General features: G+C 36.0%; 4 protein-coding genes across 7 annotated transcripts in view; 1 reads left to right on the top strand and 3 right to left on the bottom strand.

Annotated features, from left to right (window-relative positions):
- Adamts6 (ADAM metallopeptidase with thrombospondin type 1 motif, 6) overlaps positions 1-7,368 on the bottom strand; it is a 282,035-nt gene extending 274,667 nt beyond the window's left edge. For both annotated transcript variants that reach the window (XM_005392632.2, XM_013518467.1), the window contains exon 1: positions 6,845-7,368. The gene's annotated coding sequence lies outside the window, so the exon portion shown is untranslated. The remainder of the gene's footprint in view (positions 1-6,844) is intronic.
- Positions 7,369-44,248: 36,880 nt separating this feature from the next.
- On the bottom strand, positions 44,249-96,461 carry Cenpk (centromere protein K). Its single transcript, XM_005392631.1, has 10 exons — positions 96,385-96,461; positions 92,753-92,884; positions 90,761-90,817; positions 71,457-71,529; positions 62,370-62,416; positions 52,347-52,429; positions 52,159-52,257; positions 51,708-51,834; positions 48,236-48,289; positions 44,249-45,147 (listed from the first exon to the last, which is right to left on the bottom strand). Exons 2-10 carry the CDS (start codon positions 92,861-92,863, stop codon positions 44,989-44,991), a joined length of 810 nt encoding a protein of 269 aa, XP_005392688.1. The 5' UTR covers positions 92,864-92,884; positions 96,385-96,461; the 3' UTR covers positions 44,249-44,988.
- Positions 96,462-96,578: 117 nt separating this feature from the next.
- Ppwd1 (peptidylprolyl isomerase domain and WD repeat containing 1) lies at positions 96,579-117,011 on the top strand. Of its 3 annotated transcripts, XM_005392628.2 has the most exons (11): positions 96,579-96,793; positions 99,683-99,785; positions 101,613-101,713; positions 101,852-101,972; positions 104,183-104,630; positions 107,060-107,250; positions 110,111-110,300; positions 112,800-112,981; positions 114,019-114,100; positions 115,692-115,874; positions 116,823-117,011. In XM_005392628.2, exons 1-11 carry the CDS (start codon positions 96,604-96,606, stop codon positions 116,964-116,966), a joined length of 1,935 nt encoding a protein of 644 aa, XP_005392685.1. In that variant the 5' UTR covers positions 96,579-96,603; the 3' UTR covers positions 116,967-117,011. The 3 variants fall into 3 exon arrangements, with proteins under 3 accessions (XP_005392685.1, XP_013373865.1, XP_013373866.1); XM_013518411.1 differs by lacking the exon at positions 96,579-96,793 and having other exon boundaries at positions 99,693-99,774; XM_013518412.1 differs by lacking the exon at positions 96,579-96,793 and having other exon boundaries at positions 99,734-99,785; positions 101,613-101,638; positions 101,950-101,972.
- A 2,101-nt stretch (positions 117,012-119,112) lies between these two features.
- Positions 119,113-144,179, bottom strand: part of Trim23 (tripartite motif containing 23) — a 28,874-nt gene continuing 3,807 nt past the window's right edge. Inside the window, exons 3-11 of the mRNA XM_005392627.1 lie at positions 141,830-141,951; positions 140,645-140,923; positions 139,380-139,562; positions 137,266-137,481; positions 130,268-130,402; positions 125,758-125,887; positions 125,137-125,247; positions 123,959-124,083; positions 119,113-121,373 (exon numbers count right to left, since the gene is read on the bottom strand). Of these exons, the coding sequence (XP_005392684.1) occupies positions 121,194-121,373; positions 123,959-124,083; positions 125,137-125,247; positions 125,758-125,887; positions 130,268-130,402; positions 137,266-137,481; positions 139,380-139,562; positions 140,645-140,923; positions 141,830-141,951 (1,481 nt within the window). The 3' untranslated portion in view covers positions 119,113-121,193. The remainder of the gene's footprint in view (positions 121,374-123,958; positions 124,084-125,136; positions 125,248-125,757; positions 125,888-130,267; positions 130,403-137,265; positions 137,482-139,379; positions 139,563-140,644; positions 140,924-141,829; positions 141,952-144,179) is intronic.

Here is a 144,179-nt window from a genome sequence, read left to right as displayed (position 1 = left end):
AAAAAAAATTAATATTTTTTTAATATTCTAAATTCACTATTTGTACAACACATTCCTTAATGTGCTCTTTAAATCTATCCACATGCAGAGATTCCTGTACTGCTTTATGAAGCACCTATCATTTTTCTGACAAAGCAGATCTATATACAGAGTGGCATTTATCAGCTGTCTGTGAAAATGCCAGTGATAACAAAACTAAGCTTCTAAAAAGTTGGACCATATTTACTTTACCACATAACTTTTATAAGGCAATAATAAGGTCACTTCAACTCTAAAAATTTTTAAACTTCATGTAGGTATCGCAAAATTTGGAAGTTCTATCTCATACACTACTTTCCACCAAAAACCTCATTCAGAACCCATGTAATTACTTTTTGTTCAGAATATTAGCACACTTAACTATGTGATTTTCCATCATACAGCATATTAGAAGGAAAACAACAACAAAATTTACTAATAACAAAACACAGATTTATTTTGAGTTTTGTGTGACTTGGATTTTTAATCTTTCTGTAAAATACATAGGCTAAATGAACATATTATATGTGTATCTTTTCTTCAGATACCATATTTGATATAAATGTTGTAACATAGGTGTATAGGTAGTAGACCCTAGATGGAACTGGCTTCTTTATAAGAATATAATTCTGCATGAGAGGACTTACTGAATCCAAACCTGTGTCATGCTTGAGTGCATACCCAATTAAACACTGGAAAGAAAAATTGTTTTGGTGAACTTTGCATGGCTTGAAAAAAATTAAAAATTTAAAAATTTAAAAATAAAAAAGTCCCAAAACTAAAAAGTAGTTTTAGAACTCTAAAGTATTAAATTTTGGGGTACAGGCAAACCATTCTTACATAGTTTAGCCTTTCCTATTGTGTATATAAGTGTGCTATATCTCAATATCTAACTATTATAATACTAAGCATGAATTTAGGGGGGAAAGTCAAACAACTTTCAATAAGATGAATTACTATTAATAACACAGGGAAGTACACAAAAGATTAGAAAGATTTTCATCTCAAGTCCTTAATACATGGGATTATCATTTGGTAACTGTTTGCTATATATTTTTTGGTTTAACATAGATGAGTAAATGAATGAATAACTGAGTAGTGGTTAAAACAAAATCATCTTAGATATATGAGAGACTATTTGTAATTATGTCATTTCCTATGGTGCCTCAAATACCGGTTATTACAAAATATAAAACAACCACAACCATTCAAAATGCCTTACATCTGTCACTACAAGTTGTTAAACTGCTAAATCTTAGAAAATTAATTTATTTAACAATAAATATTGTCTTACAATGTTTAAAAGATGATGATAAAGCAACATCAGAATACAAAAAGGATTAAAGGATACAGAAAAGATAAGACGCAGTTCTTGCCCTTAAGGAGTTCATATCTAAATAAGATAAAAACTCAAAACAGACTGATATATGCCATAATAAAGTCATAAAAGACACTGCAGGAGAGAGATGACTTCTAGTTCAAAGAAGGATAAATCAAAGAACTGGTAAAAATACAGTATTTGAGGTAGGTCTTGGAAAGGAATGAAATTACACAAATCAAATTGCTAAAGGTAATCGTTCCAAATAGAAGAAATACATTTCAGAAAGTCCAGATGGCAAGGAAAATGTGAAAAATAGTGTTAGTAATAACAGAAATAGTACCTAAGACTAACAGGTAGTAACTGGCAAAGTAGTTCAAGAATAGTCATCAAAAATAAAGAATTTAAAATGTGTTATTTCCTTTCATCTTCACTCGCAACAGTTTTGTGACGTAGATACTATTGCCCTGTGGCAGGGCAGACTGGTGGCTTCCATGAGCCTAGCCTTGATATCCATACTCTTTCTTAAGGTCCTCTCCCTTGAATAATTTAATCCTAACCAAAAGAATATGTCATCATTGGGAGATGTCACTTCTACAGTTCAATTACAAAACATTCTGACTGCCATCTTGCTAGCAGACTCTTTGGTTGGCTCAGATGAAGCAAACTGCTAGTGGTGGCCCACAGGGAAAGAACTGAGAGCAGCCTCCATCTATCACTGTCAAGGATCTGAGACCCACAGTCCAACAGCATGCAAGAAACTCAATGAGCTTAGAAGCAGCTTGTTCCCCAGTCAAGTCAGCTGTGGAGATGACAGTGCTTGCCAACGCTTTGACTTGTAACTTCATCAAAGATCCTGAGGAGAGGACATGGCTAAGCTGTGCCTGGACTCCTGATACAAGGAACTGTGAAGCAATGCATATGTGTTGTTTTAAATCCTTCAGTTTGTGGCAATTTGTTATATGCAGCAATTGTTAACTAACAGCCACCAATTTATGATACATAGATAAAGAAGTGTCAACAGCAGAGTACAGATTTACACACAATGCTATCTGGCTCTAAAGTAAATTTTCTGTATAATATCATACTTCCAACCCGGCATGGTGGTGCACACCTGCAGTCCTAGCACTCGGGAGGCTGAGACAGGAGGATTGCTGTGAGTTCAAGGCCAGTCTAGGTTACATGAGTGACTTTAAGGCCAGCCTGTACTATAATTAGACCCTGACTCAAAAAACAATAAAATAAAATAAAGTAAGAAAACAGTTGGGGATGTATGTCAGTGTGAAGGCCATGGGTTTAATTCCCAATTTTGCCAAAAAAACTCAAAACCTCTAAACAATAACAACAATAATATCACACTTCCAGTTTGAGGTACTATAACTTAAAACATTCAATAGTAGTTCAATACAACTAATGTCACATAAACTATTCATAAGTCGTATCAATAGTTCATAGGAATAGCTTTAGCATCTTTACCTACAGCAGTTGTTTCACCTCAAAATTACTTTTACAAGGATTTAGGCAAGGCAGCCGATACTATATATCTCTTCTCAAATAAAAGTCTACAAAGAGAGTAAGTCACCCTGTTATTCAATAACAGTAATAAAAAGAACCAAGTTATTTTGGTTTCCAACCTACTTACACACAGTTTCTATATCCCAAATCTAACCATAGGTATTAAAGTATAATTGTTTCTCCATGAGCAACATTCATTTCTAGTATCTAATTTTTTAAAAATTACTAAAATGTTTATTCAAACATTCTAGTGTCTGAGTTTAAATGGGCCTTTCATATACTTTAAATTAAAATCTTTCTTTAAAGAGGAAGATGATCATTTAACATAGATTAGTTAATTTTCTACTAGTAGTGATATATTTGCTGAATCATTGATCATTTTCTTCTGTTTTCCTGGGCATTGAAATGAATGACAAACTTACAGTATAATTTGCTGGGTTTAAGAAACAACTACTTTTTCACCTTCAATGTTCTATTCTTTGTAACCTTCACTGTTAACCTTACTAACACTGTCCTGTAAATGCCCAAGTTAACTAAGCCAATAGTGTTAAGAGAAAAAGGAAATATGTAACTATTTGGCCAGCACTAAACTAACATGATTTAAGGGTTTGCAGTAAAAAGGGCATTGGTGCATAGTAGAAAGAACAGAGGCTCTGAAATTAAACTGAGTGTGACTCTTGCTTCCATCATTAGCTACAGTACCCAGCACATCGGTACTCAATAAATCTGAGGAGTTTTTTCTCATTCCTGCCCTTTCTTTCGCGACTGCTGCACTCAGGGAATGAACTTAATACTATGTATTAGTGGTTAGTTGGGTAGATCTCAACTAAAATCACAAGTAACATATCTAACCACTCATAGTCATCGGCACAATAAAAGTGAACAGGTTAACCCACTTTCTAAGACCGTTGAGGAAGTTAATCTAGACATTATAAACAAATATATAGTTCCAATGTTAAGATGAACACTAAAATATTGGACACCTGTCCAGAAATCATAGTGTATTAACCCTTTAAATTGTAGAACAAAAGCATTATGAGGTTGTGCAAAGCACAAGGCATTGAACACTGGACCTGAGTCCTTTCGTTCCAAGATACTGAACCTCCAAAGATACTTTCTCATCTATAAAATCACAACACTAATATCTACCTCTCAAAGACTTGCTGAGATAAAAAATTAGATTACACCTGATAAAATGTGTATGCATATTACCCTTTAATGGCTAAATAAATGTTAGCCTCTACCCCTCACTCTATCACATCACTTTTCAAATACCTTCTTTCAAAAATACTTTCAAGTTTCCCCTTGCCTCAAAAAATGTGGGATAGTTGGATATAATAATGTCAAGCAACTAGGTTGTATTGTCTTTTAAAGCAAATAGTAAAGAAATTAGATCATGCAGTGATAACTATTTTACTTTGGAAATAGAATCCAAACTTCCATTTGACTTTGATTTCACATATGCCCTTTTTCATAATGCAAATGCTACAACCAGTAAAGTTAAAAAAAATCATTTACCTGCTTCCAAGGACCAAGGTACAATAGCTAAATAGAAATAAGATCAGACACCTACACAACAGTGACTTCCTCAGTAGTCCCCTAGGTGAAGGGTATTACTTGACTTTTTCCTCTATCATCTTTACTTCCCACTCAAGAGGTCTGGGAGTAGCTAAGGTAATAATTTCCTCTCATGAACTATTATTCTAGAGTTGGAGAATATGTATAACATCCTTCTCAATGTCTCTGATCCATCTTAACTCAGGTCATTTATTTTAAAGTTGATATGGTTTCCATAGAAGAAGCAACAATACCATGCACCCTTCAGATATTTAATTTCTATATGTGAAAGTTAATTTACTTCATTCTCCATTTTTTCTCTCAACAAATATTTATCACCTATTGTATGCTAAGGACATTACTGTTCTAAGTATAAAGTTTTCAGATCACTCATAAACTTCATGACATTAGTCTCCAAGGAACAATATAATTAAACACATAAATCACTCAAAACTTATCTATTAAGAAAAGTATATGACTCCGAAGCAAAAATACAAACCAAAATTTACCAATATCAAGCCCTAAACTCCATATAGTAACAAACATTTCTTTTAAATAACGAGGTAAATATATGTCCTCTTCATGATATTTTTTCCTGAAAAACAGAAAGCCTTTTTTCTTGAGATTAGCTCAATGTGTTGATAATCAACCCTGTCCTTTGATAGAAAAGACCTATCCACATTTTCTCTTTTCTCCCTCACTCTCCTCATTCCAAACATGCTATTAGCTCTCTTTTAATGTGTTAATTCTTCATTCTGTCACTAACATCACAAACAGAGCAAGATTTGGCTTAGAGGCCACTGGTAGTTACCTAATGGTTGCTAAGGAAATGAAGAGGAAGTGGTAAGAATAGACAACAGTAGGAATTAATCTTGCAGGTATTAGACCAGCCATGAGAAGTATTTACAATATTTCAGGTCTTGAGGTTAGAAGATTTTCCCCTTGGGAAACACAAAAATATTAATATCACTACACATATATCATGTGCTGCCATTTGTGATGAATGAATTTGATTTGTTTGATATTAATTTATTTGCTTCTATATGCCATTCTTCAAAAATCCAAAACACTAATGATCACATTTAAGCACTAAATTAATACAAACCAAACTGCAGCTACCACTTTGGTAAAACATAGAAAAACAATTATCTCCAAAATTAATTTTCTTAATTTCCTTTACACCAGCTTTAAATTACATTTCTTTTCCTCATGAATTATAAGGACTGCCATTTCCACATCTACAAGTTTCAGTCTTAATCAACATAAGCTAAATAAAAAAAAAAAAAAGAAAGAAATTAGTGAAAAAATCTGAACATAAACTATGTTGAAAATTACATTCAGTGCCTTTTTAAAAGTTCCAGGCAATGATTCAGTTTCCCTTTTCCTCCCCCTGCTCTGCACACCCTCACCCCCACCCTCTTCTACTTCATCCAGACAGAGGGTAACAGTCTGAGCTGCCCTGGTTGAGTTGATCCTAAAGTTAACATTCAGCAGCCCATTTCCAGACAGCAGCGCTAAATCTATTTGGATAAAACGCGTGTGACCCAGACAGTTGGCATTTGGCCCAAACGCGTTGCACCGGCAGCTCAAATAAAAACAAGAGTAAGAAACTCACTCTCTTGTTCCCTCTCAGTGCGCTTTCTCACTCTTGCTCTCTTTGCCTCTAGTACAAGGGAAGAAATTATCAAAGACAGGAATTGTAATACACATTATCAGTATTTCCAACACTCCCCCCAGCACTCTTGCTTTCCCTCCCCAACCCCTGAACTTTGGTCCCATACACATATATACAGACGTACCCTGATAAACAAGGCTCCGGAGGGTTATGAGTCTAGCACGTCCCAAGTGGCCAAAAGTAAATCAAAAACACACGTTTCCATCTCTTTGATTAGCCTATTAAGAGCTTAACATATCCTAACATCGGGGCTATATCTAGCACATTATTGCTATCCTCTGAGCCCAGCATAAAATATGCACTTGTCTGAATACTTAAGACACTGACATGAAACTATAAAATACAGGAGACTTCTCTTTAAGAAAACTGGAAATCGATTTAAAACATACATATCATTATTACTTTCTCCATTACTATTTGGAGATTAGTTAAAAGTCCATAATTATTATAATCAAGTCCACTTCATAAAAGATGTATATTCACATAATTAAACATACATTTGCATCTTAAAATACTTGTAAGTCCCAGAGTTTACAAACCCCAACTAGTTAGAGTTAAAAAGATTTCTATCTGTAAAATGAGTTCAGTCAAGCTCACTCCTTGCCATAAAACACACACATACAGAGAGAGAGAGGGAGAGAGAAAAAGAGAGAGAGAGAAGAGAAAGTTTTCTAAGCGTTATTCGGAAGACAAGCAAAGCACAAGTTTTTTCAAAAAAAAAAAAAAAAAGGTTTCATTGAATATTGTGAAGTCTTCCTTACCGTTTTCATCTTCAATTTCTGATAAAAAGTAAGTTTCAAACAATAGAGATTGCACTGGACGGCTCACGTACTCCCTTCTCTTCTCTAACTTTTTATTATTATTTTTATTATTTTTTGCCCCCCTTTGCAAAGCCACACCAGCCAGTTATTCTGCAGCCAGAATAAAACCCTATAGTCTGGCTAACCAGGGCTTTAGGAAACGAACTTTCTGATTTGGCAGAAAAAGAGATGTCTTCAATACATCCAGGCTACCAACCTGAGATGTGCCTTTGCAAACACCCTTTCTCTCCCCCCACCCCCCAAAAAAGGAAAGAAAAAAAGAAAGAAAGGAAGGGGGAAAAAGACTTATTGGGGGTGGAAGTGGTGCCCTCTCTTCCTGGACAGCTTAGTGCCTTTGCTATGCAGATAACATGTGCAGAGCATCAAAAGGTATCAGGAGAAAAGAAGACAAGAGGAGCAGGAAGGGCAGCAAAGTTTTGTTGAAGTAGCCCTAGATCTCACTACCGGCCCCCAGCCAACTTGAATTGCAGAAGAAAATTTGGCAGCTTTTCCTCAGAGGCAGAGCACACTGACGTCAGTCTGCAGATGTGCCTGGGCTGCGTCGGGTGCGCATGTGTCCTGGGTCGTCACGTGGAGGGGGAGGGGAGGTAGAGGTACAATCGGGGTAACCAACTACCAGCCATTCAGAAGGGCTTAGACAATGTCAACTTTTCCACCCTGTGAATGAGAGAAATTCTGGCCCCTCTAACCTCTCTTCCCTAAACCACTCCGCCTCTTTTCTTGCTGCTCCTCCTTCTCTAACCTCTTTTAGAAATTCTAGCCTGGTTTGTTATTAGTGTTTGTTGGAAAAAGAGAAGGCGGAGGGAGAGGATGAGCGATTTTGGATGGACTAATGTCACTGTTAATACCTTCAGTGCCAGCCTTTGTGTATTTTTGAAGTCCATACAATAAATACGTTAAAATTTGCACCAAAATACTGCGTGTGGGTAAACAACGCAAACTTCAGATCGGTACAGCAGGCAGATTTCAAGACTTGTTAGCTACATGTGTACAAAATGCCTCTGTGTCTTATAAAGACGTCAACAAGTAAGGTTACTACCAAAAAGGAAAGTAGACTAAGATCTGCACATTTTCCGTCTGATTATCAAGCTCAGGTTATGTGGAGCTTGAAGGGCGGGGGGAGCGGGGAACAGAGAAGCTTGCATTATTTCCAGATGAGGGTGAGACGGGATGGTGCTTGAAAGTGCAACCGGAGAAAACTGCAAGTGTATTTTTTAAGTTGATACATTGAATGAAACTTCACTGCCTGCCCAAATGAAAATATATCTACAGATACACACACACACACACACACACACACACACACACACACACAGAAAGGTAGGGGGTAAAAACAGGAACCCTGCTATGATCTCAAGATAAACAAACAAAACCTCAAAACTGGTTCTTCAACCTTTCCAATCTCACCCTCCCCCATCTACCCTCAAACACACCAGCTGCCAGTCCAGCCTTTAAGGATAAAATACCACTGCACTGTAGCACTTTCACTTTCATTTGCTGGGAGAAAGCCACTGGCATTAAACCGTGAAGAAAATGCCCAATATGTTTTCCATGTCCTAAGCAAGCAAACAAAGTCTGGCACACAAATCGGAAACAGGAAAAATGTGAAAATAGCTCCGGACAAATGTTGCCTTTCAGCGGTGTAATCTGCTGCATCATTTATCCGTCTCTGCCCTAGACTGTAGGTTAGGGAGCTGTTTAAGAGTTTCCAAGGTTCGTGGGGGAGGGGGAAATTGACGCTTTGAAATTCCATTCCTAAGTTAATGCCGGGTCAGTTTCCGATGGACAGAACCAAAATGGAGAATTGGACCGGAGGAAAAGGGATAGAGAGTAGGACCTTTCTAAATACCAGCTCTTAAATTTCTAGCTTCTGCTAACATTATTGGCCATTTGATTTTTTTCCCCCTTCCTACGCCGGAGGTAGTAGGTGTAATTCTTCTGGTGAATCCATGAATAGCTGGCAAAAGAAGGCATGAATCAGACCGAGAACATCCAAGAATAGTTATTTCGCTGTTTCTTCGAGGATTGAAAGGGCAAAGCATCTGTCCACAGAATTAATAGACCTCATCTTGACCCTGATCAGTATTATCTGGCTAAATGCCATTTAAAACGTAGTAATATGTTCTGTCGTTGGCATTAACAGTATTAAATAAAGATGACTCGTGTGTGTGTGTGTGTGTGTGTGTGTGTAAAATACATGAGATGGCTAACTCAGACAGCAATAATTGTAAACACCAAAAATAAAAGTGGGCACAGAGTTGTTTTTGCATAAAATCGCCATCTAAACAGACATGAACCTTAACTCTCCTTAACTTGTGCAAAGAGCACAGAAAAACAAAGATAAGGTGTAGCTACAGTCGTCTATATTCCTTAGCTACCTGAAACTCTTTTTATTCTCAATTAAGATACACTGCCCGAGGAAATATCTGCCTTGTAAAGGAGCTTATTCAGTGAGAAGTGGACTTTGGCTAATTACGTATTCAAAGAGTGCCATCCTGTGTCTAAACAGAGTAAGGAAAAATTTCCAACAGATTCCTTGCCTCCTCCAATTGAGTTAAGAATACTAAGGGTGAAAAATTAGGAATGTGAGAAATGGTGAAGTGCTGTTTAACATTATTATGTGTATGGGTGTGTGGACATTTTAATTGTAGTAAAGAAAATTTCAAATATATATATAAATAGCAAAGTAGTAAAATAAACTCCGATGTAGCCATCATCCACTCATAATAAACGTCAAAGCATGACCACCTTTGTTTACTCTGCCCCCATTGTTCATTGTATCCCACTACATTATTATGAAACCAATATCAGATATCATTCCACTGCATTCATATATTTCCCTGAATTTTGAAAATATAAGGAGTAAAAAACAAGTCACTGCCACAGCATTATTACTCTTTGTTTAAAACAATTCCACATAATCTAATATCAATTCTCAGACTTCCCAACACAGTCTTTTCTCTTTTTATTAGAATCAAGATCCAAACACTATGTTGTATATTTTTGTAAAGTAGAATAGTCATACAGAGAAGTGGATAAATAAGTACATAGATTAATGATAAGTATTCAGTCTAATGACGTTTCACAAAGTGACCCTGCCAATGTAACCCCTACCCTCTTTAGTCTCTCTTAAATTTTCATTTTAAATTCACTTTTACTAATAAAAACTGTATATATTTATAGTGTACAACATGATGTTTTGATATATGTATATATGGTGGATGGCTAAATCCAAAGGACAAGGAGAGAGAAACTAACACATACAACACATCAAACTTATTTCTTTGTGTGTTTAGAACACTAAAATTCTATTCACTTAGCAGTTTTCAAGTATGTAGTATATTGTTATTAATTACAAGAGGGACCATAATGTGCAACGGATCTCTTGAACTTATATCTTTCAACTGAAAGTTCACATCCTTTTACCAACATTGCCTCCAGTAACCACACACACCTCAAATGTTTCTTAATCTACTGGTTTCATTTATTCTTTCATTTTCATTTTACGTATGGTTTGGTTTGGTTTGGTTTGGTTTGGTTTGGTTTGGTTTGGTTTGGTTTGGTTTGGTTTGAGACAGAGTCTTACAATGTAGTTCAGGCTGGCCTTGAACTCACTATGTAGCCCAGGCTGGTTTTGAACCTTAGCCGCCAGAGTACTGGGATTACAGGCATGTACCAACACAGGGGTTCTTTTAGCCATATGTTACTCTTCTCATCTTACTATATTTGGCTCACAGTCTTGGTGGGGTTTTATTTTTGGCACCTGGAATCAAATTCAGGACCTTGTGCTTGCCAGACAGGCCCTTCATCTTACTATATTCAGTGCCTCTATTAGCATGGAAATATTTTAGTAGTATAATCACATATTATTTCTCAATTAAAAATATGAAACAATTTTAAATTAAACTATGAATGAATTTTAGTTTCAGTACAAATTTTTAAAAATTTCTAGAGTGACCAATCTCGTTCAAAATTTTCCCTCTAAACAAATACAGAGCTGCTCACCTGTAATCCCAGCTACCTGAAAACTCAGTCAAGAGAATTAAGCTTGAGACCACCCCAAGAAAGTTAACAAGGCCCTGTCTCAATATACAAAAATTTTTAAAGAAGTATATAGCACAGTGGCAGAGCACTTACCTAGCATGCATGAGAACCTGAGTTCAACCTCTATTACCAACAAAAGGTAAGGAGGAGCCTTTTCCCTCCAGCTCCCCTCGCTTATCTTTTCTCCATTTAACCTCAAGATGAACATTATAAGCAGACTAGAGTACATGGCAAACCTGTGATTCTTTAAAAAAAAAAAAAAAAAAAGCTAGCAGCTTTAGGAAACCTAGCAATCTCAAGTAACCAGAGCTTCATCAGGAAACTAAAGATGGAATGAGTAGAAATTGGACAGAGGAAGAAACGTGTGTGTGTGTGTGTGTGTGTTTCAAATGATAAAACAAAAGTAAAGCAGAAAAGTTGGGAATCTAAAAATAAGAACTAAGAAAATTTTACAGTGAAGAACAGAGACATTTTGATTTTTTAAATACTTAAACAGATAAGTTAAATTTAAAATTTTAAATTATATGCCAAGGCAGTTATTAAGACTGCCTGTGTTTTCCAAAATAAATAAGATGAAGAATTCTGATGTCATGCTTACTTGAAGTTATTAAATTGAAGGAGGTAACTGTGTCTAAAGATGATGAATCATTAATACTACCTCTGAGACATCAAAATCAGTTCAACACATTAAAAGCAAAACCTATACATTTTATTCACTGCAACACATTCCTTCAATTAGGTAAGATTTAAATTTGATATAAGTACAAACATCAGAATGAAGAACTTGGAATATCCAGGGAAGATGATGTGCACAGACTTACACAGCAAGTCTACTTATACACGTATATACTCTTGGGAAATTCTCAAATGAGAAATTTTTATTAATAACTATATCAGTATTTTTTGTAGCGGGGAAAAAATTTAAAAACAACCTAAATGATTATCAATAGAGAAGTAAGCAAATTGTAATATACTCCTAGGTGGAATATTATACATCATTAAATACATGGATTAAATCACATGTGTTAACATGAATAAATTACATAACACTAAATTAAAACGTAGCAATAAGGTATATTATAAAACAAACAGGAATTAGATGTATCTGATATGAAACCATTTATATGGTTTTTGTGTGTGTGTTTGCTTGTTTGTTTGGAGACAGTATCTTGCTATGTAGTGCAAGATACTCTGAACTTGAACTCATTTATGTAGCCTAGACTGGCCTTGAACTCACAGTGATCCTCCTGCCTCAGATTTCCAAGTGCTGGGATTGCAGGTGTGTGCCACCACATCTGGCTATATATATTTAATAGCATACCAAACATATGTCTCAAACTTTGAAAAATATGCACAAGAAGAAATATAGACTATCTTAATGATCTTAGTTATCTGGAGGGGGAAAAAGGTACAGTAGGATTATTCAGGGGCACAAACGATATTGACTAAATATGTAAACTTTTGTTTGTAAAAAAAGACAATTTAAATTAATATTGTAAATGGTAACATCCGCTAACTCAGGATGTTGGGTGTACATGGATATATATTTGATTATTCTCTGTATGACTGACATAATTTATAATTTATAAAGGGGGCTAGGAAAGATCACTATTATTTGTTATTACAATGTATCTATCAACTTCAGAACTTTATACTTTATGTGTGAAATTAGAATGATATATTATGGATAGAATAATTGAAATTCATGTATTAGAGTAAGCTTATGATTTTAGTATTTCTACCCAACTTTTTATTGCTGATAGTTGTTTTATTTTTTTTATTTTTTATTTCTTTTTGCTGATAGTTGTTTTAAAGGTTTCAATTTAAACTCTTTCCTCGATTATTTTCTTTATTATGGTTTCAAATCAACAACAGAAATAATAACACAAAACTGAAAAAATGAGGAGGTGAGTGTGAAAAGAATCAACATACATTATGTTTATGTACCAACTCCTAACAAAGAATGTAATCATTATATACTAATGAAAAAATAAAACTTAGAAAAGAGCAGGCATAGTCAATGGTATAACTATACTGTACAAGTAATATCTAATACTCAAAAAGGAAGAGAAAATAAAGTCAAAGCATATCACTGAGTTAACACCTAAGACCAAAATATGCTAGTAATGATGGCCTACTGTGTAACACTGAGGCTGTAAGAAATATAAAAATGTAAAGCAAAGTCCCTTTTCTAAATAAATTAATAGATGCATTGGAAAACAAAATTAAAGTCCTATACTGGCTAACACAATGCAACAAATTATCAAGAAGATTGTATATCATGACCAAGTAGGATTCATCCCAGGAATGCAGGGATGTTTCAACATACACAAATCAATACATGCAATACACCACATTAACAGAGCCAAGGACAAAAATAATATGATCATCTCAACAGATGCAGAAGAGGCTTTTGATAAAGTCTAATACCCATTCATGATTTAGAAAAAGCCTACAGAAAATTGGAATAGATGGTCTTTATCTCACTTTGATAAAAACCATTTATGACAAACCAGCAAGGAACATCATACTGTTATTCAATACAGTTCTGGAAACTTTAGCCAGAGCAATTAGAGAAGAGACAGAAATAACAGGAAATATGATAATAATTAAGTTAAATTATCATTATTCACAGATATCATAATACTGTACAAAGTAGATAACAATATGTAAAACAACAACCATTGATAATTTCCTACCACTTTGTCTGTAATTCAGTAAACACCCCTATTACTATGCTATCCTTCTTTTACTCTTTAAAATAATAAAAAAAAATACTCTACATAGAAGACCTCAAAAACTCCACCAAAAGATTTCTAGATTTAATAAGCAAATTTAGTAGCATAGCTGGATAAAAAGTCAACACTCAAAAATCAACAGCATTCCTGTACATGAAGAACAAACTTACTGAGAGAGAAATTAGGGAAACAACATCTCTCACAAAAACATAAAAAAAAAAAAAAAAACCACTTAGGAATCAATCTAATGAAAGAAGTAAAAGACTGAAACATAAGATTTGGCAATATGTCAGAAAAATCATTGTTTAAGTTTCACTATGTTTTTTTATTTTTGAATTCCATAGCACTTACAATGAGTAGGTGAGTGAGAAATAAGGAAAACTATCATAAAATTTCTGTGATGTTATAATTCAAGAAAGAAAAAGAGCAAAGTGAAAGGAAGTATTTTCTGCTCTTTTTTTTCCAATTTGACATTATCAAGATATAAAAAAAAAAAATGCTTGGCATTCCTGCAGCCATATTGCTACAATGGAGGGAAAACTAGGAAAATCCAGAAAAGTCACTCAGAGCCTTGACGTTCTTAAGCCATTAAACCAACTAAGGAAGCAATATGAAAGAGATTGTCACTTAAAATTCTATTTAGTTTGGTATTTTATTATTTACCACAGAAGACATCCTTTGGATTAAAAAAAGTATTCAACCAGGAATTCACTTATGTAACGTTTCACTCCAGATTCTAATAGCAATTATGACCATGGATATTTTTCTTTTTTTTTTTTTTGGTTTTTCTCCCGTACCGGGAACCGAACTCACGACCTTGTGCTTGCCAGGCAGGCACTTTGCCGCTGAGCTAAATCCCCAGCCCCCATGGATATTTTTCTTAACGTATTAATTTTCAGGTTTTTTTCACACTTGCCTAGAATATGTAAGGCCTTGAGTTTGATTCCCAGCACCACAAGAAAACAAAAACAAAAAAATCACAACAACAAACACACCAAGTAAAAATAAAATTATAGGAAATCTAGATAATGGAGTTACCAAAACGTAGACTTTAAAATAACTAAATTTAATACATTTCAAAACTTAAAAAAGACCAATAATTTCAACAAAAAACTATAAACTAAAAATCAAACCAAATATAAATTGTAGAATTGAAAGATATATTAAAGTTAAGAATTCAAAAGATAAATTTAATATTAGATTAGACATAGATAAAAAGAAAATGAAATGGAAGATGGCTCAGAAGAAAATATTCAGAAAGACAGATCACCTTAGGTTAGGTCCACTTCCAAGCTCCCTCACTGGCTGTTGGCGATATTTAGTTCCTCAAAGACCTTTAGTCAGAAGCCAGCCATCCTCAGTTTCTTACCATAAAGATCTTCAAATATGGAATATCACAACTTAGCAGCTTCATCAAAGCAAGGGAAAAAGATCAATCATGTCAGTAAGACATAAGTCACAGCCTTTTGTAAACTAATCTCACGAGTGATGTCCCATCATTTTCTATTTACTCAATTTGTATTTATTTACTGCACATAATGACTAAACAATGGAAAGAGAAAAACACAAAACCATTGATACCAGAAGACTCAATGGGATTGATCTTAGAAGCCTGCCTACTATAAATACAAACAAACTAAATGTTTTAGTAAAAAGGAAAAAATGTGAAAGAGGGAAAAAAGCTGCTATAGATATATTAATTCAGCAAATGTAATCTTTAAAGCAAAAGAGTATTAATATAATGATGGATGCTTGATATTAATTAAGGTTTCAATTTTTCAGCAAAGTATAACAAGTCTATATTTTTGTGGACATAAAAATATAGTCTAAAATTTTATAAGTCAAAATTTAACAGCATTAATGGTAGAAACAGTTAAATCCAAAATCATAGTAGGAGATATGACACAATTCTTTCAGAAACTGATATAACAAGCCAATAGAGTTGACAGATCTCTAAGACTGAAGTAATATAATTAGAAACTGATTACTATACAAGATTACTAACACAACAAGTACAGAATAGAAAAATGGCAGAATGGAGACCAATGGCAAAATATAGTCTCTCCAGAACCTAGAATTAGGACACTTAGAACACAACAATTTGCTGAAGAAAAAAAAAAAGTAGACCTCTGGGCACTGACAGAGAGCTGATGGCAAAACTAGAAACTAAGAGAAGATGGAGAAAAAGCACAATGCAGAGAAAAGAATGAAGCAAACTGGACAGCTGACTCAAGCTCCCACAGAGAGGTACCTGTCTCCACTGACACATCTTAAGTGCAGAGAAGGTTGCAAGCCACAGAGAGAAACAACAGATGGGATTTGAGTGCTAGCTCTGAGAAAAGTGGCTATTGTGAGCTGAAAAAGTGTAGGGTTTTACTCTGAAAGTGACTCCTTTCACAAGGCAAGCTAGAACTGAAGAAGAAATCCAGCGCAACACCCATCCTATTTGAGAGGATTTAATCAGGAGCCATTCTGAGAAGAGGTTATATGTTTAAGCATGAGCTGCAGAACAACTATACTTCAGAGTTTCCAGTGTCACCTTATCACAGTGACTGGGTGGAGACAGTCACAACAGACAGTCATAAAGGTGGGGTAGGCTTAAAGTAGATCCCCCTGAGAAGTTTAAATGCAGGCCAGGAAGGTCACAGGGGTCCTGCCCTCTGCAGTGAGAAGCCAGGCCAGTCTACACACTGGGGACTTGGCTGAACAGTGAATGGTCAAGCTGTTTGGCAAAAGCATGCAGGTGTGAATAGTTAAACAAAAAGAAATTCAGATTACCGACATGTGTTGTGTCTGGCCCTTGTCCTTCCCTTTTCCCTGGCAAACTGCCTACTATTGAGACAGTTCCTTGCCCCAAATGCTTTCTTCCTGTTTTTTCTCTAACACTGATGTTCTAAAGAAAAGCCAGACAGTTCTCAGCTGCAGTGCTATTCATGAGAGTCTCTCTAACACTGGGTGCTCTTCGTTAAAACAGCCCCTCTGCCCTTCTCAGTGTTCTAACGAGGTCTCAACTCCAAGTACTCTTTTCATCCTCCATTCCACCATTGTTGCATACTGCGACAATCTGCCAACATAAGCAGGGATATAGCTCAGCTTGGATGGTTGCCACAACCTGATGTGTATGATGGACCTCTGGGGTAGAGGGCCCTCTAGAGCACCAAGGGCCTCATAAACTCACAGGTCATAAGGTAGACAGAGAAAGCCATGACTTGGGAAGCACAGAAAAACAAAAGCTGGAGCTGCAGAATAAAAACAGCCCTACAGTGGAAATCACTGACCAACAATGCCCAATGGGAAAGGCAAGAGAGGAGCCAGCCTTCACACACACGCATATGCACACACACAAAAAAACACACACATGCACACACACAAATGTGAAAACAAAATAGGTCCTAGTAGTGACTCACTATCCTCCCCTCATATCTGGTGGATTCAAATCTGCAGATCTTGGAAATAAACCACTCAGTCAAAATCACAGGAATTTTTTGGACTCACTTTTTTCTGTCCTCATAGGGAGTCTTGTGGGTGAGATTCTCTCTTTTTTCTTTTCCCTCTTTTATTTTTCTTCTTTTTTCAGTTTTTAAAAATTTGCTGTTTTTTTCTTCCTTTTCTTGTTCTTTCTGTTACTTTTATCTACTATATTAATTTTCTTCTACTTCTTAATAAGAGTCTATCTTTTCTTTTTTTCTCAATTCTTTATTTTTCAAATTTTATTTTTCTTTTTTTATTCAAAGAAATACAAATTTATTTAAATTTATTTATTTAAATTTATTCAAGGAACTAGAACTCAACATTCATTTTAATAATAAAGTCTCAATGTACAATCTTGGTGCTATTTAATGGCAGTTTCTCAAAAATTATCAGCTGATGGAAAATTTCCAAGAAAAATAGAAAATTTCATCTACTTGAATGCTTTGTTTAATGAATCTTTGTGTATAGGGGCTTCTGAAGAAATGTAGGTTGTCAGATCTGGTAGAGTGTAGAAGACCTTGCTTATTACCACTTTTCTATTGTAAATAGGAGAACTAGAAGTACAAGTGAGGGGCTTCGTCCAATGTTGAGACTTACTTAGTGGCCCCCTACTGGTCTCAAAGGTGCTTATCATTCTACTGTCTTACAGTGGTAACTGATATTTCTGACAATGAATCTAAAAGAAAGCCCAAGTTTTCCAGGGTTTTATGATCTTCAAAGGGAAGTTACGTTACAGTACTAAAGTTTATGATGAGTATCTTTTCTTACATTTCATCTTTAAAAAGTGGTTGTTTGTGTGCTGTTGTAAAACCAGAGCAGTTTAACTGGTAGTAGTGAATGTACTACACAGAACTAGAATGAGAAAGTTTGGGGCTGGGGATTTAGCTCAGTGGCACAGTGCTTTCCTGGCAAGCGCGAGGTCATGAGTTCAATTCCCAGTACCAGAAAAAAATCAAAAAGAAAAAAAAAAATGAGAAAGTTGCTAATTTTAAGAGTAAAGAAAAGATTTGGTACTTTGTTATCAGTAAAAGCCTTGCATGGATGAAAAGAGTCTGGGACTTACTGTGCTTAAGGAAATGGTAATGCTCAGATGATGATCTTATCCAATTTTGAGTTTTGTTTTTGAAGCCACCAGTTTTTATTTTGGTGTTTTTAAGATATTCTTATGGCTTTCCTGGGGTATTTTTTTCATTCTTACATTCTCCACCCATTCCATCTTTACTAGTATTATTATTAACCTTTATTTAGATACTTAGTTACCTCTGTGCTATTACTGTTGAATTCTTTTCTGTTGTAAATGGTAGTATAGTTGTCACATGTGGTATTTACTATATGTCAATATTTAGTTTATCTTTGTGTGTAAATTATAGATCACTTTTCAGTGGTTAAGTGTGGCAAGTAAAACCTTTTTTTTTAATCCAAGAGCCTCACTATATAGCCCAGACTAGCCTTGACCTCACAGTGAACCCCCATTTCAGCCTCCCAAGTGCTAGGATTACAGGTATGCACTATTACACCCAGCCTGGTAAGTAGAAACTTCTATTGGATTTTTTTTTTCCTTCTATTGGGTTTTATGGTATGTCAATCTTCAGTCTATCCTCATTTATACTACCACGGATGATTTTCTTGCTATTGCCAGCATGGCATAGTTATTGCTATTAACTGATTTTTACTGTATGTCAGTATCTGCTTTGTCTTTGTTCATCAACAAGACTGCAATTCATTTCTACAGCATTGGGTGTTGGACTAATTTCACAGCACCATGCCCTCACAAAAGATGAAGGTTTACTTCGATCTGGAGACAGGGGAAAAGGCCTCCATCTAAGCACCTGAGAGGGCACCACTGAATTATAGACACTCACTAAAAGATGTCCTAAATAGCAGCTAAGTTTTTCCACTATAATTAACCTGCAAACCATTGGACACACATGCATGCATACACACACACACACACACACACACACACACACACACACACAAATACATAACAGAAACACAGAAAGACAAGGCAACATAATGCCACCAAAAACTTCCAACTCCCCCACAATTAATCCATGGGGCATCAAAGGGAGGAAATGAAAAACCAAACAACTGAATTATATGAAATAATAAAAGGGAAGACAAAAAAACAAGTTAGTTATTAGCAAAAAATAATATAAACAGAAATTAGGCATAAAAACACAACAAATACTGAGCTTACAGAAGATTCTAATAAAAAGTTAGCTGAGCTAAACAAACCAATATAAAACATGAATGACCAGTGTAGCAAAGAATTAGATTCCATAAAACGGTACAAAACAAATTCAGGAGATCAAGAACTCTACTAGAAGTATGGACTGCAGAAGTCAGCAGTGTGAAGACAGCATCAGAACTACAAAATAGAGACAATGCAGATGACCATATACTCAGAGATACTTTAAAAAGTGAAAACATGAAGAATGGATCCAACAGCTTCTACATAACAAAAAGGAAACTAATCTAAGATTAATTGGAATTAGTGAAAATCAGAAGACAGCACAAATGGCATTCTAAAAAATCACTTAGAGGAATAATAGCAGAAAGCTTTCCAAATATGGAGAAAGAACTTAAAATATAGATAATCCAGGCATAGAGAACCCCAAATAGCCATGTTCAGAAAAGAACATCTCCATAACATGTTGTGCTCAAAATCCCAGAAGTTCAACACAGAATTTTAAAAATGGTTAGGGAAAAGCAACAAATCCTTAAAAGGTAAACCCATTAGAAATACAGTAGATTTCTCGACAAAAACCTTAAAGGCAAAGAGAGCTTGGAGTGAAGTGTTCCAAGCCCTAAAGGAAAACACATTCAAACCCAGACTGATATATCCTGCAAAACTTTCTTTCAAAATGGATGGAGAAATAAGGTATTCCAAGACAGAGCATTTTAAGAAGTTCATGACCACAAAACCAGTGTTCAAAAAAAATTCTCTAGGGTATCCTAGAAAGAGATAATGAAGCCAACAATGTCAAAATATCTAATGGAATGAATACATAAGGTAAGCTGAACAGATAAGCATAACAGGTCAGGGGCAATGAACAATAGGAAAATAATGCAATGACAGGGAAAAGTCAATGCCTTCCAGTAATAACTTTAAACTTAAATAATCCAAATTCCCTATCCAGGTGCTGGGGATTTAGTTCAGCAGCACAGCGCCTGCCTGGCAAGCGCAAAGTAGTGAGTTCGATTCCCGATACCGGAAAAAAAAAAAATTCCCAGTCCAAAGAAACAGATTGGCAGATTGGATTTGAAAAAAAAAAAACAACACCAAAAGTATGCTGTATACAAGAAAAACATTCAATCCAAAGACACTCTTATACTAAACATGAAAGGATGGAAACAATATTCCACGCAACAGGGGTCCAAATAAATGCAGTTGTAGCTTTTCACACAAAGTGTGCATCAAACCAAAATTGATTAGCAGAGGCAAAGAAGGCCACAGCATATTGGTTAAGGGAACAATTCAACAGGACAAGATACCAATTATAAATACATACGCACCAAACACTGGCGCACCCAACTTCATAAAAAAAGCAACTGGACATAAAACATTAGATAAATGTCACAAGTATAACGTAGGACCTCACTATACCACTATCACAAGTGTGCAGATCAACTGGACAAAAAATCAACAAGGACATACCAGAGTTGAACCACACCCTCAGAGTCTTTTTCCACCCTCAAAACAGCAGAAAATACATTCTCCACAGGAGCACATGGAACTTTCTCCACAGTAAACCACATACTAACTTATAAAGCATGCTGAAGTAAGTAGAAAAGAATCTAAATTATCCCATGCATATTGTCAAATCACAGTGTGATGAAACTAGAAATCAATGGCAAAATAAACCACAGAAATTATGCAAACACATAGAAATTTAATAGTAGTACCACATACCAGAACCTGTGGAACACAAGGTCCTAAGAGGTACACAAGCAGACCTAAGGGGGAAGTTCATAGCTGTGAATACCCATGTTAGAAAACAGAGAGAGCCCAGATAAATAAGATAGTAATACACATTAAAGTCCTAGAAAAACAGGAACAATCCAAATCCAGAGCTAGTACAAGAAGGAAATTATGAAGATCAGAGCAGAAATTAACAAAATTGAGACCAAAGAAAAAAATACCAATAATCAATGAATCCAAGAGCTTTATCTTTGGGAAAAAAAAATAAAACTGGCAAACCCTTAAACAACCTTATCGAAATAATGAAAGAAAAGACAAATTAATTCAGTTAGAAATGAAAAAGGCAAAGTCTCCCAGACATTGCTGAAATCCAGATTATTACTAACTACTTTGAAAACCTGTACTACAATAAATTGGAAGATCCAGAAGAAACAGATAGACTTTTAGGTACATATGAATTAATAGAACTAAACCAAGATGATATCAAAATGCCAAAATATTAAAAAATCCATTAAGAGCAAATGAAATAGAAGGGGTAGAAAAAAAACCTAGAATTAAGAACATCCTAGGACCTGATAGATTCATTGGTAAATTCTACAACAACTTCAGGGAAGATCTAATTCCAGCACGCCTTTAACTCTTTAATGATAATGAGAAAAGAAGTACTCAAAAAACCATTCCTGAAACCTAGTGTTACACTGATTCCAAAACCAGACAAGACCCAAATAAAAGAGAAAAACTACAGCCCAGTCTTTTTAATGAAAAGAGGTGCAAAAATCCTCAACAAGATACTGGCAAATAGAATGCCACAACTCATCAAAAAGATCATACATCATGATCAAATAGACCTCAACCCAGTGAAGCAATTATACTTCAATAGATGCAAATCAATAAATGTAATACATCACAAAAACAGAAGACAGAGATCACAAAATCATCTCAAAAGACACAGGAAAAGACTTCGACAAAATTCAACATCAGTTTATGAAAACCCTGAAGAAAGTAGGTATTGAAGAGCCTTACTTATCTCAATCTGATAAAAGCCATTTATAGCAACGTTACTGCCAGCATCATATTAAATGCAGAAATGCTGAACGTTTTCTCTCTGTAAGCAGGATCTAGACAAGGCTGTCCAATATGACTACTTCTGATCAATACAGTGTTCAAAACATTAGCCAGAGCAATCAAACCAGAGTAAAATAAAATAAAAGGGATGATTTGCCATTGGGTTAATATTACCTAAGCAACTATTTATGTAATCTTATTGACTGCTTATAGCTCTGTCCCACCTTAAGCCCACCTCATCTCGTGGCTTTGCTCAATAAAACACCCTTGAGAAGTGGGGTTTGTGGGCAAACCACTTTCTGGGCCCCCTTCTGTAGCTCTCAGACAGAAGCTTTCTTCCTACTGTTATGAAAGGGAGTTATATGTATAGGAAAGAACAAAGTCAACTTGTCATTCTTGGCAAATGACAGGATATAGAAGATTCAAAAACTTCAAACAAATTACAAGTAAAATGAATAACCAAATTAAGCAATGTAACAAGATATTAATGCAAACTATGTGAAATTAATTTGTGAGATTTGTTGAGATCTGAAGGTTCAGCAAGTGTTGAACTTTCATAAATATTCAAACAAGCTTTAAATTTTTACCCATTCAGAGAGCTACAGAACTTTCCATATGCCTATATCTATACATTTAATCAAAGTTACAAATTGACTTTTAATTATGTAGCCATAGAAAATTTTGTTTCTTTAAGTGATTATTGAAAGTAGTGGTTGGGGCTGGGGATTTAGCTCAGCGGCACAGCGCCTGCCTGGCAAGCACAAGATCATGTGTTTGATTCCCGGTACCGGACAAAAACAAAAACAAAAACAAATGAAAGTAGTGGTTAAAAATCTTCTATTGTGAAGGTGGGCTTGCAACTTTTGTTTATAATTTGACGATTTAAAAATTTTAATTTACTTTCAAGAAGGTTAGAAGTAGTATAATTTCCTGCTGAATTAGATATTTTCTTTTTTATAGATCTTTTCCTACATTATGATCTTCATCCTTAGTGATCAATTTTTCCTCTTTCAAGTTTATTTTATTCTATATTAACATCTATATCATTTTTATTACAAGTTGCCTGGTGTATGTTTTCTGGCTTTTTAATTTCAAACTGCCTTGTCATCTTATGCTTAATGTGGTCCTTTTAAACAATATATCAAAATTTGTTTAAATTTTGTTACATTTTTATTGAAAATGTTATGACATTTACAATTATTGTGGTTGGGCTGGGGATTTAGCTCAGCTGCAAAGTGTCTGCCTGGCAAGCGCAAGGTCGTGAGTTCGGTTCCTGGTACTGGAGAAAAACAAACCAAAAAGAAACAAACAAAAAACAATTATTGTGGTTGATAACACATTTGGGTTTATTTCTATCAAATTATTTTGTGTTATCTGTCCTTTTTCTAAGATTTCAGTCTTTTTCTTTACTGTTTCCTTTGATTAAAGCATCTTGGTCTCTAAAATTTCACCAATGGGCAGCTTGGACAACGTAGCAAATTAGTAAATGACTATCTCAAAATAAAAAGTAAAAAAATCACCTCAGGATATAGCTTAGTGTGAAGGCACAGGATTTAATCCCAACTACAGAGAGAATAAGAGAGAAAGAGAGAGGGTGAGAAGGAAAGAGAATTTTCTTTACTTTAAATTTTGAGTTTGCTTGATGGGTCTTAGTGTGGATTTCTTTTTATTTATTCTATGCAGAGCTGGGGCTACTCAGTTTTTCAATCTCCAGGTTTATGAATTCCATCAAATTTGGAGAATTTTCGCTGCCATATTTTAAGCCCAGCCATGTTCTCCTATCCAAAACTTTTGAATTTAGTGCATATTAGACAGAATAACCAATTTTTTATTTGTATATTGAGATATGCATATAATATACTTTGATCACATTTGCCCTACTTCCTTTGTCCCCTATCTTCATAATACACTTCTCTTTCTCTAATAGTCTACCTTCTACTTTCATATATATACATTTAACGCCACTTATGGCTTATTTCACTTAACATGATGATCTCTGTTCCATTCATTTTCCTGCAAATGATATGATTCCATTCTTTATGACCTAATAATACTCCACTATATATATTTAACACATATTTTGTAACCACTCATTTACTAATGGGCACTTATATGGTTTCAAAAACTTAGCTATTGTAAATTACAACATAATAAAAATACTCGTACAGGTGTTTCCATATTAAATGATCCAGTAATGTAATGAGGAATGATAGAGCTGAATCAAACAATGGCTCTATTTTAACTTTTTGGAGGAATATCTACACTGATTTCCATAGTGGCTGTACTAATTTACATTCACACCAGTGATGTAGAAGAATTCTTTTTGACCACACCCTTGCCAGCACTTACTGATTTTTTTGTTTGTTTATTTTGTTTTGTTGTATTCTTGATAGCCATTCTGACTTGGGTAGGGTATAAGCTCAATGTACTCTGGATTTTTAATTTCCCTGATGGGTAAAGATGTTGAACAACTTTTCATATACCTATAGAACATTTGTTCTTTTTTATTTTAAAGAGAAAAAACTAACAAAACAACAATGAAGACAAAAACAAAACAACACAAAAACAACAAAAATGATACATGACCTCAAAACAAAATGGGAAGAATTAACAATGGTTTCTACATTACACAGTCATCTTCAACGAAGTTGCTTAGTCCACCAGATATAAGACTGTAAGACTGATCAAACAATCAAAGAGAGTAACAAGTAATAAAAAAAAATTGGAAATGATGCAGAGCTTCACCATGCAAGATGCTAGGAATTCAACAATGGTTCTTATACTGCATATTATTGTCTTTAGATCAGACATTCTGATTACCAGATACAAGCGTGTAAAATTGGTCAAGAAAAACTTTTTAGCATTAACTTTCAATAAACCACAGACATCAGCAATACACCTATCCCAGCTATCCTTGTATATACATATAAACTTTATTTGCCATTTTAAAGAGAAAAGAAAAAACCAAAATAACAAAAATAAATACATAAACAAAATGACATTAAAAAACAATAAAAATGATACAGAATTTCAAAACAAAGTGATAGGACATTAACAATGGTTGTTATATTACATAATGTTATATTCAAAATGGTTGTACAGATAACCAGATAAAGGCATGATAGATTGATCAAGTACACATTAACAGTTCCTTTCAATAAAACAACAGATGTTGGTAGTACAATTATCCTAGCTATCCTATGCATGCATATAGATTTTTTTCCTTCTTTCATTCTTTTTCTGTTCGCTCTTTCATCCCAGTTGCTCCTTCCTGTTTGATCAGTTTCTTTTCTCTTTCACAATATCTACTGTACCCTTCAGACTTTATTTACTCTTTCAGGTTCTTATAGTAGACAGGAAATACAATGTTTATAAATGTGAGTCTGATTTATTTCACTTATAAGTATGGTCTCTAGTTGCATCCATTCACCTATAAAGGCCTCCAGTTTATCTTTCTTTATAGCTGAGCAATACTCCACTGCACAAAAATACCACATCTTTTTTATCCATTCCTCAGTTGATGGACATTTAGGTTGTTTTCAAGATTTAGCTATCACAAATTGTACTGCTCTAAACATGGGTGCACATATAATCCTTGTGGTATGATGTTTTCAATTCTTCTGGAAAAATACCCAGGAGAGGGATGGGTTGAATAGGGCCTCTATTCCTAGCTTACTGAGAAATCCCCAGACTGATTTCCACAGTGGTTGCACCAGTCTACACTCCCACCAACAGTGGAGAAGGGTTCCTTTTTCCCCACAACCCCTCCAGCACTGGTTGTTGGCTGATTTCTTGATGATAGCCATCCTTTCTGGGGTGAGATGGAATCTCAGTGTTGTTTTAATTTGCATTTCTCAAATGACTAATGATGTTCAACACTTTTTTCATGTATTTATTTATCTGAGAAGTGTGTGTTCATCTCAGATGCCCATTTTTGTATTGAGTCTTTGAAATTGGGGGGCCTGATTTTTTAAATTTTTTATGTGTTCTAGACAGGAGTCCGTTGTCTGAGGGACAGTTGACTAAAATTTTTTCCCAATTCGTGGGTTTTATTTTCACCCTGTTGGTGATTTCTTTTGATGTGCAAAAACTTTTCAACAAGATGAGATTCTATTTGTTGATTCTTTGAAGTATTTCCCATACAGTTTGGTTTTTGTTCATGGTCTTTCTGCCTAACCCTGTATCTTCAAGACTTTCACCTACTTTTTCTTTCAACAGAGCTAGTGTTTCTGTTTTAATATTTAGATCTTTAAGCCATTTTGACTTTATTTTGGTGCATGGTGATAGGCATGGGTCTAGTTTTAGTCTTTGGCATCTAGAAAGCAGTTTTTCCAGCATCATTTATTAAAGAGGTTATCTTTCTTCCAGTGAACACGTTTGGCCCCTTTGTCAAAGATAAGGTGGCTGAGTGTCTTTCTGGTTGTGTCTGCATCTTCTAGTCTGTTCCATTGATCTTCAGGTCTCTCTTTTTGCCAACACCATGTTGATTTTATCACAGTAACTTTGTGGTATAATTTCAAATTGGGGATTGTGATTCCTCCTGCCTTGCCTTTGTTTTACAGGATTGTTTTTGCTATTCTGGGTCTCTTCTGGTTCCAGATGAACTTTAGATCTGTGAAGTATACCAATGGTATTTTCATCAGCATTACATTGAATCTGTATAACAATTTTGGAGTATGTCCATTTTCACAGTGTTGGTTCTTCCTATCCATGAGCAAGGAATATCTTTCCATTTTCTGAAATCCTTTTTCATCTCTTTTTTCAGAGTAGTGTAATTATCACTGTACAGATCTTTTACTTCTTTTATTAGACTGATTCCTAAGTATTTCAATTTTTGGATGCTACTGTGAAAGGTATGGTTTCCCTTAATTCTCTCTCAGTATGTTTGTTGTTTGTGTATAGGAATGCTATTGAACTTGAGTGTTGACTTTATCCAGTTATGCTGCTGAATTTGTTGCTTAATTCTAGGAGTCTTTTGGTGGAGTTTTTGGTGTCTTCTATGTAGAGTATCATGTGATCTGCAAATGAAGATAATTTCACTTCTTCCTTTCCTATCCTTATTCCTTTTATTTCTCTCTCTTGTCTAATTACTCTGGATAGTGTTTCCAGTACTATGTTGAATAGGAGTGGTGACAGTGGACATCCTTGTCTTGTTCATGATTTTAAAATGAAAGCTTTCAGTTTTTGTCATTTAGTACGATGTTGGCTGTGGGTTTGTCATAGATGGCTTTGATCAGATTGAGGTAAAGTCCACCTCTGCCAATTTTCTGTAGGGTTTTTACCATGAATAAGTGTTAGATTTTATCAAAAGCTTTTTCCTGCCATCTATTGATATGATCATGTGATTCTTGTCCTTGGCTCTGTTGATATGATGTGTTACATTTCTTGATTTGCATATACTGAACCATCCCTGCATTCCTGGAATGAATTCCACTTGGTCATGGTGTATTATCTTCTTGATGATTTGCTGCATTCTATTGGCTACTATCTTACTGAGAATTTTTCCAGCTATGTTCATAGGAGAGATTAGCCTATAGATCTCTTTTTTGGTTGTTTTTTTTTTCTGGTTTTGGTAGCAAAGTAATACTTGCTTCCAGGAAGGAGTTTGGGAGAATTGCTTCCCTCTCTATTTCTTTAAAGAGTTTGAGAAGAATTGGTATTAAATCTTGTCTAAATTTCTTGTAGAATTCAGCTGTGAATCCATCAAGACCTGGGCTTCTTTTTGTTGGTAAGGATCTTATTACATTTTCTCAATTTCATTGGCTGATATTGGGTTATTCAAGATTTTTGTATCTTCTTGATTCTGCTTTGGTGATTCATATGTACCAAATATGAATGGACAGGAATTTGTCCGTTTCTTCTGCATTTTCCATTCTATGAGAGGAAAGATTTTCTTTTTTTCTTTTTTTCTTTTTTCTTTTTTTTTTTTTTTTTTTTTTTGCACCCAGAATCCAACCCAGGACCTTGTGCTTGCCAGGCAGGCATTTATGCCACTGAGCTACATCCCCAGCCCAAGAGTAAAGATTTTCAAAGTAGGTAACGATGATCTTCTAAATTCTATAGGATCTGTAATGATTTCACCCCTTTCATTCTTTATTGCATGGATTTGGGTTTTTTCTTTCCTTTTTTTGATAAGGTTCACTAGGGGTTTATCAATTTTATTTCCTTTTTCAAAGAACCAACTAGATTCATTAATTCTTTGCATTGTTTTCTTAGTTTCAATTGTGTTAATATCTGCTCTGATCTTTATAATTTCCTCCTTTCTTCAGGCTTTGGGATTAACTTGCTCTTCTTTTCCTACAAGTTTAAGGTACAGCATAAGGTTGCTTATTTGTGTTCATTCTGTTTGCCTGATGTGAGATTCCACTGCTTTAAATTTCCTTCTAAGGACTGCTTTCATTGCATCTCTCAGGTTCTGGTAGTATGTATCTGCATTTTTGTTTCAGTGTAAATAGTGTTTAATTTCTACTTTAATTTCTTCTGTGACCCATTGGTTGTTCAGGTTGTTCAGGACAACCCATTGGTTGTCCATGTGTTTATGGAATTTTTGCAATTTCTTCTATCACTGATTTCCAGTTTCATTGCACTATGGTCCAATAATATGCATGGGATAATTTCATTTCCTTTGCACTTGCCTAAGCATGTTCTATGTGCTAGAATGTAGTCTATATTAGAGAATGTGCCTTGAGCAGCACAGAAGAATGTGTATTCTAATGTTGTTGGTTGGAATACTCTGTAAAGGTCTATGAAGTCCATTTATTCACACATTTGGTTTAGTTCTGTTATTTCTTTGCTGATTTTTTTGTCTAGTTGATCTATCTCTTTGTGACAATAAGGTGTTAAAATCCCGTTATAATCGTGTTATTACTTATTTGATTTTTCATGTCTGTTAAAATTTGCTTATAAGCCATTTGTTCTTCTTTTCATTAGTCTGATGAGTTCATTTTCCTACTTATTGACTGATGTGTGTGTGTATGTGTGTTTTGAGATATTCCTATTTTCTGGATATTAATCCTCCATTGGACTAGTTGGCAAAAACTTTCTCCTATTCTGTTGGCTCTCTTTTCACTTTGGTTTCTTTGCTGTACAGCTTTTCAATTTGTTGTAATCCACTTTCTTGATTCTTGCTATTATTTCCTGAGGTACTGGAGTTCTGTTCAGGAAGTCTTTGCTTGCGCTTATGACTGCAAATGTTTCCTCCTACCAGTTTCAAAATTTCAGGTCATATACCTAGGTCTTTCATCCACATTGAATTTTTATTTTTACACAGTGAGAAACAGGGATCTAGTTTGTGTTTTACATGTGGATATCCAGTTTTCTCAGCACTATTTGTTAGATTTTCTCGAAATGACTGATCTGAAAACAATATGCCATATAAAAACCAAAGTTGAACTCCTACATCTTGTATGGTGAAGTTCTGCATCGTTTCCATTTTTTAAAAATTTTTTTATTATTTATTTATTTATTACTTGTTACTGTCTTTGATTGTTTGATCAATCTTACACTCTTATGTCTAGTGGACTGAGCAACTTCGTTGAAGATAACAATATGTAATACAGCAACCATTGTAAATTTCTATCATTTTGTTTTGAGGTCATGTATCATTTTTGTTGTTTTTGTGTTGTTTTGATTTTGTCTTGTTGTTTTGTTAGTTTTTTAATTTTTAAAATTAAAAAAAAAGAGATTTTCTCTAATGGACTCTATGTTTTTGGCTCCTTTGTCCAGAATCAGATGCCTGTGAGTGCATAGCTTTGTTTCTCATCCTTTATTTTATCTTTTGCTTTGGGTGTCTATTTTTATGCCAGTATCCTGTTGTTTTGTTACTATTTAAGTCAGTTATTTTGATAACTGCAGCATTACACTTTTTACATAGGACTTCATTAGCTACTGTGGGTCATCTGTGCTTCCATATGAATTTCAGGATTGTTTCTTCTAGTTCTGTGACAATGTCAGTGGAATTTGGATGGGAATTTCACTGAATCTCAATATCACTTTTGGTAATATGGCTCTTCTAACAATTTTAATTCAGCTAACCCATGAACACGGGAGGTCTTCCTCTCTTTTAGTCACTTCAATTTCTTTCTTTAATATTCTGTAATTTTTATATAAAGATTTCTCAACTCAGGTTTTTTTTTTGTTTTTTGTGGGTTTTTTTGTTTTGTTTTGTTTTGTTTTTTGAGACAGGGCCTTGCTATGTAGGTTCAGGCTTGGAAATCATTACATAGCCCAGGTTGGCCTCAAACTTGAGGTGATCTTCCTGCCTCAGCCTCCTGAGTGCTAGGATTACAGACATGCATCACTACACCAATTTCTTTTCTTAGTCTTAATCTGAGGTATTTTTAAACTACTGGAAATGAAATTGTTTTTCTGATGTTATTCTGAGCAAACTCATCATTGGAATACAAAGCTATTGATTTTATATCACAGTTTTTTCGCTTGCAATTTTACTGAGTTTGTTAATCAGATTTAAAACTCTTCTGGTGGACTTCTACAGTCTTCTATGTAAAGGATCAGGTCATCTTCAAAAAAAGTTAACTGATTTCTCCCTTTTTATCTATTATTTTCTCTTTTCTAATTATTCTGGCTAAAGTTTCAAGGGCTATATTGAATAGGACTGGTGAGACACCCGTGTCCTGTTCTGGACTTTTAGAGCAAATGCTTTCACATTTATTTCATTTAGTGTAACGCTGATTATGTGTGCACAGTATATAGCCTTTATTATATTGAGGTAATGGCCTTCAATGCCTACTCTTCCTCTAAGAAATTATGTTAATATTGTTTTTGTTTTGTTTTTAATCTTCACTTGTACCTATTTATAATACATGGTGATTACATTTATCTAGAACTTTGATACATACACACATATATGTCTGGATTTTTGACCCCGCATCTCCCCTCGCCTCTTTTCTACTTCCTTCCCCTTACCCCCTTCCCACTTCTATGGCACTATGAAAATTGGTTTCCAAAAATGGCTCTTAATTTTGGTCTCTAAAGTATTTATATTTTAGATATCTCAAATTAGAGATGCTATGTGATATTTAACCTTTTGTGACTCACTTATTTCACTTAGCACCATGGTCTCAAGAGCCATTCATTTTCCTAAAAATGACTCAAAATTATCCTTTTTTATGGTTTAATATGACATCATGTATATATACCAATTTTCTTTTTTTGTTAGTACATGTTTGCAGTACGTTTACATATTTTGTGTAGAGTTGGTACATGTATGTAATACATCTTAATTACTTTTTTAGCCACTCTTCCTCTTTTCCTTTCCCCATCCTTCCATCCCTTGATCCTCTTCCTATTTGAGAAAGACCTATCTCCCTAATTCTTATTATCTTTCTTTTATTTTGCTCTTACTTATATATTAATTTTCTATAAGAAAAGCCATGTGACCATTATGGTTGTATGTCTGATTAATTTCACTTTACATTATGCTCTCAAGGTGCATCCATTTACCAACAAAGGCCTCAAGCTTATCTTTTTTTTATGGCTGAGTGCTAATCCATTGTGTGTATCACATTTTTTTGTCCATTCACTTGTTGATGGTCATTTGGCCACTACTGTGATTGTGACAGCTATTGGGAGCTTTGTTCCTAGAAACATGAATATGCGTGCATCATTTTAGTAAGATGACTTTAGCTCTTCTGGGAAGATACCCAGAAGAGGTATAGCTGGGTCAAATGGAACTTTTATATTTAGTTTTTTGAGAAATCTCCATACTGACTTCCAAAGTAATTGTACCATTTACATTCCAATCAACAAATCATGAGCATTTGTTTTTTGAGTTCTTGATAATGGCCTTTCTTATTGCAGTAAGGTAGATCTCAGTGTGGTTTTAATTTGCCTTTCTCTAATCACTAAAGATGGTGAACATTTTTTTCATATATTTGTTGCTATTTGTATTTCTTCAGTGAAGTGTTTATTCACTACAACTGCACATTTCTAACTGGGTCTTTTATTTTTGATGGAGTACTATTTTTGAGTTTGTTATATATTCCATGTATTTTTTATTTTGCTCTTATTTATAATGTAAGTTTCCCAAATATTTTTCTTGATGCTATCCTGATAAATGTTGTTTCCCTAATTTCTCTCTCAGTGAGTTTGTTATTTGTGTACAGGAATACCACTGATTTTTGAGTTTTCATTTTATATCCTGCTATGCTACTGAATTTGGTCATTAAATCTAGTGTTTTGGTGGAGTTTTGGGGGTCTTCTATGTAGAGTATCATTTCATCTGCAAATAATCATAAATTCTTCCTTTCCTATCCTTATTCCTTTTATTTCTTTCTCTTTTCTAATTACTCTGGCTAGTGTTTCCAGAACTATACTGAATAGTAGTGGTGATAGTGGACATCCTTACCTTGTTCCTGATCTTAGAGGGAAACCTTTCACTTTTCATCATTTAGTATGATGTTTGCTTTTGATTTTTTTATAGATGGCTTTTATCAGATTGAAATAAAGACCTTCTATTCCAATTTTCTCTAGGATATTTATCATAAATGGGTGTTGGACTTTGTCAAACGCTTTTCCTGCATCTATTTAGATGATCTTGTACTTTTATCTTTGGTTCCATTAATGTGGTACATTAAATTTATTGATTTATTTTGAACCTGCATCTCTGAGATGAATCCTATTTAGTCATGGAGTATAATCTTGATGATTTGCTGCACTGTTTGCCAGCATCTTACTGAGGATCTTTGCATCTATGTTCATTAAGAAATTTGGTCTGTCATTCTTTCCTAGTTGGCTCCTTCTCTGATTTTTGTATTGTGGTAATGCTTGCTTCGAGGAATGAGTCTGGGAGTACTGCTTCTCTTTCAATTTCAATTTCTCTTTCAAGAGTTTGAGTAGCAGCATTCAGCAGTGAATCTGTCGAGCCTGAGGTTTTCTTCCTCGTTAGCTTTTAAATTACTTTTTCAGTTTCACTGACAGATATTGGGTCATTTAGAGTTTTTATAATGTCTTGATTCAGCTTTGGTAATTCATATGTATCAAGAAGTTTGTCCATTTCTTTTGTGTTTTCTATCTTATCGGAGCACAGTTTGGATTTCTGCAGGATCCACTGTTATTTCACCCTTTTTATTCTTAATTCTATGGATTTAAGGTTTTTCTTTCCTTTTATTACACGGGTAGCTAACGGTTTGCCTTATTTAATTTTTCAAAGACCCAACTCATTGATTCAATGATTCTTTGTATCATTTTCTTATTCTCCATTGCATTAATTTCTACTCTGATCTCTATAATTTCTTCCCTCTTTCATGCATTGTGTTTCACTTGTTCTTTTTCTAAAAGTTTGAAGTTCAACATTACATTATTTCAGCTTTCATTGTTTTTCTGATATGGGAATTCACCACTATAAATTTCTCTCATAGGACTGCTTTCATTGTATCCCATGAGTTCTGCTATGTTGAATTGGCATTATTGTTTAATTATAGACACTTTCTAATCTGATATTTAATTTCATCTGTGACCTAGTGGGTGTTCAGTAGGCTGTTATTTAATTTCCATGTTTATGTAGTTTCTGTAGTTTCTTTTATCATTGATTTCCAACTTCATTGCACTATGATCTGATAATATGCATGGCATAATTTCAGTTTCTTTGCATTTACATAACCACGTTCTGACCTAGTGTGTGGTCTATTTTGGAGAAAGTCCCATATGCAGCTGTGAAGAATGTATATTCTGTAGAAACGCTCCATATATTCTGTAGAAACGCTTAGATATTCACTAAGTCCCCTTAATCAAAGATTTGGTTCAGTTCTGATACTTTTTTCTTTTATTGCTAGTTGATCTATTTGTGACAGTGGGGTGTTAAGTTCCCCCATTACAGTTCTTTAATGCTTATTTCACTTTTCATATCTATCAATGTTTATTTTATATAGTTGGGTGCACTGGTGTTTGCTGCATATTTTCATTTTTGTTTTTTTTTGAGACAGGGTCTCATTATGTAGTTTAGGTTAGTCTTGAATTTACTATGTAATCGGGCTGGTCTTGAACTCACAGTGACCCTCCTGTCTCAGCCTCAGATTACAGGATGTGCCACTATGCCTGGCTAGTCAGAAATGTTTTTCTGCTTTTGTTTTTTTTCTGGTACCAGGAATTGAACTCACAACCTCACACTTTCCTCTTGGATTATTCCCTTAACTAGTATGTTGTGACCATTTTTGTCTCTTCTGATCAGTTTTGGCTTGAAATACACTTTGTCTGGAATTAGGATAACTACTTTTTTCTGGGTTCTTGTTGCATGGAATATTGTTTCCCATCCTTTGTTTAATGTTTCTTTTTAAAGTAAGTGTATTTCTTCTACACTTCATATCATTAAGTTTCGTTTCTTGATCCATTCTGCCAATCTGTATCATTCAATTGGCAAAATGAGACCATTCATGTTGGGATTATTGACAGGTATTGATTTATTCTGGTTATTGTATTCTTTTCCTGCTGATGCTTTATTATTGTTTTTCCTGTTGGTTGGCTGCTCATCTTATCAGTATTCATTCTTTTTGACTTACTGCTATTGTTGGTTTCATTGTCTCTTCCTAAAACATCCTTAGGAATTATTTGTAATGCTGTCTTTGCAGTTATGAATTTCATGAAGTTATCATCATCATAGCAACACCTTCTCTGTCAATTTTGAAGACTAGTTTTGCAGGGTACACAAGTCAAGGTTGGACATTATCTTTTATGGCTTGAAATTCTTCACTCCAATCCCTGCTGGTACTTAAGGTTTATGTTGAGAAGTCTAATTCTAAAGGGCTCACCTTTATATGTGATTTGTAGCTTCTAACAGCTTTCAAGATTTTGTCCCTGTGATGGACTTTTGGTACTTGAGTATAATATGACAGTTTCTCATTTTGCTTGTTGTTATTTGGGGTTCTATATACCTCAGTTATCTGTACATCTATTTCTTTTCTACATTTGTGAAGTTTTCTGCCTTTATTTCTGTGAACAGCTTTTACATAATTTGTGTTGTCTTATGATTTTTCACTTATTCTAATTACTTTTAGAGTAGTCTTGTGTCATCTAGCTGCTGTTGAATCCATTTTTCATTTTCTGTTGTTTTTAAGATGTCTTTGAGTAGTTGGTCTTTGAAATCATCACTGTGTTCTAGTTCTGAAATTTTGTCCTCATACTGGTTGCTTCTGCTGCCCATATTTTCAACATAATTTTTAATCTCCTGGATTTCTGAATAAAACCATTCCATGGACTTTAATTCTTTGCTAAACTGGTCATTCATATTTTGTATCATTTTGTTTTGCTCATTCATGTCTTCTGAAAGCTCTGAGATCATTTTGGTTATTACTTCCATTATTTGTGTAGTGATAAGTGATCCCAGTGAGTACCACTGTTCTCTACTCTCCTCTGTTATGCTTTTGAGTATTCCAGGTGTGTGGCTTCTGTTATTCTGCCCCTTTTTACCCCCTGGATTGGCTTTGGGGAAGCTGGAAGTTTTAAGCATTTTGTTGCCTTGTCTTCTCATGTTTCTTTTGTCTGTGTTATTTTATTTTGTGCTAAGGTTTATGGATACTTACAGTAAACATTGTGTTACTAGTATTCAGTCATACTTTGTGGATAATTGTAGTCCTACGCCTCAGCCCCAAGTTCAGGCCACCTCTGCTAATTTGGGAGGGGAAGATACAGTGTAACTAGCCTAACAACTGAATTCTCTTGGAATGTACTCCAGCATTGTCAATGCTACAAAGGTAATCTGAATGTTCATTAACAGAGCAATAGAAACAACTGCAACAACTGTAACCTTGGTAATATCAAGCAAGTCAGCCATAATAGGATTTTCCAATAAGAACTGAATATTAACATATCACCAAAACCAATTATGTAGCACCCTTAACTCCAGAGGAGAAATCCACAATTATGGCATAAACATTAAGACAACCCAGTTACTGACTTACAGCTAATATGTACTAAATGCAACAGCTCTCTGTGCTGATGGTAGAAAATAATTCAACTGTAATTTTATAAACTATCACAAGATTAATAAAGCTTTATGGCTGTACTACTAAAGACACAGAGTTAGGGAATAGGGGGATTCAAGCTGAAAAAAATTTAAACCTTGAGCTATGTGATATGAGAAGTGTTACAAATGATCTTATTGGAGAGAAGGGTGTTTATAAAATTAGGTAAAGGTAACAGAAAAAACAACAAAAAAAATGATGAAAAACAGAGGGAGAAAAAATCATGTGGGACGTACATCCTCCAAAAAAATTATCTCTGTGATTTCGAATGTGTGGTTTTCTTCCAGGATCTACAGTTTTTGGGCAGTACCCAAAGTACGATGTCCCCGCTTATGCTGCCAGATAAAGAAGGCAGTCAGACTCCAGATCTGTGCTGGATCCAGGCACAGGGATGGGGTAGTGTAAGATTATGGCAAGTGTGCCAATGCAACAACTTTCAAATCGAGAACAATTCAGACTGAGCCTGGCCTCTGGCAGAGGGGCAGGGCCTATACCTTTTAGCTCAAATTCCTCAGGTGTTCTCTTTTTTATCCCGACTTCAGCTTGCTGACTACAACTGTCTTCTGTGGTTGTCTCTCTCCCAGTCACTGTGATAATGTAACATTAGAAGCCCTGAAGTGAAGTTATTCTGTGGCTCATCTGAGTCCTAGGTTCAAATAATCAACCCTTCCCTGGAATGGTGTCTTAACTCTCTCCAGGGATATGGCAAACCCTTGGACAGGGTCATTCACTAGCTGTTACCTCTCAAAGGACTCACATGGGAGAAGAATCCTGCACTCCCCCTGAAGCTCACAGCACCCACTGATCTGGTCCAACACATTTCTCCCTGAAACCCTCTGTAATCCCCACCTTTCACTTTGTCTGTGTGGCTTTGATCTCCCTTCCCTGCAAGCCACAAGCCAAGAACTAGGAAGAAACTATAGATTGTTGCTTCCCTTCTCTGCATTGTGATCCATCTCTTTGGTTCCTCTGTAAATTTTAATTTTCCTGGCAGACCCTTTATAGTTCTTGGGGATCTATTTTTTTCTTTCTTAGCAAATTAATTGTTTTCCAGTCTCTGGATTCCAAATCTCAGAGGTTAAATTGTTTTTACTTACTACTCTGCCATCTCCCTGGAAGTCCTATTGATCTTGTTTATCTTCTCAAAGTACCAAATATTTATTTCATCAATCTTTGTATTATTCTTTAATCTGTTTCATTAATTTCAGCTCTGATCTTTACTATTTCCTTCTTTTTAATGGCTTGACATTTGATTTTCTTTTTTTTTTCTTGGTCTTTTGGAGACAGGGTCTCACTATGCAGTTCAGGCTGGCCTTAAGCTCACTTTGTAGCCCAGGCTGGTCTTGAACTTACAAAAATCCTCCTTCCTCAGCCTCCCAAGTGCTAGGATTACAGGTGTGTGCCACCACGCCCAGGCTTGATTTACTATTTTTTAAGATCTTGAGATATATTAGGTTATTTAAAATCCCTCATATTTTTAAAAATGTAGGCACTTACAGCTATATACCTCCCACTCAGACCTGCCTTTGCTTTATTCCATACATTCTGGAATGTTGTTTACATTTTCATTTGATTTCCTTTTCATACTGATAGCACAAATTTTGGATCTTCTGATTCCACAGGTCTGTGAGGTCCACAGTCAGGAAAAATCAAGTTTAGTGTATCTTTGGGGCAGCAGTAGAATCTAAGATTCTTGAAACAGCCTCCAGTAACAATCATTTGGGCTAGGAAAATGAGGGGTAGTCATCATTATTACTGATCCCTAAGTTGTTTCCATTGGTGTTGCAGGCAAGAATGGGAGATGTCCCCATCGGTATGTTACTGAAAGTTCTAACTTTCACCATTAATGAAGGGGAGGGTTGTCTCCTTACAAATAGGTGGGTATTTAAATTAACACCACCACATGGCTTTCTTACTGCTGGCTGTGATGAAAGTCTTGACTCTCCACTGAGTCCTCCTTTATTCTCGAAGGATAGCACCAAGTTATAATCAGACCATGGGAGAAGTTGAGATTTACCATTTGGCCTTTTCAGATATAGGTGAAAGGTATTGTTTTCTTTCAATGGTATTCCATTAGAGTAGAATGGTAATAGTCTAAACTTTTTTTTCTTGCAGCATTGGCTCTTTTCTCATGCTACTGATAGAGCAAACCTTTGTAGCACTTTTGTTTTCTGTAATTGGCACTTTCAGTATTGCATGCTTCTTCAACACCCAGCCTGCATATATAAAGAAAAAGCAAAGTGCAGTATCATTTTTGGGCCTCATGTTCCCTAGTCAGTCCGCCTTTTGCCCTCTACTATTCAATTTTTCCTAACATGTGTTTTACATGCTATATACAAAATTTTTAGCTGCAATTAGCAGGAGAAATAGGGAAAAATATGTCCAATCCATCTTAGACTAAAACTAGAAGTAATTTTTCCTCTTTATTTTTAACATTTTCAAAATTCTTCTCATTTCTTTTCATTATCTTATCATTTAACTAAAATAATTAAGTAGGGTGAATAGCTCCTATTGATTGATTTTGTGGGTGATTTTTATTATTATATTTTGTTTGCTTTTTTCTTTTTTTTTTTGAGACATAATCTCACTGTACAGGTTCTGGCTGGCCTTGAACCATGTAGCCTAAAGTAGCCTCAAACGTGCGGAGATCCTCCTACCTTAGCTTCCTGAGTGCTGAGATTAGAGGTGTGCACCAGCACACCCAGCAATCTTTATCTAACTTAGATTTGCACTGTGTTCATTATAGGTACTGTAAGTACTTTTCCCTGGTCAAAGAGCTGCTCTCTAACTCTTGTCTATAGGTATCTTCCTTTTTAATAAACAGAATGCACAGATTTAACATTCTATTTTGACCCATCTTAATATTCAGAGCTCTTTCTATTCTAAGAGTTTTTTTGTCTATTTCATATATTTTCAAAATAAAAAAGGAAAAACACAAGTGTTGGAAAGCAAAATCAACTCTTTACCCTGCTATCATTAGAAGTATGAATTAACATGTTCCATAGTCAAAACAAACAATAAGCACACCAGACCTAAAGAGGAGCCAGAACTAAGGGGGAAATCCTTTTCATCTTTAAAAACACTTGAGTATTTTCCATAGGTTAATGTCCTACCGAACACTGATGTTGGACGATACAGCACACTTCTGCATATGATATTAATGTGGAAAAGTTACTTTTTCCACTATGAACAAGCTAATTTAACCTTGTGGGGATTTTTCTCTTAAAAATAGTTGTATTTTCAAATGAAATATCCAGCTGTTCAGAAGTACTATATCCCTGCAACATCTTTTCAAGAAACATTTTAATGTCTTTTGCATTCTCCCTTTCACAACTGATTTTAAATAAGTTTATGTGTTCGTGATTGTTTCTTTAACATCCATTATCCTGTGGATTAACTTTTCTTCTTACAGAAATATGCTCATTAGCTATTCTTTTAGGGAATGTGTATAGGTAAGAAAGATTTTTTAGTTTCTACATGTCAGAAAATGTATTTTTATCTCATTCTTGAGTAATAGTTTAGTTGGTTATGAAACACAACACCGTTAGTCTTTTACTCCAGTGATTATTCTTGCTTGATAATGAGAGATACCACTGTCATTCATATATTTTTAGATGGGGTTTTGTTGTTTCCCAAGCTAGTTTTGAACTCCTGGATCCAAGTAATCCTCCTACTTCAGCATCCCAAGTACCTGGGATTACATGTGGGTACCATCATACCTAGTTTATAATTCCTTTCCACAACCAATTATTTCATTTGTTGCTTTTGTTTTTAAAAGACTTTGTACTTTTTAAATCAATCATATTTCCTCAAAATATACACTTTAAGTCAGTCATATTGTACTCAAAATTTTTTAATTTTTTAATTTTCCTCAAACTTAATTTTACCTAGAGTAACTACATGTTGTAGTTCATTATTTTGTTGGGTGTTGCTTAAAGTTTCAAGTAACATAAAACTTTGTCTCAACTGACTTACTCAGAAGTAAATCTTAACCTTATATATGTTCCCCAGTAGGGTCAATATTATCAGATTTTGTTCTCAATCTTTTGTGGTTCTGCCATTCTAAACATGCCAAATTTCTCCATAAAAACCTCTCCTTACAGTTACAAAATGGCTAAACACTTCCAGATGTTCTATGCAGACCCAATAATATCTACCAAATGAAGCCATCTCTTCCTGTTTTTAACCAGTGAAAAAATCTTTCTAAAAAGTTCCTCAGTAGACATATAGTAAATACTACATTAAGTGTATTTCTTAATAAATCACTAAGAACGGGACTCACATAAACACATTTGTTTTTAGCTAAACACGCGGTGTTGTAAACAATAGTGGATTACCTAAACTGTCAGAAAGAGGAGAGCCAAACAGTAAAATCTGCTTGCCTTGCCTATCTTTGCATTAGATATCTTTACTTCTTTAATTTTTTAGTTTGCATGGATATAGTAGAAAAGTGTTACGTTCTGTGTTGTAATTTTTATTCTTTTTAACTCTCCATTTTGACCCATCCCCACCTACAAGCTTTAAAATTACTTCAGTATAGCAAGGTGTAGTGGCTCACACCCATAATCCCAGCTACTTGGGAGGCTAAGGCACGAGGAATGAAAGTTCTAATCTAGCCTGGCTAACTAAGCGAGACCTTGTCTCAAAATGCAAAATAAAGAACAACACTGGGTTCAATCCCCAGTACTGGAAAATAATAAATACACACATATATACATACATAGTCAGACTGCTCCACCTACCAGAGCCTAGAGCAAGTTATAATGGTAAAATTATCTAATACATTTTATAATTACCTAAACCACTAACTAGTATTATTAGTAAACTGTACACCTTATTCAAATTTCTAATTTTTTAAATATTACTTTCTTCCAGAAGTTTTTTTAGGATCCTATCTTGTAATCAGTTGGGTTTTTGTTTTTGTCTCGTATTTTCAAGTTCCTTGAATTTGTGAGTTTCCCAGGCTTTTCTTGTGTTTCATAATTTAAAGAGTACTAGCAAGTCATTGTGTAAATGTGCACTTAGGTTTATCTGATAGTTTCTCATGATTAAAATAAGGTTATGAATTCTTCAGCAAGGATATCACAGAAATGATGTGTCCTCAGTATATCATGTCAGGGAATTTATATATCAATGTCTTATTACCAGTAATATTAACTCCGATTATCTAGTGACAGTTGTCTGTTGGGCTTCTCCATTATGAAAGTACTCTGATTACTGTATTTCCCTTTGTATAGAATAAAAAGGGTGGCATTCAGACTATGAAAATTCACTCGGATTTTCACTAACTTTAGTATCTTCAGAGGGCCAGGGATATAGCTCAGTGGCACAGTACCTGCCTGGCAATTGCAAGGTCCTGAGTTCAACTCCCAGTACTGTTCCCCCCCAAAATAGTATCTTCAGAGAATGCTAAATTATGACTGTGTATATACAAAATTATTACTGGGATGTTGGTCTAAAGACAACTTTCTATTTATATTTACTTGTAAAGCTACCAGGAAGAATTATCTTTTATGTCACTTTTATTCAATTATATTACCATGGACTCATAAGTATTTTATTCTATACATTAAAATTTAAAACTATCTCGTTATGCCATATCACATACAAATTCTAAATCAAAATGATCTAAATATAAAACCTAAACTTGTCACACAGGATGGTGCATTACTGTAATCCCAGCAATACAAGTAGCTGGGAAGGGTCACAAACTGGGAGGGTCACAAACTGAAGCCAGCCTGGGCAAAGTGAGACTCTATAATCAATCAATCAAACAATCAATCAAGAGCTCAGGATGTAGCTCAGTAGTCAAGTGTCCCCAGGTTCCATCTGCAGTACGGGTGGAGGGGAGTAGGACACCTGCCTATTATACAGAAGTCCTGGGTTCAATCTCTAGCACAAGGGGAAAAAAAAAATTATAAAACTTATAGAAAAAGAGAGCATGTCATAAATGGCAAACATTATTTGTTATGACACCAAAAGCACAATCTATAAAATAAAATATTAATAACTGGGATGTCACTAGAAGTCCACTTATTTTTATTTTTATTTTTGTACCAGGAATTGAACTCACAACCTCACACTTGCCAGGCAGGCACTATGCCACAGAGCTATATCCCCGGCACTGAGAAGTCCATATTTTTGCTGGATATGGTAGCACACACCTGTAGTCCCAGCTGAGGCAGGAGGATCACTGCAAGTTCGAGGACAGCCTGGGCTACAAAGTGAGTTCAAGGCCAGCCTGAACTACATACAGAAATCCTGTCTCAAAAAGACCAAAAACAAAAAAAAAAAGTGTATTTTTGTGCTTCAACACATAATAGAGAAAAGGCAGACTGGAAGAAGATATTTTTAAAATCATATATCTGTTTAAAAAATAACTTTGTAGCCCAGGCTGGTCTTGCACTCACAAGATCTTCCTGCCTCAGCTTCCTGAGTGCTGGGATTATAGGCATGCGCCACCACATCCAATCCTTTGTCTTATTCTTGATCTTAGAGGGAATGCATCTAGTTTCCAATTATTAAGTATATAGGATTTTTGTAGATATTATTTATCAAGTTTAGAAAAGATCTGTTAGACTCCTATTTACTGACAGTTTTGGGTTTTTTTGTTTGTTTTGTGTTTTTTGAGACAGGGTTTCACTACGCAGTTCAGGCTAGCCTTAAACTCACTTTGTGAATATACAAAATCATATATTGAACTCATCATGAACTCATCATGCTCCTTCTGCTTCATCCAGTGGAGTGCTGTGATCACAGGTGTGCACCATCATGCCCAGCTCATTTTGGCTCTTTAAAAATAATTTTTTTTTATACAAATGGATACTCATAAGTGAAATAAATCAGACTCACATGTGTAAACATCATACTGTCTCATTAGTATAAGCTGAAAGAGTAAACAGATCCAAAAAGGTACACTAGAAAGGCAAAGAAACTGCTCAAAAGGAAAAGAACAGGGCCAAAGATATAGCTCAGTGGCACAAGTGCCTGCCTGGCAAGTGCAAGGTCCTGAGTTTGATTCCTGGTACCAAAAAAAAAAAAAAAAGAAAATCAAAAGGAAAGAGCAATTGAGATGGGGGAAAGGGAATAAAGAAGGGAAAAAAAATACACATATATACATACATACAAGATAGCTACGATAATTGTACTACTAATTTCTATTAGTTCATTGAAAGGAACAATTAGTGATTATATTGTTTAATCACTTTTGCATGCCTATATCTGGTGATCTGAGCAACTATTTTGAAGATTAACAATATGCAACATAATAACAATTGTTAATTTCCTATGATCTTGTTTTGAAATTCTGTATCTTATAGTTTTTTTTTATTCTCTCTTAAACAATACAAATAGGCACTGGATTTTGACAAAGTGCATTTCTGTATTTTTCTTTTTAAAGACAAGTTCTTGCTACATAGTCCAAGATAGTCTTCAACTCTCTAAGTAGCCAAGGCTGTGCGCAAAATCCTGACCATTGTGCCTCAGCCTCCTCAGTACTGGAATTACAGGAGTATACCACACACGTAGCTCTGCTTCAGTCATATTACGTGGGTTACATTAACTATTTCCAACTGTTGGGCCAGCTTTTCAAAGCTAGAATAAATGCTGTTTCACCAAGGTGTACAATTTTTTTTTTGTTATAGTTGGATTAGATTGCTAATATTGTTTTGAGTATTTCTGCACCTATGTTCATGAGAAATTGGTCTGCAATTGTTCTTGCTCATAATGTTGTCATCTAATTTGTTGCTGTTGTTTTGTATTGTGACGCTGGAGATCAACACACAACTGGAATACTCTATGAGGGAACTTTATATGTAATCTTCCCCTAAAGAGACATATTCTCCAATATATAAAAGTATTTGTATTTTCTATGGAGGGACATGATACACTTGAAGTATTATTTACTTACTGTAAAAAAGATAAATTAAGGTAAGAAACTTGGATGATATATAACAGAAAGCATTTTCAAGTATAAAAGCATGCATAAATTTCTCTTAGAAAACTAATGATTCTAAATAGGTTTAGAATTCTCTCGCTTAGCTTGTAGTATAATCCTGAATGAGTCCTATCCACCTGTAAAAAAGTCTCCATAAAAAATATGCAACATCACCAGTAGCTAGAGGTTCTTATAATTTTATTTACAAAAAATTCACAAAATGTCACAAACATAAATTTGTTGGTAATATTAGCAGAGTCAAGAATAGATTAATATAAAAAATCACTTGGTATATAATATGTATTAAAATATAGCTTTCACCCTAGCTTTATCCATTAGTTTTTTAAGTCCAATTTTTAACAAATCTAAAAACAATGTAATACATATGAAACATTTTGCTAAATATTTTTAAATTAAGCCACTTGCTACATTGGATATTACTTCAACTTTAAAACCACTTACAAATTAAATAAGGTAAGATATATGATTTAAAAATATCTTCTTCCAGTCTATCTTTTCTCTATTATGTGTTGAAGCACTGTAATTCCCAAATATAAAGGCATTATGCATCAAATGGAACTCAAAAAGAATAAAAGATATTGCCACAAATTTTTTAAAAATTATATTACACACATTGTAAGTTAACCAAAAAACTGACTAAAAGAATATTGGATAAGGTACATCAAATGCTTTATAAGTGCAGAATATTTTTTTACTTGCACTACTGTCCATGTAGTTTAAAACAGCAAAGAATTGAATGAATCAGAAAAGACCATTTTAAAAATGAATAGATGGCAGTATGTACCTTCTAAGGATAAAAGATGGACTACTACTTTGATCTGCAGTTAATAATCCTTATTCAAATAGTCCTGAATTCCTCTAATGTTTGGATGACAAGATTCTTTATTGTATGAAAAGAGATCAACCTTCTACTGATGGAAGGCTTCTAATCTTATTCGGGTTGGATCTTCTGGATGTCTTAAGGCAATTCCATTACGCAGCAGCAGCTCAATATAAGGTGGCCAAAAGGAATCACTAATCTTGACATATGGATCATGTGGAACATCAAATAATCTATTTATAAGAATCTAGGAAAAAATATTGAAAATACACTTTACATGGAGGAAAATCTACCTGCAGCTTTAATAAAATCAAGAATGGATCTACCAAGAATGTTGACCTCTTTTCTCATTAAACAACTGTTTATAACTTTTATATACGGCACTAACCTAAACAATTTTTTAAAGACTATAGATATTAGTAAATACAAAGTTTTAAAATTAATTTCTGTATCTTTTTTTTTTTTTTTTTTTTTTTTTTTCTCCGGTAACAGGAACTGAACTCACGACCTTGCGCTTGCCAGGCAGGCGCTTTTGCCGCTGAGCTAAATCCCCAGCCCCTAATTTCTGTATCTTAACATCTTAAAAAAATTCCCCAAAACTAGCTAGAAAGCATTTGTAAGTGTTCTTTCTCTTATGATTAATAAATTCTTTAGAATAAAGACAAGAATCTTACAAAGTAAAATTCATAGCCAGGCCTGATGGCACAAGCCTGTAATCTGATTATTCTGGAAGGCTAAAGAAGAAAGAGATCAAGTCTTACAACTTAGCACTGCTCTACCTCAAAATTTGAAAAAGAAGTTGGAGATGTAGCTCAGTGCAAAGACCAGGGGTCAATATCCAGTACTGCCCCCTACAAAGGTAAAACTCAGAGTGGTAGAGCAGTTGTGAACACGTGGAAGACCCTGGGTTCAATCCCCAGCATCAATCAATCAACAAAGTACTGTGCACAGAGTGTCATAATACTGGTGGCAGCATGTATGGTGGCACACAAAGCAACTCAGGAGGCTGAAGCAGGAAGATCAGAAATTCAAGACCAACCCAGACAACACAGCAAGACTCTGCCTCAATATTAAAATTATTTCAAAAGGGCTAGGGACATAGCTCAGCGGTGGTGCTTACCGAACATGCACAGTTCAATCCTATGTGTCACCGAAAGGAGGAAGAGGGAGAAAGGGAGAGAGGGAGAGAGGGAGAGAAGGGAGAGGAGAGGAAGACAAAAGAAAATTTGGGGAGTGGGGAGTGGCTCATCAGTCCCTCCCTTCAAAAGCTCCTATCCTTCTGATAAAGTTTAAATTTCAAAATAATTTTATTGCCATCATTTCCTTCAACTTCATTTTTTTATCAAGAATGTTGAGTGATTTAAAAATTGAGACATTTTGACAATTTCTATTTATAGGTGACCATTTCCCAAAATGCATTTCATTAAATCAGCCTCACTATCTATGTTCTTAGTCCTTGATAAATAGAATTGTGTGCTCTTAAGAAAAGTAGACACAGATTGCTAGTGAGAACTGAGAATCATTTCTTTCCCAAATCCAGTGGCACTGGGAAAATTTTAAGACACAAATATTTGCAATTCTTTGAATACTAATATTTTATAAAACTGTAAAAATGCTAAATGTAAACACATTTTTGACTCCTCATCCACTTCCCAATACTTTTACAAATTATAAAAGCAGGACTCAGTAGGATTAAGGATTCCCTAAGAAACAAAAATTAGCAAAATTACACTCTATCTCTGATTTGCCAGGCCAAAGCTTTAATTGAAAGATGCTGGGCCAGGGATATAGCTCAGCGGCACAAGTGCCTGCCTGGCAAGAGCAAGGTCCTGAGTTTGATTCCGGGTACCAAAAAAAAAAGATGCTATTACTTTAAGAAAAATGGAAACGAAAAAGCATAATGTATATAAATATAAAGTACTATAGAAGTGCATAAAATTAACCTGTCAAACTCTAATTTCAATCACATTTCACAATCAGTATTTTATTTCTTGAAATGAGAACTAAAACTATCATTAATTATACCTATTTCAAGCCCTACAAAGGGGGGGAGCTATGTCTTCACTTCTTTTAGGTATTATGACAAAGAATTAAATATATTCCTATTTTAGAGCACTTGTGTATTTTAATACAATTTAAAAGTCTTCTGAGCTAGGGGTGTGTAACTTGTTATAGAGCACTTCACTAGCATTTGTGAGGCCCTGGATACATTCAATCCCCAGCAATATACTAGAAATGGTTAAATGCTAAAAATTTGTATTGAAAATGAGTATTTAGATTATATTTTATTTTTCACTGAATTGAAGTTTAAATATTGATCATTGATAATATAAGCCTCTGAAATACATTTAGTTTTCTAAGTTTTATACTATAACCCACAGTATACCTGAATATTTTACACATTACAGTTGATACTTTGATACCACACGAAATGGCAATTTTTATTTAAAAAATTAATATATCCATGAAAACAGCAGTCATAGTTTCACTATAAATTGGAGTAGCTAGAAAAGTTAAATGTTCTAATCACAAATCCAATAAATATTTCCATGTACCATTTCAAAGCAATAATAATCAATTAGGAAAGGTATCCTGAGGCATCAAATTAAGTGGACAGAAACATAGAATTTTACACTCAATTCATTAAATTACAATGAAACATGTTTTCTGAAAATACCCTTCTAAACTTACTAACACTAAGAAAAAAGAATACTAATTGATAAACGCCCTGTTCTTCACAGACTATTTTCCTCTCTGTCCAATTTGCCATATATTCTCATACCAAGATTTTCTAAAGTATTTAATATATTTAGTAATTTAGTGGGAGCTCAAAAACATTTTTTAAAAGGTCAAACATAATTATGAAACAAAATAAAATGTCAAACAGAAAAGTTCATAATTATTCACTCATTACATTTTGATAAAGGAAAACTGTGCACAAATGTTTACAACTTTGTACAAAAACTGTTTACACTCACTTGCATAAGTTATACTACGGAACTAAAATGCTGTCAATATAACACAGGATTCTATTATATAAATACTAAGCAACAAAAATTTTTTAAGTCTGTAACTATAATAAACCTTGAGAACATGAAAGGGTTGAACTTCAATTTTTTCTTTTTAAAAAATGACAATATTGTTGCTAATACTACACAGAAGACAAAAATTCATTTTATAGTAGAGACAAATTATAACCGTATCAAAATTGATGTATAACCTAAGAATTAAAGTAGTAGTCTGTCTTTTATAACCCTGCCTATAATTGTTCACAAGTGACTAAGAGACAGCTTTAAGATTTAAAAAAAAAAAAAACTCCCCCACAAAGCCCTTACCTCTAACACTTCATGCAGTGTTATCAGCTGTGCAGTCGATTCTTGAATGATTTTCTTTAAGAAAAATGTGAATAACAATTAACATTTTAATTCTGCTGACAGCAGAGAGTTGAACTGTATTATAAGATTTTTAAAATTAATATTTCTTAGTTGCAATGGTACAAGTAACTAAAATCAATCCATATTAAGTGATTTATTTTTTTTTTTATTTTTTTTTGGTTTTTCTCCGGTACCGGGAACCGAACTCACGACCTTGCGCTTGCCAGGCAGGCGCTTTTGCCGCTGAGCTAAATCCCCAGCCCCTCATATTAAGTGATTTAAAAAGACTTCGGAGCCTGGCATGGTGGCTCAGGCCTATAATCCCAGCACTTGGGAGGCTGAGGCAGGAGGATCACGAGTTTGAGGCCAGCCGGGGTTACACAGTGAGTTCAAGGACAGCCTGAACTACATAGCAAAACTCTGTCTCAAAAAAAAAAACAAACAAACAAAAAGGCATCTAAAAGTAAACAACCTTATTGTACATAAGTCAGATTCATAAAAATGCAGTTCCAATGACTTCTAAGACAGAGAAAACTGTTATAAATATTATGTAATTCCTACTACCCATAAACATATAAGGGGTAAATAATATATATGGCATACAAAATAAAGTCTAATATCTGCAACCCTCAATAAAAATTCTCCAAGTAAATGACATTCCAAACTATAATTTCAGAAGAAACTTGCTTCTACGGTAGCTTGTTCATCTTTCCACAGCTCTTGACAGCTCTTCACATTAAACTCACTTTTTTCACTGAATGACAAAAAAAAATCTCATTCAAATTTTACACAAGTATTTTGCAAATATTTGAAACAGCTAATGTAAAACCCAAGACTCTCTTCTTCATGTAAATTGCCACTGATTTCTTCAATTATTTCCACATGGCATAGACTAGCAACCTCTCATAATAAGGGAGGTTCTCTGAATGTATTATAGTTTGTTTGTTTGTTTGATCCAATCTCTCATAATGATCTAGGTATGATGTAACCATCAAAGAAAAAAACTGCCTTTTAATTAGAGATGCTGGAATACTTTTTATTAAGATTAAAATTGTAACTGCAAATCATGACTTGCTTTACAAGGTAATTAAGGTTAAACAAGGTCACAAGGGTGGGATCCTAATTCAAAATGACTCGTTTCTCTAAAGAAGAAGACACACTGAAGAATTCCACCCTCTCCTTCAACACAGAGAAAAGACCAATCAGAGAACACAGTGAAAAAATGTCATCTATAGGCCAGGAAGAGAGGCACTGCTAAGAATTACTCTTGACAGTGCTTTGATATTGGGCTTCTTGCCTCCAGACTGAAAAAATTAAAATTAGAATTCATTTGTTATTTAAGCCATAGTGTGTGGTATTTTGTCATAGAAGCCCACTAACATACTGTATTATGGCTGACCAGAATAAGAAACAGAGACAAAGAGAACACTATCCTTTTATAACCTTTATCACTAATTCTTACATATCATGTACAAAAAAGTGAGGTTATCAAATGTGAGCCCATGATGGCTTCTGGTAATCAATGATTTCTTTTCAAGATGCCTCAAACTTCTGATTCTATTAATGAAGAAGCTTAATATGTTTAAAAAATAAAGTTGAAAAAAATGGGGACATTGAGATCAGAAAATAAAATCAGTGAACTGTTGCAAGATTAAGACCGTTAGAAGGCAAGGAACTGTGCACTTTACAAAAGGATCACTAGAATCACTATCAATAATTTCCTCAATAAATAAAAAGTATAAACAATAAGTAGAGAGACAAAGTTCATAACAAATATAATGCCTATAGATAATGTGCAAGAGGAAAATAAAAAGAACATATTTTTTAAAAAAAACTTTCTTTTTCCTAGTATTCTCACATTCACTCATCCAGGAGGTATAGCCTCAGTAGTAGAGCACATGCTCAGCATAACCAAGGCCCTGGGTTCAATACCTAGCACCAGATTAAAACAAAAAAAAGGAAAAGAAAAAGGATTCACAAGGTATTATAAAAGATAAGCAAACGGAAGAAATACAATGACATCAGACAGAACAGGTTGTACAAAAAAGCGAGAGGCATTAACTACATACTTGTGGGAGCTATAGTGATATGATTGAATAGATTCATGTAAAAGATGAGCAGATGAGCAACAAGCCTGAACAGATAGACAAAAACCAAAATATGAATTCATTTTCCTACAGCATTTATAGATTTCATCCTACGGGAAGCCAAAGTTTTCTTAAAAAAAAAAAACTAAACCATATTTAGCTCATTCTGGTGCCAATTTCAATAGTTTCACTTATTTACATTATATGTTATATTAAAATAAAGAAAGGGGTTTTTCACAACCTCCTGTCACCAAATGGTTGGCTTGCATTTTTGGAAAAGATTTATTATACCATAACTACTATTCAAATAGTCAATATCCTAGATCAGCAGCAATGAACCTATGGTACAAATGCACCAGTGGGCTGTTTGTATCATTGAAAGCTCTACAAGGTTTGTCATCACTACCTACATTAATAAATGTAACACTTTTCTGATTTAAAAAGACACATACTGTGACAATTGAACTGTCAAGTTGATCCCGTGGGAGCTGCCTACAGAATCAGTAAAGCACACTTCTAGGTGAAAGCACACTTCTACATGTGTCTGGGCAGATCCTGAAGGCATAATGTTGGGGTCTATATCCAGCCCCTTTTGCCTTTCTTTCTAGAACTGCTCTCCTGCTCTGCTTCCTTGCTGCCATGAGCCAGGCAGTTCTGCTCCCACATGCTCATGGAAAGTTTCTGCCTTCAAGCCAGCCAACCATGGGCTGAAATTACCTGAAACTGTAAGCCAAATTAAACTTCTTCTCCTTTAAGATGCGGATGTCAGGAATGGTGTCCCACCAACACCAGCCAGAAAGCTAGCTAATACATATATTTATCATGGAAAATGGTAAAAAGCAAACAGCACAACAACAGACAAAACTCATCTGCAGGACATAAAGTACTATTCTATTTTTTGGTACAAATAAGATTCAATTCATAAAATTTAGTCATCTGCATTTTACCCACCTCACAATATAATGTATTTAATTAACTTCTTTGATGGTGTTCAATATATTATTTTTAAAAACTGTGATTTTCCCATCATATGAACAAAGTATTAAAAATGCATTTAATACATTCCATTTCACTGACCAGTCAAGAAATTTTTTTATTTTCCAGTAAATAAAAAGTGACAATGGCATATTTCTGCACATGTATATGTATATGTATCTTTAAGCTATTGTACATAAGAAAATTTCCCTTTGGACTTGCCTAAAACAATCTCAAATACAACTGTTTATAAAAATATCTCTTAAAACTGAACTGTTTTTTTCTTTTTTGTACTGAACATTGAACTTAGGACCTTGTACTTGCCAGGTAGATGCTGTGCTACTGAGCTTATATCCCCAGCTAAAACTCACCTTTTTCTTCTTAACAGTTCCATCAGGCAGAGGAAAATGGTCTTCTAGAAACTCACCCAAGATAATCAAAAGTTTCTCCTTAAATTCTTTTATATTAAGGATTTTAGTTTTGAGTTCATTAAAGATTCTAATAGATAAAAAAAATTGAGAGAAACATTTAATAGATGAAACACATATGCACACATAACTGGTTATTCATAAGGCTGATCAAAAACTTTGTTAAAACTTTATTTGCTCCAACCAAGTAACTAGCTTATGAAAGTAGTATTTTCCATAAATCATGTAGGGAAATTAACAGTTAAACCAAGTCAAGTCACTCATAAAAAAGTCATTGTAACAAACAGTTGATAAAAGTCAGGGCAAGACTAATGCTTCCTAGTTAAATTTGCCTTTTCAATCTGTATTTCATAAAAAACTTTTTCCTATTCTAAAAATCAAGAACATTAATTACCTTGATTCAGAAAATGTTACAACTTGATTTTTCAATTCACTGTATAGTCCATTAAGAGATTTCATTATTTGTTCCTGTTCATCCAACCACTGTTGCTCCCTTTAGAAAAAGAGAACAAATAACTAAATAGAACTTTAAATGGCAATTCAATGTGCCAATGATTAATGGTAATTATGATATAAATATACCTCTCTAAGTCTTCTTTTAACTTTTCATTCTTTGACTGAATAGCAGATAGTACCATTTCAAGATCATGTCTCAATTTTTGGAACTAGAAAAAAAAATTTAAATTAATTTATTTTTTAATAGTATAAATAGTTTTATATCTAAATCATAGTGAAATTTACACATTGCTCTAGGATACTTCAATTCAGAAGCCAACAGTAAAAGTTCCTAGCAAAAAGTGTGTAAGAACATAAATACACAGCAGGTGCTAAGGTTTTAGTAGCATTCCACTGTTAAATATGAATGTTGAGTATTCCACTGTTGAATATGAATGTATAAAATGAGTGTTGAGCAATATATTTTAATTCAAACTGCAATGTAAATTAATATTTTCAGTAGTTGGAAAGATCAGGTCACTTTTCCAATAGGACATATAAACATAGATATAAATGAATAGCACTGATTGCATATTTATTCATCATTCAGTCAATATTTTTTGGTCAGTTATTAGTTACCAGGCATTGTTGAAGGAGGCAGGGATACAAAAGTGAAGAAAACTGAGGCAAATCCAGAGAACCAAATAATATGCAACTTTAGACAGTGCTAATCAGACAAGAGGGTCAAGAAATAGTTATTTTAGGTAATCTGATGCAGGGGTGAGCTCTATAATCAGCTAACATTTCAGTAGCAGAGAAAGAAGACAAAAGATAAATGAAGTCATAATCTAAAAAAAAAAAATCCCAGATAGAGAAAAGTAAGTACAAAGGCCCTGAATCAAACAGTGTGCTTGAGGCATCTGAGGAACAAGAGGGAAGACTGTGGTTAACCTGAATTACAATAAACTCTGGAATTACTAATGTGCCACTGTCCTGATGTCAGTGAAAAGTTTTGTAAGACCCCAGGTAACTCAGAAAAAGGGTGAGGAGGGCATTAAGCCAAAATGGCAATTAACTTGGTTTTTAAAATATACAATTAAATTTTTTAAAAGGAGGAAAAGCAGTAAGTATGAGAAATAAAAAGATAAAATAGAAAAGTAGGTTTCAACAAAACCACACTGATATTAAATATGGTCTAAAAATAGCTAATAATGGAATTAAATTAGAGATAAGAGAAAATAAGAAAACATCAAATTAGATGGATATTAAAAAACACTTCTAGGGACAGGGATATAGCTCAGCAGCATAGTGCCTGTCTGACAAGCTCAAGGTCTGAGTTTGACTCCTGGTACCAAAAAAAAAAAAAAAAAAAAAAAAAAAAAAAAAAAAAAAAAAAAAAAAAAAATTAAAATTAAAAAAAATAAATCATGTAAAAACACTTCTAAATAATTGGTAAGGGGGCCAAGGATACAGTCCAGCGGCACAGCACCTGCGTGGCAAGCACAAGGTCCTGAGTTTGATTCCTCGTACCAAATAAATAAATAAACAATCCACAAGTCAAACAAATAAGAGGAAAAGAAAAATTATTATAACTTCAATCATAAGTTATCATGTTTAAAAATAAAACATCAAAATTTCTGTGAAGTAAAAGCAGTACTCAGATGAGAATTTATATCATGAAAAGCTTATAGTAGAAACCAAAAAGAGTTCTCAAATTAATGACTTCACCTTCTAGCATAAACTCAAAAAGACCAAATAAAACCTGTAGTATGATGAAGAAATAGTAACTTAAAGAAATGCGGCGGTGGGGCGGTCAATGAAACCAAAGTTGAAAAAGTCAATGAAATTTGCCAGATTAATTATAGAAGTGGAAGAAGACACAAATTACCAATATCAAAAAGAAATGACGAGCAATGTAGTTGAAGAGAGCGATATATAATGCAACAACCACTGTTGATTCATATTATTTGGTCTCGAGACCCTGTATCACTTTGAATGTTCTTGCTTTGATTTGTTTATGTTCGTGATACTGGTATGCTGCTACTGTTCTATTTTCTTGTTTGTTTCTCATTTACTACTCTCTTTAAAATAAAAAAAAAAGAAATGACACCAGTACAAAAAAAAAAAAATGATAATGGAGGAATGTTATGAACAATTTTATGTCAGTATGTGAAAAATTAGATCAGATGGACAAATTCTTTCAAGGACATGTACTACCAAACCTCATTCAGAGATAAATAAGAAGTCTTACCAGCAATAAAGAAATTATACTTATAGTTTAAATTTTTCATTGTAGTGTTTTTATTCAGTTTATAAGGAAACTCTGGCCCAGATAGTTTTATCTATGAGTTCAAACCAAAGCTTAAAGAAAAAGAAAATGCTGATAAGTTCTGTTGAAGAGGTCAGAATGCTTCACAATTCATTCTATGAGGCTACATTAATCTTATATCAAAGCCTAAAGAAGACATCACAAGAATAATACAAAAACCCTACAAACCAATACACCTCTTGATTATAAATGAAAACATCTTAATAAAATTTCAGCAAATTAATCAAGAAATAAATGAAAAGGATTAATACATTATAGCAAACTGGAGCTTATCCTAGTAATGCAGTTAATTAAGAAGTAGAAATCAATTTTAAAAGTCAATCATTGTAATTCACCATATCAACAGACTAAGAAAAAACAATCATCTCAACAAATTCTGAAGAGGAAGTGACAAAATTCAAAATTAGTTCATAACTCTAAGAAACACTTTATAAACTATAATAGTAGGATTCTATTCATTCAATTAAGGGCATCTATGAAAATGTTACTGCAAACATAACAATGAAAGAGCAAATCCTTTCTGACAAAATCATGAACAAGACAAAATGCCCATTTTTACCCACTTGGTATTATTTTGATGTAGTTCAAGATCAGTAAAATATGCCAAGAAAGATATAAAAACCATCCAAAATGCAAAGGATAAGTAAAACTGTCTTTGATCTCAGATGACATGACTATATAGAGAATACTACAGAACTATTTAAAAAAAAAAAAAGCTAATAGAATAAGGGTTTCTCAAACTCACAGCATACAAGAGGGGATTGAAAATACACTGCTAAATTTTTTAAAATTTAGTGTAGTAAAAGACACATTGCTCTTAATCCCCCTAAACATATTTCCCGTCATTCAAATACATCTATTCCTATCATTCTTTCTATGTGCTGAAGCAGTTCTGGAAGTCCTCTTTTGCATCTTTGCATGGTGTAATCAAAAATACATGAAAGCACTGCTGAGTCCAATCTAAAGGAAAGGCAGGATTGTAAAAAAAAAAAACGTGACAAAGTGTCCTCATTCACTTTATTCACTGGATCTGGCACTGTGTAACTTCTGGCTCTTCCCCAAATTCTAAATGACCATGAAAGGCAAATATTTTAAATTGATTCAAGACATCAAAAAAGTCATGATCATGCAACTGAAGACATTCACAAAAGAACATTTCTAGAACTGCTTCAGAAAGTCGAAAAATTTATGGGACAAGTGAGATCAAAGTGAGAAGGAATATTCTGAAGGGGATTATTGGCAATGTGTCTTTTACTACAATAAATTTTACAGAAAATTTAAACATTTACCATATATTCTTCAATCACACCTCATACGAATATTAACTGTATTTGTATTTACTACCAATAACACCTGAAAATTGAAATTTAAAAGAATGCCATTTTAAGTGTCAGAAAATAGTAAAGAATGAATCTGACAAAAGATGTATGCTAAAAATTACAAAACACTCATGAGATAAAATTTTGAAATAAGTGGAGAAGTAAATAAATGCAGAGATCATAATAGCTCATGCATCTGCATTTCAACTAAATGTTAAAGAAGTCTACTCTTCCCAAATCAATTTACATATTTGTGGGAAGTTCAGTCAAAACTCAACAAGCTTTTTATGGATTAGAATTTAAAAGTCAACCTTAAAATTGATATGGAAATGGAAAAAAAATTGAAAAGAATTACAAAGTTAAGAAAACATGATTTCAAGGATGACTCACTCATTATGCTTCTGGAAACAAAAAATGTGAGTATTTGCCTAAAGATAGAAACATGAAACTGAGGAACAGAAGTATGCACAGCACAAAATAAAGAACAAATGGAATGTCACAAATAATTACATATAAAGCAGTGGTGGCAAACCTATGGCACAGGTACCACAGTGGGCTGTTTCTATCACCGAAAGCTCTAAAGGGTTTGCCATCAATGACATAGAGTAATTCCTCCTTAGGTATGATTTTGCTTTTTGTGGTTTCAGTTACTTGAGGTCAGGTGTGGTCTGAAAATAACTTATGGAACATTCCAGAAATTCACAATCCATAAGTTTTAAATGGTATGTTGTTCTGCATAGTGTGATGAGATCTTGCACCTATATACTTCATCTTATTTTGGACATAAATCATCCCAAATGATATATCCACAATGTATGCACTACCCTGCCTGTCAGTTACCTCGTAGTCATCTTAGTATTGATAATCACAGTATTGCAATGCTTGTGTTGAAGTAACCTTTGTTTTGCTTAATGGCCCCAATATGAGAGAAAAGTGATACTGGCAAGTGGGATATGCAAAGAGAAGCATTTAAGTGAAAATGTAGAAATTCTGACTTAATAAAAAGAAAAAAAAATGTGGTGGGTTACCAAGATTCATAGTATGATAAGGTATTTTTGAGAAACCACATTTACATTGTAGTATATGGTTATAATCGTTCTGTCTTACTACTGTTGTAATTCTCTTACAATATATAATATATAAACTGAACATTATCAGGTATATATACATATAGAAAAAAAATAGTTCAGTATTATCCATAATTTGAGGCATTCACTGGTGGTTTTAAAAAACACTCACTACTGGGTAAGGGAGGACGAACACTCCAGTCAATTTTCAAAAGAGGAATAAAAGAAATTCAAAGGAGAAAAGACAGTTTGTCAACAATCAGTGGTGGGAGAATTAACATCTATGTGAAAAAAAAATGACCCTGTATCAATAACTGACAAACATTTTCTAAAATGAATTATAGACCTAACTTGAAACCTAAAACTTAAAACTTTTGAAAGAAAACATACAAGACAATCTTTGTGACTGTGAGGTGGAAAAATATTTCTTAGATTTGAGCACAAATCTTAAAAGAAAATTTAATAAATGCAGTTAATCAGGAATCTGTTCTCCAAAAGCCAGTGTTAAGAAAATGAAAGGTTTAAACTCAGTGAGCCTAGGTTTTCAAAACTCTGTATGTTATCAAGAAAAGCTTGTTTTAGAGCCTATTTTTGGTCAGCTTCTGGAAGATGAAGTGAGTTCTTAGACTATCTTGCCTGATAAAAAGAGTATTTTTGTATGTCCAAAGCCTTGAGTCACATGAAACCAGTCTAAATAGATGGTTTACACTAACTGTTATATCTGGTGAATAGTCTTGCTTTGGGAGCAGGGCTGCAGTCATACAGATACTGCATGCATATGTGGCTGATGCCCATTAAAAATCCTGGGCAACAAGACTTGGTTGAGCTTCTTGATCAACTACACATCACACAAATTGTCACATCTAACTGCAGAGAGAATTAGCAGATCCATCTAACTATACTGGGAAACAGTTCTTATAAACTTACCCAAGTGCCTTTCTCCTTTGATCATTTTAATCTGTGTCCTCTCACTTTAATAAACTTTACAAGTTTAACAGTTCATCTGAGTCCTGTATGCCTAACCTGTAAACTGAGAAAAACCCTGACCCAACTGGTTTCACAAGTGAAACTTGCTATATAATCCCCTTGCTAGATGAAACATGTTGAAAACATTGGGAAAAGAAGTATGAGGTAGACAGCATGAAGAACATTGATGCCTAATGGTTACCAATGATCTAACAGTTCTACTTCGATAAGTTACTGAAGGCAGAAGACATCAATGAGCAGTGATAAAACTAGCTCCCACAGAGTTAGATCACAGAATTAAGAAATGTAAAATAATGAAAAGCTAAATACATAATCCTTTTGTTATTTTTCTATACAATAGTTAAAATGAAAGTAGTATGGGTCATAGGCTTTCAGTGTACCAAATTTGGATTTTAGCCAAAAGAACACAAAAGACTCAGAATAGTAAAAGCAATAGTAAAAGCAATCCTGGGGCAGGGACAGGATGGGAGGATTACAATACCCAATTTCAAATTATACTACAAAGCCACAGTAACAAAACAGCATGATACTGATACAAAAATAGGGTCACAGACAAATGGAAGAGAACAAAGGACACAGAAACCCATGCAACTACAGCCATTTGATGCTTGGCAAAGGAGTCAAAAACATACAATAAAGAAAAGACAGGCTCTTTAATAAATGATGCTAGGAAAATTAGATATCCGTATGTAGAAAACTGAAACTAGATCTCTAACCCTCATCCTATACAAAAATCAATTCAAAATGGACTAAAGACTTAAGAATAAGACCTAGAACTTTGAAACTGCTAGAAGAAAACGTATGGGAAACGCTGAAATCTTAGGCACAAAGATGTCTTGAATATATCTCCAGTAGCAGAGAAATAATAGCAAGAATCAACAATGATACTACATCAAATTTAAAAGTTTCTGCACAGCAAGAGAAACAACGCAGTGTGGAAACAGGCTACAAAATGGGGAAAAAAATCTTTGCCAGTTTGTCTTCCAAGAGGATTATCCTCTAGAATACATAAAGAACTCATACAACATCACCAAAAAAACCAAGTAGCCCAAACATTAGGTGGGCAAATAATAACAGGCACTTCTCAAATTAAATGGCTAATAAGCATATAACACAAAGTTCAGTATCTTCAGCCATTAGGGAAATGCAAATCAATACTACACTGAGATTCTAATTTACCCCAGTCAAAATGGCTACAATCAGGAATATAAAAATAAATACTGGAGGGCCAGGGATATAGCTCAGCAGCACAGTGCCTGCTTGGCAAGTGTAAGATCTAGAGTTCTATTCCCAGTAGCAATAAATAAATAAATAAATAAATAAACAAACAAATAAGTAAATACTGGCAAAGATGTGAGAAAAAAGGAACATTGCTACATTGCTGGTGGAAATGTAAATTAGTACAGGCACTATGGAAATCGGTATGAATGTTCCTTAAAAAATAGAACGAGCATAGGACCCAGCTATGCTACTCCTTAATGTATACCCAAAGGAATTGAAGATAGCATACTCTATAGGGTTAGCAGCATCTGCATTATCTTAGTTGCTTTCCTCATTGCTGGGACAAAATATCTGACACCCACAGTTTAAGTGAAAAGAGGTTTATTTTGATTTGTGTTTTTAGTCCATAGTTAGCCAGCTCTAACATAGGAAGGCATGGTGGAAGACCCTGGGCAGAAGAAAGCTGCTCATGATAGAAGCCAGGAAGCAGAGAGCGAAGGGAGGAAAGGGAGCAGGAGACACTCCCTAGTGACCTGCCTTTCATGATCAGGCCTCATCACGGAACAGCACATTTAGCTACAGTCTTCCAAGAATCAATCACCTTTCAAAAGCACTGCCTATGAATGCCAAGACTGTAGCAGTCATTAAGATATAAATCATAATGCCTATGTTTACTGCAGCACATTTCACAATAGCCAAGACAAGGAACCAGCCTCGATGCCCATCAACAAATGACTAGATAAAGAAAATTATATATCAGCCATAAAAAATGAAACTATATCATCTGCAGAGAAATAGATGGAACTGCAGATCATCACACTAAACAAAATAAGCCAGATTCAGACAGACAAGTTCTGCATGCTTTCTCTAATAATTGATTTGAAAAAAGATGCTCTAAAAATGAGAGAACATTATTAGACAAGAGAAAGAGAACACAGGGGCGTGGGGTATATGGGTGAGTAATGGGAAATGGAATTTTTATATTATTAGTTACTGAGGTAACAAATGTCTGCTATACTCTGTTAAGTGAAACAGCTGGTTACAAAACAATATGACATCGCCAATTTTTTATTTTCAAAAATATATTTATGTCTAAAGTTATAAAAAAAAAATCATCATTTATCTATCCTATCTCATTGCCCTTCAAGACTGAGAGAACACCTATGCACCAAAGTTTTCACTGCCCTAAACCTATGGTCACTTTGGATTCCAGGAGGGCCCTAGATGACTGAGATTGTCCCTCAAGTCACGGGGATTCCCCCCATGAAAACAAAACTGTCCCTCAAGTCATAAGGATTCAACCTGAACTATGAAACCAGAACTGAGGATAATTATCAACTAGATGTCAACTGCTATAAACACCCCATAAAACTGGTCCCTTTGCTTCACTAATGGGCCAAGCTGGTGCTCTTCATCAAAGTACACCTGCTCTAGCTACTACTCAAGCTCGAGTTCTTTATTTATCTTCACTGAGCTTTCAATTAAAGCTTTTGCCAATAAATTCAAACTGTCATTTTAGTTTTAATTTCCATTACCCCTAAAGCAAGGTCCCACATTAACAGTGACAGTTCTATGAAGTATATAGTTAGTTTTCATCGTTTCTGGCATACAATTCCTAAAATCTTTAGAATTTTTTAAGTACCTTTTTTATGTTAATAAGTTGAATAATAGCAAGGCAGCATGTGAGCAGCTTCAAGGGAGTTCAGGATAACTAAACACATGGAATTTTCAGGATGGGATACTCAAAGGGCATAGAAGCTCCATGTCCCTTCCCACATGCCTTGCCCTATGCATGTCTTCCATCTGGCTATTCATCTCAAACCGGCCTTATGAGTAAAAGCATATCCCTGAGTTCTATGAGCCTCTCCAGAAAATTAAAGAATACAACAAAGGGGTCATGAAAATCGCCAATTTACAGGTGGGGAGTCAGAAGTATAAGTGAAACCTACTAATTGCAATTGTCAACTGCAGCAGGAGACAGTCTTGAGCAACTGAAGTATGTAATGCTACCTCCAGATGTCACTCTACCTCCTGACAGCGACCTGAGCTGAATTAAATTGTGATTGTTAGAAAATCATCTGTGTTGATCTGTGCCACAGAATTGGTTTCTGAGGGGAAGAAATCTCTCTAGATATATTTGACTAGTACTGCTGTGTTGCACTGAAAAGTGAGAGAGAGTGGAAAAACATGTTTTCCCTTCTCTAACCCTGAAGATATAATTCTCATTTCCATCTGAGACTTCATCAGAATGGCCTTTTCTGTGCATATTTTCTACTAACATTCTATTCAGGATTACACAGGTACTATCTAATGAAGCAGGGATTCTTTCTAGCATTCCTCTTTTAAGCCACCAAAAGAACTGCCTTAAAAGGTCTCCTCTTGGCTTTTTCTACTGTGGACTTCAAAATTCTTAGCCTTTCCCATTACCTAGTTCCAAAAAACCTTCCATATTTTTCAGTATTTATTATAACACCACCCTCAATTCTCAGTATCACCTTTCTGTCATAGTCTTTCTGGGCCACTGCAACAAAGTAGAACCATAGGCAAGCAGCTTATAGAAAATAACAGAAGATTAAGGTGCCAGGGGCTGGGGATTTAGCTCAGTGGCACAGCGCCTGCCTGGCAAGCACAAGGTTGTGAGTCTGATTCCCGGTACCGGAAAAAAAACACAACAAAAAAAAAGATTAAGGTGCCAGCGGATCTGTCTGTCAAAGGACCTTTTACTCATAAACAGCACTTTCATAAACAGCACATGATGGAAGGCAAGAACTCTGGTGTCTTCAATCACACATAAGGACATTAGTTCTATTTATGAGGGCTCCACCCTCACAACCTAATCACCTCCCAAAAGTCATACCTCCGAATAGTATTACACACAGGATTAAATGTCAACATGAATATAGGGAGGACACAAATATTTAGCTCATAGCAGAAAGAGAGACGTATGTTTGCAGCCACTAGACATGTGTAACCTTTTGTTTTTATTATGAAGAGAGGTTAATCAACTAAGAACTAGATACATGAAGAAAGGCTATATACTAACCACTATCATGAGCAGGAGTTCTGATGTAAAACTTGACTGCAAAATTCAAATCTTTAGAAACATTCAGTTCAAAAAACATAAATAAAAATTGAAAATATAACATGATTTCAGAATGGTTTTATCCTACTGCCTGTGTCAAAAACTAATTTAAAACAGATCTAAATATAACTTACTTGAGGATATTAAAACTGATAAATGACTTACCTCTTCCTTCCCTAATGTTATCAGAACATCTTCAGTCAGGGGAGTTACTGAAAAAAAAAAAAAAAATTTATACATACTTCGTTAAGTCTCAAAACTTCTATTTTGTAGTTTTCTAAGATAATGCTTTCCACCTCCATTTATATATTATAGAACTTCCGGGGGCTGGGGATTTAGTTCAACGGCACAGCGCCTGCCTGGCAAGCGCAAGGTCATGAGTTTGATTCCTAGTACCAGAACTAAAAAAAAAAGAACGTCTGGTGAAAATATATTTTCTATATTTTCTTTTCCCAGTTGGGATTGAATGTAAGGCCTTGGCAATGAGATACATGCCTGGCTATTTCTATTTTTTATTTTTTATTTCTTTTTTATTTTTAGATGGGGTTTTCCACCACCAGGCTCAGCTCAAACTTGCAATCCTCCTACCTCAGCATCCCAGAGTTCTGGAATTACAAGCAATTTTATTTAATTTCTTATTACACATAACTGACCTTATATACTTTTGTATAAACTTTACCATATTTGTGTATTTTGTTTTAAAGTCTTTTTGTTTTTTCAAGTCCTCAAAAGCAACTTTAATCTATGGTGTTCCTTAAATATTTCTCTCTCTCTCTCTTTCTCTCTCTCTGTCTCTCTCTATATATGCAAATATACATACACATAAAAGGTATATTATTTTTATCATTGCTGGTTTTACAAGAATCTATACTACATTATCCCTATCATGTTTTCACACAATTAAACTCCCATGGAAACCCTATCTATTCATCTTGTATAGATCTAATTAATCATTTAATAAATGTATAACATTTCACGGTGAGAATATATCACTGTGTATTGATTGCCCTACTTACAGAACAGTAACTTTGTAGTTTTTAGCAACAAGAAACAAGAATTGAGTAAATGTACAATAAATCAAATATATGGATTTATTCATTTCTATTGAACATATTCCCAGAAACAGAATGTCACAGAATGAAATGTGCATTCTGAATTTTAGAACAGAATGCCAGACTCCTTTCTAAAAACGTATCTATGAGCAATGAATTAAAAACACCAGACAATATAACTATTCTAAGTTTACCAGTCTAGTAAGTAGAAATGAAGGTTGAAAAGTAGAAAATTAACATATGCTTAATCCTTATACAAGAAAAATTTACCTTTCATAATTAAGTGCTACTTTCTACATGTGTTTCATAGGCCTATGTTAGAATTGTTTGTAGGGAGCTGTAGGATCGCTACTGCTATGAAATGAATAAGTATCACTCAAAGGCCCCATGTGTTAGACTGTTTGCCGAGCATGTGACATTACTGGGAGATGGTGCAACTTTTAGGAAGCTGGGTCTAGGGGGAAGAAGTCAGGTCACTGGGGACAAGTGCCCCTGAAGAGGATATTAGGACTCCAGTCCTTTTCTAAGTCTCTCTTTGCCTCCTGACTACAATCAGGAAATCAGTTTCTCCTAACATGTGCTCTTACCATAATGTTGGCCTTGCTCGAGGCCCAAAAGTAATAGGGCCAACCAACCATTGACTGACTCCTGAACTGTGAGCCAAAGTAAACCTTTCCTGCGGTAAGCTGTTTATCACAGATATTTTGTCACAGTGACAGAAAACCTGCAGCTACTAAATCATTTCAACAAATGCAACATAAAAATTCTAAGAAGGCATTGTTTTGAAACAAAATCTATCTCTTTGCCAGTATGGCTAAGTAAGAGTAGCATTTCAACATTCATTCAAACAATCATTTTTCTTTTTTTTTGGAACCAGGAATTAAACTCAGGACCTCACACTTGCCAAGCAAGCGCTGTGCCACGGAGCTATATTCCCAGCCCGCAAACAGTACTGTACTTATTTCAATAAGTACAGTAAAACACATCCTAAGAATATAAAAAATTTTAAAACCCTTCCAACATGGCAGCCTATGGGACTGGCACCAGATGGGGTGTTAGGTCAACAAAGCAGGCTATCCATTCAGATGTGGTAGCACACACCTATAATTACAGCTCTATGGGAGGTTGAGGCAAGAGAATCCAAGAATCCAAGAGCCACCTGGACAACTTAGCAAGACCCTGTCTCTAACAAAAATTTTAAAAAAGGGGTTGGAGATGTACTTCAGTGGTAGAATGATCCCAGGTTTGACCTTCAGTACCTAAATAAATAAATAAATTTAACATACAAGGTGAATGTCTTGTATGCTGAAAACTACAAAATACTGCTGAAAGAAATTAAAGACATAAATAAAAAGGCATTCCATGGTCATGACTAGACATTAACTTATTAAGATTCCATACTAATCAAAAAGATACACAGATTCAATATGATCTCTAACAAAATATGTTTCCCACAGAAACAGAAAAATCCATCCCAAAATTTACAAAGTATCTCAAGGGATCCCACACACTCAAAACAATCATGAAAAAGAACAAAGGCCTGACATCTACAAATTTCAAACTTATTACACCAAGTTACAGTTAACAAAACACTACGGAACTGTAAATGCAAACAAGAAATACAGATTAATAGACTAGAATGACGAATATATTCCCATAGAAATGGCCAAACGATTTTTGACAAGAGTGCTAAGAAAATCAACAGGAAACAGATGGCATTCTCAACAAAAGGTAACTGAGAAAATTGGATAAATGCATGGAAAGGTATTAAATTGAATCCTTTCCTAAGATTATACCAAAACAATCAATTCAAAACTGAACAAAGATTTAAAAACATGAGCTAAATCTATGAAATTCTCAGAGAAAAATCTGAAGAAAAGTTTTATGACATTAGATTCAACAGTAGCTTCTTGGATATGTCACCAAAAGCATAGGCAACAGCAAAAATAAATTGGACTACATCGAAATTTAAAACTTTTTAGCAACTAAAGATACAATCAACAGAGTGAAAAGGTACCCTAAAGAATGAGAGAAATATTTACAAATCAGATATCTTACAAAGAGTTACTATCCAGAATATATAAAAACCTAATACAAATCAACAGTTAAAAAAATAACATGAATAAGCGTTTCTCCAAAGAAAATACACATATATAAAGATGCTCAAATTATTTAGCATCAGAGAATGAAAATCAAAACCACAATTTATAATTACAGTATTACAACTATAATCACAGTTACAATTATAATAATTTCCTAATCTGTATGCTATAACAAAATACCTTAGATATAGTAATTTATAAGTACGAGAAATTTATTTATTTTTTTTTTGGTTTTTCTCCGGTACCAGGAACGGAACTCACGACCTTGCGCTTGCCAGTCAGGTGCTTAAGTACGAGAAATTTATAGCCAGGCATCGTGGCACGTACCTGTAACCCTGGAAGACTGAGAAAGGAGGACTGTAAGTTCAACCCTAGCCTAGGCAACTCAGCAACTTAGACAGACCCTGTCTCAAAACAAAAACTTTAAAAAGGTATGGGGATGTGCCTTACTGCAAAGGCCCTGGGTTCAATCCCCAGCATCACCATCAAAAATAATAATAATAATAATAATAATAACAACAACAAATCTAGAAATTTAACTCTGAGAACAAGGCACCAGCACAGTTAATGTCTGACAAGGGCTTATTTTCTATTTCCGAAATGTCATATCGATGCTGAGGCCTCACGTTCATAAGGGAAAAGGGAGCCAGATATGGTGGCACATGCCTGTAATCCCAGTACTGGGGAGGTTGAGGCAGGATTGCCATGAGTTTGAAGCTAGTCGGTGCTACATAGTGAGTTCAAAGCTAGCCTGAACTACATAGCAAGACCCTGTCTAAGAAAGAAAGAGACAGCGAGAAGTCAAATGCTCATATTAACCTATTTTATAAAGTCACTGATAACCTCCTAAAGCCCCTCTTCTTAATACTGTCACATTAGTGATTGGTTTTAACAAATAAACTTGAGGGGACACATTTAGAATATATGGATGGCTATTACCAAAACAACACAAAATAACAAATACCAACAAGGATGTAGAAAAATTTTTTAAATTATGTACTGTTAGATGGATTGTAATATGGTACAACCACACCACCATGGAAAACAGTACAGTAGTTCCTCAAAAAATTGAAAGTAGCCAGGGATGGAGCCATATGCCTGTAATCCCAGCTACTTGGGAGCCTGATGTAGGAAGATCACAAGTTTGAAGCCAGCCTAAGCAACTTATTGATATCATGCTCAAAAATTTAAAAAGAGCTAGGGATGTAGCTCAGTAGTACACCATTTGCCTAGTATGCACTAGGCCCTGGATTCAATACCACCAAAACAAGAAAAAAAAGTTTTAAGTAGAACTGGAATACTACCGACCAAGCTTACTTCTGGTCATCAATCCAAATGAATTCCATGGATATGGAAGAGATATTTGTACATGTGTGTTCTTTTTTGTGTGTTTATTTGTTTGTTTTTCTTCCGGTACCAGGAATTGAACTCACAACCTTGTGCTTGCCAGGCAGGTGCTTTGATGCTGAGCTAAATCCCCAGCCCCTCATCCATGTATATTCACATCAGCATCATTCACAATAACCAAGAGGTAAAAGCAATGAAGTATTTATTGATACTTAATAAAAGGCAGTACATACATACAGTAGAGCATTATTCATCCTTAAAAATGAAGGAAATTCTGACACATGCTATAACTTAAATGAACTTTCAGGACATTATGTTAAGTGAAATAAGCCAGTCACAAAAAACACAAATACCATATGATTCCACTTATACTGTATGAAGCATGTAAAGTAGTTAAACTCACAGAAAAAAAAGAATAATAATTGCCAGAGGCTGGGGGGAGCAGAAAAAGGAGAGTGAGTGATTAATGGATACAGAATTTCAGATTTCCAAGACAAAAGTATTCTATATGTTGGTAGTACAAAGAATTGAATTTTCTTAACACTGCTAAACTATACACTTAAAAATAGTTATGAGAATAAATTATATGTGTATCTTGATACAACTAAAAATTTTAAAAAACTGAGCAGAACTTTGGAGACTTGTGCAACTATAACAAATGATGCTACTAAAATTTCAGGAGAAACAAAGAGGAAAAAAGCAGTGGCAGAAGCTGGGAAAAAATGGGGATAAGTAAATAACTGAAAATTTCTCAAATCTTGCCAAAGGCATAAATCCACATACTCAAGAATCTGAATGAATGTTAGACAGAGTAAACCCAAAGAAAACCATGCCAAGATACATTATAATTTCTCTGCTAAAAACTAAAGAGAAAGAAAAAAATCTTGAAAGCAGCCAGAAAAAAACAATACCTTCCCTATGAGGGAAAAATCAGAGGAACAGTATATCTCTCATTAGTAACCAAGGAGGCAGAAAAAAGTAATATATTTTTCAAGTGCTAAAGAAGATAATGCTAAATCATATATTCAGTGAAACTATCCTTCAGGAATGAAGACAAAATCAAGACATCATCAGTGAAAGAAATAGTAAGAGAATTTGTCAGTAGACCAAACAAAAAGAATGACTGAAAGAACTCTTGAAACAGAAACAATAACAGAAGGAATTTCAGAATGTCAGGGAGAAAGAATAGACAAGAAATAACAAAATATGGGGCAAAGTGCTCACGAATGTATCACAAAGAAGTACTGCTAACAACTTGAGGGAAGCTTGGAAGTAGATCCAAACTTCTCAATAAAGTCTTTGATTATAATCTACCATTGTAACCTTGAGATAATTAAAGAGGCCCCAGCTATGCTGTGTCCAACTTCCTTACTCACATAATCTATAAGATTATGTAAATATGCTTAGACTACCAACCTATACAAACCATGAGATAATAAATCTGTGTTCTTTTAAAGCCATGCTAAAAAACAGTCCAAAACAAAATGAGAAAATTTTGATGTGGAAGCTGGTCTTTAAATCTACTGGGGTTCATTATATTACTCTCTTTGTCCCTGAAATTGTTACAACAAAAAAAAACTTATGTACAAGAGACAAAAACTCCTATTATAATACAGCAGATTGATGATGAAGGAATGACTAAATCTGAGGGTTCAATATTTAGCAACCATTCATAAAATATGAATAACGAAGACTAGGAAAACTCTTAAATTTATAGCTGATCAAACAGATTCCATTCAATGGGTAGGGAACAGATACCAGTTCATGAATCTGAGACATCTGTAGAATATATTGAAAAAGATGTCCAGAAGATGCAAGGATATTTGAGTCTGATGTTGCCAAGAAGTTTAATTTGAATGAATATACACTGATTTGAAAGTTTTTAAGGGCTCAACTATGTCCTCTAAACCCAAATTCATATGTGAAAAGCCTTACCATCAGTATTTTAGAAAGTGATTGTATGTGGAACTGGGTAAAGAAGTAATTAGCCAGGCGTGATGGCACAGGCCTATAATCCCAGCACTCTATGACGGTGAGGCAGGAGGATCCTAAGTTTAAACCCAGCCCAGGCAATTCAGCAAGACCATGTTTTCAAAAAACAAACGAAAAAAGGCACCTGCAGATGTAACTCAGAGCAAAGGCCCTGAGCTCAACCTCAAATACCACAAAAAGACAATGAATAAAACGGTAATTATGTTAAAATGAAGTCACTAGGGAGGGCTACAATCTAACATGACTGCATCTTTGTAAAAAGACATTAAGAAACAGAGGCAGAGAGGGAAGACAATGGGAAGACACAGGAGGAAGATGGCTCCTATGGTTTAGATGAGTGCCCCCCAAAGGTCCATGTGTTAAAGGGTTAGTCTCCAGTATGACACTACTGGGAGGTGCTGGGGCTCTTTAGGAGGTGGGTTCTTGTGAGAGATACTTGGGTCACTGGGGATATGCCCAATGACCCCAATGAATGGGACTGTGCACCTTAGTCTGTTCTGTTGCTTTGTGGCTCACGATGTAAGTAGTTTACTCCTCCACACATTCCACACCATTACCACCCAGAGGTAAAAGAACAGGTCCACCCAAGCTCAGACTGGAATTTCTAGAACCATCAGTTAAATAAAGCTTTTCTGTTATAACTATTTAGGTATTTTGTTAGAGTGACAGAAAGCCATCTACAATCCAAGGTGAGAGTCCACAGAAGAAATCAGTCTTAGCCAGGTGTGGTGGTGCATACCTGTAATTCTAGACACTCAGATGGCTGAGAGGAAGGACTGCAAGTTTGAGGCCAGCCTGGGTAACTTAGTGAGATCTTATTTTAAAATAAAACAAAAAAGGGCTGAGGATGTACTTCAGGGATAGAGCATTGGCCTAGCATGCACAAGACCAGGTTCAATCTCTATTTTCAAAAACAGCTTAGGAAAAAGAAAATATAGAAATCAGCCTTGCTCACATCCTGATCTTAAACCTCTAGTTTCCTGAATTTTGACAAAATAAATTTCTGTTGTTTAAGTCATTTAGCTTATGGTACTTTAAACTCTAGTAAATTAAAACAGAAGTCATAATTAAAGAAATAACACACAAAAGCAGAAGAAGAAAATATAATGCTGGTATAGCACATAGGGTCAGAAGTGAATAACGCTTAGCACAGCCCTCAGAAGAACATATTTTAACACCTGAGAATGAACAACCTTTGAGATACTCAATACTGTGAAAACACAATAGGATATATAGTTTAAGACCATTTTTACTCAAGAATACTGTGAAAACACCATAGGTTATATAGTTTAAAACCATTTTTGAAAAAGTCACTACCATATATTACTATATACAGAGTCCACAAAAAAAATGTATTCACACTTCAGGAAAAGAAGAACTTGTGTAAGGTATACGTTCTCCTGATTTAATACCTGCAGACTTTTATCTATGGGGGATCCTAAAAGATATTGTATATAGCAGAAAGCCCATTACCCTGCTGGTCCTTAGAAAAGAAATTAAAAATGCATGTGCAGCAATCTCAACGGACACTTTGATCAAGGTTACCTAAGCAGTAGTTCACCACACTAATAAATGTCTGGAAGCTAATGGCCACCACCTTGAACACTTTTTGCTTAAAGGTAACTTGTTATAATGTCTCAATAAATTTCATATCAAAGTATTTACACAAGTTTTTCTTTTTGTGAAGTGTGTATACATTTTTGGGGGTGGACTCTCTACCTATCAAAAACTCTAAGTATAAAGACTAACAGGTAATTAAAAAGATATGGAGCAATGATGAATATCAGCATGAACAGAGTAACTAAAAAAAGAATGTGGATAAAACTGTCTAAGAAGAAAATGAGAAAAAAGGATAGCTTACAACTGCTCCTTGGGAAATGCCAATAATTTCAATATATAAAGATAATTCTACAAAGGAGATCAAGGATGGAAGTAGAGGGAATTACAGGGAAAGAGGGTGTATCCTATATGAAATATCTATATGAAAACCAGAAGAGAATTACTGGATGTGGTGGCACACATCTGTAATCTCAGCACTTAGGAGGCTGAAGCATGAGGATTGTCATAAGTTCGAGGCTAGCCTGGGCTACATAGTGAGTTCAAGGTCAGTCTGGACAACATAGTGAGACACTATCTCAAAAAAAACAATAAACAAATACAGAAAAAAACCTAGGTATTATAACCATAAATTTTAAAGCCATCTTCTATTTCTTAACTAAAAATAAAAAATATATTGGTCTCCAATTGGACAAATCAAGAGATAACGTAAGAATTATATAGCCCCTATGTAAATAAACACCTAAATTGAAATAATTTTTTCATTAGGTAAGTTTCAGTCATTAAGAAACAAGTTAGTTTCTACTGAATAAAAGGTAATGCCTACGAAGATTTAAAAAATGACTAATAAGTATCTATAATAAAGATTACCATAATCTAGGTAAAAGATGTATTCATTTAGAATAACAAAATAACATGTTAAAAAAAAAAGAAAAATGAAATGTCCTCCTAGTATCAATAGAATAAAGGTTATTTCAAGAAAGCCAAATCCCTTTTGTAATTCTTCTTGTGATCATTAAATGTTTTTATATGAGAACATGATTTCTAGCTTTTTGTTGTTCTGTTTTTGTTTTTACTTATTCCTTCTTTTTCCCTCCCGCCTTCTTGACCAGTTTCTCAAATTTGCATGATGCTCTTTTGTTCTCCAGCCTTGCTTCAATAATTTAGTTCTATAAAAAGATCCCCCAAAATAAGAATCTTACTTTCAGGTGTTTCTTTGTGCCACTGATTGAGTTCAGCCGTCAAACACTTCACTTGCATAATTAATAATGATAGCTACAAAACAAAAGATAAAGATTTAAAGTCATTTCTTGTTCTTGCTATTCGCAAATGAAAATGTAGACCACCTTACTTCTTTAATAGTCCTTAACATAAATGATTAAAAAAGCAGGGCATGGTGATACATGCCTGGAACACTGAGGCAGAAAGATCACAAATTCAAGCTGAGCCTGGGCATCTTAGCATCTTAGTGAGACGCTGTCTCAAAACAGAAAATGAAAAGGGCTGAGGATGTGGCTTAGTGCAAAGGCCCGGGTTCAATCACCAGAACTACCAAAAAAAAAAAGTAAGAAAATAGCACTACTAAACTATAAAAAGTCAACACTATAAGCACAATTCTGCCTTAATCTGTGCTAATTGTAACTCATAAATTGTGTTATACTAACAATACAATGCAATATTAAGAATGATAAATTCTGCTTCACCACTCAAAGAATGTAAGTACATTACTTCATAAATATATCTTAAAAAACAAGAAGTTATCACTTGCCAACATTTTTAGGCAAACTTGTTTTAAATAAATGTCCTCTAAAAAATTATAAATATTTTAGCTCAGTAGCTAAAAACAAAACTAAATACACATATGGACACAATTAATTACAAAATGATTGGTTCCACAAGCCACAAATAAAAAAGTTTTACTACAGAATTTTATAGTTTCTCAGCTGTGTATCCCTTGGCTAAAAATAAATTAGGGTGAATGTGTTTTTGGTAGAAGGTGAATCATTCCAATTTTAATCATTATAAATTATGTGAAAATCTGCTGACTGATTAGACTAGAAGACTGAAGTTTGTGTATGCTTTAAAGTAAATTTCCAAGAACTTTTAATCATCTACTTATATTCTTATTGGTATCCAGACACACTACAAAATTCACATTTCAAGAACGCAGTTTTACTGTAGTATAAATATAACAAAGGCACAAAGTACTATCTTTTGTAAACTACAGCTCAAAAAAATGCTCTGTATCATAAAATTATATATCAAAATAAACCAGAAACACCGTAGGCTTTGAGGAAGACAGCAGAGTAGCAAGTAGCAAAGAGCGGCTCCAAGATCTGGTGACCAGAAACTGGGATATAGCAATGTGAGGAAGAGAAAAAGGAGGGAAGCAAGTCACTGGGACCAAGAAAGGATCTGAAGCAAGAATTGAAGCGCACAGGGAAAGTGAAGGAGACTTCAACAAAGGAGATGGCAAGCAGCGCTATCTCCCTGAGCTAGGACTCACTGTGATGGGAGGCTGGAACCTGTAAACACGTGGTAACCACTGCTGTCCCCAGAGGCCGCCACAGAGAAACACACCAGTGGAACAGAGCAGCGGACAAAGCAGACTACAGTGGCTATAGTTATCCAGGTTCAGATATCTCCAGGAGAGGGCAATTGGCCAGTAGTCATCTTGGAGAGGGGCCAACTGAGCTCAGAACTCACAACACTTGCAGCCCGGATCTATCTAGTGACTCCCACTGGCAGGTCAGGGAGCCGAGTTCAAACTGTCAGGAACTCGGGGAGCAAAGTCCAAGCAGGCAGAAGGCACACAGACTGCTGTAGGCTGAGGAAATCTGGTTCCAGCCTCACAGCCAGAATTTCAGTGGAAATAAAGGTGAAGGTTCACTGGGACAATCAACTGCCGAAAAGCTACTGGTGGCTTGCTGAGATTAATCAACTGGGTTCTAGACTCTGTCTGCCCTCATTGTCTACTAGTGACAGCAGAGACACACCTTGAAGTGGACATACGTTTTTATTTTTTTCTCTTCTTTTTGTTTTGTCCTTGGTTTTGCTAATATGGTGTATTACATTTACTGATTTCCATATGCTTTTATTTTTGTTTTTATGTTTTGGTTTTTTGTCCAGTACCAGGAATCAAACTCACAACCTTGCACTTGCCAGGCAGGCACTGTGCCACTGAGCTAAATCCCCAGCCCCTGATTTCCGTATGCTTATTTTGTTTTTATATTTTATTTTATTTTGTCTTATATTGTTTTTGTTTTTATATGAGAACATGATTTCTAGATTTTTGTTTTTACTGTTTTTGTTTTTACTTATTCCTTCTTTTTCCCTCCTGCCTTCTTGACCAGTTTCTCAAATTTGCATGATGATCTTTTGTTCTCCAGCCTTGCTTCTACTCTTGTCTGCTTCTATCTATTTTCCCTCCCAGTCCATTTTAAATTTCAGACCCTCAAGGAAAGCTTTCAGTTTTTCTCCATTTAGTATGATGTTGGGTGTCAGTTTGACATAGAAGACTTTTATCAGATTGAAAAAAAAGACCACCCCAATTTTCTGTATTGTTTCTACCAGGAATAGGTATTAGACTTTCTAAAATGCTTTTCCTGCATATGTAGAGATGACTATATTGTAAATTGAAGAGGTAGGACCTGGACTCTGACTGCACTGTCCACCAGCAACACCACAGACACTCCTTACGTCAGCCATTGTTCCTCCTCCCTTTTTGTTTTTTTGTTTGTTTGTTTTTATCTTTATTGCTTGTTCTTGTTTTTACAAGTGAGAACATTCCTTTTTGGGGGATTTTTGCTTTGTACTATTCTTTTTATTTTTTCCTTCCCTCTTTCACTACTTTCTTCTACACCAGTTTCCCAAAGTATGCAAGTTCAGCTCAAGGTCGTGAGTTCGGTTCCCGGTACCGGAGAAAAACCAAAAAAAAAAAAAAAAAAAAACCAAAGTACGCAAGATCTTCCTTTGTCCTCCAGCTGTGTTTCTAATCTCTTCCTCTTCTATTTCTCTATTTTTTACCCATAACCCCTTTTAACTATTTTTTACCCATAACCCATTTACCTATAACCCCTTCTCCACTGAGAGAAAAACTGTAACCTTAAGGATTTATTCACAGCATAAAATTTTCTGGTTTGTTTCATATTTTTGTATACAACCACAAATCTAGCTCATACAGTTAAAGGTGGCAAATTAATAGTGATCTCAGTTTGTCATTTTATACATTGTGTTTGATTCCATTGTTATCTCATACTGTATCATGTTAGCCAAAGTGATGTAATTCTTCTAACCATTTGTTCTTCCTGGTATACCAGGACTGAGATTGATTAAGGGTAATAAAAAATAATGTACACCAGTGCCAAAGAACCACGGGCTGGGCCAAGTAAGTAGCAACTTTTCATCCTCACTAAATTGAAGAGCTTTGATCTTGCAACAGATTCAAGAACCAAAAGCAAACTATACAAAAGCCTCTGAGAAGTAGTCATTTCCTAAGGGTTCTAAGTACTAGCAATAAAGCTACTCACCATAGACAACTTATAAGCACTAACCCAAGAATTAAACAAACAAAAAAATAGAAAACGAGATAACATTTTAAAAAGATGCAACCCCTGAAATCCAACTCACCAAAGGCAATCCCAGGGGGCAATGAGGTGGGACAATTTGAAAGCCACCCATCAAGACTCTCTCAGGTAGTAACAACAAAGCAAATGAATAAAGCTCTAGAGAAAAATCAAATCAGAAATAATTTCTCAGATAACTACAGAGATGGTGAACACAATGAAAAACATGCTGAGTGACTCTGGAGAAGAGCTCATATGAATTATCAAAGCTGAATCAAGAAGATATACGAATCCTGAATAACTCATTATCAGCCAACGAAATTCAAATGTAATAAAAAAAAAAACTTACCAACAGAGAAAATCCCAGGTCCTGATGGATTCACAGCTGAATTCTACATGAAATTTAGAGAAGATCTAACACCGATTCTCCTCAAACTCTTTAATGAAATTGAAAGGGAAGGAATTCTCCCTAACTCATTCCTGGAGGTAAGTATTACCCTAATACCAAAACTTGAGAAAGACCCAACCAAAAAAGAGAACTATAGGCCAATCTCCCTAATAAACATAGATGCAAAAATCCTCAGTAAAATACTAGCAAAGAGAATGCAGCAAATCATCAAGAAGATTATACATCATGACCAAGTGGGATTCATCCCAGGAATGCAGGGATGGTTCCACATATGCAAATCAATTAATGTAATACACCCTAACAATAGAACCAAAGACAAAAATCACATGATCATCTCAACAGATGCAGGAAAAGCTTTTGATAAAGTCCAACACTCATTCATGATATAAACCCTACAGAAAATAGGAATAGATGGTCTTTACCTCACTCTGATAAAAGCCATCTATGGCAAACCAACAGCCAACATCATACTAAATGGACAAAAACTGAAAGCTTTCATTCTAAAATTGATTGGACTGAGACACACACAGAACCAGACCAGACCTTCTGACATGAGAGGAGTCTTTATTGAGCGGGAGAGTGACGCACTGTGCTGCCTAGCAGACCAAGACAGCCCACAGCTGTGCAAAGCTTTGGGTTTTTAAGAGTCTTTTGGAGGAGACTGCTTGCAGGCCAGAACAGCCCGAGAAGGAGTCTTGCGGTGAGGGTTTCTTGATTTTTGCAAGAACATCTGGTGCTTTTAGGGGCAGGGTTGGTCTTTGTGGTTTGGCCAGGGGATGGGGGAAGTAATCAGAGGAACAGTAACTTCTCAGTGAGGGGGAGGTCTTTGATCTATAATCCCTGACCTTCTTTAATAGAGATAAGGGCAACATGATCTGGCTACTTCCTGCCGAGGAGGGGTGTCGACTAGGGTTTTGTCTGGGATGCAGTCCTCATGGTGCCTGGTCCAAGTCATCAGCTGGCGCCACCTGGTAAACGGGATCTGAGAAGCATAAGGTTGAAATTTTGGGTTGTGAGTTTTTGAACAGTGTTGCAAATGAGAGAGATGATATAAGGGGCTATGAGGAGCATGATGCAAAGTCCTGCTACTGGTCCTAGCAAGGGTAGGAGCCATGGCAGAAGGCCACCCCAAAGTCCCATGGGGAACTCGGCCGTTTGGCAGGACTGAGTGCACTGTTTGAGCTCTTGGGTTTTTTATTGGATTATTCCAGACTGGTTGGCAAATAAACAGCATTCTTCCCCCAGGAAGAGAAAAGTACCTCCCTTTTTAGCTGTCAGGTGATCCAGGGCGTGTCTGTTTTGGAGGACCACTGCTGTAAGCTATTCAACCTGTGAATGGACTAGAGAGAAAGTGTTTGCAACATGTTCAAGGTCATCAGCTAGGCGGTAAGCCTGCTGAAAATGGAGTCCCACACTGGTAGCTATTCCAGCTGCCCCGGCAGCCAAGGGCAGAGGTTCCTATGAGGATCCTGATGTACGCTGCATGCTGTGACCTATGTAGGGCCCATAGTTTGTTAGAATATGCCTCAAGGAATTCCCCTTCTGGGTAAATGTTGAGGCTTGGGAGCAGGAGTATGGGAGTGCACTATAGTCCCTGGGGTAGGCACGGGTAGATTTTGTCCCCGCATAAGAAGGGTTGGGGTTCTGAGGTTGAGGTGTTGTAGGTTTTTGTGTAGTTACATGGGAGTCTTGTTCTGTTCCCTGGGGAGCAGGATATATTGAGAGTCGGCTGTGTGTAGAGTAGGGCTCCTAGGGGCAGGGGCTTTGAGCTCCATTCGCAGGAGAGGGCATGGGTGGCCTGGGTGGGGATGGCCACTAAGCGCAGTTGTTTTAGACTAGTACACGTCCAGCAGCTAGAGAGGCTGAATGCAGAGGACAGGATGCAGAAAATTGTGCGGGTGATGTTGTGTAGAGAGGGAGCAGGAGTGTTTAGGGTCTGGTTAAGTTTTTTAATGTCATTTTGAACTTGCCGGACGCTGGGAGGTGGGGTAGGTGGGGTACAGAGTTGGAGATGAGGAGCTGGCCGCAGAGGTCAAGCCCTGTCCCATCAATCCTGGTCCCCAGATATATTTCATTGGTCCAAGCATCAGCACTGGGGATGTGGTTTGTAAGTGCAACAGCACTGCATTGTTGGGCTGTACAAGGGGTATTCTGAGGGGGGAGCGAGTGAAAGGAAATAGTGAGCGGGGTTGAATTAGGCCCTAACCAAGTGGAGTAAGGACTCTCTGGATCAGAATGCATGTAAAAGGTGAACCTGTTTTGGTTGGAAGAGTGGAGGATAATGTCTCCCCATGACTGGCAATAGTCGGGGCATGTATGGGATCAAGTTCTTCTCATGCAAAGGTATTTATAATTATTTGTGTATGTTTCTTCCCATTTTAGAGTGCCACAGGGGGGCCTTGGCTGGGGGCTGCAGGCATCAAAATATAGGACTACAGAGTATCCACAGCCAGAGGAAGGGCAGTCTGTGTGGTTGAGAGGTCATAGCCTTCCCTTTGGGGAGTCAGTTATCGAGGTTCTGGTGGAAACAAGGAACCTCCATCAGGGTTGGAGGTAGTCTTAAAAGGAAGCAGAAACCTGGGATGAGGTGAGGAGGAGGAGAATGGTAGTGTACCAGAGGCCAGCAATGAGGTTATTTTTGGGAAAGAAGTGGGTTAGACCTACTTGGGGACTGGTGAAAGGGTAAGGGAAGGGAGAAGGAGAAGCCAGGTGGAGGATATAGGTTGAGATAACCATCGTTGGTTGGCTGGGGGAGCTCGTTTGAGGTGGGACAGGTGTATCCAAGGTCTTTCCAACAACTTGGCCATGGTGGGCATTGTGAGGACAATGGTGAAGGGCCAGACCCACCTGGGAGAAGTAGCGTATGGGGTGAGATTTTTTAGGAGGACCTGGTCACCAGGGTAAGAGCCGGAGATTTGGGACTATCACACAGGGTTCAGGTAGGTACTGGTCGGCATGAGAGTGAAGGAGGTGTCAGGTCAGAGAAAGCAGAAGTTGATAGTTTGCCAGGGGGCTAGAGTCTGAAGGGGGCAGCTGGTAGAGGAGGAAGTGGCGACTGTACATAAGCTTGAAGGGGCTTAGGCCAGTTGGTTGACGAGGGGTGGCACACAGGCGTGTGAGGTTGGCAGGTAGCAGAGAGGGTCAAGACTGTTGGGTCTCTATGGACAGCTTGCAGATTTGAGCCTTAGGGAGATGGTTAGCCTTTTCTACTTTACCCGACGACTGTGGATGGTAAGAAGTATGCAGAGCCCACTGAATGTCGAGGACCTGGGAGACCTGTTGGGTTATTTAGGACACGAAGCCCGGCCCTTTGTCAGATTGGATGGACCTTGGTAGCCCAAAACGAGGGATAATGTGTCAGAGGAGGATGTGAGTCAGGGTGTCAGCTGTTTCATGTGTGGTAGAGAAAGCTTCATCCATCCCGTAAAGGTGTCCACTCAGGTCAGGATGAAGCAGTTTTTTGTGCCTGGGCATGTGAGTGAAGTCGATCTCCCAGTCCTCCCCTAGCAGTGACCCTCTGAATTGGTGTGCAGTGAAGGACAGGGGTGGGCAGAGTGAGCCCTGAGGGTTTGCTTTACAACAGACAGTGTGAGGAGATCTTTTGGAGGAGAGTGGTTAGTCCGGGGTAGTATGTGATGGGGTCTAAGAGTCTTTTAAGCAGTCTCCATCCAATGTGGAGGGAATTGTGTGTGTCAGTGAGGAATTGTTTTGCCTGGCTATCAGGAAGACAGTATTTACCCTCTACCATGAGCCATCCCTTAGGTCTAGAGGTGGCACCCTGCTGTGTGAGCTTTTTTTTGTTGTAGATCAGAATATGAGAGGTCTGTTGGATGAGTCGGGGAGGCCAGTAAGGCAAAAGTGTTGTGGAGAGGGCCTGAGGGGTGGCCCGGGTGGTAGGACCACCAATTTAGCTTCTTTGTCCGCCTTGTCATTGCCCTCAGTGATCCAATCAGTGATTTTGTGGTGGCTCCAACAGTGTAAAATGGCCACCTGTGTGGGGAGAGAGATGGCCTTGAGAAGTTTTAGGATTAGTTTACCATTTTGGATAGAGGACCCCTTAGCAGTGATAAAGCCTCAATCTACCCAGATGGCAGCATGGTGGTGGACTACGTGATAGGCGTATTTGGAATCAGTGTAAATATTGGCAGTGGCTCCTAAGGCTAGGGTTAGGGCACAAATGAGGGAAATGAGTTCTGCCTTTTGGGAAGAAGTGCCTGAGGGGACAGTGTTACCCTCAGTGACCTGGGTTAGAGAGACTATGACATATCCTGCTTGTGGGCCCTCCAAGTTTGAGGAGCACTCACCAATAACCATGTATGTTGGGGTTTGGAGAGGGGCTGTGTGTCCTGTGGTGGCTGTAGGTATCAGGTCCTCTAGAGATTCTATGCAGGAGTGTAAGGGGAAGGAACCCAAGTATGGGAGAAGAGAGGCAAGGTTCAGGGTCCCACACAGTATAAGTAAACTTGTAGACTTTCAATAAAGGGTAGATGAAACAGTGCAGATGAGAGAGTGCTAATAAGTATAAGGATTGGTGTGAGAGTAGGTTGGTGAGGCAGTGAGGGGAGCAGACAGTGAGTTGTCCCTGAAGAGTAAGTTTTTGGGCTTCCTGGGCTAGAACGGCCAGTGCAATGAGAGCCGCAATGCAAGGGAACCAACCTTGTGCCGTGTGGTCTAGTTGTTTGGACAGATAGGCTGTGGGGATAAGGTCCAGGCCACGACACTGTCCCAGGACCCCCAGTATAAGTGGAAGGGTTGGGAGGGTTGGGGCAGGGCTAGCGCAGAGGCTTTTAATCGGGTATCCCTCAATCAGACAAAAGCTTGGAAGATAAGGTTGGGTTGTCCTACTGACTCCTCAGGGGGGCCACAAATGGCTTCATATAGAGGCTTTGCGAGGAGCACAAAATCAGGGATCCATAGGTGGAAGTATCCCGCAAATCCCAGGAAGGATTGGATCTGTTGTTTGGTTGTAGAGGGGGCTAGAGAGTGGAGGGCCTCCCTGAAATCAACGGTGAGGTCCCTCAAGCTAGGGGTGAGGTGGAATCCTAAGCAGCAAACTGAGGGGAGGGAGAGTTGAGCCTTAGACAGGGAGACACAATAGCCCTTTCCAGAGAGAAAGTTTAGAAAGAGTACTGCGTGAAGGTGTGAGAAATGAAGAGGGGCTGCATAGGTGCAGGTCATTGACATATTGGATCAGGTAGCTGGGTTTGAGATCTAAGGTAGCCAGGTCAGCCATGAGGTCTTGGCCGAAGTAATGTGAGCTATCCCAGAATCCCTGTGCGAGGACAGTCCAGGTCAGGTGAGATGTGACCTGGGTTGTAGGATCCTCCCAGGTAAAATCAATGAGCAGGTATGATGAGGGGTGTAGGGGGAAGATAAAGAAAACATCCTTAAGGTCCAGTACCGAGAAATGGGTTGTGCCTGGTGGGATATGGCTGAGGATGGTGTAGAGGTTAGGAACCACGGGAGTGACTAGATGGATAGCAGAATTAATAACTCGGAGGTACTGTACCAGACAATAAGAACCGTTGGGTTTGATGACGGGAGGATGGGAGAGTTGTATGGAGAGTGTGTGGGGATAAGAAAGTCTTGTTGGAGAAGGCAGTCGATCAGGGGTTTTAGTCCCAATCAATATTTAAGTGAGATAGGAAATAGAGGATGATTTGGGAAGACAGAAGGATCTTTCAGGGTAACAATAATGGGGGTGTGATGATGTGCCACCGTGGGACGCAAAGTGTCCCAAACTGTGGGGCAGACTTTTGTCTAACAGGAAGTCTGATGAGAAGGGGTGTGGGTTTGGGACAGAGGCAGATGGAAGAAGGGCCATCAGGAAGGGAGGGAGTTAGAGGTTTGGGAAATGAAAATGTAATCTGGAGTTTGGCAAGGGCATACCATCCCAGCAGCAGTGTAGGGCATCAGAGTATGACCAGAAAGGAGTGAGTGAAGAGTTTGGTCCTGATTAAGCATGGAAGGGGTCCGGTGGTATGTGGCTGTTGGGGAGAGCCCTTGACCCCCACAACCGTGACCTTAGAGGAAAATGTTTGACCTGAGAAACTTGGGAGGATAGACCATGATGCTTCCGTACCAACAAGGAAGGAAAGTGACATACCTGCCACATGGATGTTTACCCCGGGCTCCTTGAACATGAGATGAACTGCATCTGCCTCATGGTGGGGGTCTGGAGTCCAGGGCCCCGTCAGTCCTCCCCAGCCAATCCAAGCAAGTCCGTCAGGGACATGTGAGGTTCTGGGTGTTGTGTGGGGGCAGAACACTACCCCCCCCCTGCTGTGTGGAGGGGCAGTCCACCTTCCAATGTCCCGGTTGCTTGCATTGTGGGCATGGTCCTGGTGATGGTTGCGGGTTAGGGCACAACCTTGCCCAGTGGCCTTCTTGTCCACATTTGAAGCATGGTCCAGGTGGTTGCTTGGTGGCTGGAGGTTTGGAGGTCAGCTTCTGGGGTTGCGGCTTAAGTGCAGCCACATGAAGCTGGTATTTTTGTTTTGTGCGGGCAAGTTTTTCTTCCCTTTCCAACTCATCACAACTGTTGAAGACCTTAAAGGCCAGGTTAAGAAGGTCATATTGGGGAGTGTTGGGACACTTCTCAAGGCATTTGAGCTTTTTTCTAATGTCTGGGGCCAATTGGGAGATGAAATGATTATTGAGGACCAGTTGACCCTCCCATGAAGCAGGGTCTAGGTGTGTGAATTTAGTGAGTGCCTCTGACAGATGCACCAGGAAGGCAGCAGGGTTTTTCCGTGGGTTCCTGGGTAATTTCTCTTACTTTGTCCCAGTTGACTGTCTTGTGGGCAGCCTTTTTGAGGCCTGTGATGAGGTATACAAGCATTCTATTGCATGCCAGGGAGCCTGGGGCATTGCACTGGTAATCCCAGTGGAGGTCCTGTCAGGGGACCACTTGGTTGCCGGGTGGGAAAGTTTGGTCTGTGCAATGGGTCTCGTCTGCATGGGCCTGAGCTGCTAGCCAAATGGTTTCTTCTTCCTCTGGAGTGAGGGTGGAAGACAGAAGAGTATAGAGATCATTCCAGGTTAATTGATACATTTGGGTTAGGTACTGAACTCCTTAATGTAGGAGGAGGGGTCGGTGGTAAAGGACCTTAGATGCTTTTCAAGTTGTTGAGAGGTTGGGGAGGGACCAGGGTTGATGGACACAGACTAGTCCTTTGACCCCAGCTACCTGTCTAAGTGGGAAAAGTCCCGAAGGGGTAGAAGAAGGTGGGGGGAAAGAGGGGGCGGCTGCAGCTGTAGTTTTTGATCGGGTATGGGAAGCAGGAGGGGATGAGAGGGGTGGTGGCGAACAGACTCTGTAGGGTGATGGAGCGTCGGGGACAATGGTGGACTGAGGCAGCACCTCCAAGCCTCCTGGGGGTTGCCAAGGTGGAGGGTTGTCCAAGGGTTCAGGGAAGGAGGGGGCTGAGAGTGGGATATCCAGTGAGTGACGTCTGGGGGTAGGGGATTTTGCTAAGAGGATCTGTTGAGGGTGGCAGGAGATGCGAAGTTGAGGCTTATTACAGAGGGTAAAGAAAGCTTGGATATAGGGCACCTTGGACTATTTATCGTTGCAGCGACAGTAGCTGTCTGAGTCCTGTAGGACGTTAAAGTCAAGAGTTCCATCAGAAGGCCAGGTTGACCCATTGTCCAATTTATATTGGGGCTAAGCAGTTTGATAGAGAAAAGTGAGACACTTAGTCTTGAGGTTGGAGAGACCAAGGTCTGCAAAGGATAGACTTGAGGCATTGGAGCACAATGGTGGATGGGGGGACAGGGAACGAAGTGGTGTTTACCCATGAAAACTAGAAGGACTGTAAGAGTGAGGAAGACAGAGAGGAAGCTGAAGACGACTGTCAATCATGAGAAGTTACAAATGGAACGAGTGACTCAGGCCCCTCAAGCAGATGTCTCCAGTCGAGGAAGGGATCAAGTGAGGGGGAGGAGCAGCTCGGCGTGTCAACACGACTTTTGGGAGAGGCCAAAGAGGCCGACAGGCATGGAGCCAGGAGAGCAAGCTGTCTGAGAATCGACAGTCAGGTCCTCAAGGGAAAGATGGAGAGAAGGAGAAAGGAGAAGAGAGTGAACTGATTTGGAGAAGTTTGAGAACATACCGTGTAGAAATTCAGAGGAAAGCCAGTCTAAGACATCTGTAGATGAGGTAAAGGGAGTGGGTCAAAGGAGGAAACTCTCCAAGGCCGTGTGAGAAAACTCCAGAAAGATGCAGGAGTAGTAACAGAGAACTGGGTTGGAATAGAGAGGGAAGGGAGGGAGTGGACAATGCAGACAAGGGTTGCTGCAAAGATAAGGACAAGGTGAGTGAGTGTTAGTGTAGGCTGAAGGTGAGAAGGGAGACTGAAGGGGGTCCTTGGGGCGGAGGCAATGGGACAGGATCATTTTTAAGTTGCCAAAAGGAGGGGACATAAAGAGGGAGAGGGTTATTCACGGATCAGAGGAGGCTATGTGTGAATGGAGGTGTCTGCAATGTGGCAGGTCCGAGGCTCATGGTCTGCTCAGAGGTGGACAGTTGTGGACTGGGGATAAGGCCCCAGGTCAGAAGGGACTGGCAGAAGCCTGGGAGTCTCTCCTGGGTTTTGGCACCAAATGATCGGACCAAGACCCACAGAGAACCAGACCAGACCTTCTGACACAAGAGGAGTCTTTATCGAGTGGGACAGCAACGCATTGGGCTGCCTAGCGGACTAAGACAGCCCCAAGCTGTGCAAAGCTTTGCGTTTTTAAGGGTTTTCTCGGGGCGGGCACTCATGGGCCAGAACAGCCAGGAAAGGAGTCTTGTGGTGGGAGTTTGTTAATTTTTGCAATAACATCTGGTGCTTTTAGCAGTGGGGTTAGTCTTTGTGGTTTGGCCAGGGGATGGGGGAAGTAATCAGAGCAACAGTAACTTCTCAGGGAAGGGGAGGTCTTTGATCTATCAAAAATTAGGAACAAGACAAGGATGTCCACTGTCACTACTCCTATAGTTCTGGAGACACCTAGCCAGAGCAATTAGACAAGAGAAAAATAAAAGGAATAAGGATAGGAAATGAAGAAGAGAAATTATCTTTATTTATAGATAACATGATACTCTACTTAGAAGATCCCAAAAACTCCACCAAAAGACTCCTACAATTAAACAACAAATTTAGTAGCATAGCTGCTAAATAGTAGTAGCATAAAGTCAACACTCAAAAATAGCAATGGACCACAAGAAATCAATCCACCAGCTCCTAGATGAGACAAAGAAGAATAATGTAAGACTGATTGGAGACAATGAAAAAGCAGGAGACAGTACAAATGACATAGAAAATCTGTTCACAGACCTCATGGCAGAAAACTTTCCTGATAAGGCAAAAAAATTTGACAAAATGAGACATATACAACTCCAACTAGCCATGATCTAAGAAAATCTATATCAAGGCATATAATGGTCAAGACTGCAGAAACTCAATGTAATATTAAAAGCTGTTACAAGAAAGAAGCAAATCACCTATAAAGGAAAGCCCATCAGAATCACAAATGACTTCCCAAAACAAATGTTCAAGTCAAGGAGTACCTGAAGTATTCCAAGCACTAATAGAAAACCTTCAACCCAGACTGTTGTACCCCACAAAATTATCCTTCAAAACTGATGGAGAAATAAGATACTTTCATGACAAAGAACACCTGAGGAAATTCATAAACACCAAACCAGCGCTCCAAAATGTTCTGAAGGACATTCTAGAAAGAAATAACGAGGACTATGTCTCCATAAATCCCAACAGAATGAATCCAGCAGACGAAGCAAACTATTAAATGGAGGGGAGAAAAAAGGGAGCCAGTAACAGGAAAATAACATAAGAAGGATGAGTCAATACATATTAGTTGTAAAAATCAATGTTAATGGTCTCAATTCACCAATCAAAAGAAACAGAGTGGCAGAATGGACCAGGGAGAAAATCCAAAAATATGCTACATACAAGAAACACATTTAATTCAAAACAGAAATTCAAAGACTGAAAGTTAAAGGGTTGAAAACAATACTGTATGTGACAAGAACCCAGAAAAGCAGGGGAAGCTATTCTATTTGTAGAGAAAGTAGATTTCAAACCAAGACTGATTAAGAGAGACAAAGGTCACTACATCCTTGTAAAAGGAACAAAGAAGAAGACTTAACAATCATAAATATATATATTACATATATATTATAGAGTAATCATAAATATATATATATAATAAATACCAATGAACCCAACTATATGAAAGAAATATTAACAGACATGAAAAAGCAAATAAGCACTGATGTACCTATATTGGGAGATCTCAATCAACAGTGAAATATTAGAACTAAACCAAATTCTTGAACAAATGGACTTAATAGATGTCTAAGAGTGTTCCACCCCACATCAGAATATACATTCTTCTCAGCAGCACACTGGAAATTCTCCAAAATAGACCACATACTAGCTCATAGAAGATGCTTAAGTAAATGCAAAGGAATTGCATTAAAATTATCCCATGTGTATTATCAGACCACAGTGCAAAAATTGGAAATCAATGGCAAAAGAAACCACAAGAACTTCAGAAATTAGACAGTTTTTAGAATTTAACAACGCCAATACATATACTGGGTCTTACGGGGCACAATGAAAGGAGTCTTCCAAGTGAAATTTATAGCAGTGAAAACCCATATCAGGAAAACAGAATGAGCTCAAATAAATAACTTAATGTTGAACCTCAAGCTTCTAGAAAAAGAGCAGGCCAACTCCACAGCTCATACAAGGGAGTAAATTATAAAGATCAGAGCAAAACTTAATGCAATGGAGACTAAGAAAACAATACAAACAATCAATGAATCATCCCAGAAAGAATAGCTGTTATTAAGAAATCAAACTATAACAAATGTTGGCAGGTCTGCGGGGGAAAAGGAACCCTTCACTTTTGGTGGATGTGCAATCATTGTGGAAATCAGTGTGAAGATTCCTCAAAAAACTAGGACTAGATGTCTCATTTGACCCAGCTATTCCTTTGTTTGTATCTTTCCAAAAGAATTAAAAGCATCCTACCACAGCGATATATGCACACCTATGTTTATAGCAACATAGTTTATAATAGCTAAATTTTGGAAACAGCCCAAATGCCCATCAACCAATGAATGGATAAAAAAGATTTGGTGTTTTAATATAATGGCATACTACTCAGAACAAAAAGGACAAACTTGAGACATTTATAGCTAAATGAATGTTGAAACCATACTCAAGTGAAATAAGATAGCCACAGGTTCAAATATCACATTGTTTCTCTGGTGTGAGACCCAAAATGTAAAATAGAAATTGTGAAACAGGAAAAAAATTGTTCAAAAGGAAACCAGGGAAGGGGGAGCGGGCAAGGAAGGGAAACAAAAAATGAGAAAAGAAAGATAAATGGAAATAAAGCATTGTAAATAAGGAGGAGAAAAGGGGTTGAAGGAAGAAGAGGCGAATAGCATAAAAAAGAAGAATCAAGATATACTATGTGACGCTGGGGATTTAGCTCAGCGGCAAAAGCGCCTGCCTGGCAAGCGCAAGGTCATGAGTTCGGTTCCCGGTATCGGAGAAAAACCAAAAAAAAAAAAGATATACTATGTACAGGTACAAATTTCCTATGACAAATGGGATCGTTATGTACATCTAAACTGTACCAGTAACTGAATAAAAAAAAAATGAAACCAATATAATTCAAATTTTCGCTAAAAATAAACTTCTTTCTCCTTCCTTTAAAAAAAGAAATATTATCAAAGAAAGAACAAAACAAAATACTAGTCTCAGGCTGGGAATGATGGCACACGCCTGTAATCCCAGCACTCAGGAGGCTGACGCAAGAGGATCACTGTGAGTTTGAGGCCCACCTGGACTATAAAATAAGTTCAAGGCCAGCCTGAACTGCATAGTAAAACCCTGTCTCAAAAAGAAAAAAAAAAACTAGTCTCTGTGAAAGCTTCATATAATTATATAAAAATATATTTATAGATATCTAAAACCTTTACTAAAAAGGAATTGAACATCTTCTTTCCAGACAATAATGTGAAAAAGCTTTTCTTATAAAGTGATTTATAAATGTTTCTATAAAATGGTATCAAAGTGTTTAAAGTGTTATTTAAATTAAGTAGAACTATCAGTAAGGAATTTCTATAACGTTTCCTCATATTAGATTAAAACATGAAATTCCTGAAATTTTTAACCCATTAAAGAGTAATTTCATAGTTTAACCTCACACTATATTGATGAAGCACAGATCTTAACTTGCCAAGGCCTATCAACACAAATATCAGAATTATTTTTGATCTTCCTAAAAAAAGAAATGAAAGGAGGAGGGAAGGGTGGGAAGAGAAGAGGATGAAAATAGTAGGATGTGTTGTGTACATGTACCAACTCCCCACAAGGAATATAATCATTATGTACTGTGAACATGCACTAGTAAAAAAATTAGGTAAAATGTTTTACTAAAGAAACCATGGAAGCCAGAAAAAAATTAAATAATCCTTTCTAAATTAACAATAACAAGCCAAGCATGGTGGCACATGCCTGTAATCCCAGCACTCAGGAGACTGAGGCTGGAGAACTACCACAAAGTTGACACCAGCCTGAGTTCCACAGTGAGTTCAAGGAAAGCCTGGACTATACAGAAAGACCTTGTCTCAAAAAACAAAGCAAAAAAAGAAACAATAGTATTTCTAAAGTAATTTCAGTACAAAAATTTGAGAAATCTTGTCTTAGTTAAAATATTTAACCTTCATATTAGAAAATGTATTGAGCTATAACGCTAAAATCTTCAAGATAACAGGTATGCAGACAAGGGTTAACAAAAAGGCCTGAAACTGCTAGTTTGAAAAAGGCTCTTACAAAATAGGCTGGTATCTGTGAGCTTGGCAGGATTTAAAGATGTTTCCCACCAAAGAGTGGCTCATCACAACTAAATTGTTTAAGCAAAGAATATGCCTGCTTTCCATAGAGATTCCTACGTGACTAGCTCACATAGAAAACTTTGGGCACTGAGTCTCTTATGAGGTTCCCTATTAGTCAACATTTCACACACATTGCTATGGCAATGGAAGAACTAAAGGAGATCCTATGCGACTATAGTGGGGGTGAATTCCTACAAGTCTGTGCCTGGTTTCCTGTGGAATTTTGAAAAGTATTACATATAAACTATATTTCTTTATTATCTTCCTATAAATATATCCTTTATTCCAAAAGTTCCCTCTTTCCATTCTCTTCTCGAATAACAGCAAAAGTGATCTTTAGAAAATTCTAATCTAATAACCATGTTATTCCCCATGTACTTTTGCTATTCATCGATTCTACAGTACATACTTTCCCTGAAATAGAGCTTAGCCACTGTAATAGAAGAAACTATATATTAAGTCCTGGGAGTCCTCCTAGAAGAATCATCATACCTGTGAGGGGTCATCTAAAAACTTTTAACACAACAGAAAACCAGATATTGTGAATATCTGTTATTATGGACTCTTAAGGCATTTCACTTTTACATATATAAGCACTCCCCTGAAAGCCAGTATTTGGCTCATTACATGAAAATCATTGAGTAAGTTCGTAGGCCTAATGCCTCGTGATTTTGATTTAGTAGGTCTTAATTTCTACAATGCAGGAATTATATTTCCCAAGAAAGATGGTCCTTTACTTATTATATAGTACTTTTCCAAATGCAATGGTTTTATCATTTGTAACACAGCTGTGTATTTATTACAGATTAATTCATTATCACTAATTTTTAGATATGTTAGAACAAGCAATTCAAAATTAGATTTTCCCTTTATCTCTCTCTCCTATTTTTATTCAGTAGAATTATAATCATAGACTTTTACATTTCACATTGTTATAACCAATTAGAGATATTAGTCTTTATGAGACTGAATTTGGAAAGCAGGATCATATTCAAATTAGTTGTTCTGCCTTCTGATATTCCTCTATAAGTTCGTGGGAACAGTCATTGGAATCATCTATAAAATTGACCCTGTCCTTAGAATTTTATCACTAAAATGTTTTTTAGCTTTTCGAGATGGAAGTAGTACTGGGGATGGAACCCAGAACCTTTGTACTGAGCTATATTCCCAGACCTTTTTAAAAATATTTTGAGACAGGGTCTCCGTAAATCACTAAATTGCCGAGGCTGGGCTTGAAATTGCAATACCAGCAACACTCATGCTTCAGACTCCTAGTCCTGGGATTACAGTATGTGCTTGTTTTTAACTTGCTACATGTTATGCTTTGTGTCTAGAGGTCCCCACAAAGCCTCAAGTGGTAATAGGTTTTTTTCCAGAAGTGGGTGAATCTGGAATGTGTGACTGATTTGTAGTGCAATGCTGGGATTAAGGGTGCTTGGAATGGGGGTGAGTCATTGCTGGATCAGTCCACTGACTGGATTGGCACTGCCCTAATCCAAGTAGACTGGATACAGTATAAGGGACAGAAAGAGGCTTGTCTCACTCTCCCTTGTTGCTTTTGCTACCTTGTGGGCACCATGAATTGTTCTCCTCTGGGATGCCCCTCTGCCATGTTCCACTTTGCTTTGGAGCTAACCAAGTATGGACTGAAACCTCTAAAAACTGTGAACAAAATAAGCTTTTCCCCTTTAACTTTGGGTATTCGGTATTTTGTCTCAGCAAGACGAGAAAAGTAACTTTTTTTATACTATCTCATTTATATTATTAGCAAAGAAATGTTCCTTATCTCTAGCTTGCACAAACATTCGCCCTGCTTTTCTTATAAGATATTTTAGGTAATCTATTAGGGTGGTATGTTGTATATAATGAAAAACAGAGGTTCACTTTTATTTTGTTCCACAGGGACATCTATTTGTATCACTAGCACTAACAAGTTCATTGCTTTCTCATGAATTTGAACTATCTTTGTCTTATTTTAAATTCTAAATCTGATACACTCATGTATTCCTAAACAAATTCCATTATTTTGATTATAATTGGAATTAAATTATTATTAAATCTTTTTTTAAATTATGGTAAACTCAACTAAGGTTCTACACAGACAGTAAAATATCTCTGGCTATTATACCTAATATGAAATAGAACTCATTTTTTAAATTACACTAACTTTTAACCAAGTATCATAATTACAACCAACAAGCAATTCACTCAATTGTTAAACACATTTATGGTTGGTAAGATAAATCTACGGAAAATGCTATCTTATTTATAATAGCTTATTCTAATTATTTATTCATTCATTCATTCATTCATTCATTCCTGAGATGGGCTCTTGCTATTCTGTCCAGGCTGGCCTGGAACTCTTGATCCTCCTGCCTTAGCCTTCTAAGTAGCTGGGATTTCAAGCACACACCACCACATTTGCATAAAAAAGATTGTGGAATGCTTCCTCCAACTTTTAAATCAGAAAGATATGAGTTTTCCAAATGATTAAGAATACAAGTATTAGCAAAGCTATTCTATTTGGAATAAATATAAATAGGTATACTTCTTTTCCAAAATATAATGAAATTCACTTACCTATTCTTAGTAAGAAAATAAAAAAGTTCATACCTGAGCATTTGAATTACTGAGAGTCTCAGTTCCAATAAGCGACAGTTTATTCTGACACTGATTTAAAAGGAAAAGAAAAACAAGTCAGACACTATAACCCATAGATAATTTCTGCCCTCTTCCCTTTTATACCAGTCCAATATAATACTCCTCAAAAACAGCATACAAATATCCGATATATGAGTTTGTTTAAAGCTTCATTTTAGGCAGGAGAAACAGGAAGGCAGCTAAACAGTCCCCAATTGAATATATCAAAAGAGAAACTGGAATAGAAAAAATGAACAAAACCTACTAGCTAGGGTGAATTAAAAGCTACGTAACAGAAAAAATGGGAGGTAAGAGAATCACAAGGAACATAATATAGAAAAATAAAACAAGTAAGAAATTAGTTAAGATCTTAAGAAAATAACCCCTGAGAGATTGCTTTGTGCCAGAAAAAAAAAATCAAAAGCTATTAATAATGATTATGTGTATGAGGTAAAAACAGGAGTATTTTAAATTTTATTGGTACTTTATTCTTGTTATAATATTTTTCTCTAGTAAAATTTTAGTAATTTTTGAACCCCAATCTCTATACCAACAAACAGCACAAGATTATATAATTATGTACTAAACATATTAATAATATAGAGAACTAAGGATTTGTGTTAAAAATGATTCAAAAAAGATTCCACTAATCTGTTTTGCTCTGAAATCTCTCTGGACAGAAAAGGATGCTAAAAATTTCTGTGGCCCACATTATACAGTATACTATTTGGGGTAGAACTGATTTTTACCAAAATACTGTTGTGTATTAAAAGTGGTTCCAGCTCACTAAAACAGAAATGTACACACATTTCAAGCTCTTTGTGTTTATGCTCACAATTATGTATTTGTCCCACTCCTATATACTCTATTTTAGGGAACAAATCCTATAATCACCCAAAAAGGCCTAAACCATGAGCCTGAACTATTCATTATAATCACCTCTTTTTACATTAATGAACTTCTATATTGTTTTTGTCTTACTTCTTTACTGTCTCTTCAATTCATTGTTTTACTTGCCATAACAGTATTTAGGTCTTCATTACTTCTAAACAGGACTACCATTAGAATCTTCTAATGCTCTTTGTACTTATAGTCTCTCTATATTACTTTCCCTTCAAACCCACAAGAGTTAATTTTCCTAATCCGTATATCTGATCAGGTCACTTCCGTGTTTATCATCCTTTAATAGCTTCCCACAGCACATATCCACCAAAATCCTTCGTGGTTTTACCGCAGTCTCATTCACAAGCCTTTTTGCTCCTAATTTACATTACCGACAATATTCTATGTAGAATTCTCTAAACTCTCCAAACTTTATAGAGTTTGACCTTCCAGGTTTATATACCTCCTCTCCTATTTTCTTTTTAGGGGATAGGGCGGGTAGGGAGTGAACCCAGGGTACTCTATCACTGTGCTACATCCCTATAACGTTTTTATTTTTATTTTGAGGCAAGATCGCTCTTTCAGTTCTACTACTTCTGCCACCTAGGTAGCTGGCATTACAGGCATGTACCACCACATCTGGCTAACTCTATTTACACAGGCTAACTTCTTATTTATTATTTAGAAATAATATCAGTGATTACTTTCTTTCTTTTCTACTAGAAAGTTATCTTTGACTTCATCAGTCTAGGTTAAGTGTTCCTCCTAAGTGTAGTTTTTGCATAATACTTCTAATACTACATGATGTGTAATATTGTGTACAGCTATTGCTTGCATAAGATGCTCATCTCCTTGAGGATAGGATGTGGCATAATTTTCTCTTTCTATAGCTTGTCTGGTACAAAGTTTCTTGAATGCATACCTTTAGGTAACATTTTTAGCTCTAAAAAGCACGTAGTTCATTATCTAAAACAAGTTTTTGGCAACTAGCTTAATTATTTAACCTAAGTCTAATTATTATTAAAATTGATTTAAATCTTATATTAATTAACTGATATGTCACTTTTATCTCTTGGTACTTACTTCTTCCATGTCTTTCCACATCTGTTCACACTCTCTAATAAGTTCTTCTTCAGTATCTGTAACAACTTCCATATCTGTAGTACTATCTGGATCTAATTCTTGCTGATTCATGTGCTTTGTGATTTTCTCAGCCTTAAAAGAAAAATGAGGTGCAAAGGAGGGGTTGAAAAGAGGGTAGGGAATGGGGGAAAAAAAAAAGTTTTATCATGTATAAGAACAAATTCTCTATGACGAATGTGATCATTATATAGTGCAGCCTGGCCTTGAAGGCCAGTACACTTATGTAGCCCTCAAACTCACAGAAATCCTCCTGACTCAGCTTCCCAAGTACAGAGAGTACAGGCATATGCCACCATACCCACATAAATACATTTTTTAAAAATGCATTCTTAACTTCACATATAATTTCTAAAAATACACATTTTCCCATTTGCTGAACTTATTTAAACAAGTCAACTTAGAAAGCCATACAATTAAAACTTCTGACATATAAACATACTGCCATGTTCCTGAAACAGATGTTAATACCTGATAAAAGTTAGTAACTGCTTGTTAGGAAAGTTATCCATAAATAAGGCCAATCTTCAGCAAAACTAAAACTCGATTTCTTTGCCTTTCCTAGTCTGACAATTTAATGCTATCAAACCACAATCAAATATAACAAAGATAACATTGGATGGCTAGACCAGTACTAAAAAATGCATAATGAACAAGCACTATTTTTCATTTAGACTAACAACAATGTAAAATCAGAAACAATACTGGCAAGCATGTAGAACAAATTTCTGCACAGTTGGTAGACCAAATACTTATAAAATAATAAGTAATACCATCAAAATTTTGCAATTATTTTTTGACTCAAAAATTATACTCCTAGGCTGGGGATATAGCTCAGCCATACAAGCGCTTGCCTAGCTAACAAAAGGTCCTGAGTTTGATTCCCAGTAAAAAACAAACAAACAAACAAATTATACTCCTATGAATAATCCTACAGATAAATGTCTGTGTGAGCACTGTCTTAGTTACTTTTCTCATTGCTAAAATAAACTACCCAAAACCCAAAATTAAAGGAGGAAAGTTTAATTTTGGCTCATAGTTTGTAGAGGCTTCAGTCCATAGTTAGCTGGCTCCAAGGCAGGGTGGCATGGCATAGGGGCATCACAGAGAAACAGCTCATGATGCAGCAGGCAGAAGGTAGCAGAGCAGCAGGTCTCCCTTTCCCTGTTATCCCATCCAGGCTATTAACCTTTTGGGTGGTGCCACCCATACTCAGGTTGGACTTTCCATTATCCACTCCCAGAACTAAGCTAAGCCAATTCAGACATCACACACCCGTAATCCCAGTACCACATACTCATGATCCAGTTACCTCCCAAAAGTTTCACCTATGAGAACATGAGGCTTTGGAGGGACATGTAGATACAAGCCATAACAAGCACATAATAGAACACCTACCACAGCATTATCTATTAAAAAAACAAAACAAAACACCTTTAAAGGTAGGAACTCTACAGCCTGTCTAGGCTTAAATCCCAGCTTTGACATTTACAAGTTGTAGAACCTTGGGCAAGTCACTTAAACTTTCTGTGCTTCAGTTTCCTTATGTGTAAAATGAACGTAACATTACATATCCATAAGGTGATTAAGACAATCAAATGAGTTTATATAAATCTCAGATCTATACCTAGCATATGAAGAGCTATATCATTAACAATCTGAATGTCAGTTAGGTCATTTAAATAACATGTAAAAATACTTAAGCTAGATATCTTATCTGCTACATTTTCTATTTTTAGTAACAACTCAGAAATTAAGTGCAAATTGATCTTTCCCTACTTTGTAGAACACTGATCACTAAAATACATTATCAGTACACAAAAGTAATGTAAAATTCTGTATGTGTGTATAGATATTCAAATTAGAGGACATCAAATTCAATGTAGCATTAGAATACACATAAATACAAACATTTACTTATGGGTTTGCTATTTCCACATTGAAAAAATACAAGTCATTTGTCTGCAACTTGGAAGACACCCCTCATCAAAACCATGAAATGCCAGCATGCTAGTCTCACATCCAGCCTTCAGAACTATGATATATTTCTGTTGTATATTTTAAAACACACTCACACAAATACAACTTTATCCTTTCCTCACATTTTTTTTATCCTTTTTCCACATTTTGTGTCCCTAACTCTATCTTTCTAGAAAGGGAACAAGTCAGTTTTTGAAGGTCCCCAGTTAGGATTACAATATCTAGTCATTTACTGAAGAATACCACTATATTTAGGGATAATACTATGCTATACCAACTTAAAGAAACTCAAACTATTAATTGCGAGAAAACCAATAAATGTAAAATAAATATATAAAGTATTCGATTGGAATTCTGAGATGTATTCATTTACTAAAATGTTCTTAATATGTATCACTGGTCAGATATCGTTATAAATGTGTAGGTGAAAAATTCTCTTTTCATGCAGCTTACAATCTCATGAAGGGCCGACAATAATAAGAAATTAACAATTAAATACATGATATGACCTCAGGTAGTTGTAAGTGCTGTAAAGTGGTAAATTATACAACACAGAATGTACATGCTTTCAGAATTGAAGATGGTGAGTGTTTGAAAAACGTACCTGGAAGAATAAATTAGTATATAATAACGGTTTAAAAACGTAACCAGCTCTCTGACATTATTATTTACCATCCTTATCCTCGTTATTGCCATGGACTCAAAAGCCAGGTGCTGTGGAGGTGCTTTCATAAAAACATAAGATGGGAGGCAAGAATGGGCAATTCAAATTTGTGAGACATAAAAGGAAGTAGTCTATTTGCTAGGTAGGATGGATCAAAGAATAGGAGCTTTTGCCATTTCAAAAAACAGCAACAAAAAACCTTCTTAAAGGGCCTACTATGGGTATCTACTTGGTATCTACTTCAAAGCAAAAGTAATTTATTGGTTTGAAGCAGGCAACAATGAGGCTTTTGAAAGCACTGTTAACACTGCTTTAATATTTTTAAGTGGAGGTCTGACTTAATGGATTTTTAAAAAGTTAAGATGGTAAATTTCACGCAATTTTTATGTTACGGTAAAGAGCGATGGCTTCGATGCGGGGGACGGGGGCAGACAGACACTGAGGTCCCTCAGGCTACCAAACGACAGCCTAGCCCAGGGTGGAGAAGGGCGACTGCTCCGGCCTGGGGCCACCGCGGGTCACTGCGGGTGGCTCTTCTCGCCCGAACCCCGGCCCCGCCCCAGCCCCCGGGCGCCGCAACAGTAACAAGTACTCGCCATCTTTCTCGGCCGCTAAGAAAATAAAGGTAAAGAAGAAGACAAGTTTGGAGCATGGCGGGAGGGTTGCAAGTTAAAGAATGTCTTCCGACTCCCCACTCACCCCACCCCACCCCACCCCACCCCGTCTTTCTTGGGAAACCTGCGGAGTTCTGGAACTGAGGTCGCGCTGCAGGCAGAGACAACTGGACAGAAGGCCCCGCTGGACCTCAAGAACCTAGTTCCTCAGAGACAGAGACCCCATCTTTGGGCTAGCGCTCCAAATTCTGTAAACCCCCAACCCCAGAGGCAAATTTAAATCATTTTGGCCTCTCCCCTACCCATCTCTAACCTACCCTCACACAGGAGCAACTTCCACAGCCCTCAGGCAGCCTCAGCGTTGCGTACTTCAGGCCGGCCTGAGGATCTGTGCGCGCGCTGTTTGCTGATTGGATCTGCTCCTGTCCGTCCCAGCCAATCGCGAAACACGCTCATACGCTGAGTGTACGCTGCGCCGCTGCTTTGGCATTGGTAGCTGAACTGTGCGTCGCATCTTTTCTGACGATTCAGACAACATGGCGGCAGAGAGTGGTAGCGATTCTCGCCTAAGAGGAAGGCGCCGGCGGGACACAGAGGAACCCGAAAAGACGGAATTTAGCGCGAGAGAGCTGACAGTGGCAGTGGCGCAAGAAAACGATGAGGAGAATGAAGAACGCTGGGTTGGGCCTTTACCTGTGGAAGCAACACTGGCAAAGAAGAGAAGAGGTAGCTGCAGAGATACAACAATAGCAAATTGGCATGCTGCGCCTGCTAAGTGGGAGGTTTGAGTTCCTGCAAGACCCGAAGAGGGGTGGTGTGTGATTATGGGGTATTGTGCTCAGAACAGATTGTCATCTCATTTGTGGCAGCTTGGTATTTGAACGTTCACCTACAATGGGGATGTGGGTTTGAGTGTCTTTTTGCTAGCATATAACCATGTTGGTCGCTGACGTGTTGATGCTAAAGCTAACATGTTTGGTGCCTCTCATTTAATCCCCTGGCAGCCACGTGAGGTTGAAATTTCTAATTCCGTTTAGGAAATGTGGGGAAGGCTACTGGTTCTTTCGTCTTTAGTTTGGAAGTGTTGTTACTGGGGTACGGGAGAAAGGAAGTGCCTAGTTAGAATTATAAAGCAAAGGAATTTCAGCCCTGAGTGTTCTATGAATTTTCAGACCGAGGGAAAGTTATTTAAGCTTCCTAGGTCATATTTTTTTTTTCCCATTCAAAACCTGAGGTCTGTGGTTGTCAAACCATATCCATAAAATACCAGGGACTGAAACATTTTGCCACTAATGTGAAACTATAAATTTTTATCAAATAAAAAGAATGGGGAAAAGGATAGATGAAATTGTCTTTTGAGCTTTTTCTATGAAATAATTTACTTAAACGTGTAAAACAAAATGTATTTCTAAGGTCATGTCTTAATCACTCTTCCCTATTTAAACCACTAAGTGATTTTATTTTTAAAACCGAGTCTTAACTCTCTAACATGGCGTGTAAGTTCTTTCTGATAGGATCAATCTTTACCTATCCGGTATATCTGCCATGTCATATAAGACCTTTGTGATGTGACTGTCTTTACCTATCCAGTACATCTCCAGATATATCCAGGATATCTCCAATATGTCTATACCTATTTTGCACTTCAGCCATACTAAACGACTTGAGAATGGGACATGTACTTTGTTTGGATGCTGGCCTCAGATACCATAGTGTCTATGATACACGTAGAATAATTTCTCTCCCATCTTTGAATTAAGTTGTTTAACGTGCAGCATTTAGCTGTCACCTCTGGGTTTCAAGGGTCATTGATCATAATTCTGAAATAATGTTTTTCATATTAAGTTTACAAGAAGCCTTCATATTTTATGTATTTAAATTTTGAAAAAACCACTTTTTTGAACATTGTAGATTGAATTCCTTAAAATACATTATTATTTTCTTTTTCTCTTTTACAGGCTGATCCTCTTTTTAATTGTTTCCATAGCAACCTTTTCCTTCATGACCCTTGCTACAATTTGCAATGGAATATTTTCTCTTGTGGCTCTCTGCTTGTTTCTTTCCATGGCTAAGACTAAACATTAGGGACGATTGTGCCTGTTTTTGCTCCAGTGCTTGGTGCCATGCTTTGCATGAAGCAGGTGCTCCATAAATATATTAACGAATATTAGTGAATGAATATTATAACATGTTTTAAATTATTTTATTGTATTTGAATATTACACATTCTCTTTTAATGAAAGAAATGGGGGTAAATGAAAAAATCCAAAAACTATTAAAATGCTGATAATAATTTTAGGAAATAAGTATCTTATAAACAATATAATTGAGACAGAGAAGAAAATTATCAGATATAAAAATCTTTACCCTTTATCAGTGCTTATTTTTTAAGCCAGGCAATAGTGTATTCAGTTTGAAGAAAAAACTGAAATTAAAAGACATGTAAGAAATGTTTTTTAAAAAAAAATCATTGAAAATTTTCTCTAAAAGGACAGTGTTTAATAATGTTAGCTTTCTATAAATGGAGCCAACTCCTTTAATATATTCTTTGGAAGTTAGACTTTTGTATTTACATTTTCACATGAAGAAAATACAAGTATACTTTTATGTATAAAAGCCTCACTGTAAATAGTGCAGGATTAGTATGGAGGCATCAAAGTTTCCTAAGCTCTTTCTAGCTCTCTACTCATGGGGCATGGTCCTCATCTTCATTGTCCTGATTTAATTAAAATAATAGCAGTCCTGTTCCAGTTCCAAGAAGGAAAAAGGGGTACAGTTTTAAAGAAAGCTTTCTATCATAAAACACACTTTACCCACATTGTATTATTAATATATTTGTCACTGAAGGTTAAGATGAGAAAGGAATCTTTAACTGGATGTAAATAAGCCCACATAAAATTGGAGAATCTATTACTAATAAGGTAAAAGTAGTTTGCTAAATATACCAAGTTTGAGTGTGGTACCCAGCAGTCATGAAAAACTCACAATAACTCATATATATATATGCATGTTTGGCCATTATTGGATTATTTGCTACATATATGAGCTCATATAATAAATGAAGATTTCCTGAAATTATTATTTAGAGCTCTAATAGGTGTTTTATGCCTGGAAAAAAAAATCTAAGAAGCATTCAAATAAATATTTTCTAGGATTTTCTCAGCTCGAAAAATCTAAGCATGTTTTTGTCTTTATGTGATTCAACTCAGCATCAGTGACCTAAAAGAAGATCAGTGCCTTTGAAAATGAACTGAGACATGTTGGCCACAGGTTTCTTTTTAAATTAGTGCTAGTGACTGGGATTTACATAGTTAGGAAAGTGGTTGTTAAATTTTTATGAAGCTTTTTACAGCATTTCTTTTTTTAAAATGGAACCTTCATTTTAAGCCAGAACCATTCAGTTGATTGGCACACTTGGGACAGTTAAGCATCTGTATAATCCCTGGGAACATGTAATAACTGACTAAATAACGGTGCTATTCAGTATTGTGAAATAAAGTTAAAGCTAACATAATAGACACTAAATTTAAGTACAATTAGAAAATTCTAAAGAAAATACAAAATAATATTCACTTCATTAATTTATTAAAAATATTTTTTACTTTCCCCCCACAGTTCTAGAGTTTGAAAGAGTGTATCTTGATAATCTCCCTAGTGCATCCATGTATGAGCGCAGTTACATGCATAGAGATGTTATCACCCATGTGGTATGTACCAAGTAAGTCTTATCAGAGCTTTTTTCCCTCAGGAATTGTTTTGTAAAGCTTCAATGTTGAGATGGATTTATAGAAGTAATTTTAGCTATATAGAAATATATTTTTATTTTAATTCCATAAAGTTCTTTCCTATGTCATTTAAGGAATGTGTTCACTAAGACAGAAACCCAGAGTATGTGTACTTATTTTTTCTTAGAAAGTGTAGAGGGATGAAACAAGTAGTGTCTGAGCTTCCCCAATGAGAGAACGTATTACTAAAGACAGGAATAATTAATAGCTGGAGTCTTTGGTGCTAAGATATTAGGAAGAAAGACATGCTAGAACTATCCAAGGACCTTCAAAATGGGTGAGTGGGGAATTTCCAGTAGTGATATTCTACTGTGGATCTATCCTCAATAAGTCCACGTCATGTGCTAAGGCTTTTGCATAACTTTTCTCAAAGAACAGCTTTATGGGGCAGTATATGATCTTCATTTTTATTGATGAGTAAACATATTTGGAAACGTAATGGCAGAGGAGGCTGAAAAAAATTAAGGGCTAAATCTCAGAGGAATCTTCATACAAGGAATTTTATGGATCGTGAACCTGTGAACAGGACTTTTTTTTAAAGAACCACTCTGGCTGTGCTGAGGTGAATGAATTCAAAGAGGACAAGAATAAATACAGGGAAAATAAATAGCAAGGAGGCTAATGTAGACATCTGGAGGAGATGTGATGGTGGCTTGGATATCAGCAGTGAATACATAGAAACTTTAAGGGTTTTTTGTATCACTCTTAATAGCTATGGATTGCTTTGTTTTGGGACCAGTCTATTAATCTCTTAAAACAAGTTGTACTTTAGATATGAATGTACATATGTTCATATTTCATGTATAGGACAGTTCATACTAAATATAAGCACTTACGTTAGTACAAACGTCAGTGTATGAAGCATCTAATGGGTACTAGCACTGTTATTACTCTTTTAGGTCTGTTTTATTTTTAAACTCAAGGCTGTGGAGCATAACAAAAACATGATAGGTTTTATGCTAAGATAGATGTGAAAGCCACTGACTAGCTATGAACCTAGGACAAGCAAATTTTAATATTTTAAAATTATTTTAGGATTTGTAAAATACTGATAAAATATCCATCTAATATAGTTGTTATAAAGATTAATTGAGGTTATATGTATGAAGTACTTGGCATATACTTGGTATCAATAAATAGTTTCTATTTTTCTTATAGAAAAAACTGTTCTGAATCTTTCTGAATCCAAAATGCTTGGATGGACTAGAAAACAAATTTATGTTGAATTTTGCTGTATGTGAAAGTAGTTTATCAGCTTCTGAAAAATAGTACATTTTCTCATGGAAAGACTACCTACAGGATAATTTTAGCAATAAGAAATCCAAAAGTCTAGTGATTACTAGAGAGATTTATTTATCTTATTATTTGTGTATGTGTGTAGTGGTGAGGATTGGTCCCAGGGCTTTCACACTGAGCTACATCCCTAGTCCTTTTTATTCCTTTTAAAACAAGGGTCTCACTAAGTTGCCTAGGCAGGGCTTCATCTTGCAGTCCTCCTGCCTTAGACTCCCCGAGTGCTGGGATTACGTGCATATACCACCATACCTAGCTTTATTTTTAATGTCAAATTCTAATTCTGTTCTGATCTACTTCTGGGATTAAAATTAGTTGAACTCTCCTATCTATACAGGTACAGTGGTCACAGATACGGTAAACTTGTACAGCATGTATGCATACATATAATCATTGAAATAACCAAAGATTTTGAATGATTCATAGATCTGTTTTAGAAGTTAACTTTTAAAATCTTGTATATGTAGGACAGACTTTATTATTACTGCCAGTCATGATGGACATGTTAAGTTCTGGAAAAAGGTAGAAGAAGGAATTGAATTTGTCAAACATTTTCGTAGTCACCTGGGTAAGAATCTCATATTTTTGTTTTTTATAGATCTTTTAAACTGTACCAATTAGTTTCTTTTAAAAATACTGTTTTTCTTTGAATTATGTACTTTCATTGGTATTTACTCAAATGTTTTAATTTTATTTATTGAAATAGGGATTATTGAGAGCATTGCTGTTAGCTGTGAGGGAGCGTTGTTCTGTTCTGTGGGTGATGATAAAGCAATGAAGGTGTTTGACGTAGTGAACTTTGACATGATCAATATGCTGAAGCTTGGGTGAGTCTTTTTAAATATATTTTTTAACTTTGTAAAATAACTTTTAAACCAAACTTTACTATTTCATAAGTCATTTCTTAACAGTATATTACACACCTTTTTAAAAATGTGCTTGGGAGAAATTAGACTGAATCTTTGTGATGTTGTTTGGAGGCTTCTGCTTTAGCAGAATCTGATTAGAAATTTCCAAACAGCATCACAACAAGGATTCATTATATCTAACTAATACTACTTACAATATTAATAAGGACCCATCATATCTAATTACTTGTACTTAGAATCAACTTCCTTCCTGTACTGTACTTATTTTAATAATACAGATTTGTGTTCTTATAAGGTTTTGGAACTTCTAGGTGGATTTTAAACTTTAGAGTATATTGATATACAAATTTTGTGGTTTACAGTAATAAGACTTACACTCTATTTTAAGAATATCTTTTTAAGTTAACACACTAACTTAACACATCTCTAAATGAAATACCATTGAAAGTCATAGAACTGTCAGAAAGTTTTCCAACTTGTTTTATTCTGCCTGTGTGGCATAACAAAATACCGTAGACTGGCTTCACAGAAATTTTTTTCTCACAATTCTGATGGCCAGAAATATCTAAGATGAAGATTTCAGCACGATTTTTTTTCTGGTTTCTGTGTCCTCATGTGATTTAGGGAAGGAGGAATGGGAGAGGGATGTCTGTGTGTGTGTGTGTGTATGCACATGCACACACATGCACATGTAGTGGGATATGCTAAGGATTGAACCCGGGGCCTTTGCCTTCTTATAAAGCCATCGGCCTAGCAGATTAAGGCTTCACCGTTATGACTTCATTTAACTTTAATTATGTCCTAAAAAACCCATCTCCAAAAAGTACTACTTTGGCTTACATGATGTCCATAATTTAAAAAATTCCAAATTTTAGAATTTCCTTCAAAATCACTTTTATTTTATGATCTACTAAAGGAACCTAGTTTAATTTATGAACTTCTTCTTAACCAGAAATAAACTTACCAGGGGCTGGGGATTTAGCTCAGCGGCACAGCACTTGCCTGGCAAACACGAGGTCATGAATTCAATTCCTGGTACCGGAAAAAAAACAAAAAAAAACAAAAAGACTTACTTACCTTGATCATCTTTCTTACTCTCCAGCTTGTTTTCCCCAGACATTGCATATTTTTAAATATCAAATCCATTCACAAATATTAAACTGCAGCCTTTGAAAATATTCAAAATACAGTGGTACCTCAGTTAATGAACTTAATTCTTTCCATGATTCTGGTCACAAACCAAATTGGATGAAAGCCAAATCAAATTTGTCCATAAGGTCAACATTGAACCTAATTTGATTTTTTTTTTTTTTTGGTACCAGGAATGGAACTCAGGACCTTGCACTTGCCACGCAGGCACTTGTGCCGCTGAGCTATATCTCTGGCCCTGAACCTAATTTGATTTGGTTGTCTACCATTTAACTCAATTTACCACCAGAACCATGGAAGGAGTTAAGTTTGTGAACCAAGGTACCACTCTAATATATTTTAGGCATTGATAGAAATTGTAGATGAGTTCCAAACTGCTGTTGAGTATTAGCACCATGGTTCATATAATAGTGGAATGTCTTAGAGTGACTATTTTGTAGGAGTCAGCAGTCATTTGAATGTGTAATTTGGTATAAGATTAAATCTATCCTAGTTCTTTTACACTTTATTCATCAGGCAGCATATCCAAAGCTTACAGTTTTTATTTCAAAATTGGTCAATGATAAGAGTGTGATGGGAAAGTGTTTTTCTTTTGAATAAAGTTAAAACTAAAATAATTGTTTCAAGAAAGAATTTATGTACTACGCCATTATATGCTAACCTATTTAAAAGTCAGTAATATGCAAACTATTTTACTGAAAAGACAATATTCCAGAATATCTTAAAGCTCAAGTGTGATTAGGTTTCCTTATCTACCCAAGAGAAATAAATGGGCTGATATATGGAGTTTTCCTGTTTGGTAGATCCTCAGAAGTTATTATCATTATATTGATGGTGTCAAAATTTAGTAACTATTCTTAGCTCTTCCTCCCCATTCTGTGTCTCTTACTTTTGAGTGCACAATCCAAAACTGTCTAGATCACTGTTTAAGACGTTGATGTAGTAATGGTCTGGGAAAGGGTGCCTGCTTTCTATATTGGCCTTTTTTTCCCCCACTCCTCCTCAATTCACTGTTTCAGCTATTTTCCAGGACAATGTGAGTGGATTTATTGCCCAGGAGATGCCATATCTTCAGTTGCTGCTTCTGAGAAGAGTACAGGAAAAATTTTCATTTATGATGGTCGAGGAGATAACCAACCCCTTCATATATTTGATAAACTCCATACATCACCTCTTACTCAGATACGACTGAACCCAGTTTACAAAGCAGTGGTATCTTCTGACAAATCTGGAATGATTGAGTACTGGACTGGGCCTCCTCATGAATATAAGTTCCCAAAAAATGTAAACTGGGAATATAAAACTGATACAGATTTATATGAATTTGCAAAGTGTAAAGCCTATCCAACCAGCATATGCTTTTCACCTGATGGGAAGAAAATAGCTACTATTGGTTCTGATAGAAAAGTTAGAATTTTCAGGTTTTTAACTGGAAAACTCATGAGAGTCTTTGATGAATCATTAAGTGTAAGTGCAATTTAAATTTAATCAGACTTTTCTAAAACTGTCTATTTTTCTGCTATTTCTTGAAAAACAGTTTTTCTGGATTCTTTCTTAACACATTAACGATACTATTTAACTGACTTCTATCTTGTATTGTTACTCTTCCAAACTCTTGCCTAGGTTTACTGTGTGGTATTTTTGAAGCCAGTTAACCTCCTATTTAGGAATAGGAAGGATGAGACTGGGATGTTTTTATTCTTTTTGTTTTTTCCACTTTTGTCTGCAAGCTACTCCTCTTAAGACCCTCTAAATTTATTTTAGACTCCCTTCTCTTCCTACTTTATTCACTGTTTTGTCCCTATGACCAACTTGTAGCTCTTAAAAGATTCCTTAAGAGATATTCAGAAGCTGGGTGTGGTGGCAAATGCCTGTAATCCCAGCACTCAGAAGGCTGAGGCAGGAGTATCATCAAGAGTGAGGCTAGTGTATATATATGGAGACTCTGTCTCAAAAAACCAAATTAAAAGAAAAATTCAGAATCTGTTCTGAGTGGTGCATTTCACTCTATGTCTTGTCATCAACATTTATCTTATCCCTAGGTGATAAGATATGAATAAAGCTGTGACAAAAGTCAAGAATTTGGCAAAAAATGAAAATAATCAATTAAACTAGTTATTTAAAATGCTAGTGACCAAGAAATAACCAGACTCTTGTAGTTCTATGTTGGAGAAAGGGACAACTTCTAACCATATATCAAGTCCCAGTTTAACAAAAAAATTTAATGCAGTGGTGTGAAGTTTTATCTTTCATTATTTATTACCTGAAATGTGCAGGGTCACTGCATATAGCCATACATTTTAGACCCTATATAAAGGCTAAAGTACTGTAAAAGATTCTAGTCACATGTTTATTAGGTTGGATAAACATTTATGAAATACTTATATATGGGCAGATAGCTACCTGTAGACTTTACATTGTGAAACAAAGTTTTTTTTCTTGCAGCAAGAAAGTACCTCATCATGAGTACCTCATTAGAAAGTAGTTCAGTGTTCTAGGCAATTCCTGGCACATAAGTGAACAATAAAATTTAATATATAATTAAGCTTTAATACAGGAGACAAGAAAGCCTAACAAGGCTTTTCAGCATGTTTATAAAACCTTGGACTCATGCCTTATACCCTAACATACACACTTCCTTTTTGATTTTTGTGTATTTTTCTTCTCATATCTACACTAGAAGAGATTAAAGAGTCAATACAAGTGTGAAAACAAAGAAAGAAATAGTATATAACTGGCTTATTTTATCTGCAATGGAGAGCTACTTGAGTTAAACTTGATGTCCTGAATGTGTAAAAAACTGCGCGTAAATATAATACCATTTGGAATACAAATACAGAGTAATTGAGATGTGATTCACATTTTGAAAATGTGGCTTAAATGTCAAACGAAAAGTAAATCAAGTTTCCAGATGTACTCATTTATCATAAATGACATTTACCCAATAGTAATCTAATATAAATACCCTACATGAAAGCAACTCGAAATATTTTTGTGAAATATCATGAATTTGTTATAAATAAGAGTTCATTTATTCAAGAGAAATTACATATTTGTTAAATGTCGGGTGCAGGCTTCTTGCACAAGGATCTCATATTCTATAGCTACACTGTCCCATAGAAATAAGCACAACCACATGTGGCCTTGGGCTACTTGATATGTCTAGGCTGAGTAGAGGTGTGCTAAAAGTAAAATACACGTAAGATTTCAAAGACTTACTACCTAAAAAAAAGAATGTTTTCTCAGTTCTTTTAAATTGTTAATATAGGACTACTAATAACATTAAAATGAATTTCACCTGTTTTTATTAAACATAAAAATTAACTACTAGAAAATTTAAAATTACTTATGTGGCTTGGCTTTACATTTCATTGGAAAAAGCTAGTTTGAGTTTGGGGTTTTTTTTGGATTTTTTTTGTTTGTTTGTTTTCTGGTACCGGGAATTGAATTCACAACCTTGCACTTGCCAGGCGGGCGCTGTGCTGCTGAGCTAAATCCCCAACCCCTTAGTTTGAGATTTAAAAGGCAACAGATATTATCATTTCTATAATAGAAAAGCTACATTAACCAACTGTATGCATTCATTTTAATTAGAAAAAGCAATCACTGTTTAATGCAAACTAATGTTTTTGGTGTGAGAGCTCAAACTCAGGGCCTCACACGTCCTAAACACTGGCTGTACCACTAAGCAACATTCCCAGATCTAAAATACTACTTTTCATGATTGAATTTATTAATGTCTTTTTAATTCATGTACAGGGTTTAGAATCTTAAGATACATAAATATACAAACTGTTAATGGCTCTTAATGTGTATTCTGCTTCTGATAATTGATTCTCATTGCCTCTTATATGTAGGTATGTAGCATTTTTGTTAATAAATGGTTTATTTCCTAGATGTTTACTGAACTGCAGCAGATGAGGCAACAGCTGCCAGACATGGAATTCGGCCGACGAATGGCTGTAGAACGTGAGTTGGAGAAGGTGGATGCTGTAAGATTAATTAATATAGTTTTTGATGAAACTGGACACTTCGTGCTGTATGGAACAATGCTGGGCATTAAAGTTATAAATGTAGAGACAAACCGGTAAGTTTAATGAGAGGTATGGTTTATTAAAAATAGTTATATAGTACTACTTGCTCCATCAGGGAAACGCTCAGTTTGGTTTGTTCCCTGACAAGTGGAAGGATCCCAAATGTCTAAATGAAACTAGATGTTTTGACTGGGTTTTTCTGTGGGCTCTCAGTTGTTTATAATCAATGTAAATATTTCTACTTTGCTATTTGTAAAAGAAATGGGAAGAAGATAATGCATAATTCCATTTTTAAACAAGTTACAGCGTCATTTTTGTTTACTGATTTAAATTAGCTTGTTTTATGTTAAATGTTGCCAAATATTTTATACAGTTCAGCATTGTATCCTGCCAGATGTAAAATCAGAAGTTAAACTACATGAAACCACAATATGTCTTTTCTTAAAACAGTACATTTTGGTCTTGATACAAAATATAATCAGACACTATCATTGAATATAAAGAACTTACAGAAGCCAAGTGTGTTTGTGCCTGTCTATACAGTGATCCCAGCACTTGGGAGGCTGAAGCAGGAAGATTATTGCAAGTTCCAGACGAGCCTGGGCTACAGAGTGAGCTGAAGGCCAGCCTGAACTGCACAGTGAGACCCTGTCTCAAAAAGACGAAAAAGAAAAACAGAACTTACAGAATATTTTAAGGGGAAAAAGTCTTGTGCTATACATTGCCATGTAAACATACTTACGTTATAATTCTTGGCACTCTAAATTCTTGAACATCTTGCAAAAGGATTAAAGTAATAGGATTAGCTGAAAGTGTATAGTTATCCCCTGATGTCCATGGGGAATTGGTTCCAGGAACTCTTATGGATACCAAATTCAAGTCTCTCATATAAAATAGTGTAATATTTGCATATGACATACACATATCTTCTTATACTAATAACACCTAATACAATGTAAATAGTTATTATATTGTATTATTATGGGAATAAGGAAAAAATATATGTGTCAATACAATACATTCGTTACAGTTAAAAAGCCTATACTGACACATTTTCACCCAAAGTCCATAGGTTGCATTGAGTTCCCTTTTTAAAATTAGTATGTGCTTGCAATACATAAAAAACAACTTGTAATGGGGAAGTGGTACATATACATACTGCATCTTGACCTTTTTAACTTCTCCTTCCACTTTCCTTCCTCTCACCTCCCTAATCCTCAAATCCCCTTCCCATCTCCACAAAGACTGTCTGTTTCATGTCATCTTTTATTTTACTTGTACTTTGGATTCTCATATTAGAGAAACCATCAGTACTTAACCACATTAGGTTTCAAATTTGATGTTAACACATTCTGTGTGTTTGGACAAAAGAATACTGACACATGCATCCACTATTAGAGTATCAAACAGAGTAGTTGCACTGCCCTCAAAATCCTCTGTGCTTGAACTGTTCACCAGTTGGTATCCTTTAAACCCTGGAAAACACTAGTCTTTTTATTTCTCCAGTTTTGCCTTTTCAAGAATGTCATAGTTGGAATCATACTGTATGTACCCTTTTCAAGTCAGCCTCTTTCAATTAGTAATGTACATTTGAACTTTTCCCATGGCTTTCTGTATTTTGACAGTTCATCTCTTTTTAGCGCTGAATAAATACTCCATTATGTGTGTCACAATTTAGCCATCTATCTACTGAAGGACATCTTGCTTACTTCTGAGTTTTTGCATTTAGAAGTAAAGCTGCTATAAACATCCATGTACATATTTTTGTGTGGACATTGAAGTTTTCAGTTCCTCCCCAAAATCACTAGGTATCACCCAGCCTGCTACCTACTGTCATGAGCTACAGGGCAGGGTTAAGAGCTATGTCTGTCCTCGAAGTCCTGGGTGATAGTGCCATTTTTCCTCAGGACTCCGGGACAGGTCCAGGCGTGGAACTCAGTTCCTCTTCACACCAGGTCCCAGATGACACTAAATTTTCCATCTCCAGGTTGTCCACTGCTAGTCAAGGTCAGGCCTCAGTATATTTGTACATAGTGCTTAGACCTAACTCTGAGGTGGAGATTGGTCAGAAACTAAAAATTTCTTCCTTCTTGGACCTATTTCTCCAACTCATTGCATTAAACTAGCCCAAAAGGCACAGGAGAGAGCTCGGATGTCCAGTTTGAACACCAAAGATTTCTCCTCTTAATCTCTAAGCTCCCGGAAAAGTTGTCTCTTTCCTGAACTGTGCACAGGAAAACTTTCATGTCTGGACAACTCTGCTTGGCATTCTCCACTCCTTGAGCTTTCCTTTGCACATAACTTCTATTGTTGTTAAGTCTTAGTGGTTAGTTAGGAGTTACTAGAAACTTAGATGGGTCTACAGCCTTCTGAGCAGGAAAGTTTGAATATGGATGCAGAATAATGAAACAACTATTGTTAATGTCTTTAACACTAAAAGTAAATTACTCTTTTAGGACTAGAAAGGAAAGGTTTTCAACTCCTTTGGCTAAATACCAAGGAGCTGAATTGCTGGATCATATAGTAGCAGTATAGATTTAGTTGCATAAGAAACCAACAAATTGTATCTTCTAGAACGGCTGTACCCTTTTACATTCCCACCAGTAATGAGTGAGAGTTCCTCTTGCTCCACATCTTCACCAACATTTGGTATTGTTAGTATTCTCCATTTGAGCTGCTCTAATGTGTGGCAGTATTTTGAAAAATAAGTCTTTTTACCAGATGTCTTTTACTAATATTTTATCTCAGCCTATATCTTTTCATTATCTTCATTGTATTTTTACTTGAAAATTGTAATTGCCAACCAATTTAAAATACATTTTGGGGGTAGAGGGACACTAGTTTCTATAAAGCTGCCATGGTTAGAGCTAATTCTGGTAATTTTATTGTATAAAACAAAGTTATATTTTCCAGGTGTGTGCGGATCTTAGGCAAGCAGGAAAATATTAGAGTGATGCAACTGGCTCTGTTTCAAGGAATAGCTAAAAAGCATCGTGCTGCAACAACTATTGAGATGAAAGCATCTGAAAATCCTGTTCTTCAGAATATTCAAGCTGACCCAACAATAGTCTGTACATCTTTCAAAAAGAATAGATTTTATATGGTATGTGAAAGTACTTAGGAAATAGACCTTAATGTTTTTTTCCAGCTAGGTTGTAAATTTTATATTCTTGTTTTGTGCCTTCAGCTGGAGAGAATATTGGCACTCATAAAATTGGCACTCATGAAAACATCCCAAATTTGTTATTTCTTTACTTGCAATCAATCTGAGTCAATCAAGGAGTGACAGTAGGCAAAATAGGAACTGGTATACTAATTTTACCTTGCCAGTTGATATAAACTCAGTTGGCAGAGCAGAACTGGAAGAATTTGCATACCTTCTCTCTTTTTTTTTTTTTTTTTTTTTTTTTGGTTTTTCTCCGGTACCGGGAACCGAACTCATGACCTTGCGCTTGCCAGGCAGGCGCTTTGCCGCTGAGCTAAATCCCCAGCCCCTGCATACCTTCTCTTAATACATTTCCTTTTCTTCCTTTTGACTTTGCTGAGGTATACTTTTGGAGGGTTGAAGTGTAGTTCACTGGTAGACCATTTGCCTAGTACACACAAGGGCCTAGGTTTGATCCGCATCACTGCCACAAAATAAGTTAGTATGATTGGATTCATAATCAAACTCCTGAGATAACTATGAGTAGCACTAGCCTAATGGTTTATGCAAGCAGTAAAAATGTGTACCATAGAAGCTTCTACCATAGGCAACTATCCTACAAATTAAAGTCAGAACTTTGTTGAGACTGTTGTTTCTGTCTCAAATCTTTTAGTAACTCCCCAGCTGTCTAATTGGCTTTCCTCACTTCTGCAGCTTTATCTTTTTTCATTTATAGCTCATTTACTACAGTCAGTGTGTCATACTTGTTCCATTCACAGTAGTTTTGTTTTTTTTTTTTTTATTCTGAGCCTTTGAACATTGTACTTCTTCTGCCAGTCTCGTTTCTCCCATTTCCTACTCTAGCTCCTAGATTCCTGCTCAGAGCACCAACTCTGAGTTATATGTCCTTATGTTCTTCTTGTGCTTCCCCCATCGTATTATGTCACTTTTTTGCATGAAGATCAATGATTTTTTGTCTCTGAAATAGTTCTCTAGAAAATGTAAGATCCATAACTGTAGTGCACTGTGTCTTTTTCACTATTAAGTCCACAGAGTTTATTAAATTGACTGACCCATACATATTCATCTTACAAGTATACATATTGTGATTAGTTGTGATTAAGGTTACCTCCATTTGATAAAAGTACAAAATAGCCATTTCCCCACCCCAACCAGGCTTTCAACCTAAAATAGGTAGATTAAAATGACAATTTTGCTTAAAATTTTCAGTTATGCCTAAAAATTTATTAATGTATGTTAAAATGATTTGTTTTTACCTATAATTTAAGTATGATAAAGTAAAAGTAACCAGAGAATTCTAAAACATGCTAATTTTCCATCTAGTCTTATTTGATGCACATATCCTTAAGCAAAACTAAGATGGTAGGTGTGTGTATATATATAGATAGATATATAGATATGTAGGTATATCTATATATATGAGTTTTGTATCCTTTTAAATCCAACATCATGAAATAATAATAGAATTTGGTCTGCTAAATCCTGATAACTTTAAAAATTTATATAAATACATAGTACAGTAGTCAACTTATGCCCTTAGAAGCTAGAGAATAAGATGAAAACATCCCAAGTTCATTATTTCTTTACTTACAATCAATCTGAGTCAATCAAGGAATGACAGTAGGCAAAATAGGAACTGGTATACTCATTTTACCTTACCAGTTGATATAAACTCAATTGGCAGAGTAGAACTGGCTTAGAGAAAATTTGTACTTACTGAGAGTCAAGTAAAATAAACTGCCTTGAGAAGTCCAGAGTTTTAACAACTGAAAGACTTTTTTCAATTCTCCTTGAGGCCTAAAGATTTTGAGATTTCTACATCCTCACTCTTTGTTTTCTTTCTTGTAAGCTTCAGAATGTAGAATCAGGTCATATTCTAGGGGGGAAAAGTTAAGATCTATTATTGATTCCCCTTTGTGAATCCTTATCCTGCCTAGCAATGGATTCTGTTCATGAAATGGTCAATATGTATTGGCCAGTGCTCTCTAAGCACTTTATATCTATCCATGTAATGTGCACAATTACTAAATTCATTGGGAGGTAAGGAATCATGAAGTGTAAGCAGCAGGTAGCAAACAAAGACGTACTAGAAGTCAGAAGATACCTCAAATAAAAGTTACTACCTTGTTAAATATGCTCCCAAGGAAATTTCTACCTAAAAAATTAAATGTCATTTTTTTTTAAGTCTCATTTTAAGTCATACATATGTATAGTATTGCATGGAGTGTTTCATATTAGCTAATAATTTAACAGCCTTACATGTTTTATGATGGGAAGCGATTCCTGGAATAAAGATGTATTCTGAGGTGAATTCTTTAGTGTTCTGGTGAATTCTTTAGTTTTCTAAAATATATTATAGAAATGCAATTTTCGTATTCATGAATTTTACCAGATGAAAACTTAAATTCATTCAGTCACTTTTTATTTACCTTCGAGTTTACCAGACGAGAACCAGAAGATACAAAAAGCGCGGACTCGGACAGAGATGTTTTTAATGAGAAACCTTCTAAAGAAGAAGTCATGGCAGCTACTCAAGCTGAAGGACCTAAGCGAGTTTCAGATAGTGCCATTATCCACACAAGCATGGGAGACATTCACATCAAACTTTTTCCTGTTGAGTATGTGAAATTTTTATCATTGTATCTAAATGCCATTTTTCTTTGTAAATGTATTGTTTGAAACTATACTGTTTAAAATGTGTTATTTTGACTTAAAGAATTTTGAAGAAATGTTAGAATAGCTGTTCTTAGATTTCTGTAACTGTTCCACTGAACAATGGGAAGAATTTTATACATACATTCACAGGTTTATTATAAGGACAAAATATAGACTATGAAAGTGCTGAATGTGGGGCAGGGATGTAGCTCAGTGATAAACTGCTTAATCATTTCCGAGGCTGGGTTTGATCCTCAGCACTGCAAAGAAAAGGGAGGCAGGCGCTGAATATAAAGTCTACAAATGTGTGTCATTGTTACCATTAACAGCCAAACTAGGTTTTGTGGCTTGCTTATTATAACTGGTCTTCGTCTTACAGCAAATCCTTATGGAAAGGACAATTGTTTTTCCTTCTTTAATCCTAGTAGCAATAAGCTTTAAAAATAAAATCCCAACAAAAAGGTAAGGGCTGTAGTTATTTAAAAGTTGAAAAATATTCTGGATAGCTTAAAAGTTTATAAAACAAACATATAGTACCAAACAGAATAGCTTTTAAAGTTGTTTAAATTTGGGAAATGCTGTTTCTGTGAGCAAGTCTTTGGTCAACAGTGAGTCACTGTACTATAGCATTGTTTTCATAGGAATATTACCTTTCCTAGGATCTTAACCCACTATTATATATTGTAAATTAACTTAGAATACATATCTAAAGGTGCTGTGGTTGTATTTTTTTAAACTACTAAATGACCTTGAAATATAAATACTGTGTCAAACTCATTAAGCAACCATGATCTAAAGTTACTGTATGAACAGTGAGAATATACTACTGCTTATATGCCCTTTCACCTAGTTTGTCCTGCAAATAGAAAAGGTTATTAAAAAGATTCACCTTTGAAATATTCAGAATACATTGAGAATAGTATTAGAAAGCAGAACTGCAAAGAAAATTGTCTTAAGGTGCTTTAAAAGAGTTTCATATTTTTAATGTATATCTTACTAGGTGCCCTAAGACAGTGGAAAACTTCTGTGTTCATAGTAGAAATGGTTATTATAATGGGCATACTTTTCACCGTATTATTAAGGTAAGTTACGTAAATTTCTAATTTTTGTGATTTAACAAATAGTACATTACTGGACAAGGAATTTAAGCCTAAAGAATCCTCTTATGCATACTAGTTTATTAGAAGGAAACAGGAAAGTGGATTATAGAAGCCAAAAAAGAGAATGGATAATCATGCATATCCATAATCAAAGACAGAAGGAGCAACATTCATTCAGTAGCTAAAGCAGAGGGTAAGATAATGGATAAAAGGTCATGCTGAGGTAAAACCAAGTAACAAAGGTAACCAGTTCCTGGTACCTATGCAAGGTCTAATCGAGAGGATAAGTTTTTAAACCATAGAAGAGCACAATGCCACCTGACCCATGAGACCACTTTTATACCTGAGTAGGAGAGTAAGCTCAACCCCAAAATTTTGAACAGGATCCCAGAAAAGATAGGGCAGTGATATAGTTCTTACTTATTGGCAAATCAGAGATGGGAGCGAGAGCTGGTTCTAATGCTGCACACCTGTAATCTTGACACTCAGAAAGCTGAAGCAGAATTGCTATTGATATGACAAGTGAGTTTATCGATAATGGCATTCACAAGAAACCAAAAGAGCAGGAACGAACAAAGCTTTATTGAGCCAGCTGATGGACAGTCTAACCAAGAGCCAGAGAAAATGTCTGCACTGATCTGGGTCTCACCTTCAGTTAATTACATTGTAGGTTTCCACAGTAACCATTACCTCATTTTTGGCAGTCTTACAAGAATGTCACACAGTTATCACAAAGTTTACTTCTCCCAGAAGGTCCGGCAGCCAAATTCCAAATGACCATTGCAGTTTAACTTTTAGTCTCCTTCCCAATCTATCCTGTTTGTGTTGTTCCCATTTTATGACTCCGCTCTGCTTTAAGTGAGTTGATAACTAATCAAGGTGAAGGGGTAAAAAGTGGGGGTCAACTACAGCTTAAGTGAACTTTAAGTGACTTCTCTTAATATGGAGTTAAAAACAGAAAATAGTCTCTTTTGCCCTATCATTACAACTTCAAGGCTAGCCTGAACTTCATAGTGAGACTCTATCTCCAAAAGCAAATAAAAAAATAAAAAGAAAAATCAACTAGTTGTCAAGAGTTCTGAAGGAATTAGTCAAACAACTCCTCTATAAATTCTGTGACATTTCAGGTGAGATAAAGATGATGAGGACAGTTGTATAAGACATAAAATACACAATCTTAACACTTATTTACTATTTATGTTAGGAAAGTAGTGCATGTCTATAGATGAGAAGACCTTTGTATTGGGGTGGAGAGACAGGGTCTCACTATATAGTTCAGGCTGGCCTCAAATTCATGGCAATCCTCCTGCCTCAGCCTTCCAATTAGTGGGATTACAGGTGTGTGACTCTGAGCCCATCCCAAACCTTTGTATTCTTGTTTCAGTCACTGAATGAAAATACATCATCCATATTTAACTAAGGGTAATGTAACTACTTTATAAGAGATACTTAAGGAAGCGAGAATCTCATTGAATACAAAGCACTCTTGGCCAGAAATACATAAAACGTTAAAGGCCTTCATATATAGACTATTTTAAGAAATGTAACATGCTTTTATATATTTTCTGTTAAGGGTTTCATGATTCAGACCGGAGATCCGACAGGTACTGGTATGGGAGGAGAAAGCATATGGGGAGGAGAATTTGAAGATGAATTTCATTCAACACTCAGACATGACAGACCATACACCCTCAGCATGGCTAATGCTGGATCAAATACTAATGGATCACAGTTTTTCATAACAGTAGTACCAACGGTGAGTGCATTCTTTATAAACCATCAATTCATAGGTTATGATCTAAGACAATGAAGTCAGTGGACAAAAGAGCCGTGTTATTCTCTACCTTCTGCATACCTGCCAAGATACAAAAATGAAAACAATTGGAGAAGAGTTGATAAAATACAACTAGGTAGCAACTAACTACCATATAAACTACCATATAACTAAGTAGCATATAACTAGCTAGGTCATCTAGCTGTTGTTATGCAATTCCACAAAATTATAAGAAGTGTAAAATTTTTCAAAGAACAAACAATGAAGAAAGGAAAAATATTACTGGTGTCAGTTATGTTTATAATGTAACTGTATTCACCTTTGAGTAACATGAGGAAACAAATGGTGAGACATGATTAACTTGCCACAGGGCAAGTAAAATGTAGACCTACAAACTGAACTATCAGTTACATCAATTACCACCTATTATCAATTACAATACATGGTAAACTATCTCATACTGCTTCTTAATTGTCCAGGAAAGATCCTACAAAGAATTTCTGAAGCCTTAGTGTTAATTTTTTAAATCCACGCAAAGTAACCTAACTTTAGCAAATATCTACCTCTCTTTGGTGTGAAGAACATAGATTTAATTGAACTTGATCCTCTGTTTGGGTTCCTTATTCATTGATCTTACTAAAAACATGGATTGAAAATATTCAGAAAGAAAATTGCATCTAGAGATTTAATATTACAGGGGAATGAGGGATACCAGTCCTCCCTGAATACTAAAGAGTAATGTGTGCTTGTATGTCTTTATATAAACTGGGAGTAACTTTTAAAAGCTGCTATGTTTTTATTGTTCCAAAATTATTGTGTGTCACTTTAAATACATTAATAAAATGAACCAAGAACTTTAATTGTTCATCCAAGAGGTATGAGTTAAGAAAGCCACATTTACCAACATTTTCCATTTGTCCTCCAACACAGCCTTGGCTTGATAATAAGCACACAGTATTTGGAAGAGTGACGAAAGGAATGGAAGTTGTGCAGAGGATCTCCAACGTCAAAGTCAATCCCAAAACAGATAAACCTTACGAGGATGTCAGCATTATAAATATCACTGTCAAGTAGAATAAGATGTTTCACTATATTTGCAAATAAATGTACATTTATTGACAGGCATGGTGGCGCATGGTTGTAATTCCAGCACTTGGGAGGCTGAAGCAGGAGGATCCTTGCGAGTTTGAGATTAGCATGGGCTACAAAGTAAGCTCAAGGCCAGCCTGAAATGCAAAGTGAGACCCTGTCTCAAAAAAGACGAAAAAAAAAAAAAAAGGAATACATTTATTAAATACAAGATTTACATTAGGAAACTTAAAACTTGCTGATTATAAAGTCATGTTTTAAAACATGCAGTGCTATATTTTTCTCATTAAAGTCTGTTTTGTAAAAACTGCCTTTGTCTTGCAGTATTTCTAATCCTAAGAGATGGTGAAGTAGACTACACTCAGGCAAATAGCATTCCTTATAGGTAATTTCTCTTAAGTCTCAAAAATATTAACTTATTAAATATTGGGAGTGGTGCATACTTGTTCCTTACCTTTGAAAAACATGCCAGATACTGTGCCCTTATGTTTAGAAGAGGGCAGAACAGTCTGGGGTGGTGGTGGGGGGGGAGCCTTCATATATATTATTTCCTTTTCTAAGGTTTTTGTTTCATACCAAATATTTTCATCTTTTGATCATTGTTCAGTAGTAGTAAACAAACCTTCATAATAAATAAGGCTCCACTGGTCAAAAGTGTTATATTCCTTAATATTGTGAAATATTTTTTATGTACAGTAACCAGAAGTGATTACTTGAATTTTTATTTATTTATTTTGGGGGGTACAAGGGATTGAACTCACACTCATGACCTTGTATTTGCCAGGCAGGCACTGTGCCATTGAGCTATATTCCCTAGGCCCAGCATGATTTATTTTTACTTGAATTTTTAAAGTGCAGGTTCATTACTTCCATATCTTCTAACGTAGCTCAACAATTTTCTGTCCTCAAGTTACATCTCAGTTCAATAAATACACAATCAAAAAGTATATACGTAAGAGGAAAAATTTTGCATCTAATAGTAAAGAGATTAGTAGAAATTGGAGTAACAAAACAATATGACCTCAGAGTTGTATATTGAGTTCATCACTACCCTCTTTTTTTTTTTTGGTTTTTTTCCGGTATCGGGGACTGAACTCACAACTTGGCACTTGCCAGGCAGGCACTGTACCACTGAGCTAAATCTCCAGCCCCCCATCACTACTCTTATAAGTTACTTCTATTAAGAACTAATACTTCTGGGCTGGAGATACAGCCCAGCAGCACAGTGCCTACCTGGCAAGTGCAAGGTGAGTTTGATTCTCGGTACCAAAAAAAAAAAAAACTACTTCTTCTGGGCATGGTGGTACTCGCCTGTAATCCCAGCCAGCACTCAAGGGGCTAAGCTAGGAGGGTTACTGCAAGTTCAAGGCCAGCTGAAACTATTTAGCAAGACACTGTCTCAAAAAAACAAAAAAAAAAGAAAAATTCCTATCCTCACACTTGTTAACCCTTTTTATTTCTTGTTCTTTTAGGGAAGAGTACACCCATCTTCCTCCGTTACCACTGTACAAACTGAAAACCAGTACAGCGTTATATAAAGTCTCATCACTATTCATAGGCTGCAGCTGTTTTTCAAGCCCCGCGCCTCCCCCCTAAAAAAAAACACCGAGAGCCTTGGATTTGCTAAGCATGTGCACCACTGAACTACACTCCCAAACCCTCAAGCCAGGTTTTAAAGTGGTCATTTCAAGGCAAGGCGGGGTGGCACATGCCTGTAATCCTAGCACTGGGGAGGCCGAGAGTTCAAGGCCAGCCCTGAACTGTATAATGAAACCCTGTCTCAAACAGAGAAAAGAAAAAAAAGTCATTTAAAACGCCATGTTCAGGGGCTCAGCAGGGCACCACCTGCCTGGCAAACACAGGATCCTGAGTTAGATTCCTGATACCAAAAAAATTTTAAAATGCCATGTTCTTTACAATTTAAAAAGGAGTAAAAACTAAAAAGCTTCACACTGTTCACTATAAGGTTTAGCCCCACCCCTTGTTTAATTGTGCCAAGGAGCAAACCTGGGTCTCAGGTAGGCTAGGTCCACCCCCAACCCTTAATGACTTTTTAAGTTGGTTACTAGCAGTAATACTAGATGCATGGTTCAAGAAACAGACTTTGTTGAATAATGACAGGACTTCTTTATAATGATTTTAATATTTTATTGCTGTCTATACTGGTCATGTATGTAAAGCAAATAATGGCTTCTGGTGGTTTTAAGCATTCCTGAATTATAAACCAGGGTGACACACTTGACGGCTGCTTTACATAATCCATACAATATTATTTAAACTTAATACAGAAATTCAGAGCTAGGAGGCAAATCTTAACATAGTGTGTTTAAAACATCTGTCATTCTTAAATTTGACATTTCCCAGGGAAAACTAGCACAGTCTTGACTAATTAGTGAAAGACTACCACAAACAGTAATGGGAGCATGAGAAAAATATTTCTTTAAGAAAAACCAAACACAAACCCTACCAATATATATACATTATGGTCCGGCAGAAGCCAAGTTGTAAAACTGTTCAGTTATATGCTAAGAATGTGAATTACAAAGTTTACCAAAATCAGTGAAACAAGTTATAAGGAAAGCAAGTTCACATGTTAATGCTATACTTTTTTCAATTACCTAGTACAGAAACCAGTTTAAGGGTTCACAGGCAAATGCAACACCATTTTTATTTTTCACAGTTACATTGAAATCAGTGAAATATTAAATAATTTAATTCCAAAGTATCACTTAAGCACACAAACTACTAGTAACAGCATGACCTTTTACTTGAAAAATAAAGGACAAAACACTATACTTATTTACATATTGCCCATAACAGTGATGGACTTTTAAATGCTTTATTTTCTAAAATTATTGTTTAAAAAACATCTGAAGAGTGAACCATAACAGTGCCACCTAAGTCATATTCTGTCATCAGACATCACTGTCCTTACAACAATTCAGCTAGTAAGACAGAAGGTTGAACTTCATCACAAAGTATGAAGAGCATTAAAAAAACAAAAAAAAACTAGCTATTTAAATTAATAAAATCATGCTTTCATGAGTATCGTTTAAAAATGAGAAACAGTAAAGAGCACAATTTTTTTTACTTTTATTCACAACACTGCATAACATGTAAACTTTGAAAGTTTTGTTTCCTTCTGTAGATACCTCTCTCCTCTTAAATAACTGTGAGGCTTTGTCATGAAAAGCCTTGTGGTTTTTTTTTTTTTTTTTGCTGAATAAATGCACTTACTTTGGGAAATATTTTAAAAATAATAGGCATTCCCTACTATTTGGAATAGCAACTCTTAAAGGTTGTTTTCTATTTAGTTCTCTTTTATGGAAAGCTGATTTAGTTCTCTCTTTTATGTAAAGCTATTAGTTCTCTTTTATGTGAAGAACCACAAACTGGTTCTTTGTGTGACTATGTTTGACCTACAATCACTCCTACAAAGCATAGAATATTTTAAAAAGAAACGTGTTGAAAAGTAGAAGGACCAATTTAGAGCTCTGGCCTAGGAAATAAGCCTAGGAGAAGATCAAATGACTCTCACAGTTTTATTAATTACTCTTCATTTTACTAGTTCTAATCTGACACTTGGGTCTAGTAAGATAACATTTCATTCTCTGTTTTATACAAAATGCTTGAGAAAAGTTTTAATAAAACGTATAAAATACTCACTTTATACCTTGTAGTTCTTTGCATTAAAGATGTTCTGTTATAGTGAACAATGAAATAATCCTGTTACTCCCAAATGCAGTTTATTCTATTTCATTAAGCAGCTGCCATGTCTACTACTAAATAGCCAAAATTCAGTGAAAAGGCAGGTTAAAGAAGTTATGACTCCCTTGCTCTACACAAGTTACACTAGGCACTCAGTTGGCATATCTGCTTTTCCACTGGGAAAAACAAAACCTTCACTTATCCTGTCTCTGTGACAACTTTTTTCCCAATATATGGAGTAACATATTATCTGGAAATCTTAAATACACTTTTTAAAAGAATGTATATCTAAAAAATCTCTAGTTAATCCAATTTAATCTGCTATAATAATTCACATTCTGTCACACAACAACTTTTTAAAAGCAAATAACATACTTCGTTCCCAGTGCAAGATTCTTTTCTATGCACATCCTTAATTAACTATAGTATTTGTGATGTAGAATCTTATGTATTACGTGCAAAATAACTCTTAACCACAAAACTAAATAATTGTGGCACTTGAAATCAAGCAACATCCAATACTCCAGCAGCTACAAGTTGCCGTGAGAGCCAGTCCAATCCTTCATACAGCCCCATACCACTTCGAGCATCACAGCCCTGAATATACCAGCTACGGCCACAGCAGAGCTTATGGAGACTGAGAAGTTCAGTAATTTCTTCTACCGACAGTGCTCCAGCAACATCCTAAAAGACATATAGAGTATATTTTATAGTATTTAGTATATTTTTTCAACGTATCCAAATTTGCATTTTTCCAGTTATTATTTATGCAGAAATCTATTGATAGAATTCTAAGAGAAACCTAAACACATTTAAAAATCAGTATTCATCCTTCAATAATTATCCTGAAAGTAGTAATAGAAAAAAGTTTTGGCAAAAATGGTTGTATGTGTATTAATGTGTGTGTGTGCGTGTGTGTGTGTGTACTAATACTCTTACAATGAAATCAGTGAAGGCTATGCAACCTGAGTGGAAGAAACTAAGTCATTATAAGACATCATTTAACAAAAAAGAAATTAACACATACATAACTATTAAAATAGTATATACAGGGTTTATATAATGGAGTTTATCATATTTACCACTCTAAACACCCTTTGTTCCTACTTCTCAGGAACAACAATAAGTAACAATGTCTTATGTAGTTTTCCAGAAAATTTCCATGCATATTGATCCACATAAACACAAAAAAAAACATAGCTGACTTTCTAGAACTTGCCTGATTTTTTTTTAACTTAACACGTTGACTTAAAGTAACTTATCAGCACATGCAGATTTCCTACATTATTTGAATATTGAAAACTGAATTCCGCTGTGTAGATGTAACACGATTTATATAACCAGTCCTACACTGACTACTGAAGTCAAGCTTACATGCTGTTGAAAATCCTTATATACGGGCCCTTTGTATCTGTGGGTTCTGCGTCGAAGGATTCAACCAACAGATTGAAAATATTGAAAAACACCTGCAATAGTACTGAGCATGTACAGCTGTTTTTTATTTATCACTATTCCCTGAATAACAAAGTTAAGCCAGGCATGGTGGCACACACCAGAGGCTGAGGCAGGAGGACTGTAATGAATTCTGAGGCCAGCCTGAAACAACACAGTGTGACTCTGTCTCAAACAACAACAAAAAAACAAGCCCAAAAAGCAAATCAAAAAATCAGTAATAATATTGAAGTGTAATTATTAACAGAATTTATATTGTATTAGGTATTATAAGTAACCTATAGGAAGTTTAAAGTATATAGGAGGATGTGTGTAGCTTACATGCAAATACTATGCTGTTTTATATAAAGGACTTCAGCATCTCCAAAGATTTTAGTAGCTACAAGAGGTCCCAGAACCAGTCCCCATGGATACGGAGAGAAAACTGTGCACACATACATATAACACACTCATACATGTATGTATGTATATATGTGTTTACATAACATCTATAATATGATTTATAGGCTAACCTTTGGATATTTGTCTACAGGATACATTACTATAGATTTTTAGGATATATGCATCAAAAACTTTGCCAGATACTGTCAAACTGTCCTCCAAGAAAATGCCTTGGGCAGGGATTTGGCTCAGTGGTAAAGAGCTTGCCTAACATGTATAAGCCTCTGAGTTTGAGCACCAAGACCAAAAAAAACCTCAGTTTGATAACCACACCATGCATATGAATCTACATGTTCTGAAATAATCTCACTAACAACCTGATAGGTATCTCATTTGCATTTCATCCAGTATAAGTAAGCATAAAGATCAGGAGAAAATTCTTTACTCATCATCCTACTCTTCCCCTCTTGTATTTCTCTACTGGACTTCACTTCTCAACTTCTACATGTACTTAAAATCATTCTCATCCTCCTAGAATCTTGGTCTCAAGATCTGGACATCTTCAGATACAGTGCTTGCAATGCTTTGTTCTCTCCATTCAGTCACTAAATTTTAATACTTCTACCCCTATACAGTCTCTCTGGCCTGCTTCTGCCTTTCTCCTCCTCTACTTCTGGGTCTTGTTAACCATCACATGACTAATTTCAATAGTTGACTGGATTTTATTATTTGTTTCCTTGCCCTGTTTCATTGCACATTCTGCCCCCCAAATTAGTCTTAACACACTGATATGATCTCATCATTCACTAGTCCAAAAACATTCTGATGATTCTTATTTGCTTATGGACTAAAACCTACATTTCTCAGTCTAGCTCTATCAGACTTTCACAAAGTAACTGCACCTGTTATTCTAGATTTTTTTCATCATCCTTTACCTGCACCTCACATACAGATCTGTTTGATGCTCCTAAAAAACACTCTGCTATTATTTTCTCTGCCTGTAATGTTCTTTCCTTTACATTCAAAGTCCTACCCGTAATTTCAACCCCAATCTTAATGTCCACTCAAATCCTATTTTTTACAAATCTTACAGGATCTCACATTTATACCTCTCCTATATTTCTCCCAACCCTTTTTCACTCCTATCCTCTTGTTCCTCATAGTGCGTTATTAAAAGTACTGAAGCTACTTCCAGTTTTCTTTGTGGTAGAATTTTATAGGTGTTCAGAAACATACTACAATCTCTGGTCCACATTAATTCCCTTCTTTCTTTGTATACTCCAAGGTCCCCAGCACTTTCCACATAGATGTATTTAAAATACACAGAAATTTTATAAATTTTTTCTAAAATGGCTCACTTTAAAATCTTTTCAGCCACTTTACGATACAGAATACACAAAATACTAAAATAAGCATTCTAATATAACATGTATTACCTGTTTGTTAGCAAAAATCAGGAGCAAAGCATCTCGGAGTTCTTTTTCTGTTAACAACTTTGCAAGTTCACTGTGTGCTTCATTAATTCTGTCTCTATGACTGCTATCAACAACAAATACAACAGCTACCAAAAAAATTCAATTAATCACTTGTTAGGTTTCAGTGAATAAGCCAAATATTTAATGCTTTCTTTATTATATTATTGCTAGAGTTTATTTACCACAACTATTTCCTGCCTACTTAATGACAGGAACACCTACCAATAATTAATGGTATGATCTTGACTAGTTCACATTACTTCGTAGGTTTAGTTTTCTACCTATGACAGGATTTACAATACTTGCACTATCAAAAGCTGCTCTGTATATCAAATATTTTCCTCTTAATAACTGAAAACATGCTTCTCATACTCTTACTGATGCTACTTACTATTTGAATTCTACTTCCTTTATAAAAAGATAACCTTCAAAAAATAAACAACATATTTATCTTTCCAAAGTATTCCTCTATCTAAGCTAAGCATCCCCAGACTTTCAATCATTGCTCATATTGAGAAGTCCATTTTTTCTATAAAGTATGTTCAGACTAAATGTATTACCAAAAATTGCAAAGTTAAAATTATCTAGTCTCCCATCTAGGTGGCAAGTAGGATGATATATGTATATATCTAACTGGGCCCAAACATAAATAGTAGCAAGGTGGAATATAGGTGATATATACACTTTGGTCAAGAGTAAGCCATTGTAAGGCCTCTGAAAACAACTAATAAATTAGGTACTGGCACTACTAAGGGATTATAATGGGCTAAACGTTTAAATGAACTGAACAACAAAAGCACACAGCATAAATACAACTCTGTACGACTATATTGCCAGTGATCACAACCATGTGAATACTAATGATGTATGTTAACTACCAACAGCAGCCAAGATGTAAGGGTAATCACCTAAACATTAAAGTACAGTTTTTAAGTCTATAATAATGGTTTATTGTGAGTAAGCCAAAAGTATATATCCCAAACTTACCACTATCAATTTTTTAAAAATAAGGGGCCAATCACTAATATACATTGAAGTATTTAATCAATGTTTAAATACTAGTTTTACTAGTATAAATTAATTTACTAAAAATTGTCATCCTAAATTTTTTTAAAATTAAGGTACCATATTTTACTTACCTTGAGTATTGAGGTAATAATGTTTCCACAATGGTCTTAATTTGTGTTTTCCACCTACATCCCAAATGGTGAATTTTAGATTTTTATATTCTACAGTTTCCACATTAAAACCTGTTTTTAAAAAAAAAGGTTACTTTTATACTGAATGTATTTTGCAATGAATGATACAACAAATATAGGCAACACAGTTTGTAATTATGATTCATGAATTATCTGCATGTAGCAATACTTATAAAGCCCAAACAACTCCACTCCTAATCCTGCATGAGATTTAATGGTTGCTAGCCCTCCATAACTCTCCCAGGATCCTTAGGGCCTTGAAATCCATGTAAATATCAACTCTGGACCACTACTACTCCCCTAACCCTCAGCCAGGGCCACCAATCCTCTATTCCCTCTAACTATCCCACCATTATTCTATTCCTTCTTATTATTCTATCATCCACATTTTAATCCCATAACCACAGAATCCTGCATGTTTTTCTCTAAAATGCTGGTGACTTATAGCCATTAAAGAGCCCATCTACACAACAATCAATATCAAATAATACCCAGCTGTAAGCTAGGGTTTGTTTACAAAATGTCCAATAAGGTAAAAACAAAAGCAATATTCTTACTTACCAATTGTTGGAATGGGTTGCATAAACTCATCTTGTTTTAACTTAAACAAAATAGTAGTTTTTCCAGCACCATCTAATCCCAACGTAACAACTCGAATTTCCATTTTGGGTCCAATGTGAACTCTGTTGTCCTATAATTTAAATTATTAAAATCTTTAAGTTTTGATATGGAGTTACAAAATAATAGCATGTGTACCTTTTATTAATAAAACACTTTATTATTTCTATGTCTCCTATACATTCCTAAACATTCCACAATATCCTAAATCTGATGTTCTCAGGAGCTGAATTACTCCCCTGGCTAAATCTGTCCTTAGTAAAAATGACCATTTTATTGTTATATAAGTAAAAAAAAGTACTCATACCCATTTAATTTTCCCAGACATTCTAGCTCAACTGAATCTTTTTTCAATAACAAGTTGTATGCAGTACTAAAACACTCAAAATAAAGATAAAATTCTGTTCACAGATGACGTGATCTTACATATGGAAAACTCTAATAAAAAATTCCTTAAAAATGAATATATGCAAATAACAAAGATGCAGAACACAAAATAAATATGTTAAAATCAGTTGTGTGTTTATACAATAATGAATGATCCAATAAGGAAATTTTAAAAACAATTTCATTTACAAGAGTATCAAAAAAAAAAAAAATACTTAAGAATAAATCCAGGCAAGGAAGTAAAAGACATACACTGTAAACCACAAAGCATCGCTAAAATAAAGAAACCATTAAACACTCCACATGCCTGGATCGGGAAATTAATATTGTCATATATAGTGTCATTACTATCCAAAGTGATGTGCAGATTCAATATAATCACTATCAAAATCCTAATAACACAGGATGGGAGTATAGCTCAGTTGTAGCATTTATCTACCACACAGGCCCTGGGTTCAATCCCAAGACATGGTTTAAAAAAAAATCCCCAATTGAATTATTTGCAGAAATAGGGAGAAAAATCATCCTATAGACTCTCAAGAGACACTGAACAGCTAAATCAATTCTAAAAAGAAAAAGCAAAGTTGGAAAACAAACTTCAAAATATTTACAGAACTATAATAATGTAAATCCTGTGGTACTGGCATAAAGGAAAACATACTACATACCAATAAAATAAAGAGCCCAAATACAAACTTCCACATATATGATAAAGTGATCTTCAACAGGGGTGCCAAAGATCACTCAATGAGGAAAATATAGTCTCTTTAATAAATATTTGAGGGGAAACTGGATACACCCATACAAAAGAATGAAGGTGAACGCTAATCTTATACCACATATGGAACATGGCATTAACTCAAAATAGTACAATATCCCTAAACATAAGACCCAAAGTGATAAGTCTTTGAAGTAAAAAAGAAAAAAACCTCATCATATTAAATTTGACAGTGACTTCCTGGACAGTACAAACACAAAGCAAAAATATTTGAATGGAACTACATCAAACTTAAAATTTATTTTGCATAAAGTGACACAATGCAATAAAAAGCATTCTACAGAAGGGAGAAAATACCTACAAATTAAAGATCTCATAAGGGATTAATATCCAGGATATATAAAGAACTCCTATAATTCAACAACAAAAAATCAAATAATCTAATCAAAATGTGGACATATTATTTGAGCAGACATATTCAAGACAAAATACAAGTCGACTGGACATGGTGGTGCACACCTGTAACCCCAACACTTTGGAGGCTGAGGCAGGAGGATCACTGTGAGTTCAAGGCCAGCCTGGGCTACATAGTCAGTTCAAGGCCAGCCTGGACTGCACAGTGAAAATTTCTCTCAAAAAAACAATACACAAGTGGCCAATAAACACATGAAATGATGAACATCACTAGTCAGCAAAATAATGCAAATCAAGCCAGGTGTGGTGGCACACGCTTGTAATCCCAGCACTCAGGAGGCCGAGGCAGGTGGACTATTCAGAGTTGGAGACCAGCCCGAGCTACAAAGTGAGCTCAAAGCCAGCCTGAATTGCATGGTGAGACACTGTCTCAAAAGGACAAAAAAATAAAAACAACCAAATAATACAAATCAAAAGCAAAACAAGATAAAACCTTACATCAGTTAAGATGGTGTCTGTCTAGGGCCAAATGGAAAATAATGAGTACTGGTTACAATGTAGAAAAACTACAACCCTTGTGCACTAAAGTTGGGATTGTAATATAGAGTAAAAACTATGGAAAATGGTTCCTCAAAAAATTTAAAATAGATCTACTAGATGATCCACTCATTACCTTCACTTCTGGTTTTATGTCCATAAGAATTGAAAGTGTCTATAATATACCCACATTCAAAGCAGCACTTAATAACCAAGAGATGAAAGCAACCTAAGTGTCTACTGACAGATTAATAGGTAAACAAAATACGGTATTGTTGGAGACTGGCCTGCACTACCAGTCGTGGTCCCTGCTCCAGAGGATCCAGCCCACTCCTCTGAGCCTTCCCCACCCAGGCACTGCTTGTAGGGACCTAGTCTTGCTACTATTTGTTACCCTGGACCAAAGGCAAACAAGGATGAACTACACAGACACATAGACTCAATTTGGCAGGCAGGCAGAGGCCTCTTGCCTCTGGGGTAGCCCATCTTCCTTTTATTTACCCAGACACAGGTACAAGCAATTAAAGTAACACAAGCTTCAACTGCCTCTTATTGTCTACTAATACATACTCAGGTAAACAACTTAAAGTCAGCTGTATTGAATTTAGCCTAGAACTTGCAACTGCCATCATCCCTGCATGATGCCTTTCTCCTTTGTGCTCACAGAGGAGGCCAATTAAGCTTCAGTTCACCTCTGGTCTCCCACATGGCATGCACATATACAACGAAAGATTATTCAGCCAAAAAAAAAAAATTATCTCACATGCCACAACATGAACTGTGAAAACACTATGCAAAGTGAAATAAGCCTGTCACAAAAAGATAGATAATGTACTATTCCACTTATATAAAGTAACTAAGCTAATCAAATCCACAGAAACACAGAGTAGAATGGTAATTCCAGGGGCCAAAGTGGGGTGGGGCCAAGTGAGGCAATTATGTTTAAAGAATACAGAGTTTCAGGTTTACAAGATGAAAAGGTTCTGCAAATCTGTTTCACAAAAATATGAGTATGCTTAACAATATTGGAGTTATACTCCCACAAGTGGGTAAAATGGTAAATTTTTTATTATGTGTTTTTTACCAAAATGAAAGTGACACATCCTCAAAATAAAGTACCTTGTACCTATAAAAAGGAATAAAAAATAACTGTATATTGTAATGGAGGGGTTTTTTAGGATGTACAGTTAAGTGAAAAGATAAAAAAAGTATATGATATTATATTTTTCAATGTGGGCAATATGAGTACAAACACACACATACATTCTTCTATTTTTTTTTCAAATGGTATATACAACTAGGAACAACTCTAGTTTACTATCAAATTAAAAAGTGTGGAAGGGACAAGGATAGAAGTTAAACTTCGCTTAAAGAACACTGCTTTGCAGATGTGACTCTAGACCCTGCAAATTGTGTCACATAATTATAAAACAAAGCTAAATTAAAACCACCCCTAAAAACAGAAAGGAAAATAGAGCTAACAAACTGATTTTGTTATTGTTGTTTTGTTTGATTGGGTTTTTTTTGGGTGGTCTTTGTTTTTTTTTTTTTTTTTGTCTTTTGGAGACAGGGTTTCACTATGCAGTTCAGGCTGGCCTTGAACTCACTTTGTAGCGCAGGCTGGCATCAAACCAGCAGCAATTCTCCTGCCCTAGCTTCTTGAGTGCCAGGATTACACACCACCACACCCAGCCTTCACAAACCTTTTTAAATCAAAGGGAATCCAGTATAAAAAGAGAATTAAATGTATCAACCAAATGCCAAATCAGGGCTTTGTTTAGATTCTTTCTCAAAAATATTAATTTGTTTGGAAATAACATGAACAATCAGAATACTAACTGGATACTTGACAACATTAGTGAAAATGTCACAGATTATTGTTAAACTTTTTAGGTATGATTCTGGCTAATCTTTGAAAAAATCCTTATTTTTTGGAGATGCACACTAAAATATTTCATAAATAAAATACAATATTGGAGTAAAATCTTATGATGCTAGAATTTACTTCAAAATATCCCAGAGACTGCAGGTAAAGGAGTTGAATAAAGGACACATGACATAATAAGCTTATACTTGTTAAAGTGAGTAATGAATACAGGAAAATTCATAATATATTTTTTCTATTTTCCACTGATGAAGTTTTCTTAGAAATGCTTATTACATTCATGTGATCAATAAACATTGTATGTATGTACTGAATTACCATAATGTATCTCATAAAGATGTACAAATTATAAAAAAATTTTTTTTTTTAAAAAAGAACCTGTCCTTGAGGGGAAATTTTTTCCTTAAAAAGTCTGGTAATTAATTTCTTAGTTGTATATTTGAGCTGATTATGAAGAAATGTAAATCAATCATGATTTGTCTGAAAACACATCTAAACATAAAGTGTTTTACCTTTGTAAAAGTGACGGGGATGCTGGCATCCAACTGAATATGATCTGCAACCTCTGTAAACTGCTGTTGCTGTTTCTGCAATGTTTCCAATAACCGTGTAATTTCTTGTTTTGCCAAGACAACTCTACAATCATCCTAGAAAAGGAATAACAATATTTCTCATAAACTTTTTCTTAAAGAAACAGAAACTTACCATTGCCAACGTGGAATACAGTTCCATTTAACACTACAGTATTCAATTATTAAATGTAAACTTGAAGCGCCGGCCTTTGGGCCCACCCCTAGCCAGGCAGGCACCTGGGAGATGAGCAGTTGGTGCCCAGGAAGTTGTATGGCAGCGCATGCTAGTGCACGCCAGCCCACAAACCAGCCACCACCACGCAGTCGAAAACTATCATGGCACACAGAAGCAATGACACAACTGGCCCGCCACACGCTGGCCGCAGATGCCTGCCTGGGGACATGCATGAATCATCCCAACATGGAGAAAACCCTGGGAATACATGCCACACAACTGGCCCCTCTTGCCCCTGCTGTTGAGAACTACAAAGGTCCAGAGTCAGCAGAGGAGCAGCTGCTGAACAAGGACTCGGAGAACACAAGAATACAGGCTACGCCTGAAGACTCAGAGGTCTAGTTGACTGGGGTCACAAGAGCCATTTGGAAGCTGGAAACCAGGAGGACCTTGCGTGATACCTGGAGAGACCCCCTGGAAGCCATTCTTCCCCTGACAGTACAGGCTGCGGTGGAGGAACAACATGGAGCTCCGGAGAGGTCTGCACTGACATTCCTGTTGCCTGTGCTGATGGTTGGGGAAAGGACACTAGTGGTTGCGGGGTCCCAAAGCGCTGGGAGGCTGGAGAGAAACAGTTACAAAAAATGGCTTTTGCCCCAGATGGCTCACTTGAGATGTTAGTAAGAATTGCCCTCAGTATTCTACAGCCATGACGAGGAGGCCAAGGAGAGAAAACAAAGAGACTGAGAAAAAGCAGCTGCTTTTGCTGCAGCACTGAGAGAAACAGACCCTAAGTCTGATTCTCGGGGCCCCAGGAAGAACTCGCTGACTGCATTCATCTGCTACCACTGTTAAAAGCCAGGCCACCTCAAGAGGGACTGCCCTAAGAAGCCCCCTGGGCCATGCCCTGAATACAAAGGAGACCACTGGAGATCTGTCCGCCCTCTGAAGTGGAGGCCCCAGAGCTCAGACCCATCCTACCAGTTAGTCCAACAGGAATAAGGGGGCCCAGGGCATACTCTGCCTTCTCTGGCCAGACTGTCACCTCCATGGAGGAGCCCCGGGTAATCATGACTACAGAGGAAAAAGAAAACAGCCTATTGCTAGACACAGGTACAAGTCTCTCGGTCCTTCTTTTCAATCCTGGCCTTCCTTCCAGCAGTCAGACCTCAGTGAAAGGAGTCACTGGTGAGGAGGTAATATGCTATTTTTTCACAACCATTAGGCTGCACCTACTTGTTAGATCTTTCTTGCGTATCTCTGTCTTCCTGAGAAACCACTTTGAAGATACCACCAGGTCTTACAGCAGCCGTTGATACTTTCCTACTAATCTGTCCATAACTCTCTAATGTTTGTATTGTTCCTACGCTATTTTGTAAATGGATGTATATTTATTACTATGTGTTTCCTACAACAACCACTGAGAATAGTCAATGAATATTCAATGGTCAGTCATTTATAGCTCTAGTTATTTTCTTTAGAAACCACTTTGAAGATACCAAAGTATAGTACAACAACCACTGATAATAACCTACCACTTTTGTCTGTAACTCACTATTGTCTATTTGTTTTCCTGAGAAACTGTCTTATAGATAACAATATGTAAAACTACAACCATTGATAATTTCCTACCACTTTGTAATTTGGTAAGCCCCCCTATTACTATCTTACCTTTCTTTTACTCTTTAAAATTAAAAAAAAAAATGTAAACTTGACCAGAATTACAGTACATGAATATTAAAAAATTTAAGGACCTAAAAGAAAAATAAATAAATTGTATAATGTTCACAAATGAAGAGAATAAAACATAATTACATGTGATGATATGAATTCTGCAAATATAATGTAATCTAAGACATGACATAGAGAACTCATCCTGTATAATTCCACTTATATAATTATCAAAACAATTAAAAGTAAAATAGCCATCAGAAGTCAGAAAAGTTAGCCAGATGCACTAGCACATATCTATAATCCCAGCTACTTGGGAGGCTAAAGACAGGAGGACTGTAAATTTGAGGTATCTAAACAACTTATACCTTGTGTCAAAAATAAAAAAATAAAAAGGTTTGGAGATGTAACTTAGTAGTTGAGCACTTGCCTAGCACACACAAGGCACTGGGTTCAATCCCTAGTACCAAAACAAACAAACAAAAAAAAATAGGAAAGAAAGTTCTTCATCTGTGCAGAGTTAGGCAAATAGCAAACAGAAGGGACTTCTGAAGTACTGGCAATCTTATTACTTGATCTGAGTGCTAGTTACACACTAAGAGATCAACCTAAAAATTCAGTCAGCCAAGCATTTATGTACACACTTCTCTACGGTCATTCCACTTCCACATTAAATTTGAAAAATAATATATGTATTGGTTTCTTAAAAAGGACAAAAATCAAACTGTGAAGTTTCCCTCTCACTCTAGATCAACAGGCCCTCTCAAAATAAAATATTTTCCAGTCCTAAATATTCTATACATGTACCAATATAGTTTTCATATGAAAATAATCTCCTGAGCTAGGGATATAGGTCACTGCAGAGCACATGCCTAGCCTATGAGATACCCCAGGTTTGAACCTCTGCACCACAAAAAAAGAAACAGTCAAAAAAAACTTTCAAGGATGATGGCAGTATTATGATCTGTTTTGCTCATTGTTTAATACTTATATTAGGTGATAAAAATTATAGTTGCTCAGAACAAAGTTTTAATTTATTCTTGCTTTCTCTCTCCCTCAGACCCCACATAAAATCTGACACTATAACCTATGAGATATTTGGGCACTTCTAACACCCAGTATCCAAACCACCAAGTCTCTCCTGAATTCTAACAACAGTCTCTTGCTGAACTCCTTCTTTACATCTTCAGCCTCCTTCAGTGTATTTTTAACACGTCAGCCAGAGGGATCCTTTTAACAAGTTCTCAAAACACTACAATGATCGCCCCATCACCATCAATTAAAGCTGAAGTTGTTCAAATTAAATGCCAATATCTTGCACTCTGAGTAACTAATTTAAAGATAACAATATCTAATGTATTAACCATGAGTTCAAGTCCAGCCTGGGCTACAAAGTGAGTTCAAGGCCAGCCTGAACTGCACAGTGAAACCCTGTCTCAAAAACATACATACATACATACATACATAAATAAATAAATAAATAAGAGAAAATAAAATAAAATGTGGTGTATAAAGATGACCTGAAGGACTTTACAACAAATGAAATAAGTCAGGTGCAGAGACAAACACTATACTACCTCAATCACATACGAAATCTAAAAGACTTACTCTAGTAGAAGCAGAAAATAGAACAGTGGTTAACAGACGCTGGAAAGGGTGTGGAGGAAAGAGAATAGAGAGAGGTTGGTCAACCAGCACAGATACAACAGAAAGAAGGAATAAATTCTGGTGTTCTATTACACTACAGGGTGAATACAGAATGACAATAATATACAGATTGAGTACTCTATGTGTGAAATGCTTTGAATTAGAACTGTTTCAGATTTTAGGGATTTTTAGATTTGAGAATATTTATATAGATGTTACAGTTGAACATCTTTAATTCAAAAAACCTAAATCTGAAAAGCTCCAAAACTAAAAATTTTTTCAGTGTCACATTGGCACTCAAAGAGTTTCAGAGTTTAAACCAGGCATGGTATAGTGGGACACATGCGTAATCCCAGTGAGGCTAAGACAGGAAAATCATAAATTCAAGCCCAGTCTAGGCAATTTAACAACTTAGTGAAATGTTGTCTCAAAAAATCCCAAAAAAATCAGATTCCAGAACATGGATTTTTGATTTCTGGGTACTCAACCTACATTGTATACTTTAAAATAGCTTAAAGGGAGGGTTTGTTAACTTCTAATTTTAAAATATTAGCCATTCTAATTGGAATGACCAAAGCACAATGCATTGAGGGCCAGATTTGCATTTCCCAGATGATTAGTGGTGTTTGCTCATTTTGGATTAGATTATTTGGGGGTATTTTGCTGTTATTTGAATTCCTGTCAGATATACAGTTAAGAGATACACAGAGAGATATATATTAAGTTCTTCCTGTTCAGTGCTCTCACCACAAAGAAATAATAAATGTTTGAGATGATAGATATGCTAATTTCCCTGACATAATCATTATACAATTATCTTGGTTACTTTTCTCTCATTGCTGAGACAAAATACCTGATGCCTAAAATTAAGGAAGGGAAGGTTTATTTAGCTCACAGTTTGTGAAGGTTTCAGTCCATATTCAGCTGGCTCCAAGAAAGGGTGGCACATGGCAGACAGCAATAGTTCATAGCAGCGGAAGGAAGCACAAGCAACAAGAGCAAAAAGGGAAGAGCAGAGCAAGCAAGCCTCTTTCCCTCCCTTGTATTGTATGTGGGCTACCAGCCCCAGGGTAGCTGTAGTAATCACACAATCGCAGCACTGGACCATGAATCAATAAAAAACTCTAGCCTACTGTGGGGGTGCAGGCCTGTAATCCCAGCACTCTAGAGGCTGAGGCAGGAGGGTTGCTGGGCATTTGAGGCCAGCCTGGACTACAAAGTGAGTTCAAGGCCAGCCTGAACTGAAAAGTGAAACCCTATCTCAAAAAGACTAAAAAAAAAAAAACCCTCTAGAAGCCCACCCCATGAGTTCAGGAGGCTTTGTGGGGGACATCTAGACACAAACCATAACAACAATATGTACATCAAAACAGCAATTGTAGCCCGTAAGTATGTAGAATTATTATATATTAATTAAAAATTTTAAAACAAGAAAAAACTAGGGGTTCTATGTTAAAAACAAATCCAAGACCCAATTTTAGGTGCATTAACACAATGGAATAATATATTGCTGACAATAACCAATTATCTTGACAGAATACTTCAGAAACTCTTCAAAATTTTAGATACTGCATAAATATGAACATATTTTTTCATAAAGTAAATATGAAAATACTCAGTCAGGAAATATGACTTAGGACATTATTCTGTTTTGATGTTGCCGTGTAGCTTGATCACCCACCATGAGTTGAACAAGTATTTAATAAATTCTATCTATTGATATACAAAGTATTTAAACATAGAAAGATGAACCAGATGTACCCAGACAGCTTCTGGGGCAAATATGCATACTATATCATTAAAGGTCAAGTCAGAAGACATAAATAATCCAGTTACTTGAACATAAAGAACTTAATATAGATGGGATTTGTAGCACATACCTGTAATCCCAGCACTTGGGAGGCTAAGGCAGGAGGATTGCCACAAATTTGAGGTCAGCCTGGGCTATATATTGAGTTCAGGCCAGCCTGAACTACACAGCAAGATCCAATCTCAAACAAAGCAAAACAAAACAAAAAAACCTAACTAGATGTAATTATTAAGTAGATGGTTGAAAGTGTAGTATCATGGAGGTAGCAACTGTAGGAAATAGCTAACATCCAAAGGGCTGGGGAATAAAGGGTAAAAATTAGAATTAATAAAACTTAGAAATTCATAGATGGGGCTGCTTACAGCTAAAATGCAGACCTCTGAGAAACTGTTCCTTCACTGTAAGGAGTGACAGTCACTGAAACCCCACACAAACCGGTACCCACAGGAAGCCTAGCTGACTCCTGCCTTCCAAATTTCCTCTAGTGGCCTCTATAGACAACACCTAAAAGGGAGCAAGCTGCCTACACAGGCAAGTGGTTTATAGACTTGTAGCCCACTATCACAAAACAGACAATAGGAGAGAAGGACTGGAGCTGAAAGACAACTTAATAAGTTGCATACACAACAACTGCTACAATTCAATGAAATAAGACTAAACACCAAACAACTCAAGACTGATGAGGTTACACACTGGCCACTTTCCCGTACGTACAATCAGATATTTCACAGAAAAGACATTGTAAGAGTAAAAGGTGTAGCCTACCATAATTTGAAATGAACATAATAATTAGCAGTGCACCCATAAAAATAAGGTAAATGGCAGCTGTTCTAAAATTCCTACAGTAGTGATTACCCTTATGTCTCCTATTTATGAAAGCAGATACAAAATGAGGAATCTAATTTATTTAAAAAACAAATCATCTGCAAACTGGGTAACAAATTGCTTATAATACCTCAACCATCACAAAATATGGGTTTGCTGTAATACTGAAGAACTATCAAATTAGAACAGAGGCAGAGAACACTTGCTAGAAGTCATCCAAAAAAAAAGACTAAGGAAGAAAAAGCTCCAAAGATTAGCAAACATTTGAACAAAACCTTGAAGGCAAAGGAAGATTTCCACTAACAGAAAAGGAAGGCACTCTAAGCAGAAACAATAGCATACCTGGCAAAGAACAGCAACAAAGCTTGGCATGACTGAAAGAGGACAAGAAGTTACAGGGTTCCTAGAATCAACAGCTTTACAATGGAGAGGGTAAATGAAGAACAGGACATTGATATGGTTAAAGTGGTAATTTGAAGGTACAGACCATGTCCTAAGAACAATATCAATGTATGCAGGACAGCTCAAATGGTAACTGAATTAATAAAATAAAATAGTGTATATCTGCTGAGCATGGTGGTGCATGCTTGTAATCCCAGCACTCGGGAGGCTGAGGCAGGAGGATCACCTTGAGTTTGAGGTCAACCTGGGCTTCATAAGCAAGTTCAAGGTCAGCTTGCTCTACACAGCAAGACCCTGTCTCAAAAAAACAAAAATCAAAACTAAAAAAAAAAAAAAGAATAATGTGTATCTCTGGTTACATCTATTGAACCTTACAACTATGGCTATAGACATATTTAAACCATTTACCTGCTGCAAAGTTTTTTCACAATGGAGGCAGGCAGTTGAAACTTGAGACAACAAAATAGTCATATCTTCTTGTTGTTGCCTGAGCCAAATCAGTTTTTCACGAACATGAGCATCAACAACACTTAGAGCCATTTCTTCTTGACGACACAGAGTTTCATGTAGATCAGAAAAATAAGCTCGGACACAGGATCGTGCATTCTCTGCAGTACCTGGTACCTAAGGAATATAGTAAATTTTAAACACATGTAACCTAAACAAATATTTTATACATCTATACCCTTACAAATTCTAAAATTTAAACCTCTACAGTAGAGCTTTCCCTTCAACTACAGACTCTGAATATCTAACTGTTTATGAATGACATCTCAAGCAAAATGAAATACCTAATCTCCAGACTCCCCAACCCCCAAACCTAGTTACCTCCATCTCAGTAAATGGTAACTCCATCCTCCAGGTTGTTGAAGCCAAAAAGAAAAAATAGGAGTCATCCTTAACATCTCTTCCACAAACCATAACTAGCCCTTCAGCAAATTTCTCGTGACTTCAAAATGTATCCAGAACCTGATCATGCTTTACCACCCTCAATTCAACAACCTAGTCCAAGCATTATCATCTCTGACCTTGTTATTAGGAGGTCTGAGCAAAATATACATTGAATGTTTAAATTTTTAAATGTTACATTAAAGATATATTGCCATTAATCCCCCTCAAAATATCTCCCTCAGTTCAAAAATACTTATTTTGTCATCTCTGCTACTTCCTGAAGTAATTCTGGAAGTCCTCCTCTGTGTCTTTACTTGGGGTGATTATAGACACACTGTGAATGCTGCTGCTAAGCGGCAACGGGAAGGCAGGCTTGGGAAAACATGATGGTGCGTTCTCATCCTCCCTACTCATGGAATCTGGCACTGTGTGACTTCTGGCTCCTCCCCAGTGTCAAAATGACTATGAAAGGCAAACGTTTTCAATCAGCTCAGACATTAGGGTAGTCACAATAGCACAACTAAAGACACTCATAAAAGAGAACTTCCAGAACTGTTTCAGAAAGTGGAAAGAGTAAGTGTACCTTAGGCGAGAGGAAGTATTCTAATGGTGATTAATGGCAATGTGTATTTCACCATAATAATTTTTTAATTTAAACATTCACTGAATTTTTAATCACAGTCGGTTTAATAGCTTCTAACTGGTCTAACAGCTTGACCCTCCAAATTACCTGACCGATTAATATCAACAATCAATCATAAGACCTACTTATTCTACTTCCTTAAAAACCTCAAATCTCGGGGCTGGGGATTTAGCTCAGCGGCACAGCGCCTGCCTGGCAAGTGCGAGGTCATGAGTTCAATTCCTGGTACGGGGCGTGGGGGGGGGGGGACACACAAAAAAACCTCAAATCTCAAGTCCATCTTACTCTCCATTCTGACTACCCTAGCAGTACAGGCTATAAACACCTCAGAATCAGAAACTTTCAACAATGTCTGAATAGATCTTCTTGCTTCCAATATGTTGTTCTTCCAATTTATTTTCTGTATTTAAAAGCAACCTTGTTTAATAAAATCTGACTATGTCATTCCTACATCAATTCTTGAATAGCTCATCAATGCACTTAAGTTCCAAACTCTTTAACATGGCTAAAAAGATCTTGCATGATTTAGCCTTTAACTCTCCAACCTGTCTTCTTGCCATGAAGTTTTAAGAGCTCAAGTGAATTTTAAGTTTCTTCATATCCAGTCCTCACTTTTCAGCATTTTAACATATTCTACCCTCTCTGGAACAGCTCACTCCTTACCACAATCTTCTCCTTGACCAAACTCCTTCAAATCTCAGTTTAGACATGACTTCTTCTAGAAAGCCTTCTTTGACCCACACAAATTGTTGCCCCTTTTATGTGCACTCCACGTTTCCCTACCAGACATGCAAAATAGTTCTCACACTAACACACAGCCTCCTTTTCATAACAGATGACAACTTCCATCCAAACAATACTCTTTAAAAAGTTATTTTCAGTCACTAGTGCGGTACCAGCACACTGTAACGGTGCAATACTTACTAGAAGGTGAAAAGGTGAGAATGAAAAAGGGTAAGAAGATTAAAAAAGAAGAAAAAATCCATACATGTTCTGTGTGAGCCATTCCAATTCCATCTTCTACTATTTGTTCTCCTCCTTCAATGTGCTGAACGATTCCAACTAATTTTCTAGAATAATCTGAGATTTCCTCAGTGAAGGTCCGTATGCAGTGAGCCATATCTAAAATTGATGCTCGGATCTGGTTAGCTTCTGGTTCCAATACTGAATGCTATAAAATGCAACATAATTATAGAATTCACAAAACTGGCTAATGATATAAAAACTACTTTAAATTCTGCTTAATACCAAAAAAAAAAAAAAATCAGCCACAGATGGCTTTTATAACATTTTTAGAAAAAGTACAGCATAACAAGTTAAAAACTCACTTTTACTTCTTCATAAGAGAACTACACTACAACTATACTATTTAAAATTTGGAAGTCCATGTATCAGACAAGAAACCTAGGGACTATGTCCAAAATTATATCACCATAGTTCATCAGTAGACATAAATATTATGACATTATCCTGTGCATTATGAAAACATACACATAAAGAAGGCTTTTGTTTCCTACTAAAAAGTTCTTTTTCTTCCTTTGGAATTACTGGAGATTGAACCCCGGATCCTGGACATGTTAGGCAAGCACTCTACCACCGACCTACCCTAATCCTTTACTTTTAAAATTTTACTGTGAAATGAGGTTTCACTAAATTGCACAGGGAGACTCAAACTTGCAATCCTATTGCTTCAGCCTCCCTGGTAGTTAGGATTATAAGTGTGTGCCACTACACCAGGTTAGAAAGATATTTTTCAGTAAAGAGTTATTAGGGCTGAAATTTTTATGACTTTAAAAAATCTCTCAAGCCAGGCATGGTGATACATGCCTATAATTCCAGCATTTTCTAGGCTGAGACAGGACGATTGCTCTGAGTTTGAGAGCAGTCTGAAGCCAGCCGTTGTGGCACATGCATGTAATTCCAACACTTGGGAGGCTGAGGCAGGAGGATCACTGCAAGACCAGCCTGGGCTACAAAGTGAGCTCAAGGCCAGCCTGAACTGCATAGGGAGACTCTGTCTCAAAAAGACAAAAAAGAAGGGGAAAAAAAAAAGAGCAGTCTGAACTACATAGCAAGACCCAGTCTTTAAAAAAAAAAAAAAAACAAACAAACTCATTTCATGCTACCAAGACAAATCCACACATCACTTAATTCTTCTTCAATTCTTCATTCTAGCATAAAGAACCAGATCAGAGAAAACAAATGGTAGGCTGGTAAATTAGCTAGAATCATCTAATTTAGTAAAATTCATACCTTATGACCTTGGTGTTTTCCATATTCTTTGCAGACACAGCACATGAGGGGGCAGGTCTGACAACCTTCTTCCAAGCAAACAAACTCAATGGCATGTACTTGGTGCTGAGAGCACATGGTTTTCTCATGAGGTTTATCAGCTAGAGGCACTCGCCTGTGCTTTGCTAATGTCTTTGTAGAATGCGTAACTTGAGAACACTCTGAGCACAAATGAGTAGCACACACAGTGCAATATACAGATGCAATGTGAGCTTCATCTTCATCACAACGAATGATACTCTGACAAAACAAAAATTAATGGCTTAAAACTGAATCCAGTAAATATGACATAGCAAATTTGAAATGTAATACTCCATAATCTTACAAAAATTTATATATGTTAAAACAGAAAATTCCTTAGGCCAATTTTGTCAAGTGGAGTATATTGGAGCAAAGAAAACAAACCAGTGCAAAGAAAAAATGATTTGCAACCTGGGCATCTCCCAGAACAGTTTCAAAGAACTTCCACCAACAATGCAATCAAGTAGGATTTATTTTAAAAAGTAGAAGTGAGATACAGAAAATAACTGGCTACAGCTTAGTTAATCCACCAATGGATTGGCAACCTCCAACTAACCACTGATTAGTTACTATGATTAAACAAATTGTGATTATATCCTATATATGTTTAGTCTGTTGGGCTCAGCACAGATATCCAGTTCAAAGTCATGGCCTCCCATAAGTTTCATTTAATAACAAAAATATATTCATAACTAAGCTACTATCTTTAAGACATTTTCCCTGTACATGAAGTGGTCTCTTTCATGGAGTTTTTTGTTGTGGTTATTGTACTTCACTGTTGACTAATATACTTTTGCATCTTCTGTTGTCATGTAGCTTACATATTTTTTACTCATCCAATCCTATTATTCACTCTATCCTTGGGTAGAATTGAATTATAATAAGTAGGAAATTTTACATATAAAAGAGTTTAGGAATACTATTTTCAAATAATTCAAGCTGCAGTTGTACTTTTATTATGTTGTGAGTAGTGTAGTCTTTAGAAGTATAACGTAATAAAAAGCTGTGTTTCTAGAAATTTACCTGCTAAAGGAAGTGAGGTACCATTGTGTTAATAATAGCAAATATTTTAAACTAAAGGAAAAATCATCTTGTAACAAATATTTTACCAAGTTGAATTAATACCTCTCCAGATATGCCAATGGCTTCTTCTGCAGCTCCATACTGACCAATATGTCCATTCTGTAGTCGTTCCAAAAGCTCCAATAAAGCAAAATTTTTTTTCAACCCCCAAACACCTGAATCTCCTAGAACATAAAAACAAAAACCATATGTAACAAAATGTAATGTGAATCCTTTTATCACAGAGCTCGAGACAAAAGTTTCACTTTCACCATGTCTCACAGAGTGGCCTCAAATTCACAATCCTGCCTCATTCTACTCTAATTATTGGGATTATAGGCATGGGATACCATGCTTGGTCATTAATAATGTTTCAGTCTTAAAAATCCAAAATTTCTCCATTTTGTTTTTATTCCAGAACAACTACTTTGTTAGTGTTCTTTTTAGAAAACAGAATTCCTTAGCATCCCAGGCAGAAATATACATTATTTATTTTTTTAAACAGGGTTTCACTATGCAGTTCAGGCTGGCCTTGAAGTCACTATGTATGTAGCTCAGGTTGGCCTTGAACTCATTACATAGTTCAGGCTGGACTTGAATCCACTATGTAGTTCAGGCTGGGCTCAAACTCATGACAATCTTCCTGCCTCAGCCTCCCAACTCCCGAGTGCTGGGATTACAGGCATGGGCCACTATACCTGGCTAAAAACATACTTTAAAATTCTACTTTTCTACCAATTAACTTAAAAATCCTATTTTATCACTGACTTAATATACAACAAGTGCTTTCAATTGTTGAACTGTAATCTACAATAAGAAATATCAATAGGGCAGCAGCACCAAGATAGCAGAGTGGTAAGCAGCAGAGAAAGAGTCTGAGAGTCACAGTCCAGATACTGAAATATAGCAACATGAGGAACACAAGAAGGAGGGAAGAGGGTCTCTTGTATCCAGAAAGGATCTGAAGCATGAACTGAAGTATACAGAGAGAGTAAAGAGAGAAATTTCAATGAAGAAGGAGGAGGTGGCTGGTGGTGCCTTCTCCTGAGACGGGATTCACTGCAAAAGAAAAGCAATTGAAATCTGTGGACACACAGTGACTGCTGGTGACCCCAGAGGCCTCCACGGAGAAACACAGCAGTGGAGGGGAGCATCAGATGTGAAGGACTGCACTAGCTGGCTGTGAGTGGTGAGGGCTCAGTTGTGCAGCACAGGAGGGCAATTGACTGGGAGCCACCTTGGAGAGGGGCCAACTGAGCTCTGCACTCAGCAGCTGCTGACTCCATCTAGTGGCTCCCAGCTGGGCTCAGATCCACACTGAGTCTGGTCTTGGTCATAAGATGCAGACTTGCTGAGATTATGCACAACACCGCCAAAAAGCTACTGCTGGCTTGCTGGGATGAATCAACAGATCCAAGTCTCCATCTCCACAAGTTGTCTACCAGTCACAACAGAGATATACCTAGAAGCAGACTCCCTCCCTTTCTCTCTCTCTCTGTTTTATTGTTGTGGTGGTTTTGTATTTGTTTTTTGGTTTTTCTTTTTGTTTAACATTAGTGGTAATTTTCTTTTAAAAGAAGGATTTAAAAATAATCATTTTTACTTCTTTCCACTTTTTTATTTTTCCAAATTTTCTACAATGTATATAAACATTCCTATAATAGAATTACAAATAGGATTTTAATAGAATTTTAAAATGACATCCTATGCTAGCCATGGTGGTGCATGCCTAAAATATAATAGAATTTTAAAATGACATCCTATGCTAGCCATGGTAGTGCATGCCTATAATCCCAGCACTCAGGAGGCTGAGACAGGTGGATCACTGTGAGTTCAAGGTCAGCCTGGGCTACACAGTGAGTTCAAAGACAGCCTGAACTATATAGCAAGACCCTGTCTCAAAAAAAAAAAAAAAAAAAAATCCAACTGTATCAAAGGGAACTAACACATATTCCAGATTGGAAACCTAGTGGAAAAACACAAACACAAACAAATAAAAAACAAAACTACATACATGCCACAGTAATTACAATTTCTTAACTAAGGGAGATTTTTTTCTAATGTTGGTATGATCATATTCATATTTGATTTCAACCTAAGATGCAAACAACCATTCCCCGTCATAGATTTCTACTTCAGTTAAACAGTCAATATATTAATACCTTACCCTGTGGTATTAATGTAGAAAAAGTACAGTGCTTCTCAAAACAGTAGAAGAAAAATTTTAGCCTTCATCTGCAAAAGTTACTATTTCTAAGTATGATTTTTCATAAAGAAATATATACAGCACTTACGTCTTAAAAATAACAGCTCAAATAGAAGAACATCAGAATACAGACATTTCTACTACCTCTATTATTTCTAGGCACAGAGACCCCATTTTGCATCTAACTGCACTTTAGAATCTTCAAAC

The sequence above is a fragment of the Chinchilla lanigera genome, unplaced genomic scaffold, assembly GCF_000276665.1.
Source record: "Chinchilla lanigera isolate Chin_1 unplaced genomic scaffold, ChiLan1.0 scaffold00045, whole genome shotgun sequence".
Lineage (NCBI taxonomy): Eukaryota > Metazoa > Chordata > Mammalia > Rodentia > Chinchillidae > Chinchilla > Chinchilla lanigera.
The sequence above is the reverse complement of the archived record's forward strand: the minus strand, read 5'-3'. Positions and strand labels throughout refer to the sequence as shown.

What these genes read in the sequence shown, in the direction of transcription:
- Cenpk (XM_005392631.1), bottom strand. Translation starts at nt 92,863, where the DNA reads ATGAATCAGCAAGAATTAGATCCAGATAGTACTACAGATATGGAAGTT. An exon ending in TTAAAAGAAGACTTAGAGAG is followed by an intron (nt 52,258 to 52,346) that starts GTATATTTATAT and finishes CTTTTTCTAAAG; the next exon opens with GGAGCAACAGTGGTTGGATG. An exon ending in GTAACATTTTCTGAATCAAG is followed by an intron (nt 51,835 to 52,158) that starts GTAATTAATGTT and finishes TTTATCTATTAG; the next exon opens with AATCTTTAATGAACTCAAAA.
- Ppwd1 (XM_005392628.2), top strand. Translation starts at nt 96,604, where the DNA reads ATGGCGGCAGAGAGTGGTAGCGATTCTCGCCTAAGAGGAAGGCGCCGG. An exon ending in ACCCATGTGGTATGTACCAA is followed by an intron (nt 99,786 to 101,612) that starts GTAAGTCTTATC and finishes TTGTATATGTAG; the next exon opens with GACAGACTTTATTATTACTG. An exon ending in ATAAATGTAGAGACAAACCG is followed by an intron (nt 107,251 to 110,110) that starts GTAAGTTTAATG and finishes TATATTTTCCAG; the next exon opens with GTGTGTGCGGATCTTAGGCA.